At 37.4% G+C, this 126,870-nt stretch overlaps 16 protein-coding genes, 1 long non-coding RNA gene and 4 other non-coding genes across 31 annotated transcripts; 11 read left to right on the top strand and 10 right to left on the bottom strand.

The window, feature by feature from the left end:
• Positions 1-5,304: 5,304 nt before the first annotated feature.
• On the bottom strand, positions 5,305-6,649 carry LOC140009430 (transcription repressor OFP8-like). The gene has a single exon (XM_072054902.1). It carries the CDS (start codon positions 6,569-6,571, stop codon positions 5,645-5,647), a length of 927 nt encoding a protein of 308 aa, XP_071911003.1. The 5' UTR covers positions 6,572-6,649; the 3' UTR covers positions 5,305-5,644.
• Positions 6,650-14,007: 7,358 nt separating this feature from the next.
• On the bottom strand, positions 14,008-16,776 carry LOC113691638 (polyol transporter 5-like). Its single transcript, XM_027209867.2, has 2 exons — positions 15,872-16,776; positions 14,008-15,670 (listed from the first exon to the last, which is right to left on the bottom strand). Exons 1-2 carry the CDS (start codon positions 16,029-16,031, stop codon positions 14,283-14,285), a joined length of 1,548 nt encoding a protein of 515 aa, XP_027065668.2. The 5' UTR covers positions 16,032-16,776; the 3' UTR covers positions 14,008-14,282.
• A 972-nt stretch (positions 16,777-17,748) lies between these two features.
• On the bottom strand, positions 17,749-17,830 carry TRNAS-GCU (transfer RNA serine (anticodon GCU)). Its single transcript has one exon. It is a non-coding gene; the product is annotated as a tRNA-Ser (tRNA).
• Positions 17,831-19,000: 1,170 nt separating this feature from the next.
• Positions 19,001-22,669, bottom strand: LOC113696106 (uncharacterized). Its single transcript, XM_072054903.1, has 5 exons — positions 22,150-22,669; positions 21,954-21,991; positions 20,611-20,881; positions 20,031-20,317; positions 19,001-19,587 (listed from the first exon to the last, which is right to left on the bottom strand). Exons 1-5 carry the CDS (start codon positions 22,540-22,542, stop codon positions 19,146-19,148), a joined length of 1,431 nt encoding a protein of 476 aa, XP_071911004.1. The 5' UTR covers positions 22,543-22,669; the 3' UTR covers positions 19,001-19,145.
• Positions 22,670-23,378: 709 nt separating this feature from the next.
• Positions 23,379-27,724, bottom strand: LOC113696105 (ribulose bisphosphate carboxylase/oxygenase activase, chloroplastic-like). Its single transcript, XM_027215442.2, has 7 exons — positions 27,330-27,724; positions 25,805-25,915; positions 25,007-25,105; positions 24,782-24,892; positions 24,396-24,699; positions 24,097-24,236; positions 23,379-23,998 (listed from the first exon to the last, which is right to left on the bottom strand). Exons 1-7 carry the CDS (start codon positions 27,465-27,467, stop codon positions 23,462-23,464), a joined length of 1,440 nt encoding a protein of 479 aa, XP_027071243.1. The 5' UTR covers positions 27,468-27,724; the 3' UTR covers positions 23,379-23,461.
• A 3,920-nt stretch (positions 27,725-31,644) lies between these two features.
• On the top strand, positions 31,645-36,750 carry LOC113697062 (probable chlorophyll(ide) b reductase NYC1, chloroplastic). 3 transcript variants are annotated; one of them, XM_027216499.2, is made up of 10 exons: positions 31,645-32,197; positions 32,512-32,590; positions 32,759-32,894; positions 33,327-33,401; positions 33,496-33,691; positions 34,143-34,211; positions 34,742-34,881; positions 35,027-35,149; positions 35,355-35,547; positions 36,211-36,750. In XM_027216499.2, the coding sequence occupies exons 1-10, from the start codon at positions 31,859-31,861 to the stop codon at positions 36,379-36,381; spliced, it is 1,521 nt and encodes a 506-aa protein (XP_027072300.1). In that variant the 5' UTR covers positions 31,645-31,858; the 3' UTR covers positions 36,382-36,750. The 3 variants fall into 3 exon arrangements, with proteins under 3 accessions (XP_027072300.1, XP_027072301.1, XP_027072302.1); XM_027216500.2 differs by lacking the exon at positions 36,211-36,750 and adding an exon at positions 35,728-35,978 and having other exon boundaries at positions 31,712-32,197; XM_027216501.2 differs by lacking the exon at positions 35,355-35,547 and having other exon boundaries at positions 31,712-32,197; positions 36,211-36,642.
• Positions 36,751-44,106: 7,356 nt separating this feature from the next.
• On the top strand, positions 44,107-49,080 carry LOC113696196 (proline-rich receptor-like protein kinase PERK15). The gene is made up of 8 exons (XM_027215585.2): positions 44,107-45,186; positions 46,062-46,628; positions 46,977-47,063; positions 47,175-47,245; positions 47,481-47,557; positions 47,922-48,069; positions 48,212-48,376; positions 48,481-49,080. The coding sequence occupies exons 1-8, from the start codon at positions 44,559-44,561 to the stop codon at positions 48,784-48,786; spliced, it is 2,049 nt and encodes a 682-aa protein (XP_027071386.1). The 5' UTR covers positions 44,107-44,558; the 3' UTR covers positions 48,787-49,080.
• Positions 49,081-50,765: 1,685 nt separating this feature from the next.
• Positions 50,766-58,812, bottom strand: LOC113697030 (subtilisin-like protease SBT6.1). Its single transcript, XM_027216448.2, has 10 exons — positions 57,867-58,812; positions 56,987-57,115; positions 56,735-56,887; positions 55,754-55,870; positions 54,649-54,833; positions 53,803-54,066; positions 52,652-53,720; positions 51,645-52,133; positions 51,461-51,521; positions 50,766-51,359 (listed from the first exon to the last, which is right to left on the bottom strand). The coding sequence occupies exons 1-10, from the start codon at positions 58,473-58,475 to the stop codon at positions 51,268-51,270; spliced, it is 3,168 nt and encodes a 1,055-aa protein (XP_027072249.1). The 5' UTR covers positions 58,476-58,812; the 3' UTR covers positions 50,766-51,267.
• A 552-nt stretch (positions 58,813-59,364) lies between these two features.
• Positions 59,365-64,618, top strand: LOC113697031 (uncharacterized). 2 transcript variants are annotated; one of them, XM_072054904.1, is made up of 11 exons: positions 59,365-59,874; positions 60,143-60,343; positions 60,437-60,521; positions 60,657-60,732; positions 60,929-61,105; positions 61,383-61,485; positions 61,752-61,861; positions 62,392-62,481; positions 62,586-62,666; positions 62,932-63,848; positions 64,236-64,618. In XM_072054904.1, the coding sequence occupies exons 1-11, from the start codon at positions 59,595-59,597 to the stop codon at positions 64,366-64,368; spliced, it is 2,253 nt and encodes a 750-aa protein (XP_071911005.1). In that variant the 5' UTR covers positions 59,365-59,594; the 3' UTR covers positions 64,369-64,618. The 2 variants fall into 2 exon arrangements, with proteins under 2 accessions (XP_071911005.1, XP_027072250.1); XM_027216449.2 differs by having other exon boundaries at positions 62,932-63,804.
• Positions 64,619-64,725: 107 nt separating this feature from the next.
• On the bottom strand, positions 64,726-68,678 carry LOC113697032 (uncharacterized). Of its 2 annotated transcripts, none has more exons than XM_027216453.2 (3): positions 68,230-68,678; positions 66,310-66,404; positions 64,726-65,348 (listed from the first exon to the last, which is right to left on the bottom strand). In XM_027216453.2, exons 1-3 carry the CDS (start codon positions 68,383-68,385, stop codon positions 64,940-64,942), a joined length of 660 nt encoding a protein of 219 aa, XP_027072254.1. In that variant the 5' UTR covers positions 68,386-68,678; the 3' UTR covers positions 64,726-64,939. The 2 variants fall into 2 exon arrangements, with proteins under 2 accessions (XP_027072254.1, XP_027072253.1); XM_027216452.2 differs by having other exon boundaries at positions 66,310-66,401; positions 68,230-68,669.
• An 8,384-nt stretch (positions 68,679-77,062) lies between these two features.
• LOC113696011 (uncharacterized) lies at positions 77,063-80,942 on the top strand. 3 transcript variants are annotated; one of them, XM_027215292.2, is made up of 4 exons: positions 77,063-77,280; positions 77,506-77,754; positions 78,182-79,090; positions 79,837-80,942. In XM_027215292.2, the coding sequence occupies exons 2-4, from the start codon at positions 77,656-77,658 to the stop codon at positions 80,719-80,721; spliced, it is 1,893 nt and encodes a 630-aa protein (XP_027071093.1). In that variant the 5' UTR covers positions 77,063-77,280; positions 77,506-77,655; the 3' UTR covers positions 80,722-80,942. The 3 variants fall into 3 exon arrangements, with proteins under 3 accessions (XP_027071093.1, XP_027071094.1, XP_027071095.1); XM_027215293.2 differs by having other exon boundaries at positions 77,139-77,383; XM_027215294.2 differs by having other exon boundaries at positions 77,139-77,369.
• Positions 80,943-82,788: 1,846 nt separating this feature from the next.
• On the top strand, positions 82,789-86,138 carry LOC113694516 (chloroplast processing peptidase-like). 2 transcript variants are annotated; one of them, XM_027213338.2, is made up of 5 exons: positions 82,789-83,350; positions 84,180-84,317; positions 85,164-85,250; positions 85,528-85,595; positions 85,688-86,138. In XM_027213338.2, exons 1-5 carry the CDS (start codon positions 82,853-82,855, stop codon positions 85,845-85,847), a joined length of 951 nt encoding a protein of 316 aa, XP_027069139.1. In that variant the 5' UTR covers positions 82,789-82,852; the 3' UTR covers positions 85,848-86,138. The 2 variants fall into 2 exon arrangements, with proteins under 2 accessions (XP_027069139.1, XP_027069140.1); XM_027213339.2 differs by lacking the exon at positions 84,180-84,317 and having other exon boundaries at positions 82,792-83,350; positions 85,688-85,910.
• A 493-nt stretch (positions 86,139-86,631) lies between these two features.
• Positions 86,632-88,427, bottom strand: LOC113694482 (uncharacterized). The gene is made up of 3 exons (XM_027213294.2): positions 87,747-88,427; positions 87,310-87,495; positions 86,632-87,190 (listed from the first exon to the last, which is right to left on the bottom strand). Exons 1-3 carry the CDS (start codon positions 88,224-88,226, stop codon positions 86,918-86,920), a joined length of 939 nt encoding a protein of 312 aa, XP_027069095.1. The 5' UTR covers positions 88,227-88,427; the 3' UTR covers positions 86,632-86,917.
• A 1,904-nt stretch (positions 88,428-90,331) lies between these two features.
• Positions 90,332-90,414, top strand: LOC113697649 (small nucleolar RNA U83). Its single transcript, XR_003449934.1, has one exon. It is a non-coding gene; the product is annotated as a small nucleolar RNA U83 (small nucleolar RNA).
• A 200-nt stretch (positions 90,415-90,614) lies between these two features.
• On the top strand, positions 90,615-90,714 carry LOC113697641 (small nucleolar RNA snR60/Z15/Z230/Z193/J17). Its single transcript, XR_003449926.1, has one exon. It is a non-coding gene; the product is annotated as a small nucleolar RNA snR60/Z15/Z230/Z193/J17 (small nucleolar RNA).
• Positions 90,715-90,903: 189 nt separating this feature from the next.
• Positions 90,904-91,006, top strand: LOC113697642 (small nucleolar RNA Z43). Its single transcript, XR_003449927.1, has one exon. It is a non-coding gene; the product is annotated as a small nucleolar RNA Z43 (small nucleolar RNA).
• Positions 91,007-93,269: 2,263 nt separating this feature from the next.
• LOC113697572 (protein LIKE COV 1-like) lies at positions 93,270-98,394 on the bottom strand. The gene is made up of 7 exons (XM_027217250.2): positions 98,032-98,394; positions 97,249-97,301; positions 95,514-95,623; positions 95,123-95,290; positions 94,946-95,043; positions 94,015-94,141; positions 93,270-93,794 (listed from the first exon to the last, which is right to left on the bottom strand). Exons 1-7 carry the CDS (start codon positions 98,197-98,199, stop codon positions 93,697-93,699), a joined length of 822 nt encoding a protein of 273 aa, XP_027073051.1. The 5' UTR covers positions 98,200-98,394; the 3' UTR covers positions 93,270-93,696.
• Positions 98,395-99,951: 1,557 nt separating this feature from the next.
• Positions 99,952-102,959, top strand: LOC113691475 (F-box protein CPR1-like). Of its 2 annotated transcripts, none has more exons than XM_027209620.2 (3): positions 99,952-101,230; positions 101,564-101,639; positions 102,833-102,959. In XM_027209620.2, the coding sequence occupies exons 1-2, from the start codon at positions 100,065-100,067 to the stop codon at positions 101,601-101,603; spliced, it is 1,206 nt and encodes a 401-aa protein (XP_027065421.1). In that variant the 5' UTR covers positions 99,952-100,064; the 3' UTR covers positions 101,604-101,639; positions 102,833-102,959. The 2 variants fall into 2 exon arrangements, with proteins under 2 accessions (XP_027065421.1, XP_027065420.1); XM_027209619.2 differs by having other exon boundaries at positions 102,842-102,959.
• Positions 102,960-110,212: 7,253 nt separating this feature from the next.
• Positions 110,213-111,331, top strand: LOC113693692 (dynein light chain 1, cytoplasmic-like). Its single transcript, XM_027212296.2, has 2 exons — positions 110,213-110,629; positions 110,781-111,331. The coding sequence occupies exons 1-2, from the start codon at positions 110,492-110,494 to the stop codon at positions 110,922-110,924; spliced, it is 282 nt and encodes a 93-aa protein (XP_027068097.1). The 5' UTR covers positions 110,213-110,491; the 3' UTR covers positions 110,925-111,331.
• Positions 111,332-111,668: 337 nt separating this feature from the next.
• LOC113693686 (uncharacterized) lies at positions 111,669-117,104 on the bottom strand. 3 transcript variants are annotated; one of them, XM_072054906.1, is made up of 5 exons: positions 116,703-117,104; positions 116,416-116,497; positions 113,992-115,827; positions 113,698-113,848; positions 111,669-112,594 (listed from the first exon to the last, which is right to left on the bottom strand). In XM_072054906.1, exons 3-5 carry the CDS (start codon positions 115,822-115,824, stop codon positions 111,948-111,950), a joined length of 2,631 nt encoding a protein of 876 aa, XP_071911007.1. In that variant the 5' UTR covers positions 115,825-115,827; positions 116,416-116,497; positions 116,703-117,104; the 3' UTR covers positions 111,669-111,947. The 3 variants fall into 3 exon arrangements, with proteins under 3 accessions (XP_071911007.1, XP_071911006.1, XP_027068090.1); XM_072054905.1 differs by having other exon boundaries at positions 116,416-116,581; XM_027212289.2 differs by having other exon boundaries at positions 113,698-113,833; positions 116,416-117,097.
• Positions 112,637-113,711, top strand: LOC140009434 (uncharacterized). Its single transcript, XR_011816854.1, has 3 exons — positions 112,637-113,009; positions 113,233-113,355; positions 113,483-113,711. It is a non-coding gene; the product is annotated as an uncharacterized lncRNA (long non-coding RNA).
• Positions 117,105-126,870: the final 9,766 nt, after the last annotated feature.

The following is a 126,870-nucleotide window of genomic DNA, read 5'->3' on the forward strand; positions in this document are numbered from 1 at the left end:
ATTTAAGCCTTTCTACTTAACTTTTCGTTGGCAAAAATAGTATGGAAAATTTACGTTTAGTGAACAAAGATTAGGTGGGCAAAAGTACTTCTCGCAGGTCACAACAGGTTGGTTTTCTTTTCTTCAAGAAAAGGTAGCACTCATGCATTAGAATCCTCATTCCACCCCTGAATGGCCCCGCCTTGATCGAGTATGATTCCCGAGGCAAAACCACTATCCGAATGAGGGCTCCCTGTGTCTAAATATTCATTTTGACTAATCAGCTTAGTGTCTGCAGATTCAAAGCTGATGTCCCAAGTGTAATTAATCTTGAGGGTCCTGTTGCTGCATGGTCCAAAAGCAGTTTTTGAAAAATCAGGTACGTCGTTATGTTAGGATTTGTGCATTGATTTGTGAGATACTCCCATTTCATCCATTAAGCGGTGTAAACGCGTACACACGTATTTGTTTCTCATTTTTCCGCATTAAGAAACTTTTCTTGTCTTGATTCTAAAAGACACATTAAACCAACCCCCCCCCCCCCAACAACCTTTTTTTTCTTTCAAAGAGAATCGATAGTATTAGCCTCACTTCCTCCATTGATGAATTGAACTCGTGATTTATTAATTACAAGCGAATCATTTTTCATTGTTATTAAGCGAGCCTTTTATCATACTCCTGTTATTAAAAGAACATAAAAAATCTCCGATGGTCTCTCATTAAAAATGTTTTTTTTTTCTATTATATATGTGTCCTAATAGTAACATAATAAATACACAAAGTAGAGGAGTGAACCTACTATAAATTTAAACATTATCATCTATCCTCAAAATTGTATAAACTTTCGCATAAAAAAATCTGCAATCCATTGCAGATGACCAACCCTGAGTAATGGACTCATCTTTTATCTTGTACCCATAATCCAACAAGAGAACCCTATTAAAAAAAAATCATTCTAGCAGAAATTGAGACCCCACATCCATCATATTCTAGACTTGAAATGGTGCTTACTACTATCATATTGCAATTTTATTCCGCAATCACTTGAGCTAATGTCGGTAGCCCCATTCGGTTAGTATAGCGGAGGGAGTTCAATCTAACTCCCCTCCCTCCTACTCTCTTTTAGTTTCCCCTGATACCAAAATTTAGAGAAAGCTCCATTTGAGCATGTCTTCTAAGCTGCACGACTGGATAGTTTTTCCTGTCAGCGCTTCATCAACGCACCTCCTCATTGGAGGGATATGGATAATTAAAAGTGTACGGCATATGAGGATGAAGTTGCATATACTTGTACTTAGAGATATATCAAGAATAATTAAAGATATATCAAGATAATTAAAAGTGTACGGCATATGTATATATATATATATATATATGTATATATCAACATGAACCATTTAAAATATGTAGAGCACTCCTCAACATGCTTATACTCTCCACAGGCTTGGGAAAAATCTAATCACTCCTCAATGTCCCTTTCTTGAATATAAGTTAGTATGAAGGATCATTTTCACTCGACTTCCATAACAACGCTGCAAGTGAAAAGTTTGTAATTCGAACGCTCTTATTTGAAAAAAAAAAAAACAAAAAAACAAACAAGCAAAGACATTGAGGTTAGTGGGCTTGGAAAAGTAGAGCAGCCCACCGGTACGTTAATTCTGCGCGCAATGAGCTTCTGGAGGGATGTAGATCAATTTCATTGAGGCCACAAGGGTCCGGACGTCATCAGGCTCATTAATTTGCCAAGCTGCGTAATGTGTCCCACTTTCTTGGACTTTTTCTTTTTTCCTCTAAATGACTAGAAACGAAATTTTTATAATGGGCCTAAACATAAGGCATAGCCTTCGTAGTCCAATTTTCTAGGTGATTCAGTTCTACACGACGTTCGATTATTCAAAGCCCAAGTTCTAACACGAGGGACCAACCCATCTTCTTCGTTCCTGCTTCTTTGTGTAATGTCCAAGAGAAATAGTATCGGATTTGATATTATATTATGAGTAAATTCTATATACACTGACAGTATATATATTATTATCGTTAGATTTACGACATGTGTATAAAAATTGAATTTCAAATTCAAATTTTATATATTTGTCATTTATCCAATGCTGACAGTGTATACACTGATCAATCCTTTTTTTGCCAAAACTCAAACTTCAATGCCATGATAATTTTTTTTTATTATTTTAGTACCGAAATTACTCCTCCATTACAGATTGACTTGCGAGGAATTAGTTTTGTCATGGTTGATGCGCCATCTATATTTTGACTGTAATGATATAATTTGCTGAAATATGAGGTTGAAAGCCGGACAAAGTGAGTTGAACCAATTTAAAACATCTAAGGCCACCAAACACCAAAAAAAAAGAGGGACAATGAGCTAGAATTTGGTGAAGGCAACCAAGGAAAGTCAGGGCAATTAATCCAAGTAACGAATGGGCCAATCAAAATTTGAGTATCAGCATTCAGCACATGGAGATTCTATAATTCTATTCTGACAAAAGAACAGCTTAAAGCAATGAAGAAACAAGTACTGTGCAAATCAACTAGTTTTTTACTACATACATACATCCTGTTTTGGAATGTAACAGTAGCTGCAGCAGCAGCAGTAGGCATATATATGGACCAGCATTTAATTAACTCTGGGGTAAAAATGCAGGCTTTACTGTACACCGCAGTGCTGAGCCTTATCCCCCATACCGTACTTCTGTTCCCACTCCCAGAAACCAGAATGGACATGGACTACCCAACCGGGGTAGCAATTTGCACTTGTTCCATCGTCGCTGCAGCACTGAACCTAAACACAGCCAAAAAATTCATTAGAAAGGAAGAGAGTGGGGAGGCTGAGCGGGCAGGCTCGAGAATCCAAAAAATGCGACAATTAATGGTTTTTATAACAAGTCTACTAAATAAACAACATTCTGCCACCACCAAACATTCTTTAATTTGCAATGCCTCTGTAATCTGTATGTGTGTGTGTGTATATATATATATGTATGTATATATATATATCCGAAATTTGACAGCACAGGCATTAGGCAACCAGCGTTTCATTAATTTCGACAGTGATGTTATGGAATTTCTTCTGCAACCCCCGTACATGTCTACATTTTATGCAGCAGCTATCAAGGTCAGAAACCCATCACAAACGTAGTAGTAATATCACGAAACACAACCCTTAACTAATACAGGTCCAAACCCCACCCTTTCCCCTTCACGATGAAAGAAGGAAGGAAGGGAAAAATTGCTGCCTGCTCCAAACGTAGTTTTGTTTCTTTCTCCCTGTTCAGTCCTCTGCGCCTTCCTCCTTCATCTCATATTTTATTCATTCATTGTCTCTTCCTTCGAATTTCAATGCTCCTACCACTGGAAATTACATTACCATCTGCTGCTTTACCCTCGAAGGGATGAGACGACCGACGCATTATTTCATGTAGCTGTTCAAAAAATCATAACCCGTCACTTTCCAGATTCAAGGCTTCCTTGTGACCGAAATTGGAATGCAAATTAATCTGTTGCCATTGAGCAGAGAATGTAGCTGCCACCCAACGTTTGAGTTTGAGATTAATTTAAGAGTCAAGCTACAGGCAATGCCAAGCTTGTTGGATCAGCTAGGTTGTAAAAATTTATAATCTTGTACCATTTCCATTGCAATCAAACAAAAAAGTAGAAGTTCTGCAGCTCATTTGGCTAACATGTTTATTCCCACCACACCACACCACACCACAAATTGGAAGCAAATGGAATACTGGATACTTAAATAACATTACAAAACAGATGTCCCTACATTCGTTTTGTTTTCTTCTTTTGCCCCTAACAATTGACACCTATTTTTTTTTCTGACACAGGGATATCCGAACCTTCGACCCGACTAATTTTTCTGCGGCTCGAAAGAAGAGACCCCATCCCCGAACACATCAACTCTGGGACTCGAACCCTTGTGAAAGTAATGAACAATTACAAACCCTATTCCAAACAAACAATTATATATCCTGAAGAAGGGATGTAACCAATTCAGCTACCTAGGAGGGGCAATTGACACCTATTACATAAGGACAATTTCGCCTCTTTCCTGTACCAACAATTGACACCTATTTATTAGTAGCATGTAAATTTAAGACTGTTTTTTGTCCGGAAGCGCTAAGCCAATCATATGCACACATTTTAAAGTTTTTTTTTTTTTTTTTTTTTTTGTTGTTGGGGCCGAGAATCTTGGTCATCATACATGGTTTGGAAATTCTCCTACAACGTCAACGATAAACTTCAAAAGGGGTGCTACCGCTAACAAAAGAAATATTACTGTATTATTTACTACGCAGCAGTAGCCATCTTAAATTTGGGACACAGAAAATACTAACAATCACATGTAGAGTGTAGACATGGCTCATAATCGTTGACCCCAAACAAAGAAAAGGGGCATTTGTGATTCTTATCATCATCATCTGACGACAAACCAAAAACTGCTTAATACTATTTATTACATGTAAAGTTTCTCTGAGCACAAGAAACATTAGGCAAGTTCTAATATATACTAACTCCAAATAAACAGACAGACGGCTGAAATTAAGTGCTCGATGCACTATTTTAATTATCTTCATTCGAGTTTGATACACAAACCATTACGATAAAAAAAAAAATTAAGAGAATCAACGGAAGCCTTGAAAAGCCTCCACCCCTGATTCTCCAGATAAGAATTTCTGATAATTATAATCCACAGTTTGTCTTTGTCATATTAAAACTGCCGATAAGCCCCTCTCTGTCGACTTTTGGATTACTCCGAAATTCAAACTGCTAAAAAGTAGGAAAAAAAGGAAAGTAGAAAGGCGTTGAATATGGAAAATTAGGTGAAGATTATTGTTTTCTTCAATCAATGTATGCCTTATGAAGACCTTTTATCCCTTCTTTTTGTGCAAATTTGGGGAAAAGAACTCGACAAAATATTAGTCACTCATATTGCGTCCATCATCTGATACAGGCAGGCACGCGACAATTACAATTACCGCCGTATTAAATAAAATACAGTTCATATAGTAATAAAATGCTTTCTTAGACTTGTAGAATGTAGAGGCACTTTTGTCCTGTAACGTAGCGTAGTTTGTCCATCCCCACCATGATCGAATCAATCTTCTATGCAGGCATATGTCTCTCACGATTGAAAGATGCTAAGATCCATTCCACGACCTTTTGTCATTTTTCTGTCCTCCTCCTGATCTTTTTCAGTCATCTTTCTCTTCTTCTTGTCAACCCAACTTTTCGTAATGTCATCGAAATCCAGAAAGGCCGAAAGGAGCAAGGAGAAACGTAAAGGAACAAAACAAAAAGAAATTAGCTAAATTAACACCATACTCATATACTACTCTCAAACAAAACAAGACAGTTACAACCCCTGAACCAAAAAAAAAAAAAAGGAATACTGGACGTGTACTTATGTGTTGAACTTTGGCGTCGGAAACAGCAGATATAGAGAAGAAAAGGAAAAGCAACTGCAAAGATTAATGACCACTAATTGTACTCCACCATCATCAACATAGCTAATAATACTAACTGCCGGTAGAAGACTAATTACTTCGTCATTGTTGACAATACATGCATCTCCTTAAAAAAAAAATACACAGAAATGGGCTTGAAAGTTACTACAACAACGACAACAAAGTAATCTTCTCTTCTAGGACGGGGAGTTAGCGAACAAGGCTTCCCAAATGTCAGTGAAAACTTCAATGATAACCCTGTGATGATGATAAGAGTTTAAAGATAACAAGCACTGCAACAAGTTCTCCAAATCCTTTCCAGAAAACATCTGCCTTTCCACAATCATTTCCACCATTGATGTCCTGAAATCGTTGTACGGGTCGCTCGAACGCTTCACCACTGCAAAACTGTCCTTCACTTTCCCCTTCAATTCCGGCACTGCTAATGGACTTGGACCGCCTGCGTAATGATAATTTCTCCTCTGCCGAGGCTTCCTGTTGCTCTTACACGTTTTGTTTCTTCTGAAAGACTCGGAAGAGTCAGAGGAGAGTGATCTTGAAGAAAACATGGTCGTTCTATCATCATCGTCGTCGTCATCTTCATCGCTACTAAACAAGCCATTGTAGCTACAAGCTGGAAATTCATCAAGTAGAAAACTACTTTTGCTTCTCGAACGAACCCTTCTGTTTATACAAGCCCTTTTGCTCTTCTTTTCTTTGTGCTTCGAAGGCGTCGGCGTCGGCGTCGCCGCATGATCTTGGAACTGGTAGAAAGCGTTGATCAGAGGCGAAATGGGGGATGCAGGCGGACATTTTTGACCTTCCTGAGTAGTAGTACGACTACTATCCTCGGTTGACGCTGAGAGGAGTAGGGGTTTTTTCAAGATTTTGTTGGGAATACAGGTTTGTAGATGATCGTGAGTTCGGAAAGTCTGAGGGTGTTGTGGTCTGCAGAGGGAAGGAAATGGACGGGGTTTTGGAGAGAAAAGCTCGATCAACTGGCGCTGCTGGTTTTCGGGGAGAAAAACGGGTTTTTCGATTGCGTCGGTGATGGTTTTGGAGCGGCATGACCCGAATGATGACCGGAACATGCGAGAGATTCGCAGTTTGAACCGGTTTTCCATTTTTGGGTTTGTAGCGAAGCAGAGATGGGAGAGAGAGTGAGAGAGAAGTGGGGAGGGGAGAATGTATTGACTATTGATGAAGATGGTGACTGAATATAATATAGTATGAGCCTGAATAAATTCAGACAGCCATGAGAGAGAGAGAGGATTGAGACTTTGTATATAAAAAAACAAAAGGTCCTTTTTCTGATGGTATAGAAAAATGACGTTGATAATACTGCTGCTTTTTGCTGTTTTCGTCTTGTTTATCGTCCCCATTCCTCAAAATTCAACTTCAGTTTTTTAATTTCTAACCAGACAAGTCTGCTTTAATTTAAAGTTTAAACCACCTAATTACTTTTAAGTATCATGTTTGATTGGATGGATATATACTGCACTTGCTTAATATACTCCATTAAGTTCGAGTAAGTATTTAGTTACCCTGAAATGATTCAATTGTTCTAATTGGTTGGATTATTAGATCTAAGAAATTGTTTTGCTTTGAAAAACAGCGAATCAAAGTTGGAAATTTTTTAAAATTTGGGTGTAGCAGAGGTTTAAGCAAGTGATGGACGGAAGTGGAACACCAACCGCCGGCTCCCTCTCTCTATTAAACAACCCTACGGCTACGCTAAAAGACACGGGGGACCAAGGGAATTTTGGCGCTGGGCATGGGGTAATCCGGCCCGCCGGAGGGATGATATCTTTCAAATTCAAACATTTCTCTTTTTACAATAATATTCTTTATTAAGGTTCCATTTGATAGTTTTACAAAGAAAGAAGCGTTTCTTTCGGACACAGGTAAGTCTAATAAATGTGTTTTTAAATCATCAAAAGTCGGATTAGTTAGGTTATTAAAAATTAGTTACTGAGCAATTTAGAAGTACTTTTAATGTTTAAAAGTTAAAATGATTTTTTCCCTTACAAAAAAAACACACGATAATTAAAAATGAGACCTGCCCCTCATGGGCAGTTCGGTTGGCCTCAGCAAGCCTTCTTAGGAGCTGGTGTCCAGTGCCTGCAAGAATTCGAGTCCCGTAGTTATCGTGTTCGGGGGGATGGGGCCTCTCCTCCCGAGTCGAAGTGGGATTAGTCGGGCCCCATAAGGATTGACCCGAACACCCACTCTGTCAGCCAAAAAAAAAAAAAAAAAGTAAAAAATGAGACCTAAATTATATATCATCATGCCACCAAAAGTTGGAGTACTTACCTTACGATCCAAATAATGAGACAATGATTAACAAATTTGGCCGCAACATAAAAAAAGGATTCCGTCCCCGTTCTATAGTATGATCCATTCTTCACCCACTCTCTTTGCAAACTTTGCTATTGATTGGTAGGCAGGTGGAGGAGTGAAATTGCAATATTGCCTTGAAGCTAATATAAATTGCTTAGTATATTGGGTTTGTTTGGATAGATTATTATTTGAAATAAATACTATAGCGCTTTTGATGATGTGATGTATATGAAATAAAAAGGTGATTAAAAATATAAAAATGTGAGTTAACAAATGTGTTTATGATGCAAGCGAAATATTATTTGAGATAATTTGTTTATACAACAGTTACTGCTTCATGGAGACGGGTAATAATATACCGCTGTAGTACAAAACTAAAATGAAGCAGGAAGAATTTTGACCAAATTTTGTCGGGAAAATACCGGTTTTCATCCCCAAACTTTGAGCACAAGACACATTTTGTCCCTCATCTTTCGGGCTTGACACATTTGGTGTCTGAATTAACAATTTTTGACCAAATGTCATCCTCAGACGGCAATTTAGCCAACCTTTAACGGACCGTTAAGTAAATGTGGCTATTTGAAGCAAAATCAGGTGAAAAATGACGTTGTCTTCACTTTCCCTTTTTCTTTCACTTCAACAACTTCCTCTGCAAATTTCCAAGACTAAGCTCCTACTGCAAATTTCTCTGAGAGTAAACCCCCTCTTCCAATTATAAATATATAATTATAATTATATAATACATATAAATATTACTTATACTAATATTTTATATAATTATAATGTATATCAGATATTAAATCTAATCATTATATAAATTTATATTCATAATAATAAATATAATTATAATTATCTAATTTATTAATATTATATACACATATATATTATAAGGGATAATTTCAGAAACCTCCCCTAAATTAGCTTATGAAAAAATGGGAAAATGGATAATTTATGGAGAAAAGTCGTAAAGAGCTGGTGTTTTATTAGAGAACTGGTTTATTTTTATTTTATCTGATAAATAAATTTGTTTATGAAAAAATGGGTACTCTGTTCTTATAATAGAGGAAAGCCATAAAGAGCTGGTGTTTTATTGGAGAACTAGTTTATTTTTATTTTATTTGATAAATAAATTTATTTATGAAAAAATGGGTACTCTGTTCTTATAATGGAGGAAAACCCTAAAGAGCTAGTGTTTTATGGAAAAGTGATACTTTATAGAAAGTGACCGCGATTTGGTTTATGAAATTATCCAAAAAAAAATTAGAATGAATTTGTTTATTTAATTAAATAATTATTATATATATTTATATAATGCGTTATATAATTATACTAATATTATTATAAAATATATAATTATAACTATATTATATATATAAATATTAATTATACTAATATATTATATGATTATAAAGTATATTATATATTAATTATAATTTTTAGTATATATTAGCATATTTATAATAATAAATATAATTATAATTATATAATATATTATTACTATACACACATATATATTATAAATATATGCACATACAATATATATTTATAAATATATATATAAATATATTATAGTTATTACCCTAAATATATTAGTGTTATTAGGGTATAGTTATTATAGTTATTATAGTTATTACCCTAAATATATTATAGTTGTTAGGGTATATACCCTACTAATATATTTATATATATTTATAAATGTATATTATATGTGCATATATTTTAATATATATGTGTATATAGTAATAATATATTATATAATTATATTTATATTTATTATGATAAATATACTAAAAATTATAATTAATATATAATATACTTTATACTCATAAAATATATTAGTATAATTATATAATGCATTATGTAAATATATATAATAATTATTTAATTAAATAAACAAATTCATTCTAAATTGTTTTTTTGGATAATTTCATAAACCAAATTGCGGTCACTTTCTGTAAAGTATCGCTTTCCCATAAAAGACTAGCTCTTTAGGGCTTTCCTCCATTATAAAAACAGAGTACCCATTTTTTCATAAATAAATTTATTTATCGAATAAAATAAAAATAAACTCGTTTTCCAATAAAACTTCAGCTCTTTATGGCTTTCCTCTATTATAAGAACAGAGTACCCATTTTTTCATAAACAAATTTATTTATCAAATAAAATAAAAATAAACTAGTTCTCCAATAAAACACCAGCTCTTTATGACTTTTTTCCATAAATTATCCATTTTCCATTTTTCCATAAGCTAATTTAGGGGAGGTTTATGAAATTATCCCTTATAATATATATGTGTATATAATATCAATAAATTATATAATTATAATTATATTTATTATTATGAATATAAGGTTATATAATGATTAAATTTAATATCTAATATACATTATAATTATATAAAATATTAGTATAAGTAATATTTATATGTATTATATAATTATAATTATATATTTATAATTGGAAGAGGGGGTTTACTCTCGGAGAAATTTGCAGTAGGAGCTTAGTCTTGGAAATTTGCAGAGGAAATGAACACAACGTCATTTTCCACCTGATTTTGCTTCGGTTAGCCACATTTACTTAACGGTCCGTTAAATGTTGGTTAAATTGCCGTTTGAGGATAACATTTGATCAAAAATTATTAATTCAGACACCAAATGTGTCATGCCCAAAAGATGAGGGACGAAATGTGTCTTGTGCCCAAAGTTTGGGGATGAAAACCGATATTTTCCCAAATTTTGTCTCCTGTTATTAATGTATAAATAAGTAGCAGTAGTAGTAGTAAAAGGTTGTATTGTATCGTGTTGCGTGAGAATAGTAGTGATGTTGCAGGAGTCCTTTCTAATTTTTCTTTTATGAGAAATATTCTCGCAGTCGCAGCATGATTTCTTTCAGAAATACTCTATAATTCATAGCTGCGTAGGCCGTAGAACTTAATTATAGAGTAAAATTTCACATGAACTACAGTTGCTTTATTTTCCCCAAAAATACGTAGGGTTGTGGATTGATATCATGTGATCATCAATCCGCCGGCTTTGCTTTGAGAGCTCTTCATAGCTGGAGGAAGGTCTTCACGTTCTTAGGCCTCATATTAGTGTACATCTTTTTATAGGGTTTGATGAGTGGGGGCTTTTTTGCCGATAAATATAGCAACTATACTGACTATGGTTTTGTTTACCAGGATTCGTAAAAAGAAAATAAAAATTTCTAAATTTTGTTCTGTTTATATCGTAAATATAATTTTAATTATTTTTTATTTTTTACATATCACAACACAAAAATTATTATAATATTATTTTTAGATAATTTTGTTTCAGATAATCTTCTATACAAATCAACCAAATTTAAGAGATAAAATAATAGAAAACTTTTTTTTCTGGGGGGCTACATTTATGTACAGTAAATCAGCTTATCATGGATCGGGTATTGGAGTTTCTTTTAACAAATATCTCAGGCTCTCGAGTCCTTTAAATGTTAGTACAACTTAAAGTGATCTTTCAAAATTATATATTTCCCATGAAAGGACTGCCAAAATTTACCTAACGTGGCCTTCTTATCCAAGCTGTATCACCCTATTCAGCTACGTAATTTGATGCACTTTTATATTTGAAACAGATAGGCAGTGTTACGTCAAAATAGAATGTATCACATTTTTAAGTAATAGTTTGTGTCTTTATCAAGTTATAGGTTGCTAAGAGAGGGAGAAATAATGTCCAATAATTACGAAAAGATACAACATAACTCTGACCTTTGTATTTAATTAACTCTTGAATGTGATTGCTAACTGACATTTGCTGAAAGACTAAGAGGGTATCAATTGTATTATTTGATCAAATATACGTACAACTATGAACAAAAGGCTGACAAAAAGTTTGGGGTATGTTTATAAGTCTCCTGCGGAAACCATAAAAGTTGTCGGCTTTGTGATTTCCTGCTGGATTAAGAAGGTTTGTAAAGTTATTAAAAGTCATTTTTTAGCTTTGACAAAAAAAATGAACAAAAGGCTGACATGGGCTTCCTTTTTTTTTTTTTCTTTTTTTTTTATTCATTACTTCATTCTCTTTATTCCTCCGCCCAAACAGAAAAAAACAAAAAAAACAAAAAAAAACGGAAACTCACCTTCTTTTCTTGCTCCTTTTCTTCACTCTTCTTCTCCTAATCAAACAAATTAATTTCTTTCGACTTCAGTTTTGAACTTTTGTTTATTGGTATCCTACTAAATATATTTCCAATCAGCCATGCAGTGTAACCCTGACCCATCGTAGTAAAGACATTTCCCGCACCAAATTCTGGATAGTAGATGTATCAAGTCTTCATAACTCAATTGTGATAGTTAGTTACTTCACCAGCCACCGACTTTCTATTGATGGTCGAAGGGGAACCAGTTGATTTCCCATCCTCGAGTTCCCAAGTGAAATTCAAGATGAAACTAAAGCACTTCTTTACCTCTCCCATACCGCTAAATCAAATTCACACAAACTGGTAGCAGTTAGTTATGTTGAACTACGTCGCACTACAATTTGCCAATATGTGATGGTAGCAAAAAAAAAAATGTATATATATATTTTTTAATGATATGGTTGTCCTAATGCTTCTTGTGTCTTCTTCAGAGTTCTAGATAATGGCTTTGTCAAGCAGCAAAACCTCAGTGATCACTGCTGCTTCATCACCAATTCCCAATATTAAGACTGTAAAAATAGTAGTGTTGTCGAGGCTTTTGTCTCTCATTTTTCGAGAGCATCTTGAAATCCAAGGAGCTTCCAACCACAGGAAAACAGACAAAATAATTGTAGATGTTGCCCTTCTTCACTCAATAAGCTACAGAGAGTGCTACCCAAAAAAAAAGACAACGTTGGAGGGACTGATCTTCAGCTTTTAAAAGTTGAACTCAGCTTCATGACAAGCACAAACAATTTGCCTTTGACATGGGTTTCTTGCCTTCCCACCTTTTGTTTGGTTTGATGCCTTTTGCAGTACGTGACAGAAATGGCACCAAAAATCTCCTATCCTCGAGTTCATATTACCACATTGGACTGCTTTGTTTCAATGTTGGTTGGTGCATACATCTCACTTTTCATGCGAGCTTTGTCCACAATCAGATGCTCCGTTTAGACGATGGTTTTTTATGAAGGATAGAAATTTGAAGTCGATCAAGTACAAGACAAGGGGATTTAAACACACCATAATCCAAGATTGCGCCTTATTCATCAACCACTTCTGTCACTTTCCATGACTTTCATACTTGAGAGCATCATGATGACTGAGCTTCTTAAGAAGGATTAAAACTCGAAGTCTGCAAAATAATTAATGTCCATGAACTGCAAGACAGGGGGATTTAAACACACCATAATCCAAATCTGCTTGTTATTCATCAACAACTTCCGTCACTTTCATGCCTTTGGATTTCAAAATAAAACAGGGATTAGATTGAACTACTCCTAACTAGTTGGGTGGGAGGGAGGGAGCTGCCATTTTGCAGAGTAATTACCAGCAAGTAGGGTGCCCATAACCAATGCTTATTGAAGACTAACCGAACGCGTTAATCCTATTCAGAAATTTACGCCACAGGGAATATCTTTCCTTCCGTCGTTTAATGCTGTGAGAAATTAAATTGACACAAAGAGTACTAGAGCTTTCGAAGAGCAAAGCCATACCGTTGCATGAAGTACATAAAATTCTTTTGCAGGAAATGTGTTTCCTGTTTCGTGGGTTAGTCATATCTGTCATGAAAACCTTTAGTTCCTAAAATGGAGGAAATTGACAGAGAGGGGACAATGAAGCTGCCCCCAAAATTTTGGTCAGTAAACCATATATCAGAGATCACCAAGTCAGAGAAAAGATTAACCGAGATCGATATTTATTACTCCCAGAATCACGTGCCCCTTTATATATCAGGATTCAAGGACATTAAGCTATCATTGGCAGAGTATCTAATTTGAGAGTTGCAGCAAGGAGAACAGTAGTGGAACATATGTTGCTTAATGGTTAACATTCACATGCCCCAAAGTTCATTACACTAAACTTTTAACAAGTCCTGTTCTTCTCTGCTTACTTCTTTATCTGCTCACTAGATTGAATAGCTCCAAGACTAAGAAATATCACATCTTGTCGAGTCTTTTTTTTTTTTTTTCCGGGGACAATAATATTTTTATAACCTAATCTATCAAAATCTAAAGGAAAAAGAGAGATTGTATATAAGAGATTAGTAAGGATAAGATTCTAATTAGATCAAAGGGGTGATTTGACACCACCTTTAAATTTTTTTCAGTTGACCTACAGTCCAAAGAGACTGGTGGCCGCTGAGCCAACAATGTCTAGAAAATTTGAAGAAACACATTCATGACTAGAAAGGGTTGCTTAGCAGACGATAAGGAACTTTAACCGATGGGAGTCACAGGACAAAAAGCTGAAGTGCTACACCAGCATTTGAACTTTAAATGCGTTGGGTCCAACAATGTACAAAAAAGCACAAGACTGCATCTATGTTTCACTCATTTCTCAAACCTTATGCTTATTCTTATCTTCGTCCTCAAATAGTGCCTCTATCTCCTCTAGACTCTTGCCCTTTGTTTCTGGTAAGCAAAAGTAGAAGAAGATGGTAGCTGCCACCATTATTCCTGAAAGTACAAAGAACACACCCCCAAATGTTATCTTCGTTGAAATGGTGAGAAATGTCATAGACACCACCCCACTAACCAGCCTATTGACTGAGATCGCTAGGCTGGAACCTTGGGCCCGCAATCTCATTGGGAAAATTTCGGAAGAGTATACCCACGTAATCGGACCAAGCCCAATTGAAAAGAAGGATACATCAGAACATACAGCTAGCACACACAGTGCAATTGCCCACAAAGGCTTCCTGTGAGAACGCTGAAGGAACGTGGACCCAATTCCCAACCCAGCCAGCGAAAAGGCCATACCCGTGGTTCCCATTAATAACAAGGGCCTCCTACCATAGTGATCCAAGAAGAGAGCTGAAACCAACACAAAGGAAGTCTTGGCTATTCCCATTATGACCGTGACCCCGACAAGCCCCTTCCGGCTATGAATTCCGGCGGACTTAAACACCGAAGGCGTGTAGTAAACAACTGCATCATTGCCCGAGGCTTGCATGAAAAAGTTTATCCCAATGGCGGCGACAAGAATCCTGCGAAGCGGCTTAGAAGGCCTTAGAAGTTCCTTCCAGACCCCCTGTCCGTGCCAATCATTTGAGCTGGGCAATTCTGATTTTGGGCTTCCATTTGGACTAGTAGTACCATCTTCAACCACCAAAGAAGCAGCTCTGGTTATTTCGTCAAGCCTTTCCTTGGCTTCTCGCTCATTTTCAGAAGTTTTGATCAACACCTTCTTGGCTTCTCCAGTCTTGCCCTTCATGACTAGCCACCGGGGTGATTCCGGCATTTTCATCACCCCAATAGCTATAGCAATGGCCGGAAAGCCGGCCAGGCCAAGCATCAGCCTCCAGTTAATGTGTGGTGGAAGTCCTGAGAATGCGTAGTTGAAGATATATCCCAGTAATATGCCTACGTTAATAAACACTTCAGGAAGTGATGTGAGGAAGCCGCGCGTCATGGCGGGAGATACCTCGGCAGAGTACACCGGTGCAATCATGAGAGAGGATCCCACTCCGATCCCGGCAATGACCCTTCCGGCCATGAGGAAGGGGAACGAGGGGGCCAGTCCCATTAGTAATGCACCGATCAAGAATGTCAAGGCGGCCAAGACAATGGTGTAACGCCGGCCTATCCAATCGGAAGTCTTGCCGGAGGCGAATGATCCGATCAAAGAACACGCATTGAGTGAGCCCACCAAAATCTCTACCTTAACTGATGAAATCTTGAGCGTATCCTTGATGTACAGCACTGCTCCGCTCATCACCCCAATGTCTAAAATTAATCAATTCATTAAAACTCAGTAATACTAATAATTAAAATGTTCCATTCAAAGACTACCAATAAAATAAAAAATTGTTAACCTGAACACGTACGAGTAAGCTGACCAATCGAGTGCAAAAAAATAATGGGAATGCAAGAAGTAACACAGCAGTAATATGAGCGACGGACGGTCGACGATGTTAACGTAATTACCGTAGCCCAGAAGAATGGAATTGGTGGAAGCCAAGACGGCACATGCCAAGGCATACTTGTTAAGACGAGGAGGCCTCTGGTTGGTGGATTGGGATTGAGACTCTAGTGCCGCCGTCTCCCTGGCATCCGTAGCTGATTTCACTCCACCTCCTTCTTCCATGCGTTGTATTATTTGCCGAGAAAAATTTGTGGGGGTCCTATTACTGAGGAACCAACTGCTAAGACGTCGATTTTTGGTTTAAAGTAGGGAGAACGTAATCTGTATTGAGAAATGGATAAACGAGCATTGTTGTTAGGCATGGGTGAGTGGTTTTTTGGTTAAAACTGATTCTGTGTAATCGTTCGGGGTGTAGCGCTTTGGTAAATGAGTACTTCGTGGTAATTGCGCTAACAGATTTGCCAAAGTACAAGGAAGGATTATGGATGGATGTATAACTGCTTAACATGGCATAACTACTATGTGCTAATTACATTTTGCCCGCCTAAACTATTCTCGCGTTGCACTTTGCACTCTTAACTTTGGATGGCAGCACCCTTTTCTTTTTTTCGTTTTAGTGTAAATTAGAGGGGTCGAGCTTACGAACTTTCACTTACACGTTCTTCCCGAACCACTCAACTCATCTCTTTCCCCCCTCTCTTGCAGCACTTAACTACCTTTAACTTGTAATTCATTGTACAATTTTAAATGAAACTATCTTCGGTGGAAAAGAATGTTTATGCAATCGATATACCCTGAATAATCGTGGCTAATTGCCTAAAATACTCTACAAGTGCATGTAACTCAGAAAATCCTATCCACTATCCCTGTGTCTTTGTTTTCCAGTAGAACTCTTTTTCACTCCGCCGTCTCTCAGCAAAACTCAACTCAACTCAACTCCACTCTTAGTTAATAGTCCCTTCTAATCTGAAATGGCAGTAATGGATGCACTTTTGCATACTCCCTGCGGACTGCATAAGCCTAAACTTTACGACAAGGATGCATGATTTTGGCTATGTAACTGTTTGTTCACGGGAAGTGTGATGCTTACCAAACCTGAAAAATAAGCTGGATTGATGTGGGCTTTACGTAACTTGGGGAATGGCATGAAATTAATCATGAACGAACTACGCACCCGACTCTCCATTGATTTTCAGAAAATGGAAAAGCCTAGTTGTAAGCTGGCATTGAGGTTCTTGACTCAACTTTGCTCGCACGGAACATATTTCTCTAGTAACATAGGACAAGTGGATACATAACATCTCTCTTCTAAAACCATAAAATTCGTGTGTTCTCTTCTAAAACAGCTAATCTTCAATTCTTTCATTTCATCTTAGGCCAATCATTAATCTTAGCATCTTGTAGTAGTTAAGGTTTTCCATTTTAGACCAATCACTAATGCCAATGTTTATGTTTGAGAGGAAGAACATTGTCTGAGCATCTAATTCAAGCCTGGAGGCCGAAAATTCGGATAGTGTAACCTCTCAGTATATACCGAATAGCTTTTCCTTTCTGCACCATCTTCAAACACGGTCATCTAATTCTATCAATATATATATATATATAGAAAACAAAATCAACGATAAAAATACGGCCTGCTAAAAGAGCTATTACTGAAAATTATGGATTTTTTTTTTTTTTTTTATTTTTTGCGTTTGATGTCGTACTATCATGTATTTGATAGTGTCTCAGGGGAAAATGATTAATGAATGAGCTTACAGTAATTAACTGCCTCAACAAATCCAAAGCAATCAGTGGACCCGGAACCAAATTCTGGCCCGCTCCGGGAACCTGGCTTCCTGTGTTCCCCAACACGGTCACTCGTCAGAAACCAAAGAAAGAGGAAGCAACCACAGAATGAGAAATTCTTGCCGTCAGAAAAGGAGAGGAAAAGAGAAAGCGTCGCCTGAGAGATTCGAACTCTCGCGGGGAAACCCCATGTACTTAGCAGGCACACGCCTTAACCACTCGGCCAAAGCGACACCATTTGGTTGGTTGACAGCCAAAGCACCCTTAAAATTATACTAGTAAGCATTTGGCCGTGTCTTTTTTTTTTTACCTTCTTTTTTGGGTCCCTTCTTTTCTTTCTTCAGTAGGCAATTGGGCAGGTAAAGCTCAACTAGCGATGCTTGTTTGGCATTCGAGAAGTGAAGAGTGAGGCTGGTGTTAGTTGTTACCACTTACCACTCTCAAGAATTAAAAGAGCATGCAAAAACCACATACACTGAGTTGAAGGCTAGAAATTGAGTGAGTGGCTAGATTGCTTTACCAAGAACGCGGTGTATGTTCAAACTTCAAAGGGAAGTGCACCTCAAGATTTCTTTGCACTTTACCACTTCCGTGCAGCCTTGTTCTTCTTCCACTAGCTACGGAGCATTAGATATGAATAGATGAGGGATCGATTTTATAAGCCATGCCACAGGAATAGTTGTTTTTATATGGAGAGCGTGAATGTGGGCTTGGAAATGGTTGCCGTTTTTTGGTTCCAGTGCTGAATATTATTCCCTGATGACTGCACTCACCTCTCAGTATTCGGTGTAAATTTGCTGTTTTATTGCCCAGCCCAAGTTTTTAAATAGTGCCTGAGATTTTTTAAGGAATGCTATATCATTTCCCTTTCTTTCAGGTCTCTTGTGTTCTTTATGCTGCTATCTTTTGCCATAACTGCCGGCTTTCACTGTTTAATTTCGTCATATTCTGAATGTATTGTAGCGCTCCCTCCCTCTTTCGTGATAAATTGTTGACATTGCTGGTCCAATTCATACGAGTTTTCAAATCATCCCTCGTAACAGATGACCCCTTACTGTAACTTTATCAAACTTAGTTGCTCTGCGGTTTGCTAACCGCTTGTTACTTGGTTGCACTTGATACATAAAAGTCTGGTGTAGTACGAGTTAGTGCTGTCATTGCAATAGCATGCACCAAGTGAAATCGAATCACTCGAACTCAAATGCATGAAGGAAGAACCAACTATCCGGACTCGTCATCCATGCAAGCTAAAGCAGACGAAATAAATTTTTTTTTTTAAAAAAAAGGAATGGTACCTTAATGTAGCACCGTGAAAGGCATTGATTTTCATGCCATCGTGCAGATTATCTACAAACCAAAATATTTTGTGTTTTAACTTGCAGCTACTGCGGTGCTCGACAAAGCACTTGAAAAGGCCTGCGGCGGTTCTAGAATCATTTACCTCTAACAAGTAACAATAGGCTACAAAGAATACCAGTGGTAAGTCTACAATATCTACAATGTTCAAAGCTTTACCTCACCTTTCTAAGATTAATTTTCAACAGGAAATCATGTGACTTTTGCACTATAAACAACTCCAATAATGTCTGAAGCAACATGTGAAAACCAATTAACAGCAGTACCAAAGAGGAGTTCCCAGAACCAGAGATCCAATGCCAGGACAGATGAAAAGATGAGTAGTGCCAGAGTCTGATAACGGTTTAGAGGCCAACCCAAGACTTCTGCCATTTTCTTCAAAAAGGGGAGGGAGCTACTTCTTAGGTTATGGCCCTTTATGGACCAAGCTGTTATCCACTGCACTCGAGATGGGACAAGGTCAAATTCCTCCCTCAATCGCCGTCCCAGGTCTGGCATGTGCCCTCCCCCATAAAGTATAGCAACCTTGTTATGACCTTCAGCAATTGCTCTGTTAAGTGCTTCTGTTGCAGCTCTGTTTCTCTCACCAATGATAACAGATCTCTCCTCTACATCAGCAGTGACTTGTGTGAACCTAAGCATCAGTAGCATTTCATCAGTACTAGAACAACAAAGATATGGTAAAATGCAATTCACTACTTCAAAGTAATGATAAATTGGTCTGAAAACAGTCATCTGATGCCTCATTTTGTACTAGCTAGTCTAGGCCTTCCAACGGGAAACTAAGGCTTCCACAATTTCATTTATCCATGGACTTCAAATGAAGGTTTTCAGTACTTAGCATACACTTCTTTTCAATTTGTCATGAAAATACATTGAACAGTTCTTCATGCAAATTTGTCATGAAAATCTATTAACATACATTTCTAGTCCTTAGATTTCTTTTCAATTGGTTTATCCAATATCAATCACTCTATTCCAAAAGTTACCTTGAAAAGTACATTACATTCACATAGAGTATTTCTCACACAGCAAGTTGTGCCAAAGGCAGATGATACTACAAAACGAATGACTTACTCAGACGTTAGCCTTTTTGCAAGAAAAACCTTCATTGCAGCACCAAAATCAAGCCTGGACAATGCTTCCAATTCTGGAAATTCAGATGCCTGGTTTCCCACATCTGTGCAAACACTTCCAATGATGAAGAGTCCAACAAGAGGCATGGGCAGCACTCGAGAAGCCCATAAAAGTTTGGATCTCCAAGGACCAAGATCTTCTGGAATTGATGTAGGCTGCACAATGGCTCTTGTCGATCTAAGTGTCATATCTCTGGCAAATGTAAAGAAGCTCTCACCTTTTTCATGCTGTAACAGTATAGGACGTTACTAACTTTTTCTAGACAAAATGTAACTTAAACAAATTTGTCATCGGAACAATATGACCAAAAACAAGGGAATGCCACGTTATGGCACTTAAAAGGGTATTAGGATGTAAATGAGTACCAACCAAACGAGTTCTCCTTGTGATTTTCAAGAAAAGCTAACATTCTATATGAAGTATCTAGATGACCTTGCCAAGACCCAAATTAAGATGAATTTGGAATAAAATAAGTGCTCTTGCAGAAGTTAATACTGAAGCCTAAAGGAATAGATCCTACCTGAAGTAACTTAAAGGTTTCAAAATCAAGATCTGCATGGTACCAGTTCTCAGCCTGGTAGTCAATACAATCTAACTGGAAATCAAGCATAAGAAAATTAGCCATCTGCCTCTGAATGCAGCCAAGAATATTAAATCCCCTTGAGGCTGAACCTTTAAGTTTCTTTTTAGCAGCATGATTTCTTCTGCTTTCTAGACTTTCTCTGCTAGCAACCATCTCATAAAGGACACAATCATACAATTCAAGTTCTTTTTGCAAGGTCTCAAAGTACCTGCAAATAAAAAGATTAAATCATGTCACAATTTCCACCATTTACAACTTAAATGCAGTCAACACAAATACCCAAAGTTCTCAACGCTTTTTATTACATGATAGATTAATAAAAAGTTAAATATGTGAAAAGTTAATGATTTAGGCAATTGTGAATCCGCATAAAAGAGGTGGATGATTGTCTATTATGGTTTTGACGAGAGATGGGCATCTTGAATTTTTTCTCCTCCTGAGGAACAGCATAAAGATCGCATGTTTACGTCCAAACACAAGACTATGACAGATTATATCACTGAAACAGCAAATAGATCTCAGATAAAGCAACCAGAAGCTAAAAGGATGCTGGTCCACCAAAAGAATGACTACGCCTTGATTATAAGTTCTTCATGAGAGTGAAAAAATAAAAGATGAGCAAAGCCCCTAACAAAGAAATACAGAGAACAATAAGGATTAGATTCATACACTGAGAGTACCTCAGCAGTTAAGAAACTCACATGCAAGAATTGGATAAACTATATCACAGATTGCTCCATGATCTAATAGGTTTACAAGCAGAATTTATCATTGGCTTGTCTAATTAACAAGTACAAGAAAAAAGATCAATGATCAATAGAAGTTCAGCAAACAACAAAAGATTATCCAAATCACCAATAAGAAAATTTCAAGAAAAATTTCATCTTACTATTTCAAAGCCATTTTCCAATTCACTGCCAGCCAGCCTAATGTTTCCCAGCTCTAACAAGGAGATAGAGCATAATCTTGCTTGCTATGAGTAAGAGTTAGAGATAAAATGCACTAGTTTTCTTGAATCTCCTAAACCAAAAGGTCTCTGTCATCTTGTCTCATGCTTTAGTTATTTTTATACCCATTCTTCTTCATTACACTTTTTGATTATCCTCGTTTCTCCTCATTAACATATCCCACAAAAGGAACACCACGGACACAGGTCTATAAATCTATACACAAATAATATAAACACTCTCAGTGACCTTTTTATCTCACGTACATCAAATCCTTAAAAGTATATTTTTCTACAAAAACTCCTAAAAATAGCAATCCAATCGGGTACTTACTCTTTATCTGCAATGTGTATAGTCGAAACCAAATCAACCTGCACCAAAAGTTTTAACAGAGTGACGTAGTTAAAACGACTCCACGATTGAAAGCTTCACAAACAATCAAAGCATTCTTAAAACCCAAATCAGAAACAAAGGCAAAAAATTCCCCCCTTTGTTCACAAAAAGAAAAAGAAAAAGAAAAAATGCTCACCTGAAGAAATGGTTGAAGAAGGGACCAAGGGAACTTCTTGCGATAACTAACAACGGCAGTCTGCAACTCAGAACTTCTATAGCTTCCTCCCTCTGCATCATCACTAGACTTGGAATTTGAGCTTCGCTTGATGAACCTCATGAAATCTGCAATGGAATTGTTCTCCAGAAAATGCTCAGCCGACCCATTATCGGCTTCCACTAATTGCGACTGCTGCTGCTGTTGCTTGAAGGAGGCCCTCAACTTGAAATTTCTGAGCCCAGAATTTCGGATAAATACGGAGAAAACGCGAGAGGACGAGGAGGAGGGCCAATCGGGGTTAGCGAGTGGTGAATAATTTGATGACGACGATGGTAGCGTTGTAGATAGTAGAGCCAGGGAGCCATGAACCATAGCGCTCTCCGCTCAGATTCAGAGGATTCCAAATTCAGAAAATTTGTTTGCTTTTTAGTGGGTGTAATTTTGAGGAGAGGATATATCATCAGTATCATACGTGTTCTGGAATTTTATTTTTATTGTTCTTTTATTATCCTCCTTTATTTATATGTTTCACAAACAAACAAGAATACGTACGAACGATGAACAACAGAATAGAGAAGTTGTTTATCAGACAATACAAGCACATTATTATTGCCCGATCTATTCTCACCATCACTTTGAGATCCACTTGAAGTTTTTTGCTGCTTTTTTTTTTGGGTTAATGGTAATTTTCTTGGACTTCACTTTGAAAATGAAGTCTAGTATTGGCTCGCACGCCAAAAACTCCGTTGCTTTTTCTTAAAAGCCACACCGACAAGCCCAGAGTCAATTAGTTTAGGACAAACCGTTTTGATTTGTTTGTTTATGGTAAATGGTGACAAGTAAAAGGAGCCCACAAGAGAGACGGAAATAAGTTAAAAAGGAATCCAGTGCTTCGAATTTTCTTTGCTGCCTTTGCCTTCAATTATTGACTTCAAGTTCCAACCAATATGATGTGGTTATTTTACATCCGATACAATGAATACAAGACAATCCAACATCTTAGTGACCTATTACAGCTCGTATCTGTGAAACGAAAGATATTATCAAAGAATAACTTCTGACTTACAAGCAAAAGAATCAAAAGAACAAGAGCCCCCACTCCGGAACTGCTCGAGCTGGCTTGAGTTTAGGTTGCAATGGCTGCAATCTTTAAGAAAAAAATGATATCTGCTAAACAAATATGATTCCTAGCTTTTACTACTTCCTCCTTCTTTAACTGTTTCTTTTTCTTTATGGGCTCACTGCCATGCTTCTTTCAATTAAAAACACTTTGTTTTCGGCTGAATACCGCTCATTGATATAGCAACACGAGACCAGCTTCTAAATCCTCCAACCTAAGTGTAAGTAATTCATCTGTATCTATGCAGTCAAAACTGAGCCTCAAATCCAAATTTTCTCTTGCATTGACTAGCATCGGGTCTACTAGACCTCCATTCATTTCCTGGCGCTGCTTTTCCGTTGTTTCTCTGTCTATAAGTGCTGCAACAGCATCTATGCTACACGAGGGGTGCAACTTAAATCCATACAACAAGCTATTCTCAACTTGATTAGTCATTTTAAGATGAAGAATCTTGGCAAGATCCTCAGAACTGAAGTCGTTAAAAAGAAAAAACTTTGTTACCCTTCTGCAGAAGCCTTCATTTGAAGAAATCACACGCTTCATTGGTTCACTGTAGCCAGCAAAGATTACAACAACTTTTCCACTATCCATGACTGACATTATTTCTTCTAGAGCCTCCACCCCGTAGTCTTTATCATCTGCCTTCTGCATGGGTATGAGTCTGTAGGCTTCATCCACGAAAAGAATTCCACCTTCAGCTTCTTGTATCTGCATGTGGCTCAAAAAGTTGTTCGTCAATTAGTGCACAGAATTGCTGGCAAAAGTAGTTTCTAAGAAATTATTAAAACAGAATTATCACAAGGTACCTTTCTCCTTGTCTTTGGTCCTGTGTGACCCACAAACTCCCCAACTAAATCTGTTCGCTGCACTTCTGTTACCCTGTCGGTAGGAAGAATTCCAACCATGTGGAGTAATTTTCCAAGCACTCGTGCTACCATAGTCTTACCTGCAGAGAAGTTCCAATCGATTGAATGAGAAACCACTGGAGTATGAATCCATCTCAACCTTTTCCATTTAACATGAAAATGATTCTCAGAATGCAAAAAGCTGATTAAACATAAAGTGCTTCCACCAACATAATCGGCAAAATCTTACTTCGTATTACCTGTTCCAGGATTTCCCAAGAAGGCCATGTGAGGTGCCCTTCTAGCACCAACTTTTAGTCCAAGTGCGCGTCGCCTCTCATCCAAGAGCATCCCCTTTGCCCATTTTCGGAGTTGTACTTTGAGCTCATCTAGTCCAACTATGTTTGATAACTCATTTTCCAGTGCATCCATCTTTGCTTGAGTCTCGCTGCATGCATCAACAGCTTTACGCTTTCTCTGCTCTTCAAGGTGTTTGTGGAGAATTTCACGTAATTTTTCACTCCCATGGCTTTGTGAAAGATGATTCAAAGGAGTCAGACCCTCCTGCAATTAAAGGACATTTCACTAATGAGGACGAACAAAAATATAGCACTGAGATATGCAAACCAAATGGCAGGCATCGTACATTATCTTTGGCACTGCAATCGGCATTATATTCGAGCAATGTCTTAACAGTTGAATAATCTTCTGCTCGAAGTGAATGCCAAACAGCAAGATGCAGCGGGGTCATGCCATTCTGAAATGCACAATGGAGAAGAATGTATGCATTTCAGTAAGTAGAAAATTATAATATCCATGTTCAAAATAAAGTCTTTGAGTAGAATGAAACAGGAATAAGAAGAATACACACATTTGCTTTGGCTTCTATAGAGGCACCATGAGCTAGGAGCATCTTTGCAGCTCCATTACATCCATTTTTAGCAGCCATGTGCAGCGGGGTCTCCCCATACTACAAAAGTTAAGATGTCAAACTAATAAGAGCATTGTACAAATTCTGTCAAGACATTGAACACCATTGCTGAGAAGGATAATAATGAAAGAAGCCACACAGAAACACAGAAACAACAAAAATAATAATAAATAAATAAATTCTTCTTTAACTTTATGCCTGCTTTGAACTCATACATTGTTACAAAAGTTTATTGCTCCAAGCTTGGTTAGCAGTAAAACAGGAAGGAAGCCTGACGTTCTTGTATGGATCTAAACTAAGGTCCAATTGCCCGGATCCTAATTGGCTTTTCCAAATTCAATGACGTCTGAGTCTGATTCCCATCCAATTACAACCCTATATGCATAAAACATTACACCTAGATATGCGAGATATAGCATACAGATGAATATGGACCACATCTATATGAGCTATGTATGGATAGGAAAACACTCTAACAAAACATTCTCTCAGAAAACCATAAAAAACCACAACACATGTTCTAGGTTATATTAAAGTGAGAAGACAAGGTCCTTTGAAGGTCAAAAGCTCCAAATATGGACGTACTACTTAATAATCTGCTGCTAATCCTCCAAATACATAACTAAAATCATTTATTGCAATTAGATTTTATAAAACTCACATAGAATCCTTCAATCGTGACATTTTCATTCAAGAAGAAGATTAAACAAGCACTATAAAAATATAGCTTTTACATACCATATTCTTGGCCTCCAACTCCACCTTTTCTGGTCCAGCCCAATCAAGCAGAAGCTTAATTATTTCAACATTGTTGTAACCAGCAGAAACATGAAGTGGTGTCTGTGCCATCTGCAGCCAACCAGCAAAAAGATCATTAAGACCATACTTATAGATGAAGTGCATACTGATTTTGAAGCCAATTAGCAAGTAAAGATTGTAAATAGCTTCTAACGAAGGAATTCTCTACTTTGAAAATAAATAAATGAACAAGCAATCAAAGTAGCATTAATGCCAAGACAATTAAGTTAAGATAAGGTCATATCTTGCAACAGGAAAACTTACAACAGAAGGTTAACAACCTGAAAATGGATATTTCATTGCATGATTGAGATGTATACAACACTGCTCAATTCACCATATAACATTTCATTGAAATTCCAACTGTTCAATCATACTTGCATGATAATAGATAACAAGTTATGAAAAGTCTTCTAAATTTGTATTAACCAAGAAACAATCTTCATTTCTGTCTATTTGGAGAAGCTTCATAATGTAGCAAAAAGTCTTCTCCAACACCTGTCTCCACTCCAGGCTTCATAAGTGAGCAAGCAATCAAAGTAGCATTAATGCCAAGACAATCAGCTTAAGACAATATTATACCTAGAAAAGAGAAAACTTACAATGAAAGGTTAACAACCAGAAAGTAGCTATTTCATTTCATGATATATAAATGTAAACACTACCTACTGATTTCACTAGATAAGATTACTCAAAGTCATTGAGTTCCCATCATTCAACATTCTAAGATTTCTCAATTTCTAGAGCAAGATGGTAGCAAACATGTCACGAAATGTCTTTGTATTAAACTGAGAAATGATCTTCACTTCTATGTATTTGAAGAAGCTTTCTGATGTAACAAAGGTCTTCTACAAAACCTGTCTCCACTCCAAGTTTCATCATGATTACAATTTACAATGGTTGTTTGCTTCAAAAACTACTACGTTTAGACCATGCTGACTCCAATGAGGCTCCCAGAGCAAAAATTAGCACATTAGCAAACTACACTAAGAACCTGCATCACCTTCTACTTTGATAGTGACCAACTACCGTTCCAGCTCAATTTATGCAGTCAGCCTCACTCTGACTAGCACAACCAAAAAATTGGAAGGACTCACGTTTTGAAGTCAAGATCACAGCAAATGTGGCTTAACTACTGTTAATCAGGTGCTTTTAACTAAACGTTTAAGTGCGTATTAGCAAGCTTATCAGATCTTAACCAAGATGAAATATTTACTTCCTCCTGAGGAATTCCTCATATAAAACTCAATCAATAATAAAATTAAAAGGTATTACTAGACGGAAATTGGGGGAAAATTCACAATGCATCCACTAAAAAACAATTTATGACCAATCTCAGAGACCAAAAGCAAAACAAGACTAACTTGGGAAATTCCGGGACAGACAAGAAATGTAAAATTGAAATACAAAAGGGATTTCTATTTACTTCATAGATAAATTAAAGAAACAAAGAAGGAGATCTTACAACAGGGTTTCGATCATTGAGTAGAGAAGGATTGTCACGAAGTAGCTTTTGGAAGGCAATGAGATCCCCAGACTGAGCCAACCCGTGTATGGTTGTGGGTTTGGAGGATCTTGACCTTTGATCCTTGAGTTTCTGCATAGTTTCTCGGTATAATAGAATTATCTTCTAATTTTATGTTGTTTCTTTATCTCCTCTCCTCTCTCCCACAGAAGCAAGAACTGAAATTGAATGAAAAAAGATAGGTGTGGGAGAGAGGGAGAGAGAGATTAAGAGTGGGGTGTTTTTATTTTCAAAGGGAATTCTTGAAATCAGTCATTGCTGCTGCTGCGAAATTGCGAATACATATATGCGCGCGTCTGAATTTCCCTGGCATGGGAACGCGAATAGTTCGCATTGTGCAGATGCGGCTGGCAGTTGTGCTTTTCTATTTTGTGCAATGATTTGCCAGCTGGATACCGTCCGTCCATAATTCACCGCTGCCCCCAGCTTTGAAAATTTTAACTCCTAGTGTTGAGAATTAGCACGAGGCATGATCTTTGGTGTTAAACTTAGGTACCGGATCACGTGCTCATGATGCCCGAAACAGCAGTGTAACATTCAGGTATTCTCTTTTTTTAAAAAAAAATTTAAGGTAAGGATAACATTTGTATATACTAATCTATTTTAATCTAGAAGAAAAGAATTTAAAGAAACAATATATAAATGACTAATAAATATAAGAATCTACTAAATCAAAAAGATAATTTGATACCTCCTTTGAGTTTTTTTCAAAGGACTCGAACTCCTAACCTAAATCTCAAATAAGGATTTTAGTCCCTTTTTTTGGCCTCGATGGTTCATTCGGGCATTCCTATCAATGTGGTGGATTGGTTGCAATTCAAATGTTTTACTGAATTCAAATTGATAGATTAATAAAATCTAAACGGTACAAAATGGTATGTATAATAAAAAAATAAAGGAAATGATAATTAAATACACGTTTATGATATAAAGGAAAAAATTCAAATAATAACCTGTCCAGACACTTTCAAGATGGAAAATTTTTCACTTAAGATTTGGAAGTTGAAAATGCATAACTCTGAGGGTCCGTTTGTTTCGGGTGAAAATGTTTTCCAGGAAAATATTTTCCTAATTTCCCGTGTTTGGTTGCACAAAAGTTACTGAAAACATTTTCATATGTAAAATATTTTCACCCATCTTATGGAAAACAACTTCCCTTCCAAACTTACTGAAGTTGTTTTCCGAAATGCATGCATCCCGCCTGTAGTATGTTCCAAACTTACTGAAAACATCTTGTAGTATGTTCTTTTTTTTTTTTAGTGTAAATAGGAGGATTCGAACCCAAAATCTTTTTCTTACACTCCCTCCCCCGTACCACCCAACCCAACCCAACCCTCCCCTAGTATATTCAAAATAAAAAAAAAACCTCATCCTGCTTATCCTATGCTAGTAATTAATTATGCATAATAGGGACATTCTTTTCTAGAGAAACTTTCAGCAGTGAGAGTGCAAGATATATGTCACAATAAGCATTGCATGTGATTGATATTTGACACTAAATGGCCAGCGATTTGTTTATTGCTTAAGGAGATATTTTTTATTCATATATACATTTCTCCAAGATTTTTTAAAGTTAAACAATGAGATAAATTTTCTTATTTTGCATGGGAAGAAGTATGTAGTTATAATGTGTAGAAAGTAAAGATAGAGATAAAAGTGAAAATATTTCAAAAGTTAAACAAACACCAGAAAAATGAAGTAAGAGAATATTTTCAATAAGCTAACCAAACACCTGAAAATGATGAAAGGGAAATGATTTTCATGGAAAATTACTTCCACGGAAAATATTTTCCCAAGGAAAATATTTTACTTCCAACCAAACAGACCCTGAGTGTGAAATTGACATTGGATAAAGTAATGGACCAAGTTCGTACAATAACACATGTTTTTTATGTTTTTGTAGGAGAGTTTTTCTTAATGGACCAAGTTCGTACAATAACACATCTCCGTTTGGATTAGCTGTTTTTGGGGTTGTTTTTCAAAAACAGCACTGTAGCATTTTGTTTTTGAAATACAAGTCTGTTTGGATTAGTTGTTTTTGGAGTTGTTTTTCAAAAATTATATGAAAAACTTTTACTGGAGATTTTTTTGGATTATTTTTAGAGGTATTTTTAAAACATATTTTTGGGTATTTTTATAATTTATAATTTTTATTTTTATATACATTTATGCATTTATAATACATTTATAAAAGTTTATAAATAAATATATTTATATATTCGCTAAAAAATATATAAATGTATTATAAATGTATTATATTATATATAATACATAATATAAATATATTTATAAATATATAAGTGTATATTATTATAAATGTATAAATTATAAATGAATATTATATAAATGTATAAATTACAATTTATAATTTATAATTTTTATATAAATATACATTTATAAATATTTATAAATAAATATATTTTTGTATTTATATAAAAATATATAAATGTATTATAAATGCATTATATTATATATAATACATAATATAAATATATTTATAAACGTATAAGTCTATATTATTATAAATGTATAAATTACAAATGAATATTATATGAATGTATAAATTATAATTTTATTAATATATATTAATATTAAGTATAAATGTATTAATATAATTAATATAAATGTACAAATGTATTAATATTATGTATAAATATAAAATTAATATTATGTATATTAATATAAATGTATAAATATATTATAAATGTATTATATTATATATAATACATAATATAAATGTATATTATAAATATACATTAATATATATATTATGTATAAATGTACATTTATATAAATGTATAATATATATAATATATAATATATGTTATATTATATATAATTTATATAATATATAATATTCATATAAATATATAAAAATATTTATAATATGTATAAATAAATATATAAATAGTTAATATAAATAATATACATTAATATTAATTATAAATATTATAATATTATAAATATGGTGTGTATATAATATTTCAATTTGTAATATTTATTGTATATTTCATTATATAAATATTCATATAATATATAATATATAAATATATAATATATAATTTTCAATTTGTATAATATACATAATATTGTATATATATAATATAATATACATAATATAATATATTATACATAATATACATTTTACATTATTACATATTATGTATATTATATATTATACATAACATTATTATACACAATAATGTACAGAATAATATTATACATTAATAATGTATATATTATAATATAATGTACATAATATATTATGTATAAATATTTACACATTTATGTATACAATATTACATATTATGTATATTATATTATATTATGTATAATATTAATTTATATAATATATAATATATATATATATAATTTTCAATTTGTATATTTCAATTTATATTAATATAATATAATATATATATAATATACATAATTGAAATATACAAATTGAAATATACATATGTAGTTGTTTTTGATATAATGTTTGGATATGGTGTTTTTGGAGTTGTTTTAGAAATACACATTTACTGTAGCATTTGGAATGTGAAAAACAATTTTTCAAAAACAGTCCCAAAAACAAGGGATCCAAACACACCCACATTGTTTTTTATGTTTTTGTAGGAGAGTTTTTCTTACATGTACTTATCATGCACCCATATTACATTTATCTAATTTGTTATATATATATATATGTACATATTAATAATTATTATCACTCTTTATATTTATATTTTTTATTTAATTTTATCTGTTGTTTATTGTATTTATCTATTTTTAAATTAATTTTATATTTTAAAAATATAATATTTAAAATAAATCTTAACTAGTGACAACAGGCACCAATTCCCAAGAGTCACCAGACCCTTATAGAAAAATGATTTCTAACCAGAAATAAATGATTTTGATTAAAAACATGGACGCTTGCTACAAGTTCCTGCCCGAATTCGTCCGTTCTGGAGTTTTCCCGATCATCGCAACCGGTGGCAAAATATCTTGGTTCGATTTTGACGGGAAGGCAAGAATCGCCGGTCATCTGTTGTTGTGGAGTTAACAATTTACCATTCATTGACGGTTGATCCCCACGCGATTCCAGAGCGAATACTGAATACTCGAATGCAATGAGGGGATTAAACAGTCGTCCTGTCGAAGCAAAAGTGACAGCTTACAAACTTCCAAAGAGTGATCAAAACGCCACGTTGCGTGAGTCGATGAGGTAGCTGTAACGTGTGGACATCACACTCCACTTCTTGCCCCTATGCTTCGTTGCTTGCCTATGTTTTTTTGCTTTGAATTTTGATCCTCCATATCTTTCCAATTCCTCGGATATTTCCAGCTCAAAATTTTGCTCAATGTTCACAAGGTCCCAGCCTCCGTCCCTAAAGATTTGAACGTTACCATTTCTTTCATGAACCCATCTCATCTCTCTGTACAACCTCAGCTACAACGACATAGGATAACTTCTTTCCAGGATGGCCACCATGGCAAAGTTGCACGTGTCACCTTATACCAAATGGACGGTCCATTCGCCGCTGGTCCGGCAAGGTTTCCCTCCTAGTATTTTGACGTGGGATTCCGTTAGTGTAAAGGGTCGTTGTAGAATTCGGTTTAGACCATGCAGGTCTTTCAGGTCCGAGGACGAACCGAACGAAAGAGTGAGCAAAGGTGAAATTTTGAAGGGAAAAAATGGGTTGCAGTCCAAGACCAGTGCCGATGAAGTATTGCGGGCTATTCGGTCTTTTGTTTGGAAATTTTCGAAGCCCAGCTCACGATCGCAAGCTTTGGAGCAGTTGGAGGAGAAGTTATCGGGGGTAATTATTTTGCTTCCCTGCTGTTAAAAATAGGAAAAAAGAACTAAATGGAGAAGCGTTGGAGGTTTAGGGTCTCGTGTGTAATATGGAGCTTATCTTGAACTATTTACTCGGGAAAGTTTTTGTCTTTTTCATTTTTTTAAGATGTCCGGAAATAGAGGATTTAAGATTAGGCAAGTGCTCTTGAGGAACTAATAGACATAGTCTGTTGCATGTATTAACAAATGAAATTTTATGCTCGTATTTCTCTGGGATTTTGGTATTTTTTGAGTCTCTGTGATTTTTTGTGATTTTGATATTTAAGAAATAAGCAGGTGGCTATTCAAATTGCAAGATACATCGTGACAATGATGAGCACTGGTGCTATATTATTGATCGGTTTTCGGTTGTCAGGTTAGCTGAGAATTTATTCACTGTACCATGTTTTCCTTCAAGATAAAAGGGAAAGAAAAACAAAGATATCTACTTTCTTTTACTACAATCTAGCATCACAAGTTTGATTTTTGTTTCAAAGTTGATAACTGATGGGCAAATCGATAATTTGTTTGCTTGGGATTTAAGGTGGTGATGGCCAGATGAACGAGTTGATATGGTATAGTTGGCTTGGAGGGATCATTATCGGGACTATGATTGGTTCCAATATGGTGCTGGACGAAGTGAGCAGAGCCGGGCCTCGCAATGTTGTCATAACTGGCAGGTAAAATCCTCCTAATGGGAGGGTGATTTGTTTTATCTATTTGCTTTTAATTGATGCAAATCATCCAAAATGATTTTTTTCCTCTTGAGAGTGCTGGTAATGCACTTTTGTTTAGGTTATTGGAAGTCATATTCCAATGCATGTGGCCCTAGACTAATTAATTAGCTTGCCTGATTGATGATTTAAGTGGCTTCATTTAAGCACAAGAACTATAGTTCTTACCGGGTGCAAACCTTTTAAAAATATTCTAGACTTAATTTGTGATGCAAGCTTGTATGAAGAACTATTGGAGTTTTTAAGTGTTATTCATGCTCGCATAGCTAGTTTCCTTCTTGGTTCAGAGTTAGTTCTACGAAGTCATTTTGGATTCTGTTTTTTCTACTTATTACTCTATATTACTCTATACTGATTAGCCTCTTATTGTTGCTGAAGTACAAGGGGATTGGGGAAAGCTCTTGCTCGTGAATTTTTACTCTCCGGGGACCGAGTAGTTGTTGCTTCACGCAGGTGCTTTACAAGTTTCTTTACAAGAACTAAACTTGTATTCCTTTCCTATTTCCACTTCCAACTCCTTTGTTTACAGTTTCTTCTTTTGAAGCAGTCCTGAGTCCGTCAACACGACTATTAAAGAGCTTGAAGAAAATCTCAAGCAAGTCTTGATCAGCTCAGATGTTTCATCAAGTAAAAAGTTGGCACAAGCAAAGGTGGTGGGCATTGCATGTGATGTCTCTGTACCTACTGATGTGAAGAAATTGGCAAACTACGCAATCAAGGAACTTGGTTCTATTGACATCTGGGTGAGGATTCTTTGATTCTGGTATTTCTTTCTTTTCAAATTAATTTCTTCCAATTTTTTTTTGTAATTTTTCTTGCTTCATCAGTGGGGTCATTATTTGCTCTGATCGGTAATTGGCTTCCATCCACCTTCGGTGGTTATGTGGAAGACTGTATTCCTATTTCTAGCATCAAAAAGTCTTTGAAAAGTGGATGAATTGCTTGAGTCAGATAATTTTAAATGGAAGGCACTGTTGAATCGTGGTCTAATGTGTCAAAATCCTTCATGTTGAATTTCATTTAGTTGTGCTTCCTTGATGAGTTGTATAACACACAAGGCTCACATCTTCCATCCTGCCCATTGATTCTTGATCCCTGTACAATCTGCAAACTTTATTGTTCAAAGAGACCTATTTGATATGAAAATCATAATGCCAAAAATATTGGTACTTAGGTAATCTTGAATATCAACAGGTAAATAATGCTGGGATGAACAAAGGTTTCAGACCCTTACTGCAATTTACTGATGATGATATTCAACAGGTATGCCCTCCATTATGCAGAATGTCCATGGAATCTTCTTTTGATGTTGTACCTTTAAAGTTCTGTTATGCATTTGCATAGATAAAGGCAAAATGTTTCTGTGATCTATAAAGTGCATTAAAGCAATGTCTTAACACCATGCAAATCAGTTAAATTAGTGACACTCTTTTCCCGTTCAGATGGTTCACCAATTTTTCAAGATTTCAATGAATGACTAAAAAGCAAGAAAGGGCATTAGGAAAGATGTTAGCTTAATTAAAGTGTAACTACACATTTCTCAATTATCTCCAATAAATACTTCATTGAACTTGCAACAATGCACATCAAAGTCAAATTATAAGGATAAAGGACACAGGACAAAGGAAATTTAAAGGCAAAGATGTTGACTTTTTTGGTAGTATTCTGATTTCTCTACATTATGCACTGCTGCTTTTTTAATCTCCCACCAATTCAATGACTTATTGCACTTATTTTTGCAAACCTTATTCTTTAACTGATCCCTGGCTACTGTCATATGATTCTGAGAAAAGATTGTCTCCACAAATCTGGTTGGGTCCATTCTTTGTACTCGTGAAGCCATGCGGATAATGCAAAGCCAAAAACTGGGAGGACACATATTCAACATGGATGGTGCAGGTTCTGGAGGATCTAGTACCCCCCTCACAGCTGTGTAAGTTCTTTGAAAATTAGTAGGTTTTGATTGAATAATTGCTGCTAGAATTTTTCCCAATTTTTTTGTTCATTATGATCAAGCAATTATTTTTCGAGTTGCTTTACCATTGATGATACAATTTTTGGATATCCCGGATCTGTAGGTATGGGTCGACAAAATGTGGTCTTAGGCAGCTACAATCATCACTTCTGAAGGAATGCAGACGATCAAATGTTGGAGTGCATACAGCCTCTCCTGGCATGGTGCTGACAGATTTGTTGTTGAGGTACCACCAGTCATGATTTGTTTTGAACATTTTTTCTTTTCTGTAGTTGAATTCAATGTCTGTGCACTGAGTTAAATAAGTTTTGTTGCTCTACTTTGCCCATCAACAGATTACCAATCTAGATTTTGCTTTTTAGTTCCAATTATTACGTTCAAGACTTGCATTTTGTTTTGGAGAGAAGTTTTACATATAAATTTCTCTGCAGTGGCTCAAGTATAAAAAACAAACAGATGTTTAACATCATCTGTGAGCTGCCTGAGACAGTTGCAAGAACGTTAGTTCCACGTATGCGTGTTGTAAAGGGTAGTGGGAAGGCCATTAATTATTTGACTCCACCAAGGATCTTACTTGCTTTGGTGACTGCATGGCTTCGATGGGGTCGTTGGTTTGATGACCAGGTAATGTGGGGTTCCTTCTATAGATGTCTGCTCTAGTATTAATATTGCATGTATGTGGGGTTCCTTGTATAGATGTCTGCTGCAGATTTGATGTTGCAATATATGAATTACGTAAGTTGATAAATGTAGCTACAGGAAAGCATTCGATTTTTTGGGTTGTGACTGGTTGAAATTGGACAGTTCAAGTTGATGAATCCAGCCACAGGAAAGAATTCAGATGTTTTTATGTGTTCTGACCTGTTGAAAGTGGAGGCGTCCTGTTAAATTGAGTGCTAAGCGGGTGGCAGTTATGGTCTGGTTGCTATCCATGAAGTTTGAATAAACGGAATTGCCAACTGAAGCCAATTTCAGGCCAAAAAATGGATCCTTCACATATGGTGGCTTTTATGTGGTTGGAAGGGGGAAAAGTGGTTCCTTTTCATAGTTTACAATACGAATCGTCACCAGCAGAAACCTTCAATTTTCTTTGGTGTTCCAGGATAGACCGTCTAATCTAGATTTTAATCGAGAATCTGGATTCGCTATGGGAATCATTTCTTTTCACATTAGCTCATTCCCCCGTTTTAAGTTTTAAGGGCAGGGTTCTGGCAAACGTTGAGAGGTTATCTTTTCTTATAATCCATTCATTTCCTATTTGGTGGCTAATTAGATTCTGATGTTCAGGGAAGAGCATTATACGCTGCCGAGGCAGACCGGCTCCGCAACTGGGCAGAAAATCGGACTCGTTTTTCTTTCACAGATGCCATGGAGATGTACACTGAAAACACTTGGGTTTCAGTCTTCTCTCTTTCAGTTGTCTGCGCTTTCATCATCCTATCGAGTACAACCAGCTAGAGATCAATTGGGGAGAGAAGTATGTGGCATGCTCTAAAAAGCCAACAGAAAGACCCATAAGTAGTGAAAGCTACCACCATAGATCACTTAATACTCTTTTAACCATTTTAGTGAAAGCTACGATAGATCACAAAAGACCCATAAGTAGTTCCACCTGTACAGCGTTTCCTGGACAGGGTAATCGTGTTCTACTGGGTAAACGGTGGAATACACAACATTCTTTATGCCAATGCCAATGATGAAGAAAGCATTCTTTGTTGAGATTGTTTTTCATGTCCCCTGTAAAGAATTAATATTGCATGGGGATTCCTGGACCTGCTGTATGTATTGTAGTTTCTGGCAGGAATACAAAGTGAATTATGTGATGAATGTGTGATATTCTGAGCCTGCTGTTGCTGCATTTTGCTGCTGCGTTTTAGCGGATTTGAATGGAAAAGCATTCCACCTATTCGGTTGCTGGGACGGATAGCCTACCGGTAGGAACCGAAATGAAAAGAATTAGTAAACGGGTCCGCTGCAAAGATTCAAACTCGGATTCCTAGCCCTCAAATTTGAACGATGCCCGTTCAAACAAGCTAAAATAGCGAAGCCTGTAGATAGATTCATTACGCTCTTATATAATACTCTACTAGAAGAAGATTTGTAGAACAAAAAGTGTAGTATTGCGTCCGCGGTGGGGAACTCGCGGACTCTTGTTGGTACGCCAGCTTACTGGCGGGTTTCTCCGAAACAGAGGTGATTGGAAGCGGGTCAGACTAATACCAAAAAATAAAAGACGGGAGACTGGCAGTTCCAATTAGACTTTTGGTTCTTGGATTTGAAGTCTCCACCACTATTAGTACCAAAAATTAAAAGATTGGATTGCAATTTTTTGAAGTTTTTGTAAAAAATGTATTTTAGCAATTTGATATATGTTAGCTAAAAAGTTGATTGAAAAATATGTCCACGAAAAACGCAAACATGTTTTTGATAGAAAATTCCTTTCCAAACAAGGAAATTCGCAAATCCCAGTCCAAATGTTAATGTACATCAAATTTCGAGCCTGAAATTCGAAAACAGGAATGCACTATACATGTTACATATTGCATATATAAATTTTTTCCAAGTCATTTTTGAGAGGGACATAGGGGAGAGATTGGCGACCCAGACCTTAAGTTGTAAGTAAATTGAACACCCAAACTCATGGTCATCAGTCATCACACATTGCGGGATAAAAAATCCCATTGCCTACAATCACGCCACCTTCTTTTTGCTAGTTAACTAACAACTTCCAACATAACACAGACATTTTCTTAGTTGTCTTCCCGTTGATTTGGTGCTCTTTTATTCTCCCCTTCCACGCGCACAAATGTAGAATTCATCTTTTAATTTAGTCTTGTCTTAAGTTGGCAGTTGTACACGCTTGACCTCTTTATTTCCAAGAGCTCTTTCCCACACTATCTATGTAGCTTTTCGCCGGTATTCAATTGCCTTTCGTACGCCTGTCCTCTTTGATCCAATTTCCAACCATGATGATATTTCAACCTCTTGTCTACAACCCACCCACACATCCCCAACAAAAAATAACCCCCCAAAAAAAAAACCATATAAAAGTAGCATGGAGTTGCAACATGGTATACCTTTGTCGAATAAATATGCTGCAGTTACTACTATTAAGCATCAAGTCGCCATTAATTTATCACCATTTTTACTTTCTTCTTTTTTACTGCTAGTTTTCTGCCTTTGTTTGGTCAACTATTACCTTAGATAATAAATTATATAAAAGGCAGCTAGAGTAATTTGTTCAATTCCTATTTCCTTTTCAGCCATGCCCGCAGGCGCGAATGTAATGACAGGAAGAATGTGATAAACACCAAGCACTTGCGTTTCTGGTCCACAGCCATGAGCCACCCCACTAATCCCTCCCCAACCCAGACAAAGAAGCCGAACTTTAAGAAAAACCAATTAATACTCTGCTACTTGATTTAGGCCTCTCTTTTTTTCCTTTTTTTTTTTGGTCCCATATCCGGAAAAGGTAGAGGAACCCAAATTCATTTGGACATCTGTAACTGCAACTAATGGCATGTGGGCGGGTATTCGGTCCCGCTGTCAAACTATTCAAACGATATGGTTGTCGCTCCAAAGTCCCGACCGGTTGCACATAACCCGGTTGCAAATGAACTCAAACTAGATTCGTTTACGCATGACTGACTGCTCTCATCTTCCCTTTTTTTTTTTTTTGGTAATAAAAACGTTCGAGTGGATTGGACTCCAGTACAGGTCAAGGCACGTTTTCCTCACACGACAGCAAGATTTGGTCCCCACTACCGGTTAGGTATGTTCCTTTCATATCAATAATGAGATTTAAGCACACGATTTTTTATGAGAAAATATTACGCTATCCTTATATTGACAGTAAAATTCGAACACATAATTTTTCGTGTCCGTTTTCTGATCTTAAGGGTCAGATTTACCCCTTGGATGCGATTCATTGGTTTAATCTTGCCTTTGCATGCATCCAACAATCCGTGTATCGAAAATTGACTTGATGAACTGCACAAAAAAAAAAAAAAAAAAATTTGACTTGATGCAGACCGGGTGATGGCCAGACGGCCAATTCACGTTTGATCCTAAACCTACAACTTTGATCAAATTAACATTCATGTGACCGCGTATTCGTTTACTAGTCTTCAAGGGCCTCCCAGTAAACAAAGCCACAAACACGAATGACTATTTATTATGCTTTCTGGTCAAAAGTTGCATGTTGCCAAGAACTTCGAATTTCAATCTTTAGCATTTATTCCCTTCAAAATTCCTACTGTTGAAAAGAAAGACCAACAAATTACCGGCTGCGAGCGTGCAGCTTTGTTGTGTCCTCATTATGCTATTTTTGTATCTTCTATCCAACTCCATTCCTGCTACGTTAGTGGTACTGTTGTGTATTTCAAAATTGGACTAAATTTCATTTTGGACCTTTAAACTGCAAACATGTCCTCACTTTAACTTCTAAATTTGAAATTTAGACACTCTGTCTCTTAAATGTATAAAATACATCCCGCTTCAATCCTTAAACTTTGAGCATCACCCCGTTAACTATTATATTAATTTTAATACTGCTTTACTCCTTAAATTTTGAATATCACCTGCCTGTTATTCCGCTAGTTTTGACGATTTATGGGATAGATTTCGTAGTTTGAGGGATCAAGTGTCTAAAATTGAAGTTTAAAAAATAAAACAAAAATTTGCAAATAGTTTAAAAGTTCAAAGTAAAATTTACACCTTTAAACTATTAGGTCATGTTTGGATTGCATTTTTTTGGATTTTTTGTAGAAAAATTATTATAACGATTTGATATACTTGAGATAAAAAGGTGATTGAAAAATATATTCACGGAAAACGTAGCAATTTTTCTTTAGAAAATTGCTTTCCAAACAAGGGTGCGTAGAATGCCTAGTTCATTTGGATTAGGAGCCTAAAAAATTCCGGTTCAAACTAGTCTATCCATGGAGTGTAAATTCATTCATCTTATTGTGATAAAATAGCATTAACAATAATAGTAAACTAATAATGCTCCGTTTGAGTACCTCCTTCGTTGTCTTACCTGTTCCAGGTGCTAGGAAGGTTGGAGCCATGCAATTATGTCGCCGTCACAGGCTAATCTTTGCCGGTGAGGCTTAGTTATATGAAAATATCAAACTAATTATTTCACCGTCAAGGACTTCAAGAACGAGTTTACGCTGCAAATTTGACCATCAATTTTCTAAATTCACATTCACCGCTATTTAAAAAAACAAAAAAGGAAAGAAGAAGTTGAAGATATAACATAACATAACGACCAGGCGCCAGCTACTAATAATCATTTCATTTGCAATTCTTGACTGGCCAGCCGTTCCTCATTTTTCGCAAATGAACTCCATTTTGTCTTTTTGCCCAGGCGCCTCAAACCGCCCGCGGCTGCTCATACTTAAAAAGAAAACAACTGAAAATTAAATGTAGAGAAAACCCGAAAGAAAGAAATAAAAAAATGCAGTTTAGATTCAAACCGTCTCTCTGTTAGCACATCGTTCATAACCTGGAAGAGAGAATTAGCCATTTGTCTTAGAATTTTCACAGATGATCCATTTGTCTTTACTTTCTCCATAAATTTTTGGTGCAATAGAGAAATCCAAGTGGGAGGTCGATGTGTCTATTTATGAAGTTCCAGACTGAATCAGACTTGGGCTCTGTAATTCTACCGCTGAATCAGGCATGCATGACAGAATCATCATACTACTCTATTTGTTCAGGTTAGATGACAGTATCATATCATTTAATCATTATCATCATAAAAAAGGGAGAAAAAAAAAACTCACTATATGTCTTTCATTTTTTATTTATTTTTTATTCATCGCCACTTTTATCTATATAATTCTATTTTATTCTAATCTAAGAAGGAGGTCCAACTGGATCTACCGGAACGATGAGCATTGAATCACCATCAGATTAGACGATACGTGCGTCCATGCATCCTCATTTTTTTAGAGAAGTGAAAATTGATAGAATACAAGAGTTAAACCCTTAACATCCCGCCTCATTAAATCTTAGGAACGTGGCGATGGCCATAAATCTAAAGGCCAGTGGTTCACTACTATATGACTTTTATTATTGAGTACTATATGGGTTCCTTCAATTTGTCTTCAGCTATTGGAAGCGCGTCCGTCCCATCCTTGGGGACGGTTTCCTCCGCTTTCCAGCTGGTCTGGCTTTTACTTGTGGTTAAAGTCAGACCTTCAAAAGCGAAAGCACGCATCTAAAAAAAAAAAAAAAAAAAAAATTCTTCTACTAGGTAGAATCTGTGTATCTCGTTGAACTAATCTTCCTAAATTTAGTACATTTTATATTGACGTATAAACCAACCCCTTTGGAATTTATCGAAAGTAATACTCCTACAACAAACAAAACCCTCATGGCAACAGTCGGCATCAGCCGTGTTATACAGCTTTGCCATCGTTGTATGTTTGGAAGAATTTGACTTTGACCAAAACAAATTTTCTCACTGGTGTTTCAACCCCTTTATTAGGGATTGCTTAATCCTACTTACATTTTATTCCCATTAATAATATAGCAAAAAATCAGGAGTTTATTTTATTGACAACGAAGTTCAAATAACGCCTCATCCGCGGTTGACACATCATCTAGAAAACTCGAGAAGTTCAATAATAATACCCCGTAGCATTAGTGGTTAGTGGCACATGCTAGTAGCTAGGTGTGCTGTGCCATTTTTATTGGTGCTTCTTAAGGTACAACGACATCAGGCAACTGATCTCTCATCCAAAAAACAAAATATCTGATGATGAAAATTTGTGAATTCCATCCATCCAAATATGGTCCGTTGGCACTGTCACAGTGTCACATTTTGTCACTTTCCTTAACCTTGAAAAAGTGGCACTCTACTACTTTTATTTTTTTTTCTATTGCAATGTTAATATTTTTATAATCGAATATATCCTAATGTAAAAGGAGGAAAAGTCGATGGGAATAAAAAGTTCATCGAAAAAAATTACTGAAAATAGTCATGTACAGTTAGGCATGGCCATGGTTCTATTTGAAACAGGAAATCGAACCATTTGGAATCGGACCAGAATCGGAACCAAAACCATGGTAGAACTTTGGATAAAGGTTCCGGTTCTGATTCTCTAAAAAATAGAACCAAAACCAAAACCGTTAAAAATAATTAAAAATAATTAATATAAGTAGTGAGATAATTCAAAAAAAAATTAGTTGTGTTTAATAGGTTTTAAAAAAGTTTAAATTTTATGGACTTTCTATATATTTTATTAATTATTTAATTCTTTCTATTCATCTAATATCTATCATTATAATTTGTAAGTATTAAATTATTACTTACAAACTTTTTTTTTTGCTTATTTGCTATCAAATGACAAGTTTTGATGATAGTAGCTCATCTTCAAAATCAAGCAAGCAAAAAAATATTTTTTGCAATATTTCTTCAAATGGAATTTTCAACATTGATGATTGTCCAACTCAAAAAAGTCAACACATGACAACCATTTGATAGTGTGTAATGTATTTTTTAATTTGACAATGTAATGTACTTTTCATAAAATTTATATTATCTATTTATTACTTCTTACTTTGTAGAATAATAATAAAATTAAAATATGATCTTTATTTTGTATTTATTTTTTTAGATTTTATTTGAAAATTTAAATATATTGTTATATTCGTATTAAAATTGGTAAGGATAAGGAATTAAATAAAATTGTATACAACCATACGAAACCGGAAACCAGAACCAGAATCATAAGGAACCAAAATCAAAACTATACGGTTCTGATTCTACCTATTTGAAAAACCAGAACCATAACTATCTTATATGGTGCGGTTCTGGAATCAGAACCAGAACTATCTTTTATGGTGCGATTCTGGTTCTACCTCTTTGAAGAATCAGAACCAGAACCAGAACCAGAATCATGGCCATGCCTACGTACAGTGACACCGTTGACCTTCCATCCCATCAAAACTTAAATGCTTGGTGGTGATCACCGAGCCAAAGGCTCGCTGGTGGCTACTACTCGTATTCAATTTAGAAGAATAATAAAGGAATGGAAAATGGCAAGAAGTAACGCGTCAATTGGAAGAAGTTGCTATCTTGGCTTGATGAGTCATTGGCCCGAGTAACCCATTTAGGTGACCCAACTCAAGCTCATCTTATCCACTCTTAAGTTTATCTTAAATTGAAACAAAACGATGAATGCAGTTGAAACAGCATATTCATTTTTCTGCAGTTTCTTTCATTTCATTGTTAAAAAGCAGCTGATTTTTTTGTTCGAATTTGACGACAATCCTAAATGCAGAAACCTGACCAAAACTCCCTTTTTTCTTTCCATCGGAGCTCAACTATATATCTTCTTTTTTTTTTTTTGGTCGGAAGGTGTTTGGTATTATTCAAGTGGAGTATTTCGTCAAATGCAAAGTACTCTTCCCTCATGCTTGTATTTAGTCATTGATGTAATTAATGAATTTGAACGGATACGTATTTTATGTGAATCTGTACAGGATTTGGACGACGCTCAAATCGCATTTACGATAACTTAAACAGATTTTAAATTCAACTTAGTGCCCAAAGATTTTGGCTCGAATGCTTCATAAATCCTATTCGGTTTTTTTCTTTTCTTTGCCATCTCAATCATTTTTCCCGATCGGTCAAAACACCACAAACTAACTGTTTAAGCAAGTTGTCATTTAGAAAATCATTTTTCAGTAAAATATTTTAAGTACTAATCAAGAGCGTCATAACTAGTCCGCTTTTTCTTTTTCTTTTTTTTTTTATAAAAAAAATAATAAGAACAGAAGCAGCTCAAAACACAACATATATATATATATTTTTTAAAAAGGAGAGGCCGGAACCGGAGGTATGGAAACAAACAAGACCGGAAAAAGAAAGCAGCCAGTGAGGGTGCGGCAATGACGGAATTTATCCAAACGAGTAAAAGACGGAGAAATGCGCGGGCCAGTCGTGTGGGTCCCGCTTTCCAACTTCTGTCGTCCCTTTGTTTATTCTCCCACACCATGTGATGTGAGACTGAGACGTGGAAACACGCACACAGTCACGCACTCTCTTCCTTTCTCTCACACCCTACCTTACCACCAGACACAAGGCAGAGTGTGTGCGTGTGTGAGAGAGAGAGAGAGAGAAGGAATTACTACCCGTTATTAGCTAGACTAGAAGAACTCTAGTGGGGGGGTGCTGCTGCCACTGCTAATTAGTAGTCGTAGAGTCCGCTCGGCTCTACTAAAAATCTTAGTAAAAAAGAAAAAGATATTAATACTGCTACTCTCTCTTTCTCCTCTTCTCTTACAATGAGCTGCCTTTGCCCGGCTGGATAGCTTTGAAAACCAGAAAAAGCACATAATTCTTGAAAGTTTCAACAATTACCAGGTTGCCTTTTCTTCTTAACAAACAAAAACATATGTACATTTAATCTACAACAACCATAACCAAAATCCAGTTACACGCTACGCTTTTCTTCTCTTCAATCACTTCCCTCCCACCCTTCTCTTGTATGGAGTCTACTACTCTCTGATTAATACATTCATCAAAAAACAGCACCAGAACAGGAATTCTCATTTCTTCAGTTTTTTTTTTTTTTTTTGGGATATACTTCCGTTTATAGAGAAAGGGAGGAGTAAGTACGATGTCGTCGTCGTCACCAACTCCCGGGGGGGCGCCTGCTCCAACGTCTCCTCCAGCGCCACCGGCCAATGCTACATCACCACCTCCCGCGGCAGCATCTCCACCATCACCATCACCACCAGCTTCTGCTCCGCCTCCCGCTAACCCCACACCCCCTGCGTCATCTCCCCCGCCTTCATCCTCTTCTCCACCACCGCCTACCACGCCCGCTCCAGCCTCCTCCCCTCCTCCCCCATCTACCCCCGCTACGCCAGCGCCGTCTACATCTCCGCCTCCGCCGTCTTCAACCACCCCATCCCCTCCTTCTGGGTCATCTCCGTCGCCGCCGTCCAGTGGGAACACTCCTCCGTCGACTGGAGGTTCGCCACCGTCGACGGGTAGATCTCCTCCCCCACCAAGGGGAAGTACTTCGCCACCTTCTTCGTCGACCCCAAAAGCACCACCTTCATCCAATAGTAGTGGCGGCGGGATATCAACCGGCGTGGTTGTGGGGATAGCCATTGCCGGAGTTGCAATTCTTGCTATATTGAGTATTCTATGCATATGCTGTAAAAAGAAGAAGAGAAGGCCACATGGGCCTGTGGACTACTATGGTGCTCCGCCGCCACCACCACCACCAGGGCCTAAAGGTGAACTTTTTTCTTTTCTTAAATTTTCAGAATATATTAATTCCATTTTGTGGACTTCTCTCTCTTTGTTAATGGGTAATTGGGTATGGGTTTGGACTTAGGAGGTGAGTTAAGTGATTGACTGTTTCTAACGGAAGGTCTGATTTGGTTTTTGATTCGAAATGTGAGCTAAAGGACGGATCTTGGTTGCCTGTTTAGTTTGTGTTTGAACTATTGAGATAATCAAGATGCTCTCTTTTCCCACAATCTCTAGTTGGGGCTTTGATTCTTGGGCAATGATTAGACTTCGGAAATGCATGATTGGAATCTGTTAATTGTAGATTGGTTTGGAAACTTGGAAGAGATGAGCGATGAGTTTTCTCGGGAGCCAGTACTGGTTATGTTTTCTTGATTGCGTTTGGTAGCGCTGCTTACCACATTGAATTCTTGTTTCCATCTCCTTTTAGTCTCCCTCTCTCCAAACTCCCCTTTTTTGTTCTCTTTTAAAACAAACATTGGCTCCAATGAAGAGTTTGAGAAAATTAACCAGCTGATCCCTTTTTTTTTTTTATTTGCATGAGGCAATAAATGTCAACTTTTGGTGCGCTGCAACAAAAATAAATGAGGAATAATTATGCCACTTCAGTATCAGGGTTCGTGCAGGACGTACTCTCAGAGATTTACTAAGAAAAAAAAACAAGTAGTTAGAAGATGCCATTTATTATGATGGGTTACTTCACTTGGTTGAGCTGTAAAGATTGGATAGCAGTTTCTATTTGTCATTTTTACTTGATTTGTTCTGTCTTTCTGCATCTTTTATTGTGAGTAACTTCAACTTGGGGTCTTAGTTAGTCTTCCACGGTTTGCTAATTTTGGTTATTATTGCCCTTTGGCAGTTGACCCTTATGGCGCTCCAGCGTACCAATGGCAACATAATGCTCCGCCACCTGCTGATCATGTGGTCACAATCCCACCAAAAGTCCCTCCACCACCTGGGGGGGCATCAAGGCCTCCACATTCTCCTGTACGTGCACCTTCACCACCACCGCCACCACCTCCAGGTTACATTAGCAGCAGCGGAGGATCTGGATCCAATTATTCAGGTTCTGAAAATCCACTCCCACCACCCTCTCCTGGTATGGCTTTTGCGTTCTCAAAGAGCACATTCACATATGAAGAACTGGCAATGGCAACGGATGGTTTCTCAGATGCCAACCTTCTTGGACAAGGTGGTTTTGGATACGTCCACAGGGGAGTCCTGCCAAATGGGAAAGAGGTTGCTGTTAAACAGTTAAAAACAGGAAGCGGACAGGGGGAGCGTGAATTTCAGGCTGAGGTTGAGATCATTAGTCGAGTGCACCATAAACATCTTGTTTCATTAGTTGGATACTGCATTACTGGGGCCCAGAGAATGCTTATTTATGAGTTTGTTCCTAACAACACCCTGGAGTTCCATTTGCATGGTGAGTTCAAGCTGCACTATTCGTGATCAAAATAGTCTGCAGTTATTAGTTGAGAGTCTACGAGAATATGAAGATTCTACACTTTCTTTGTCACCATTTCATTGTATTCTGGGGGAAATGAAGGAGGGAAACTATCATGCTTCTTTGGTATAGTGCATGGTGGTGGTCACATTGTGCACTGGGTTCCCATTTACGTTGATCCTTAAAATTTTAGTGCAGGGCATTCGCACCCATGAGTGCAGTGTAATGCATGCCACAATTTCCCAGTAGAAATTTTGTTTTGTTGAAATCTATCATTTTGATGATTTCACTTAGATAAAGTAATATGATTGAAAAAATATATTTCAGGTAAAGGAAGACCTCCTATAGATTGGCCAACACGAATGAAGATTGCTTTAGGCTCTGCAAAAGGATTGGCGTATTTGCACGAGGATTGTGAGTTCTCCATCTTCATCTTTTCTTACAGAAAGAAAATCCAATTTTTTTTCCTTGATTTGCTTCCAGTATTTTAATTTTGTCCTAAAGTTGGAATTGATTTTGATATAGGTCATCCGAAGATCATTCATCGTGATATCAAGGCAGCTAATATACTTCTTGATTTCAATTTCGAAGCAAAGGCAAGTCTTTCATGATGAGCATGAATTGCTCAGTTAATTTGTTTGTTGAATAGATGTGGTGTTCATGTTAAAACATTGGGCTTTTTCTTCCTACAAGATCTTCTTAGTTTACATACAAACAGAAACTTAAATGAACTTTGCTTGGCTCTGGTTATGATGAATAAGTGGCCTATCACATGAAATCGTGTTCTGTGTGTGGTGTCATGTTCACACCTGAATCTTTTGTTTTTCTCAGGTTGCTGATTTTGGACTGGCGAAGTTTTCTTCTGATGTTAATACTCATGTCTCCACTCGAGTGATGGGAACTTTTGGGTAAGACTGATTTATTTCTTTACCTGTCTGTTTTTTCTCTCTCTTCTGGCTCTCTCTCTCTCTCTCTCTCTCTCAACGTGTTTGTGTGTGCCTGTGAGTGCATGGGTATGCTGGTGGTGGTGATGATCATGGGTAGTCTTTTTGCTGGTATTTTTGTGGGGGAGGGGGGGGAGGTTTGAAGAAATGTATTGGATCCCATCCTAGTTTTCAGCTGTAGCTGTTCCCTTCCAAGTTCTTTGAAAATTTTTTGGTTCATAGGCAATACATTATCTGTATATGATATCCTATATATTTGCCTGCCCAGGAGACCTGAAAAATCTTGGGTATTTTATACTTCTTGATTCCTTATTGCCATTAAATGTAGGTATCTGGCTCCTGAATATGCTTCCTCCGGGAAACTTAGTGATAAGTCGGATGTATTCTCATTTGGAGTAGTGCTTCTAGAGTTGATTACTGGACGCCGACCCGTTGATTCAAATCAATCTTTTATGGATGATAGTTTGGTGGACTGGGTGAGTATCTAATCGCACTGTGTGGAATGTTTTCTTCTTTAAGTAGCGTCTGTACTTGTCACTGATGTCTGAAAAACTGAAAGTAGACATAGCAGTACATCACGAGCATTAACAGTTAAATGGGAATGTTTTCCAATTGCAGGCAAGGCCCTTACTGACACGAGCTTTAGATGATGAAAACTTTGACCAACTTACTGATGCACGATTACGAAATGATGATTACAACAAAAATGAGATGGCTCGAGTAGCTGCGTGTGCAGCAGCTTGCGTACGGCATTCAGCTAGGCGACGACCTCGAATGAGCCAGGTATGCATCTCTTTCCAGTTTAAGGGATGATTTAATAGCTAGTAGTAAGCTTCATTTGTGGTCGCAGAATTGTAACACAAGCGTAACTGGAATTATGAACACAGGTAGTCAGGGCCTTAGAGGGGGACGTCTCCTTGTCAGATCTCAATGAAGGAATCAGACCTGGGCATAGCATGGTCTACAGTTCTTACGGAAGCTCGGACTACGACACCGCGCAATACAACGAGGACATGAAGAAATTCAGGAAGATGGCATTACAGAGCAAGGAATATGGAAGCAGCGAGTACAGTGGACCAACCAGCGAATACGGTTTGTATCCCTCTGGCTCAAGTAGTGAGGGCCAAACAACTAGGGAAATGGAAATGGGAAAATTGAAGAAAGACAGTAGAGGATTCAGCGGAGGCTCCTAAAGATGAAGATGAAGATAAACCAAACCATTTTCCTTGTATAAAAGTTCGTTGGCCAATTTTTATGGCAGCATCATTTGTGAGCTGCATCTATCAAAAAGAATGACGAGGTTTTGCTCTAATGAACATACACAATTTTCTTTTCCTTTTTGTTAAAATTTTTTCCTCCCGGCAATTGTTAAAATTTCAGCTAATTAATTGTATTTAGTATGTCGTAGTAGTACATATCTTCAGAGGATTGAGACAATTGTATCCATTCTTTCATTTATGCTTCTTCAAGCTGTATTACGAATTTTATACTGGCTGCCTGCCTGCCTGCCTCTTTTGCTACTCTTTCTGATAATGCTTCAAGAATTGCAAGCTGTCACGTCGCGTGGACCTGCGGATTGCTGGCTTTTGCTGTTCAATTTTGACCTTTGATTGCATGCCCATGGTTTAGATCTGTGGATGGATGGCATTGAAAAGTCAGAATTCAGAATGCCAGGATTGGTCATTCTTTCTTTTATTGCCAGGATTTTGGAAATATATAAGCTGCTCAAACCAATTGACACTCCGCTAATTGCGTTGAGTGGCAAGATTTAATCACTTTTTAAGTCGCAATGACCCATCTGATCAAGTACTTCTTCTGGTTGAATAGTTTCAAAGAGAAACCGAAAAAAGAATAAATAAATAAATAAATAAAATAAAAAAGGGGGCCTCACATCACATGTCACCTAAAAGCAAATGCGGGCGTGGCTTGTTGAACAGTGGAGCCAAATCATCCCCACATGCAATAAATCATTGGATTTATTATTCTGCATTGCATCATTAGTTTCAAAAGGCTGCAACAACTTCGTCAGTCGATTGATTGCACATGGCAGCAATCAAAGTGCCAAACTTCTTGACTTTGAGTGGATAGTCCGGTCCGGTTGCCAAACTCTGAAACCCCACAGTGCACCGAAGGTGATGATTATTAAATTCCTTTTTTGTGTGTGTTTTTTTTTTTAACATAAATCCTAGTGGCTAGTAGTATTAATTCATGCTAAAATTGGTATTTATCGTCATCACCACCACACACACACACACACACACACACATATATAGTACTAGATAAGGTTATTAGGTGAAAATAAAACGTCTTTGTATTTATCATTCATTGTTTGTTTGGATTGAGTATTATTTATCCAGTTTTATTTGCTTACATCATCATTACAATTTTCAATACATTTTTTTATTTTTCCAATTACCTTTTTATCTCACATACATCACATCACAAAAAGTGCTACAATAAAAATATCCCAAATAACTTAACATCCAAACAAAATTATTATTCACCACTACCATCTGGCGGCGGCTGCGACTGTTACAAGTTTAGACATCTGATTAGTCGTACAATCGACAAGGGAGCGGCTGGCAATCATTTCTGCCCCAAGGATGGATCTTTCTATAGTTGCTTTTATTCACATTATTATTATTATGCATGATGTCTAACTGTCCCTTGGCCTTTAGCATCTTTGTATTCCAGTTCTCGAGCACGCCTCCATCAGCTTTACTTGTTCTATTTCCGACCCCGACGAGTTCATGCTCGTTATAGAACTAGTATAAAGCCCAAATGCTGGAAACACAGAAGAAGATTTGGGCGGAAGATTCTGAATCCGAATATGTAAAGGAATATGAGAAGCTTTCTAGTGTACATGCAATTCGCTAGAGTGTTGGATTGGATTAATTTCAATCTTTCCCTCAAACACAATACTTTGGCTACGACTGACGTTTTCTCGTCTCATCCCAAACACAATACTTGGCTGCTACTACGGTCTTCTTTCTGGCAAAACCAAATACCTTATCTGGGAAGGTTTTGCGTTGCCAGAACTGAGGTTAATGGAAGTCCTCTGCTGAGGTAGCCGAACACACACACACACACACACGAGGATTTCTTAGCACACTGAAAAGGGATTTCACTTTCATTGAAGCATAAGAAAAGCCAAAAAAAAAAAAAAAAAGAGGAGGGGGAATGTGCAGACTTGAGATGTTATTTCATAGTAACAAGGTACAAGCACCAACTACTTTCCACCGTAAAAGAATTACTACAAGCACAGGACGAAAAACAACTCTCCAAGGAACAGGGCACTTCTGAAAAATCTTTATCCAGACACGTTATGCTACTGTACTTCTTCTGAAGGTCTCCATACACCACAATTCTTGTAAATCTACAAAACGCTGTATACCTCAGCCTTCCATAACAAGAATAACCGAACCTGATTTTGCGAAAGACATGTTGGTCCAGAAAAGCTAAGAGCTATTAGGCTGAGAATTCCTGCCGCAATGAGGAAATTTTTTTGGGAAAGAGTTTACTTCTAAAATTACACTATGCTACCTCGAAGATTAACACAAAATTCACTTCCTTGATGATGCCTCTACCAAAATTCTAGCACTTCATGCCGAAACTACAGAAACAAAACCTATACGGATGTATTAAACAACATGGTACAATTCAAAAATTCTTTGTTATGGATTTGCAGATCGACTAGAACCAGATCCTTTCCTCCTCCTCCGACGCTTCTGCCGGATTCTCCAAAAACTTACGAGTAGTAGAAGGCCTAAAATATGGAAAACAAATCAGTTGAAGTACTAATTTGAAAACATGCAATCAATTAGTGGTCTTACCGGAAATAATGATTGAAAGATGTCTTTTACTTACCAAAAATGGCTACAATTGCAGGTAGAAGCCAGTGACTGGCAACTACTACGGGCATATCCATCTGCATTCTCAGAAGTTTTATCAGAAACAGGGAGTCAGATTCGTCTAGACATGTCTATTGGAAATAACTAAATTGAAGTACGAAAACATTTTGAACTGCAGGGAATGAGTTTCTGGTGCTTACATCCTCCCTGTTGAATAAACCGAAATATCTATTGTCATCATTTTTCTTCTCACTTGAATCAAAGGCCCTTGTGTTGGAAGCATCTCTGGTTGAATTCAAGCCTGTACCTAGATCAATAACAGCGTAGCCCGGTAGTCTGCGGTTTCTTCCTCTGACTTGTAAACTATAGCCTTTGGTCCCCCAAACTTCGAACCTTGAATCACTCCCACAGATCAGTTCCTTTCCAACAACTGATGAATAAGTTGAGAAATTAACATCAGTTCTACGAGATGGTAGTTGGTTGTTGTCCAAATGCAAGGGCATATGTTGTCTATTCGATTCTGAGAAAAGTACAGGATCTTTGATATTCCCGCTAGTAAAATTTAATAATCTCTTCAAAAGCCAAAAACAATTTGTGACCATATGGCTGCTGTCCAAGCAGTTGGAGTCCCCATATACTGCAATTCGGCCCCCACCAACCTCCAAAAGACCAAGAATGGGAGAATCTGCCTGCAATAACCACAAACTATAACTAAGTGCATAGCACAAATGCCTGAAGTGAAACAAATTGGCTTGCATATCACGTCTCAAAATGGTCAAACTCCACACATTCACTTTACTGCTCAATCATTCCGTTCCTACTTCTAAAATCAAAGCCAAGCATTTAGCAATGGAGTTGGAATGTGTGGTGCTGGGGGCACAATAGGCTAATGAAACTCCCCTTCTCCAGATAAAAAGGGTATATCTTCACTTACCAGGCCAACATATAAACCAACACATACAAAATTGAGATCCAAGTTCTAGCTTAATCCGAGTAGCATAAATATCACGTGAAGGAAAATAAGAGACTTCTGGGTCAAGCTGAAAAGTAACTGACCAAAATACAAGTTTTCAGTAACATACTTAGTTTAAGGCCCTCAATTATATCTAAATATATTTCTTTTCCTTCTATTCACAAGCAAGGGTGGCATGAAGGAAGAGGTGGGGAAGGGGATCCAGTAAGTGAAGAAGCAGGCTAAGAATCATACCTTCATCATGCCAGATAGTAAGACATTTTGAGTGGCACCACTCTCTGAACTATCCACAAAAGGGAAACTGTGTAAGTATCCACCTCCAGGAAACTTCACAATATTAGTTCCAGATGCATATCGACTTTCCTCTCCATTCATGACAAAGTCACCATTAAGAATCCTGTCTCCAAAAGCAATCCCAAATGGGGACAAAAGATCATTTAAAGCAGGCAGATTAGCACCTCCAGTGACTGGGGTCCACCAGCTCCGAGTGTTATCATCAAAAAATCTCATTTTCACCATGGTATCTACGTTATACCAATCAGCAAATACAACAAGACCTAGACCTGTATTAATCACATCCTCCCTCAGTTTTTTTATCTCTTCAGTGAAAAACTCATCTTCAAGGTCCACCAACATTAGTGTCCCATAATGCTGGGCATCAAAGCAGGTAAAAGGGGAGCCAAGGGTTTCAACAAAATACCCCGCATCCCTTAGCATGTTAAACATAACATGAAAATTTGTGTGAAGGTGATCTCCATGCCAGTCAAGGATATCATTCCTAACATCTAAAGAGTCCTTTGGAATATAACCAGGTGGATATTTTATACTGTGAAATTGGTCCCATAGTATTCGTGCAGATCTTGGAGGAGTTGGCGCCACTTTCAGTTTTAGGTGTAGGACACAGATGCTAGTTTGAGGCTTATTTTGTCCATTGGCAGGCGGACTGTAGATTTTAACAGTTACATTACCCTCTATCTCCCCGGAAAACTGAGCCCCTTCTTCCTTGATTTGCATGTGAAGTGCCAGGTAACCGGTCCATGGCCAAATAATTTCTGAATATGTAAAATGAATGCTGAGAAGATTTCCTTCTTCATCTGAAGGATGCCATGTTGGAGGACTTTCAACATAACCAATTACTCCCATCCCATTCAGAATGGTAGCATTAAAGATAACTGGCATAGCACCTGCATAGAGCGGTTGGCGGCAAAAAGGCCAAGAGTAAGGGAAATCTGTGTAATCAAGAACACTTGGGAAGATGCTTGCTCGAGGTTTATAGCTCTTCAAGATTTCATATGATTCTAATCTGAGAGTTAAGAACAAGGTTAAGAATGATTATTATTGAAAACAGGTGCATATTACACATAAAGCACAGCAACAGAACTTACAGGCTCACTCTTCCAGCACCCTGCTCATACATATTGGGATCAGAAAGTTTTACAGCACCTTCAACCAAAGCTTGCTTCATACTTGCTGGGTTTAATATATCCTTACGCTTGTTTTCAGGAATGACACTAACAAGGAGGCATACTATACCAGCAACCACAGGACTTGCAACACTAGTTCCTGATAAGCTTTTACAACCTGTGCTAATTTTGGACCCCAAGATCTCACGACCATATGCAACAATATCTGGCTTTATGCGACCATAACTGTTAACGCAAAGTTGTTAGCATTATGCTTCTAATGAATCCATCTATATGCTGAAGCATATTGTTATTATTGCTACAAAGCTACTTCCCCTTCCATTTAGTTCCCTTCCTCTTCCAAGTTCCCAACCAACACCCTTGGATATGAATACAAATTTGTTAAGGGCCCAGGGACAAATCCCATTATATTTTCTCAAAAAATTTGCAGACTTATGCCATACAAATAACGTATACATCAGAGAAAAAGAATCATATCATATCTTTCTATTAATAATTCTCACTTAAATTATCATGTTCAACATGCTTCTAACAACTGCAATAGATTCATAAGGGAGTTCCTTGACTTTGTTTTTTCCACTTGTGTTGCATGAGGGTCATTATCGATGCACGCAAATTCCTTAAAAAAAAAATACTGAGGGAAGTTACTGGACAATACGAGGATAAAGAGATATCTCTTTCAGGAAAGGAACTATATTAAAAACATAGACCCCAGATAGTAACAAATAAATCCTTCAATGGAACCAAAGCAGCTGGATTAATGTGCAGAATTATACAAGCAAGAGGATTAAGACTCAGATAAACTACCCATGAGGAAGCTCCCAAGTGCTCATGCCACGTGATGAAAAAGAGGCAATATGATCACTGTAATCAATGCCACCAACTCCAATAACATCACTTTGATCTGCAGGATTGTTGAGTGTTCCATAAAGTGGTCCATCATTCCCAATTGCAGAAACCATGATTATATTATTGGCTGTAAGTTCCCAAACCTACCCAATAAGAATATTGTTAAATGTATGATAACGAAAAGTGTCTGATGTAATTAATGTTCATATTTCAATGCATCATCCATGGAATAATACTACACAACCTCGAGTTGAAAGTTTGATTTCTTATTGGGCCCTTATGCATGTTTGGTTTCCTTTCTGGTGTTTTACTTAATGCTAAACCAAACATCACAGAGATTATTACCTCTGGATAATTTGTGTACAAAAAGTAGTTGGACACAGGCTCTGTACCTTGACTGTTTATACTTGAATTAAGCAAGATAGTAAATACTGTGTCAAGTCAAATTAAGGCACTTAATTGGAACTGCAAGGCTAATTATAGAGCAAGATGAGCCCTACAATGTTTTTTATTTTGTTAACCTCAAGTCAACCTTCTAATAATTGTTCTCCCAAAGCATATCTAGATCAAGTTTCTATTTTTACCTCTCAGTGTACAGGTATTGTAAGAATTTAATAAGCAAAATAAAATCATGGCATTCCTTAAAACGTTCTGCAACTTGGAAAGTTACAGCACTGGAGGACCTGCCAAAGTACAAGTGATGCCTTCGGATACAAAAGAGAATTTTGCCACATTGCAGAAAACCTACTCGAAAGGGAGCCAATCAAATAAAATCAAGCAAACATGAAAATTCATAAAAACACAGAGACAATTGATTATAAAGATACACATTAATATTCCTACTACAGGAATATTTACCTCTTTAAGAATAAGTGAGTGCAAACGTGCTTGCATACAATGTAAGCGTTCTGTTGTAGAAGAGTAAGCTATATGTACATATGAAAGAACAAGAAATAACTTAGCACCAAGCACAGGTAACTTTGAATGCAAGGTAACATGATGCCTTCTAACTTGATGCATCATGCAAAGTTGTTAAATAGAATCTGAAGGCCAATGGGGTCACCTTCTCAACAAATGGGAGATCCAGGTAATCTGGTCCACCAATGCTCAAATTCAGCACATCCATATTGGTTGCAATGGCATAATTGAATGCATCAAGGAACCATGATGTGTAAGATACCTGCAGTGAGCTGAATACAAAATTCTCATAACCTTGCCAAAACTGCAGAGCTAGAACAGAAACAGAAAAGCAGAGCCAGACACAATCTTTGCACGAAAGATATAAGGACCTCTTTTGTGTGCTTTTTCAGGTACCTTTTTTAGTTAAATTATTTTGTGGTCACATAAAAATATATTCCATACAAAGTCAATCATGGTTAGCCAAAATCAAGGGAATATCACATATTCAGAAGGAAGCATTTTGACAGATATGTGTAAACTTCAACTATGACTGAAAATCAAGCATCAAGGAAAACTTTGAGCATCCTCCTGTTCATGTGGGTATCTTCACAAATTACTCATCATTTCTCCAATATCCAAGGAGCATAGATTATCTTGATATAAGCACTCAGTTATTCTTAGTATTCAATTTATATGTACACTGTTCTTCTAATCTACTCTTGAAGATGAAAGAAGAGTGGAGAATTCACTTAAACTATTAAACATGATCAAATGTTTCAATGTTGCTACCCTAAATCTTTTCTTCGCTTATTGTGGCACCTTTGATATGGAAAATTACAGAAACATAAAATAAAGTAAGAATAGCCAAAGCTACAACTTATTATGATCACTTGTTGCTATTAACAAGAGTTGTAATCATTTGTGGAATAACCACAGCTACCAAAATCTAATAGAATCAATAAGAGGAGCTAAGACTCATGTTGAATGGAAAGGATTGAACATGTCATAGGTAGTAACAAAATGATTGCCTAAAAAGTAAAATAGACAAGGGATACCTATACAAACAACACCATGAAGAAACTACAGAAAAGATAATCAATTTTCACTGCTAAAATCAAGGAAAGAGGAACACTAAATGCATTACCTGTGCATCAGTAAACACACGAAAAGCATAGATCTCCGTATCTGGAGCAAAACCAAGGCATTCTGAATCTTCGCCAGCGATGACTCCAGCTACAAATGTTCCGTGTCCAAGATTGTCATTTAGTGTGTCCTCATTTGTCCAATTTGTACGCTCCTGAGGACACATGGATTCAACAGATCAATAATTTAGAAATAATAAGAAACAGGTGAATGTAACACCCACTCTGCAAATTTTTTCTCACGTACGAAATACCTTGATATTGCGAAAGTGAGGGTGATTTGCTCGAATACCAGTATCAAATATTGCCATTTTGACTTTTGAACCCGTATACCCCTTTGACCACAATGCATCAGCTCCAAAAAAGGATGTAACTTGGGACTTCTGCAAAACACCAATAAGGTTAGTAATGTTGAGCAATCCAGAAGTTAATCCCAGATCTCTCTTTCTTCTTGAGTTTTTGGAAATACTCTATTTTCTTCTTTTCAGAGAGAGGCTGCATAGTTGTTACTTATCCTTAAATATTGTGGAATACTGAACTCTATCTCCAGTTGTCACAGTTTCGACTGATTAATTGCGAGATCTAAATTGACAATTTCATCCTAAAGCATCAGCGATCAACCTGATGAATCACATGGACAAGGGAATTACTTATTCCAGTTTTCCGTCTTTACTAAATTTTGAGAAATTCCCACCTGTTAAAGTTTCAACGCATTTGTTAGGAGCTGTATTCAGTCCACATTGGTGTCTGAAAGTGCCACCACTAATTTCTGTGAACCACAACATGGATTACCCAAACTCTCATTTCTTGAACAATAAGCAGATTGAAAATGCTATTTGATTAACCAATTACACAGTTCCTTTTAGTAATTCACTTTCTAGCATATCAATCATTTCAACTACCTTGGGTATATAAAAAAAAAAAAAATATATATATATATATATATAAGCTCATTTTTTACATTTTCAGCTGAAAAGTAAATCCTAATCTACAACTTTACATAACCAAAGAACATCAACGTAAAAGCTTCAAACACAAATGCCAATCAAAACGTTGCAATTCCACACAACCAAAAGAGTAAGTAAATTACTGCACAACAATACTCCCAAAAAAAAGGTAAACCCAAAACCTCACCTGCACCATGAGATTCCTTCTCCAGCTAATTCTCATATTACTGGTATTTGCCACGGCATAATAATTCTCTTCCGGCTCACTAAATGACATTGCAGTGAACAGCTTGCCGGGCCGCTTCTTTTCATCAAGAAAACCCCCAACATTACCCTCGTTCTCTTCCTTATCCTCCTCAAGAATAACTCTTTGATAGCTCAAATCCAAAGAAACATCTTTTACAAGCTCCAATTCCAAAAATTTCCCAATCAAAACATCCCTTTTCGAATCTTCAATCTCCACCAACCCAAAATCCGTAGGAAATTTGGCTGCTGGATTTTTCCTTTCAATCCATTCCCAACCCTTAAATTGCAACTTTTCTTTGAGGTAGTTCTTGTGATCTTCTGCTTTCTTGTAATTATTGAAGCGGATAATATGGTTTCTGCGAGTAAAGTGTTGATCTTGCTGATGGGCTTTCTTTGATTCAGAGGCTGCTGTGGATGATGATGAAATTGGGCTATGGGTTTGATTTTGGGGTGTAGGCTGAGGATTGAAAAAGGGGTTCAGAAAAAACGAGGTAAACAACAAAAGGATGGATAGAGAGAAAATGGAAGATTTAGAAGTGAAGAGCATCATGGTAAAGAAAGCTCCCTCATCAAGAACACAGGGCGAGGGGAGGAGGGAAAGTGAAGCGGGATGAGTTTCCCCAATTCTTTTACAGGGTTGCTGGAGTCTTGACTTTCTTGTTTGTATCAGTTGTCCGGGCCTCCAGGGATTTTGTATCAATTTGCAATGGAAAAGTCTGCTTCAAGTTTTGACCTTTTCCCTTTGATTTCCCTCTTTCTTGTGTTTCTCATTCCTATTCTTTAATTTTCTGTTTCTTCTTAGCACAACAAAAAGTGGATAGACTTGGGGGATTGTAATAATTGCAAAAACCTCATTTTTATTTCATAAAATTACAGTGACCTCCCAAGGTATGCATTTTTAGAGCACATTAACTCCCTGTATATAAGATGGGACAGCTGCTAATCCCCACTAATGACGCTAATACCGACTACACTATAATAATAGCTGAAAGACGCGAACATAAAATTTGACTTATTTGATTCAACAGTTTTTAGTTTACTATTTGTACGATTAAAAGTTAAGTCAAATCTTTAAACTATTGGGAGAAATTAAAAAGAAAAGAAAGGATAAATAACTTAAAATTCCAAGCAAAATTGAATCATATAGGGAGTTTTCTTTCTCCTTTTTTCCTTTTTTATGAATCAGTGATCAATTGAATTTAATTCAAAGCACTACTATATTTACCTTTTTTTTTATTCACATATAGCTTATATAAAGTATAGACTCTCGGTGGCTGTTTGGATTATTATTTTTAGGATTTTTTTTATGTTGAAAAAAATAATATAAGATATAATATATGTAAAATAAAAAAGTGATTGGCAAATGTATTTACGAAAAATATAAAAATTTTTGAAAACTAACAATCCAAATAAATATTAGCCATTCATCCTGCAAAAAAGTGAAGCAAATGTTAATGTAATTTCAAGAAACTCAGGAGGGGTTTCTGTAGTTTTAAAACTGCAGGAAGAAGAGGAAAAGAAACAGAAGAAAAGAAGAGCTAATTATCCCCCGAAAGGAAACGACATCGTTCCCCCCTTTACACACTGGTTCATAAATCCTCCGTCAGCATGCCTGCAGTACAAAACTGCTAGCAGTACCGTCAAGAGCTCTGGAAGAAGAATCGTATCTATGGCAGGAGGCCTCATAGCCTCTCCACACACCAAAACCACGTCCCACTTGATTTTAACCTCAATTTGCAGAACTGGGCTGCTGTCAGAATACCCTATACACCCCATTCGTCTCCGTTTTTACCCTCTGCTTCGTTTACAGTTCACCTTCCGTCCTTCCAGTCGCTATCTCTACAGTTGCACAAAAGATCAGCAGCATGGTCCCATCGACTTATCAAAGTATAGAGAAACCTTTTCAAAAAGAATGGCATTGGCCGGCCTTAAACCCCATCACCGTCTTGGTTATTCACCCTTCTCCCTCTCTTACTTTATTACTACCATTAAGTAGCATTTCCATGCGAAATTGATTATTCTATGCTATTGAAAAGGAAAAAAAAATACAAGAAGAATAAGGTGGTATCACAACTATTTATTTTTTCACTGCAAAAAGGCAGCAATTCATATCTTGCTTAATAGATGAAGGGAAATGTTTGTCTGTATACTCTTGTTAATGGAAGTAATTTGAACTCAAATGGTTCTGAAATTGGGTTTCTTGTGGTGTGGTTACAGCTCTCGGTGTTTCTGGTGGTCCTGATAGCATGGCCCTTTGTGTATTAGCTGCTATGTGGAAAAGGGAGGGCCAATGTGGCATTGAAGTCATTGACAGCAGTGGATTCATTGATGGTCTGATGGCAATTGTAGTTGATCATGGTCTGCGTCATGAGAGTAAAGAAGAGGCTAACCTTGTCTGCAGTCGAGTTACGAAAATGGGTATGGATAACTTTCCTTCTGTTGGGAGGTTTTGGAATGAATATCTCATTTGATTCCACTTGATAGTGTGGATATAATTTAGATTGTGTGTAGGAATAAGATGTGAGATCGCTCTTTGTGAATGGTCCGAGGGTAGGCCTAAGCAGGGTCACTTGCAAGAAGCTGCTCGTGAGAAGAGGTAACATTCACATTACTTCTACATGATGTTGTTATAACTTTTGGATGTGAAAAGTTGTGTCGAACAATCGAATTGTATTTCAACTCTGACGTTCAAACACAATCAAGAGCTTCTTTTCCCTTTCTAATGCTCCAGGTATCAAATTCTGCAAGAAGTTTGCATTCGGCACCAGATTGGTGTGTTAATGATTGCACATCATGCAGATGATCAGGTACAAATGATATTTAATTCCAATATGTTTTCACGTCTCGGTGGCCCACTGGTGATTCAAATGTGACAGATGTTTGTGTGATGGTAGACGACTTTAAATCTTTGTGGATAAAGTTTCTGCCTTGCGAGTGTTGTCTTGCATTTATAGGTGAAGAGGCACCATATGCATGGTGGTCTAAGAGATGAGCATTCTGCAGGCAGAATTATTCATTCTCAGATTATCACGTGGCAGCGGAGTGCTGGGACTTTCTGGCATGGCATCCGTGTCACAGCTATTCCCAAAGTTCCCAGACTATTCTAGAGAAGCTTTAAATTGGCATGGACTTTTATTGGTGCGACCACTACTAGAGTTCTCAAAAGAAGATATGTTCCAGGTCAGTCTTGTTTCATCATCAGTAAAAAGAAAAGATTCTAACCATAAGACTCGCGAGTATCCAGGTTCTCAAAATCATTTCTTCATGAACATGGAGCATGGAATACTGAGAATCGAACATTTGATGCTCTTTCATTGAACCTGAACTGAAGATAGAGAGCAAATGTTGTTGACACCATCAGTTACCAATTAAATTTTGTCTTAATGTTTCTCAAATTTCTCTTCGTAGATTTCCTATCGGATTGGAGTTGGTTTGAATGGATACTGGTTATTTGCAGATATGTAAAGGTGGTAATCAAGAATGGGTGGAAGATCCCACAAATCAAAGTCCCGTATTTGCTCGTAATAGGATTCGGATGTCTCTGAATAACTTATCGTCCTGTGAGTTATACCGAAAATTACAACTTTGAGTCTCTAAGCTATTCGAGTCCAAAATGTTTACGTGGTTTTCCTTTTACACAATTTAAAGTTTGGGTTTCTCCATCAAAGAATTCCAAAAGCTTTGGCTTTGATTTCTGTTCAAGATTTAGTATTCATTTCATCGATATCTTCACCAATTCTATGCATTCTTTATATCATCTATGCTTTACTTGTTTGCAAGCATTGGTGCATCCTTGACATTACTGACAGTTTTGTTACATTTTCAGCTATCTTCAAGGCTGAGTTACAAGCAATTATTTCTGCCTGTCGAGAAATGCGGCTACATGTTGACAAAATTTGTTCCAATTTGATAAATCAGGCTGTGACTATCATGCCTGTAAGTATGTGTTCCAGTTTAAGTTCTGTTTCATTAGTTACTCTTGCCTATTCAACAGATAAAAATTTCAAAGGCTCCCAACAAAATTTACTTTAATTCATGAAATAAAGTCCAGAATTACATTATGTGAAATTTGACATTGAATTCTTGTTGGGCTTTGACATAAACTAGATTCACGAAAGCTTTTCTGTAGTATGTCATTCAGCTACATGAAGGTTCAGACAGGAAAGTTAAGGCTAACTTTTGGAAGAATCAAAGATTATGCATTGTTAAACCATAGGTAATTCGCCCAACTTTCGAAAATGGATCAAGATCAGAATCAGTTTAGTTTAATACCTAGAAGAGATACACACTGGACTTTAACTTGAAACAGAGCCTTTTGAAGTTTTCCACGTTACCCTCATGTCTCCTGGAATGGGAGCATGCATTGAAATTTAACAAGCTAAAAATAAATACTGAGAAGGAACTATTTTTGTGTCTTCAAAATTTCACTGTGTTTTGCTTAAAGTTTTCCTGCTTCCTGAATGTAGGAAGGTTATGCAGTAATCAATCTGAAAATTCTAAATGCTTCCAGTATCAAAGACATATACCTGTCAAAGTTTCTTGCCTTGGTTTTGCAGGTAAGGCCATTTTGGCACGCAACTCTTGAACATGTTAAATTATATAGAGGTGTCCTTAATGAATTGGATAACCTTCTCATTCGTTCTGGTCTGGACAATGTCAGTTTATCTCACAAAGACATAGGCCAGTCCGTGGTAGTGCATCAAAGTTGCTATTGGACTATATTCGTACTTTCCCAAGCAGGGTAATGCAGTTTCACCAGCTAGGTTTTCTACATATTCTTGTTCAGCATGGTTAAACTTTTATTTTTTTTTAATTTTAGTGATTTTTCCTATATGTCATAATTATTTGCTGAAGATACCATCATGCTACTCTTTATATCAAAAGAAAGCACATATCAGTATATTCATGGTTCTTGACTTGGAAATTTTAAATTTTCAGAGTTTTAGCACTTATATTCTCTTCTTGGGCATCATGAATTGATTGATCTACATTTCCCATTTTTGTAGACCTGTCTTACTGCAGCTGGTTGCTATCTTTCTCCGGTTCCTGGCTCTAAAGGCTCCAAAGTCTTGATTTGCTGCTCTCTTAATTCTAATGTCCCTGTGAAGTTGGAAATTATACAAGCACATGCTAATGGAAAACAGAACTCCATTTCAAGTGAAGTAGAGCAAATTGTCAGGAATGCTAAGGCTTGCTTGGACAAATTTATATGTGGTGTTTCAGATGTTAGATTGTTTAGCTTAACATCACCCCATATTGTCGATCTAAAATCTTCTGAATCTGTTTTGATTGAAGCCAAAAGGTTGGGCATTCTTAGCAACTCTACCTATGATACAATTTTTTCTCTGCAAAACCACGAAAAGCAGCACTTTATGTCTAAAACTGAAGTCATGTCTGATCGTGACTTGACAAATGGACGAAAACCAGTAGACACGATTGCAAGCAGAAGAATTTATCCTGGGCAAATTGGGTACTTCATGAGCAGATTTCTGATAAAATGGAATCCTTGCAGGGAAATGCCATACAAGTTATTTTCCTCGAGTGAGACTCACTATGATAAAGTGTTGGAATTGGAAAGACAGCAGAGTTGCAGTTCTTGTCTTGTTCATCATGAGCATGTCGCCGAGATACGTTGTATGGTTGATTCTGATTGGCTTTACCTTGCAAATTTGTCAAAGAGTCAAAATATGGGAAATTCTCTGGAGCAAGTACTCTCTGCTGCAGCAATAAAGCAAGAGGCAGGAAAAATAAAGTCGTGGTCAGACTTTGTTAAATTATCAGCACAGAGAGCTCTTATGTCTTTGAAGTCTATTCCAGTTAATGCAAGACGAAGCCTTCCTGTTCTGGTGGATTCGCAAGGACTATTACTGAGCATTCCAGTACGTGATCCATCTTTCCTTCTGCTTTTATCTGATTACCAAAGGTGTTCTTACCATCTCAGTGAGCCCTATTTCCCAACTTTGTGCAGATTTGCCTACACCTTTGAACGCTCAGATAATTAATGTCACCATGACGGTTGAATCTTTGTTTATTCATGGCCTAATCATTGTTTTAATGTATGCCTAGCATTCGTAAGTTTGATAGCTAAAGGCTTTGTACCGGATCTTTATTTTTTTCCCCTCATCTTTTCAAAATAGAATACGCTAAGCCATTTTCCTGTTGGTGGCTTTCTAGTGCCAATCTGCTTTCCCCAAACACCTGCATCCAGTCTTTTTGGTTATATCCCCTTCTTGTGCATGTTCTCTCTAGTGCTAATTTCCTCCACGTACTAATGGAAGAGCTTATCTGAATTTCTCTTGTATTGTTTCAGAATGTTGGCTTTCGGCACTGCCCCTGCTTGGATGTATGTGCTATATTCAAGCCTAGAGTACCGGTTGGTGGAGGCCACACTTCATTTCTCTAGTCTTTTTTCCCCCCCAAGCTTAACTGCTTTTGTTCTGTGATATCTAAAAAGTTCTTATTTTATGTGAATAACTTCTGATGTCATAGAGTAGGATGCCTACAGGAAACCCCTTTTTTCCCTCCAAACGAGTGGGCAAAAGAGGAAAAAGCCCCTAACACAAACATATGAACGAGAGAGAGAGGGAGAGATGCTTAGTCTTGAACTGAGATCTTGTACCTTACAAATGTATTACTAAAAGATGCTATTCCTCTTTGATAGTTTAAATTTCAACAATTGCGGGTTTCATCTGATTTGGGTACTTAAGAAAAGTGTTAGTATTTTAATTAAGCTGGTGATTTTGCTATGACACTGCTTGTGACTTCCACTTCCCTCCCTCTCCCAATGCACAGTTTCTGGATGGAGAATGAGTTTCTATTAGAACAATCTTGAGGGAAGAAAAAGAAAAAAAACTGCCCCTTCTCTTGATTCAGGACATGGAAATTTTTTTTCCAACATTCCCCACTATTGATTACAGCGACATCCTCAAAATTATTTAAATTTATCTAAATTCTCATCAATATCACTCAAGGGGCAAGGGTAAAACGTTATACATAGTTGCAAAAATTCAAGCATCATCTGCCTTCACGTTCTTCCTTCTTTAATGTGGTAAATGATGTGAACCACTGCTTCCAAGATGCATCTTCCTGTTGCTCCAACCAAGACAAGAACGCACTATCCAACAAGCAGAAGGCATTTACATATAGAAGTTGATACCTAACAGGAACATATCGGAAATTGATGACTTGCATAAACGGCCAGGCGCCTCCTTCTAGAACTAATGCAGGGATGAAATCTCTCTTCAAGTCTTCCTTAACTTGACTGGCACTCTTACCAGCTGAAAATCCCATGTAACTAAAAAACACAACCAGATCAAAAGGGCCGAAAATGATGCCATCCATGGCCACTTTAGTGGCAACAAATCGTACTGATTTGGGCTGCATTTTTAGTCTGAACCTAATAAATCTGTCCAAATATTCATACCTGCCAAGGGAAAGAACACGACTTCGTTCACTTCTGACAGCTGAAAAAAGATGCTTCATATGATGTAATAAGACAGAACCTAAAGTTTAGCAAAGGGTAACAAGTGACAACCATTTAAGTACACAAAAATAACTGAAATATCTAAGAACTATATGCATATTCAAACCTAATACGAGTAAGATGTCTCAATAAAGTGAACACAAAATCCCAAGGCCCCATACTTTTTTATTCAAATGGAGCAACCTGACGTCACCAACATATATGAGAAGTTTCCAACATTACTAGTACTCTGAACGTGGTCCTAAAAGATACAAATCAAGCAGAGGCTTATGTTCATAATATTCCATTCACCTGTCTTGGATTTGTTCATGGGAGAACGAAGTAACTTCATGTTTAGTATAGTACAGCATGTAGACTTTGTGAGTCTTCCTAGCAGTAAAAGTGGAGTGCAAAGAGCAGTTTGTTTAGCCCTCCAATTTAAATTTATTAAAAAATTTAGAACTACAAAGATGAAGTTCTGAAGTTTTGAAGCTCTTTAAAAACTTGTATGCCAGAAACATATTTAAGATGAAAGGAAAGGTAATTCTCAAGGTAATAGTATTTTATAGCACATGAAGCAATGGTGATACTCTTTTGTACAAGAAACCAGGTGAAGTAGCAACCTAGTCGGCTAAATAGGTTGCATTAACTAAGATGCAGGCCAGTGAATCACTGTGCTACAAGAAGCCCTAAATTCACTCCATTAAATGCATGCTCCCTAGCTGCAATCAAGATCTGACATTTATGTTAACAAATGGTACTGGTACATAGATGCAATAGATTCTTAAAGCAAGCTATAAGGCTTGGCCTTTGGTTTGGTTTGAGCCACCATATTTTATAAAGAAAAGCTGTCAGAGTATCTTATTAACTGAAAACAAGATAATTGATGTGATAAAATTCAAAAGAACAAAAATATACAAACCAGAAGTGGCCAACAGGTCCAACAAAGCCAAATCCAAACATACTTGTAATAGCAACCCGTTTCCAATTGACTTTAAATTCTTTATCCGCATCCTGCTACATGAAGCAAAAGAAGGATGACCATCACAGCAAGTATTACTGAGAGACGCAATGTAAATCCCCTAAATAGAGCTAAACAAACATTCATAATATTTGCTCTCCAAACATAATTAAATTTATCATTATGCATCAAGAAGTGGTGAATGTTTTCAAAAATAAATACTGCCCAAGCATCCCCCCCTGCCCCTCCTGTGAAGAAACAACAAGCGTTGCTTTCTGAACCCTACTACCTGTAAATAACCTATCCAGTTGCCTATAAATGTCACAATTGCTTCCTTATTATGAAAATGGAAGCAAAAAGAGCCATTTGAAGTCATACAAAAGGGATTTTCCATGCCCTAGAAACTTGTTAGCTAATATCACTTCACAAATATAATATTGAATTTTTACATGAAGAATTTGTGATCACAATATGGTTTGGAAACAACAATAGTATCAAAGGTAAATAAATCAATACAGTTCTGTACCGACTACCTAAACTACTCTTGAGTGAAACATTGATACTCTAATTAGTAAAATCAACTTCTATAGCCGAGGAGTGAAGCAGCTCGACTGAAAGGAGAGGAATGAAAAGCAACTAATGCCCAATTCAGACCCAAGCAATGCATCGAGAAGGTGAAATAGAGAATGCATGAAAGCCTTATCTATATCTCTTCCTGACAAGGAGTCCATTCATGGTATAATACTTTCAAAGCCAATCCAAAGACAGGAAAGGTACAAAACTAGCAAGTTGATACATTGACAAACTTTTTGCTGCCATGATGGTCAAGTTAAAAAAAGATAAAAGAAGTACCTTATCTATATGTCCTATGAAAACTATCAATGAAATTAGCAGCCAAATATTGAGTGTGGACAACCATCCTTGATGGTTATGCATTAATACTATATCAAACACAACAAAGATTGTATTGTTTTAACAATTATATAGCAATCAATTTAATTACAATTACAACAAACGCCGTTCCCCCACACTGTGACACATTGAAACCATGCCCACAATGATAACTGCTATTCGACCACGAGAGAGACCACTTATTCTAGTAGTATGGCATTGTCGAAACAGACTCCTTCTTCAGGACAAAAGCTAATGCTATTTGAAGGAGAATAAATTATCTGCACCTCATTGGTGAGAACATCCAATTTATATTTAGATTTCAGGACTAAAATGAAGACTTGATGAGTAGGTTTGCATCTGGTTTTCAAATTATGAACAGATAAATGAAGAGCATGGAGGACATACAGGATATGGTGCTGGTAGAAACAGCCATTTCGTATCCATTCAAAGGCATGTATGATTTAACCATCATATGCATTACCTCAATTGATTTTCAAACTTTGAAGTTTATACATTGATGGTCGAATATTTCTAACAAAATGTCAAAAACCTTAGTTTGAGAGTCGATGTACAAACCTAAATGGGTCCTAGTACACAGCAAAATCCCGTATATCAAAAAGCCCACCGCCACCATGCGGACACTCATTCCATTTCCGCAGCTTGACTAAACCCCGTCAAGTAATAAGAAACAAATTCTCAACCGATTGTGATAACGCAAATGTACTGAAATGATTATGGAGCTGGAAACTCCCAAGTTCAAAATCCCTAAGCACACGACTCAACTATTTTGCAACTCCAGTCAACAACGTGAGCAGCAAACGTTACTCCAGAAAAAAATATTCATTGCATAAAAACCACACCACCCATTTGAAGATAATTTTTTATCCATAACCCATTTGCAATTGCGCATGATAATAAAAAATCATCCAACACTTTGACTCGAAAATTCAATCTTGTAATATCAATAAAGGGTTAAAGATTGCTTACTGAAAGATGAAGGGGCCGATTCTTGGCAGTGGAGTGAGTAATGGATTGAGCCACAATATCTCCAACGCCCCATAGAAATCCAGAGCTTATGATTTGGGTCTTAACTGGATGTACAGCCAAGCAATTCTGGTACCATCTCCAGAGCTTCAACATCATCCAATACAAAAGATTTCTCACTCTCTCTCTCTCTCTCTCTTTCCCTTTGTTTCGGATTTTTCGGGTCTTCAATCAATTAAACGAGACAAAAATTAGCTACACTGTCTGTACATCTGAAAATTAGACGGTGGTCAATGGGCGGTTGGAAGGAAGGAAAGGGAGGGAGGGATTCGTAGATTCCTGATGGGTATCGTAGTAGCAGTAGTATTTCAATTTTTATGCCCATGCCTTTGCCCCACGAATTGAAGGACCAGTTTTGTTGTCAGGTGGCTTTTTGAGTTTTGATTGTTCCCAACCTAAGGGCCTCTAATTTTCTGTATTTGCTTCATGAGGAGTTTGGAGTTTGGACGGGCTTTGTCTGCCGCTTTGTTCGGTGGTACCTAGAATAGAAGCCTTAGATGAGGATCAATTTCAAATAAATAAATAAATAAATAAAAAGGGAGGAACTTGATACATCGTACGTAATATAAGAATTTGGAAAAAGAAAAAATATTAGCAAAAAAAATGAAAACAATACAACTAGTATCTATATCTATATCTATATGTACTAGTGGGAATACCCGTGCTATACACGGTGCTGACATTATTAGAAAAAAAATAAAATGGTGAACAAATAAAGGTGAAAAAATTTTACCAATAAAATTAAAATATAATATCTGTTTAACAATAGTTTGAAATATAATAGAATGTATATATCATTCAAGAACCGTTTTTTTTCGGTTATATGAGAATTTTTTTTATCATTGTATGAGAATTGTTAACAAAAAAATACAATAGTTAATATAGAATAGCATCAATAGAATTTAATACAATTGTGTTGTAATCAAATGAAAAATACGCACCAATTGAATTGTTATTAGCACCCATAGTTAATGAAGTAATCCCTATATAAAAATATTTTGGTACATGTAGTAATTGGTAATCTATAAAATAAAATAAATTGCTAATCTATAAAATTACTAAGTTGTATATAAATAGCATCAATAGAATGTAATACAATTGTATTGTAATCAAACAATTGTAATAGAATTGTATTGTATTGTATCTATAGTTGATTTAGCAAGATAGTGCAGCCAAAAAATGTGTATGTAAGATGAGTATGACGATATAAGAAGCTGTATATTTACCATGATCACGCAAAATCATTGGTGATGTGGATGCCTGGTGATCTTGAGGACAGTTAGATTTTTCATTTCTTTGATCTAGAAATAAAATATATATTAAATTAAAAATCAATAGTTTATGTATTTATTTTATGTGTAAATAGTGATACATTGTATGAGAACTGTTAACCAAAAAAATACAATAATTAATATAGAAATAACATCAATAGAATTTAATAGAATTGCATTGTAATCAAATGAAAACAATTACAGATAAGTGGTTACCTGAACTAAGGAATGCAGTTTTAAATGCTCAAAAGTGCCTTGACGATTGCACATATGTCAGGGGTTTGGTGAGTTTTTTGCTCCTCTTGAATCATTTTCTTTTTTCTAATTGTAATATATTACTTGCAGGTGTTAAGTAGGACTTGGCTATAACCTTTCGTTTAAGTACTTTAAGCAATGAACTATTTATTCCATGAGTTGAATTGTGTTGTTGCTAGATAGATGAATCACGTAGTTGTAATTGTCATTGTTGATAAAGAAAATAAATGCTCGAATGCAATTTTGCCAAAAGGATTTCTGACGAAATTAAAAATTAATCCAATTTTAATAATGGGCGTGTAGTGCCTAAGTTATTAGTAGTATCTGAATTATTTTTCTCCAATTATAAACCATTTTTAATTATATTTTTTAATTATCAAAAAATCTTTTTTTTATTTCATGCACGATCATTTTTGGAATAAAATTATGAAAATAACTATCGTAACACCTATTTTATGTGATAAATGTGCAATAAAAAATAATTAAAAAAAATTCAATAATACAAACAAATAAATTTTTATAATATACAATTTATGTTAGAAATAGTAGAACCCTCAATCATGAACCTATACCATCCGCAATTATATAAGCAAGCAATACCTTTTTATCTTTGATTTACAGTGTAACAATAAGCAGACAACCGTTCATAAGATTTTGTAAAAATTTTCAGAAATAATGAATGATCAGAAAATCAATGCAATATCATTCATGACAAAAAACAAAGCAAAAGCAAAATATACTTAAAAGGCAGAGGGGACTGACCTGGAAAATTAAGCCGGCCGCAAGAAGGTTGATTTATGCTGGAGTCTCTGCACATAATATCTTCCATTACTGCTCACAAAAGAAACAAAATCAATACATTTACAAAATCAATAGAGAACCCAAAACAAATAAGAAATTGAGAGAAAGGGTGAGGGAATTAACTCGATAAGTTAATTAAGTCGATCAGTAAAAGAAGAATTTGTATGAGTAATTGTAGGATGAGTTAAGATAATGGGATAGTAGGAATGAGATAGTGGGAATATTGATTGGTGATAAGGTGATAGTGGGATTTTTTTTTTTTTTTTTTTTTTTGTCAATTGTCATCCCTACTCCTACTCCTACTCTATCTACGGGGGAGGCTCAACTGAGCCTATGGGGACCGATGGGGACAGAACCACCACCGGACCAGACGGGTGCACTACACACCCATATGGATTTGAAGCAGAGCCACAAGAGTGGCATTTTGGTGGAAGGCAAGGTTTGAACCCTTGGCTCCCACCCCACCAAAGCCTTAAGGGCTTGGTGGTGGCCACCAGACCAAGAGCTGGTGGTTAGGTGATAGTGGGAATATTGATTAGTGATAAGGTGGGTTATAACCCACTACTTTTTTATATATTAAAATAAATACAAAAATATGAGTTAAGATAGTGGGATAGTGGGAGTGAGATAGTGGAAATATTGATTGGTGATAAGGTGATAGTGGGATAGTGGGAATATTGATTGGTGATAAGGTGGGTTATAACCCATTACTTTTTTATGTATTAAAATAAATACAAAAATCTAGAAAAAAGCATGACAAGTTTAGAAGATATTGAGAGGGTTTCTGCTAAAAATCCCTTGCTGAATACATATAGATATAGATTAGAGGGTAGGTGTTTTACGAGAAACTTTCACAAGCGTCGGAGATCTGAATCGCCCTTTACTATAATTTTAGATTTATTTTAATTCAATAATCCTTATCTTCTCCTTATCCCTTCCCACTCTTCAATTTAAGTAACCAACTAACCCACAAAATTAAAACTCCTAAATTTTAATTAACAGATAATAACCACTTCCGCAAAATGATATTTGCAAATTTCAATTCACGTCTCACATTTACTACTAACACTTACCACATCACTAATAGCAATACTCACACTTACCACATTATTGATAGTAATAACTAACTAGTGGGAATACCCGTGCTATGCACAGTACTGACATTATTGGAAAAAAAATAAAATGATTAACAAATAAAGGTGAAAAAATTTTACCAGTAAAATTAAAATATAATATCTGTTTAACAATAGTTTGAAATATAATAGAATATATATATCATTCAAGAACCGTCTTTTTTCGGTTGTATGAGAATTTTTTTTATCATTGTATGAGAATTGTTAACAAAAAAATACAATAGTTAATATAGAATAGCATCAATAGAATTTAATACAATTGTGTTGTAATCAAATGAAAAATACGCACCAATTAAATTGTTATTAGTACCCATAGTTAATGAAGTAATCCCTATATAAATATATTTTGGTACATGTAGTAATTGGTAATCTATAAAATAAAATAAATTGCTAATCTATAAAATTGCTAAATTGTCTATAAATAGCATCAATAGAATGTAATACAATTGTATTATAATCGAACAATTGTAATACAATTGTATTGTATTGTATCCATAGTTGATTTACCAAGATAGTGCAGCCAAAAGGTGTGTATGTAAGATGAGTATGACGATATAAAAAACTGTATATTTACCATGATCACGCAAAATCATTGGTGATGTGGATGCCTGGCGATCTTGAGGACAGTTAGATTTTTCATTTCTTTGATCTAGAATTAAAATATATATTAAATTAAAAATCAATAGTTTATGTATTTATTTTATGTGTAAATAGTGATACATTGTATGAGAACTGTTAACCAAAAAAATACAATAATTAATATAGAAATAGCATCAATAGAATTTAATAAAATTGCATTGTAATCAAATGAAAATAATTACAGAGAAGTGGTTACCTGAACTAAGGAATGCAGTTTTAAATGCTCAAAAGTGCCTTGACGATTGCACATATGTCAGGGGCTTGGTGAGTTTTTTGCTCCTCTTGAATCATTTTCTTTTTTCTAATTGTAATATATTACTTGCAGGTGTTAAGTAGAACTTGGCTCTAACCTTTCGTTTAAGTAATTTAAGCAATGAACTATTTATTCCATGAGTTGAATTGTGCTGTTGCTAGATAAATGAATCAAGTAGCTGTAATTGTCATTATTGATAAAGAAAAGAAAGGCTAGAATGCAATTTTGCCAAAAGAATTTCTGACGAAATTAAAAATTAATCCAATTTTAATAATAGGCGTATAGTGCCTTAGTTATTAGCAGTATCTGAATTGTTTTTCTTCAATTATAAACCATTTTTAATTATTTTTTTTAATTATCAAAAAATCTTTTTTTATTTCATGCACTATCATTTTTGGAATAAAATTATGAAAATAACTATCGTAACACCTATTTTATGTGATAAATGTGCAATAAAAAATAATTAAAAAATTTCAGTAATACAAACAAATAAATTTTTATAATATACAATTTATGTTAGAAATAGTAGAACCCTCAATCATGAACCTATACCATCCGCAATTATATAAGCAAGCAATACCTTTTTATCTTTGCTTTACAGTGTAACAATAAGCAAACAACCGTTCATAAGATTTTGTAAAAAATTTTCAGAAATAATGGATAATCAGAAAATCAATGCAATATCATTCATGACAAAAAGCAAAGTAAAAGCAAAACATACTTAAAAGGCAGAGGAGACCGACCTGAAAAATTAAGCCGCCCGCAAGAAGGTTGATTTCTGCTGGAGTTTCTGCACATAATATCTTCCACTACTGCTCACAAAAGAAACAAAATCAATAGAGAACCCAAAACAAATAAGAAACTGAGAGAGATGGTGAGGGAATTAACTCGATAAGTTAATTAAGTCGATCAGTAAAAGGGTTGGAAAAAAATTATAGACATATTATATTATTAGAAATAATGTAAAATAAAAAAAATTACAATATGGGGAATAATATTTAAAGAAAACACGGTACCGGAATTTTTAATTTGATGCGAACGACGTTTTAATCAGTGTAGTCTGGATTTTGTCCTTCGGATTTGATTTGAGATTTTTCTTTCATCAGCGCAAACTTGTTGAAGTTTTTTCAACTGGTGTGTGGAATTGTTGCGGTGTATGTTTCGTTTTCTAAGCAAATATTTCCTCCTTTGCAATCTTGTGAGTTTGAAATCTAGTTGTTGTTGAAATGCTTGTAGGCGGGCATATTCCATGGTGAGAAAACTTTAGATGGGTTCCCTACAAATTTTGAGTGAAAAATTTTAATATAGTAAATAATAGGACAACTTGAATTTGGGACAGCAGATAAGTGGGGCAAAGGTGAAAAAAAACAATAATACTAATCAATAGCTAAATGAGCAGGGTCACTTACTGAAAGGTAGTCACCACCGGCTTCGTGACGTCTGCCGAAGGTTCAAGAAAAGAAGTATGATGCGTACTAAGAAGAGCACCGAAATTCTGGTACCAGGATGGGATAGCTTTCAGGTATTTTCCTGTGTTATGTGAAGACGCAATTTTGAATTAAAAAAAAAATGGGTCATTAAGAGATAGTTGGAGTGGACTCTTGATTGGAGTGGAAAACGTGAGAGAATTTGTAGGAGTGATTGTAGGATGAGTTAAGATAGTGGGATAGTGGGAGTGAGATAGTAGGAATATTGATTGGTAATAAGGTGATAGTGGGATAGTGGAGTGAGATAGTGGGAATATTGATTGGTAATAAGGTGAGTTATAACCCACTACTTTTTTTATGTATTAAAATAAATACAAAAATTTAGAAAAAAGTATGACAAGTTTAGAAGGCATTGAGAAGTTTCTGCTAAAAATCCCTTCCTGAATACATATAGATATAGATTGTTAATTTAAGAAATTCGCGACGAAAGTCACGTATCCAAAATTTAGGAGCCTATTTGAATTACAATTTTTATAATTCTATGTATTTTATTGTCATAATATATTTTACTCTTATAATCATTCACAAAACTGATGATCACTGACCCATTTTCATTTGTCATCACACAAATTAAATACAGTGAAAAAAAAGACTATGTATCATACTCTCACCATGGATGAAACCCACTTATAAACATTTCAATCAGTGATAAAGCTAAGATTTTTTTTTCTAGATGGCTAAAATTTTTCCTAATATAATTATTTTTATGTGTTATGTTCAAAATAATTTTTATCTATTTAAATATATGACATCTAAAAAAATCAAATTTTAATTTTAATTATAAAGGGATTAAAAAATAAATAACTTTTTTAAGAAAAAATTCAAAAGTAATTAATTCACACACACACGCACGCACACATATATATATTCTCATAATATAAATTAAAATTGTAAAAAAATTAGAAATGACCGACTTGATTTTACATAAATATTTACATAATATGAATCAAAATTTTTAAAATATGGGGGAGACTATGGCCCCCATTAGCCCTCATTGATTCCATCATTAATTTCAATAGCGTCTTAATTCCAAACTTACAAGATTACAAATGAGAAAATAACTGATCACAAAACGAATATTACACTATAGTGATCCCACTGAAATATTTTAAAAAGGTTCAACAAGTTTATTTCCAAAAAATACAAGTTTCACTGAACATTTTTTTGTAGTATAATTTTCACGAAATTTAACAGAATTAATTAAATCACCAATATTAATTTTTATACTAAAAGTTTATTGATTTAAAAAATATTCGCATCTTTGTACAAAATTATCAAACTGAATATATAATGTTTGTAAGTATTTCATTTTGAAATAATTTTCATCTATTTAAATATATGACATCTAAAAATATCAAATATTAACTTTAATTATAAAGGAATGTAAATTAAGAAAAAATTAATTCAAATGTAATTAATTCACCACATACAGGCACATATAGCAATACTCAAACTTACCAGATCACTGATAGCAATAACTAACTGTTAATTTAAGAAACTCGCAACTACGAGAGTCACATATCCAAAATTGAGGAGTCCGTTTGAATTATAATTTTCACAATTCTACATATCTTATTGTCATAATGTATTTTACTCTCACGATCATTCACAAAATTGATGATCACTAACCGAATTTACCTATTTTTATTTGTCATCACACAAATTAAATACAGTGAAAAAAAGACTATGCATCATACTCTTACCATGGATGAATCCCACTTCCAAGAAATACAAGTCTCGCCGAACGTTTTTTTTGTAGTATGAACTCCATAAAATTCAATAAAATTAATTAAACCACCAATATTAATTTTCATACTAAAAGTTGATTGGTGTAAAAAATGTTCGCACCTTTGTACAAGATTATCAAATCGAATGTTGTAAGTATTTCATTCTGAAATCATATAAAACATGCAATTACATTTATTTTTATCCATATATAATTCATTTTCTAATATAAATTTCTATTATTATTTCAAAATCTATCTTCTGCAAAAAACGCAATTCATGAATGATTTATACATTTTGTCATACTTTGAACTATTGTAAGACAAATTTTAAATTTTAATTATGTTGGTACAGTTTTTTTAACTTTTTCCAAATTTATCCTCTCTTTTAATTTCTTGCAATAACATAAGCACCGTATGTAGCACGGGTATTCACACTAGTTTATTTAGTATTTGGGGCGCAAATATGGAGACCCCTTGACTCTTTTTCTTTCTTTTCTTTAAGCATGTTGAAAAAGACCAGAAATCCCTATCCTTCATTCCATGTACAATTAAGACAGACTGGTATTGGTAGGGATTTAAATTGGGTGATATGTATGGATATTTTTTGTTCCTTTGCATGATAAAAGTGTCAAGACATGTACACTAACAAATATGCGAGTGTTAATATTAATTTTCTGTTATTTATCTTTATTCTAATTATATTCCAAGAATTGGAAGGATGAAGCTAAAATGAAAAAAGAGGTGGTAAGGATTAAGCTAGAGCTCTGAAACAAGAAACGAAAGTGATTACTTGTGAATAAATTGTTATGAACTCTTTCCGAGTATACTTTGAAATGTCATACTGTCAATTTTGTAGTATTTGTCAGTCAAACTTTAGACCAACTTTTTGTGCATGTATGATAACATATGTAATTTACCAGAATTTTACATTCAAATTGAAGAGTAAATTTTTTTTTTCCAAAAACAATTGAAGAGTAATGTGAAGGTTAGACATTTTAAACTGAATCTGACAAGAAAAGAAAAAAAAAGGACATCTTAAAACTGAAAATATGACATCAACGAGAAGATGAAAGGAGTTTTTTTTTTTTTTTTTGAAGGCTCTGCAAATTAAAACTAGAAAATGAAGCTCTTGAGAAACATTTTGTATAGAAAAAAGAAAAAGAAATTCTACAAGACATAACGTGGCAAAATGTGCTCCTATAGTTATTTCGACTGTTCTGCTGCTTCGCTCAACAGCCAGCCTCAAGAAACAAGTGATCATATAGGAGGGAGTAGCACTCTGGAGATTTCTGATAATATTTGTGGATAAGATTGCTCCAAAAGAAATGATCTCACCAACCAACAATACTGTACAATGCCTCACACGATGCATATTCTAACTCCTGCAAACATGCAACCTTGCTGTCCGCGGGAGAGTGGACTCAAAAGGTACCACACTTTCGAGCTTCGCATTCTTCTACTCAGTAACTCTGCACAAAGAATACATATTCAAAATGATCGTGTCAACTGCATGCCAAGTATATTTATCAGTGTATTACGAGACATTCTTGAAGTTCTTGCTCTTTATTTTGACAAATTAATCGCTAGCATTCTTTAGCCAAGATTTACTCTGTTTACATGTCTCTACTTACTCATGGTTGCATCTTTCTGCAGATTATGGTGGATATAAGTCCTCGAATCTGTTGAATTATGCTCTTGAGCGAGGAGAGAAGAGTTCTGTGTTTGCCCAGGATTGCGGTCGCTATTCATAGTTTAGGTCAATTTAAGCCCAAACTGTTGGTAAATTAGTACCTATATATATATATGGGAGAACTTGGTGGGAACAGCCAGTCTCTGGTTGGAGGGAAGGGGCAGAATGGATCAGCTACAAGCAAGTCACACAATCAGGCGTCATCCTCCAAGGTATTTTTCTAATTAATTCAGTTCGATTATATTAGACAATTCTGGACTGTCCAAGTTTAGTTTTATCAGTCTACTGAGTAGATTAAAGTGCATTGATGCTGTATTCAGGCGCTGCAGTTGATTATGATCCCTCACTAGCTGCCAGTACTCATATCAGAAGCCATTTATAGTCTAAATGGACATAACTATTAAAGTGAATAATCTTGCAGTTTCTTGATGTGTCTGCGTATGATAGTTGCACTAATAGACATTCTGTATGACACTTTGGTTTGCCTCATCCTGTCATCGCGGCAAACCTGTCTTAATGGCTAAGCATGAATAAAAGTCAAATTTGAGAAACAATGGAGCATAACAAAATTCTCATGATGAAAGATTCCACACTGGTTTATCTGTGTTTAACAATTTGATAATGTTCTGAGTTTTGCAGGAGTCAGTTTCTAATAAAGACCGAACTGCTCCAATCCCAGCTTCTGTAACTTCTGAAATACAATTTGGTTGTCTTGTTTGTTCGGGAAACAATAGTTGCCAAACAGTTCGTTCAAGAACAAAGTTGATGAACATTTTGATTGAGAAGGGAAAACCTAGCGAGGTACATTCAGTTTTCAGGGATTTAACTGAAGAGGGACATAGACCAACACTTGTAACATATACTACTGTTTTAGCTGCTTTAACCCTCCAGAAACGCTTCAAGTCTATTCCTTTACTCCTTTCTAAGGTTGAGGAAAATGGATTAAAACCAGACTCAATATTCTTCAATGCCATGATCAATGCCTTTTCTGAATCTGGTAATGTCAAGGAAGCAATGAAAATTTTCAAAAAAATGAGGGACAAAGGATGTAAACCGACAATTAGTACATTTAATACATTAATTAAAGGGTTTGGGATCATAGGCAAGCCTGAGGAATCCTTGAAACTGTTGGAAATGACGTCTATGGAAGAGAATGTGAAACCCAATGACAGAACATATAACATTCTTGTCCGAGCTTGGTGTAGTAAGAAAAACATACCAGAAGCGTGGAATGTGGTTTACAGAATGGTTGCCTCTGGTGTGAGCCCTGATGTTGTTACATACAATACAATAGCTCAGGCTTATGCTCAGAATGGAGAGACAAGTAGAGCAGAAGCAATGATCTTTCAAATGCAAAACAACAATATAACACCTAATCAACGGACATGTGGTATCATTGTGGACGGGTACTGTAAGGAAAGTAATATGACAGATGCACTGAGATTTGTTTACAGGATGAAGGATCTTGGGGTGAATCCAAATCTTGTCATATTCAACTCTCTTATTAAAGGATTCCTAGATGTTACTGACACTAATGGAGTTGATGAGGTATGCTTCACCTTTTAATTGGAATTTCATTTCATCAAGTATCAATTTATCTGCCCCAAGATCAACTTCAGGATTTTTATCTTTCCTTCTTGCTCTGAGAATGTTACTCTCTCTCTCTCTTTCAGTTCATTGTATAGCTTGTATTTTTGGTTAGGTTGTGATATGTTTCATATCCACATGAACATAAACAAATTTGTCAAAGATAGACTAAAGTATAACCACCTTGGCCGTCATGATTCATAATATTAAGGTTTAAGACTTTTTAACCATTAAAACTGGCAGGTTAATAGCATAATGGACCACTTGAATCAGGTCATGAGGATGAGGATGAAATAAATCATTATTCTCTTCCCTTAATGATTTAAAAGGAAAGAGGGGAAGAGGGGTTGAAGTAAATAACCATCAGATGTTTGTTTAGTGTGGGCATTACTGGGTTGAAGTAGATAACCATCAGATGTTTGCTTAGTCTAGGCATTACTGAACTAAGATAGATGACTGATAAGGAGTCTTTATTGGTCACTTATATAGTTATGTAATGCATCAGATAGTCTGACAAACTCCCAATCTTCAGATGTCTGGGGAATTCTAATGAATACTTATATGTGTTTCATGTCTGTGTGAGCTTTAACCATCTTCCAACTATTGCTCAAACCCTTGGATTTCCACTGCTCCCTCTCTTGTTCTAAATTGCCACTGCTTATACCAAGTGTAACCTGTTGTTAGTGGGCTGGTTATGAAATGTACAGACACTGACATTGATGGAAGAACTTGGAGTGAAACCTGATGTGATAACATTTAGCACCATCATGAATGCATGGAGTTCGGCTGGACTAATGGACCAATGTGAAGAAATCTTTGATGACATGCAAAAGGCTGGCATTGAACCCGACATTCACGCATTCAGCATCCTTGCCAAAGGTTATGTGCGTGCGGGAGAACCTGAAAAGGCGGAGGCACTCCTGGAAATTATGGATAAATCAAGAGTGCACCCAAACGTGGTAATTTTCACTACAATTATCAGTGGTTTGTGCAGTACAGGAAAGATGGAATATGCCTTGAAGATGTACGAGAAGATGTGTAAAGTGGATATATCCCCCAATCTGAAAACTTTCGAGACACTAATATGGGGATACGGAGAAGCAAAACAGCCATGGAAAGCAGAGGAGCTCCTGGAAATCATGGAAAATATGGGTGTTGTGCCCCGGAAAAATACGATCCAGCTTGTTGCTGATGCGTGGCGTGCAATTGGTTTCCTGAATGAGGCCATAAGAATCATGAATGGGACGCCAAATGATCAGCCATTAATGATGAATACTAGCAATGGGAGGCAAGCTGAGGACCAGGGAAAAGTACATCAGAAAGAAGAATCAATTGCTTCTTATTCAAATCTTTGGCAAATTCCTGGAACTATAGTGACCAATCAAAATGTGTCAGATGTAGTTAACTTGAGAAGCCAGACACTGTTCAAAAGATCAAAATTATCATCTGAAAGCCTCAGTATGGCAAACAAGTCCATGTTAGTCACTCGCAGTTGTGGGCTTAAGGTAAAATCATTGATGGAATTTCCCAGGCAATTCCACATTCAGGTAGGCATCCACGAGTATGTGAATCCATGTAGATTGGTTTTCTGATACTGTCAAATTTCTTACTCCACACCGATGGAAGTTTTTTTTATTTAAACCTCCTGCATGATTTATTACACACTCCAATGGTGTGAGAAAAGCTCTCAAAATCACCATCTGCCATATTTGACATACATTATTGTAGTCAGCTATTCCAGGCAGAGAAAGATACTGCAACATACTTCACTGTACTATTTCCTCAGACAAAAATGAAAAGAAAGTCATTCTCATGCTCTGCCTTTTCTTTCTTTCTTTCTTTTTTGGTTATTATTTTGGGGAGATACAACTACAACTATGATTGAATTACATCATTGTAGACAATTGAAAGTGATATTTTACACTAAAGTTGTCTCTGTTTTACACTTGCCCTGGGCGAGTAGTGAAATCTTAGCCAATTAAATCGAGCCTCCGGAGTTGTAGTTCTGATGGCGGACTTGGAAGGTGAAAAAACCCAGGTTTTTATGAACTAGTAATGAAATAAACAGCATTTTTTTGGACAAATGTGTTTTGGTTTGGAGATGATTCAACCATTGACAGGTAATAATTGTCCACAGAATTCACACGGTGCATTTCTGATGGGATTGGCAGGCAGTTCACCTGTGCATTTTGTTATTCCATCCTATCGTTGCAAAATGCTTGTTAGTTTACTGGAGAGTTTGACAAATTATTTAAGCAAAAGTAAGAAAAGCACCAATCCTCTTCAAGAACAATACCTGTAAGCTGGTTTTTTCCCTTCGGTATCGACTTAGCATCAACAGCATCCTACTTGAAATTCTGATGAATCCATGACAGGTCATATCTATTCTAAGAGTTTGTTGGATATTAGGATGAAAAGACTTGCATAAATCCATGTTACGCACTTACTATCGAAGGTATTTACATCTATCGGATGAAACAAAAGTTTCCGTGGCATCTTTAGTTGGAATCAAAGAAAAAATGTGGCGGTATCTAACGATATTCAGTAGAAAACACCAAACTACATGCAAACAAATAAAGAGACCACAAATGTGTTGGCTGAAGCTCTTCAAACCAAAAATTGTAAATCAAGAATAGCAGAACTGAAGCACGTTTGATAAATGCACTTAGATGATGAGAGAATTACCAAGAAAATGTGGCCACTGAACCATGATAAAATGGCTAAATAAAAATGCTTAAAGAGAACGTAAGAGGTGCGAGCCTGACGAGGACTGAACCACCATCAGATCATACGGGTGCACCACCCACCTGTATGGACATTGATAGGAGGCAAGGTTTGCACCCTTGACCTCCCATCCCATAGATAATGTGATGGTTAACTCCTTTTGAGGGAGTTTCGATGGAGTAGGTTTCCCCCATCCCCCATTTTAGAAGTAGGAGTAGGTTAGACTAAATTAGATGTGTCGTTACACGAAAAAAAAAAAGAACGTAAGAGGTGAAACAGTGAAAGAGGAATTGGTATTGCTGGTTATGATTTTGGTTAAATGAGTTGTTCTCGGAATCTCAAAGAGATGCGCATCAATCCCAAGGATATACAAATTTAAATGTTGTTCTAGTCCTAATCGAAGAGATTTAGTTTAGTACTTAACGTTGAAATTTTAAAACTTACAGATCCGTATTCAAATCTTTTCTTCTCTATCCGCATTTCTTAAATCCTATACAAGAGTTGAGTCGGTCTTTAAAACCTGTCATCAATAGGCTCTGATTTAGGAACATTAAAGATATACAGGTGAAATCCATTATTAATCTTCTTTGCGAAAAAAGGAAAATAATATTTAAGAAAGTAAGGAATTTATTCCATGTAAGGAGGAATATTTAAAGGCTACAAATTTAAGTTCTTGTTTGGTATAACCATGTATTCTTATTTTTATTGAAATTGGAGATTAGTGAGTATGTTGCCTTTTGTATTTTTTTTTTTTTTTGAGGAATATGATGCACAAGTATTCGTACAGTAATATTTAGGGCATCCCAAATTTTATTTTTGGTTAATTGCTCTATACTGTTTTACACCGGAAAAAGCTTCATTTACTGAAAGAAAAAAAATTGTACTAGTAAACTCCTTATTCCTATTTAATATTCCGAGTTAATGACCATGAAGATAGTACTAAAAGTTATTATGACAGTAGAGTGAGTAGACAGAATCGATTGTTTGTGACAGAGCAACATGATGGCTCTACAGCTTCTCCCTCAATCTCCTATTCTTCAAGCTCAAGGCCACATCTTCCCAGGTGTCCGTTGCTTCAGTCCCTCCAAAGATTCAAACTTTATCTCCCTAAGCTCAAGCCCTCTTCTCAAAATCCAACAACACGCTCTCCCCAAGCTCCTAGCTTGTAAATTCTCAAGAAAATCTCAGTTTCACAGATTCCAGTGTAAAGGGTTTAAAGACACCAATCAAGAGAGCAAGGTTGTCCTGGACACTAAAGAAGGCGGCGGGGGCGGTGGTGGAGACGGAGGAGATGGTGATGGAGAGGATGGGGATGTTGAGAAAGGTTCTGAATTTTTGCCAGAATGGTTGAATTTCACTTCTGATGATGCAAAAACAGTTTTTGCAGCATTGGCTATATCACTTGCATTTAGATCATTTATTGCTGAACCAAGATATATTCCTTCATTGTCCATGTATCCCACATTTGATGTTGGGGATCGAGTTGTAGCTGAAAAGGTAGTACTTTTGTGCCATTTGTTTGTCTTTAATTCGTTTAGTATTATAATCTCTGCTTGTGAATTTGAACCTTTAGTATGTGAAATTGAAATCAAGACTTAGCAATCTTTTAGAACCAAAACTGAGGCTTATGTCGTACGAGGATGACATCATATTTGATATTCAGGAATTGTACTACGGAGAAAAGACAGTATTTAAGAATCAATTTCGATATTTGACTGCTTAGATTTTTTGTTGATGAAGAATGATGAACTTAGTTGACCAAGTTCCAGACACTGCTTGGTTTATGAGAGGCTTTGGTCAGCTGCCTTGGCAATTGCAGATAGGTTTAATGTGATTCTATGATTGTGACTGATGACGTTTTCTCCTTGGTTTAGCAGTTGCAAATAAACTCATTCTGACTCTTGTTCTAAGTTAATGCTTGTTTCAGCTGGCTTCGGTTTCTTATTTTCTATTATGGTCATGATTTTAAATGTTCACTAATAGTTTGTACTGATAAAGAAGTTGAAAGTTTTATCCTGTGTTGATTATCTGAAAAGACATAACCATTGTATTGAACATCTCTTCGAATTATCAGAAGTGAAGCCAGTAAGGATGCTAATTGCCAATGGGTTACAGAAACACACCATCCATGTTTGCAATCTTCTGAACTATGTTTCCAGCATGTGTTTTACGAGCATGTAATGGTTTTGAATCCTACAGCCTTCATAGTTGAAAGAAAGCATTCTATATTTATATTTGGCACTTATATTTCTTAGGATTGCTAATGAAGCAACAAAGTGAGAATCTTGATAGCATATTCAATTACTTTCACCTTCAATATTTCCAGGTCAGTTACTATTTCAGAAGGCCCTGTCCCAATGATATTGTAATTTTTAAAAGCCCTCCAGTTCTCCAGGAAGTAGGGTATACGGATGATGATGTTTTCATCAAACGAGTTGTTGCAAAGGAAGGAGATACTGTTGAGGTATCTCCTCTTTTCCTGTTGTGGCTCTCAAATATGCATTACTGTTTAAGCTGTGTTTTAATGCTAATCCGGTGCACTGTTAGAATTGCCATTGGGTTTGATATTCAGATGCCTGGTCTTAGAATAATAGTTTGTCGCCACTTATTGGTTATGTAATCTTATTTGATCAAAAAGTAAGAAATAATTAGAAACTGTTTATTGTTCTGAATTACATATATTGAGATTGTTCACTTGTATTCCTATCTTCTAATCATGGAAAGCAGAATAAATTAACATGCAGATACTAGAGTGACGTCAAAAGGGACCTTCTGCAAATTATTGTGTCTTGTTTAGCAAATTGGGCACCTTTTATTCAGGATTCTTTCACAAAAACATGTATTACTTCATTTTACCCAAGTATTATTTCACATTAGAGTTAAACTTGCCATTTTTATTCTTTCTTTCTGTATTCCGGAACCATCATGAAACTTTGGCACTGGAATAGTTGTTTGGAGAAGATGCTACAGTATATGGATTAGTTGTGTGCTTCATACAGGATAATCGTGCCTAGAGATGGGCCCAGTAGACCTTCCATGATCTGCCACTAACTCGTGGCTTCTGGTCCTCAAGCACTGGTATTTTGCTGTCATAATTGTATACAAGGTGAAAGGGAATTAGCCAGATGGTGGGACTTGTATGATGTTAGACTTCCGTCTTTCTGGAATTGCTGGCTGGAAAATATTTTGTTTTCTTCTGTTGTTTGACTATTTTAAAATGTGTTTAGCATCCATTTTCTTAAACTTATAGTTAGTCTCAGCAAGATGGTAAACAACTTTTACTTATCTTGGACAATCCTTTTTTGTGCAGGTTCATGAAGGGAAGCTTGTGGTAAACGGGGTAGTAAGAGGTGAAGATTTTATTCTTGAAGGCCCCAAGTATGAGATGACAGCGATTGTAAGTCCATTTTGTGTTCATTTTATTGCTTTGATTTCTGCTCTGTGTGGCTCCTATTCAGGATGGTGTTTTGTGTGTTAAAAGAATATATATATATTTTTGAAGCATACAAGGATTTTGATCCATAACACTAACTGAGCAAAGACTTATCCCAATTAGGACGGGGTGGTTCTAAGCTGTAATGTTATGTATTGGTATTACGATTTTAGATGTTTTGATTATTCCATGGACTCGGAATTTGAATTTCTCATAAAGATAGTGTTTAATCTTTGTGCAGAGGGTACCCGAGAACTCAGTTTTTGTGATGGGTGATAATCGAAATAACAGCTACGACTCACATGTTTGGTAACTTTATTTCCTTCTTTTGTGGAGTTGTAGATATCATTTTAATGCTTGTTATTCTTTAAACTTGTTTTTAACATATGTTCCTTTTTTAGGGGTCCCCTGCCCTTAAAGAATATTATAGGGAGATCGATATTTCGATATTGGCCTCTAACTAGGATAGGTAGCACAGTGCTTCCAGAAAGCTGTGTCTTTGACAAGCAGGAGACTAGTTTGGCAGCAAATAATACACCATCTGAGTCGCCTAATAATTGAAGGTGCAGATTTGTTCTCCTTTGTATTTCTCAATTTTAGAGAAAATGTTAATTAGAGATGGAAGAGTAATATCTCATAGAGATGGTATAATTTATCAAGGCCTTGTTACTAATTTCCTGTGCATGTTCCTTTGTGTTCATTGCACCATATGTAGCCTTAGAAGATTCTCACTCCCGTCACCTGCCCGTGATCTCAGGGCCATTTGATAGATACAGCTGATTGTTTGTAATATTAGTACCTGATAAAAGATACATTCTTTTCATTGAATGCGATGTTTTCTGGGGTTGGAAATGCCTTGTGTATCCAAAACAGCAAATGAGATTGGGATGATTCTTCATCGATGTTATGTATCATTGTATCTTACATAACTTGGGAGAAATATTTGGAGTCATTTCGTTATCAAACCCTGTATCTTCTCTGGTAGATTGCGATGCATAAAAACTGATTAATGTTGATTCAGTGAATTGAAAAGGATTGGAAATCAACAGCTTCTTGTCACTCTTTGCATATGGAATCGTTGCAGCGAGAATGTGAATATCTGTCGTGGCCTGGATACCATCTTCTAGCTTAGGTTACCCCTGCTCTATGTAAAATCATTACCAGGGACTAAAGTAATGTAGAAAAAGCATTAATTTGAGTGCACAGCAACATGATTAGAGTTCTTCAATGTACTTGACAAGGATTGACAACTCTGTTGGACTGCAGGCAGTGCAGAGATTTTTTTCCCCCCGGGAGTGGGGAGAGGGAGGGGGAGGGGGTGGGGTGCAGGTAGTTGCTCAAAACATTTCAGGTGCCATACAAGTAAGTATTTCTGCGAATTTACCACTTCTGCTTCTGCCTGTTCATTTACCGAAGTTGGACACCTCAAGCTTGATACCTTACAGTAGGGCAGTTATATTGTGGAGACGACTAATAATTGATGTTCTAACAATAGTGATCAATTATGTACAAATAAAACACTACAGTTAAAGATAATTGCTTCCAGAGTCTTGAGAATTGCTTGAGCTATGGCTAGAACAAGCTTTACTGGAGGTTAAAATTATAACGTAGGGCTTCTTTGCAGTTCGCAGTCAATTAAATATACAAGAATCTGGGTGAAATTTGATTTCCTCCATGCGTTCAGTATTGAAGACCATGGAACAAGAGACGCGCTTTTGGTATTTGGTCTTGACCAACTTACCAACTAGATACCCTAGTGATTGGATTTCCATGTTCAACTTCAGTGGAACCTCTGTGTCATCATCATCTAATGTTGCCCCTGCACCATAGAGAGGAATGCTACGCCCATCTAGGTTCACTGATATGGTCCTTGAACTTGTTCTTGGTTGATAATATCTCTTCAACTTCAAAAAACGAAACGCAAACTGTCAATGAAACAGGAATTTTACCAAAAAGAGAAGCTCTTACTTTAGGTATAAACATTGTTCTGTGAGGCAGGCAGAGACGGTATTGAGACGCTTACCTCACCAGTTGCAACTGTCATTTCGAAATACATTAGATCAACCATCTTGGATCCGACATAAATGCCAAAGAATGTAGCAGGGTTGTGAATGGACATGGTTGCTGTACAGTTAACTGTAAGCAACTTGGTTGGAACACCAGTTCGATCGGAGCCTTGCCCGAGATAAAAGTTGTGTACTCTCAAGCTCTGGTAATTCATCAAGATACAGACGTTGTAAGGGCACAAGTAAATTACTGTAAGCTCTGATAATTCAACTAGTTACACGTTCGTCAAATGGATATAATCTCTGACATGAAAACTTAAAATTGTGAAAGGGAGAAGTTTCAATTTAATACTAACGTTAGCTCCAATTTTTCTCTGCAAAGATCTTCGTTGATAGTGGCATTATCCATGTATGAATCAGTCCAGCAAATTAAGGAATTAAGTAAAGGATATACCTTCATGCTGATTTGAAGTCTGTAAGGCCTACTAGCGGCCCAGATGATCACGCAACACGCAGTAAAAACCACTGCAACCCCCACGAAAGCTGCTAATAAAGGTGACCTTTTCTCATCATCTTCATGCGAATCATCATAAACACCCTCCTCTTCAACTAAACTGCATTCTTGCCATCCCTTGCCACTTCTCTTCCTGCTGATCCTCGGCCATCGCCAATTCCCCGAGACCCTGCTGGCCGACGAAGATCTGGGATTGGATTGCCTCCCATAGGTTGAGGTACGAGGAGACTCCATTGGGCTACTACTACTATTGTAAGCTGGGGTGGCTTGACAAGAAGCGGTAGCAGATGCTTTGTCCGCATCGTCATGGGAATCGAGAGAAGGGCTTTGTACGTAGTACACGGGAGGTTTAGGGGAGGCAGGGTAGGAGGATGGTGGGGATAAGGTTGCAAAATCTGATTCAGACTTGGCGTGTATCATCTTCCCAAGCTATAAATGGTATCTTTCCAATTCAATGCAGACAGAAACAAGCGAATATTTCCCGGCCAAATTGAGTACAAGATGCAATTACCAAACCCATAAGCAGTCAACAAGAATTAAGAAGGTCTTCTATTTTGCCTTCAAATTGGGTACATCTGCATGGAGTAAGCGACTCGCCCTCCCTACGCCTCTCCAATGTCCAAATGATTGAAGAAAGTTCAACTCGTTTTTCTCCTTCCTGTGATCCCACACAACGGTAAATAGGGTGCATGCATGTGTTGAGATGATTGCAGCAAGCCAATCAAAGTAAATCATGAAAGAAGATATTTGATTTGGACTGGAACTGATCTGGGGCTTTACTTTAACTTCTTGTGGGTTTTTTTGGTGGGGAGTCTTTCTGTGCCGTGTTATACTAATAGGGGAAAAAGTAGGTAACTGGTACGCCTTTTTCTCTGATTCGTAACTGCCGAACAGATTGTCGAGTAGGACTGATTCAAACACACTAATTAGTTTTGAAAAAAAAATTATTTTTTTTCGTAAATATATCTCTCAATCACCTTTTTATCTCATCTACACGCCTACTACTAGCTGAATTGGACTTAAAGACGCAAGGCTTACAATTTGTGAGCGAAGGAAAGAAGATTTTATGAGGTTGAGGAGATGAGCCTAAGGATCTGTTTGATAACATAAAAAAGTGGTGAAACTGAACTTTTTCAGACATTTGGATATTTTGGGTGTTTGATAAGTAAAAATCCAGCTGTTGAACTTGTTAAGCGGTGCTAAACTTGTATGTATTTTTTTCAGTACAAAAATCGTAACTGAATGTTTAATTCTGATAAAAATCAATAGAATTACTTCAACTACCTTATTTTATCTATCAAATCTACCTTCATTTGTTAATTATATTTAAAATTCTTATCTAATTAAACAATATGATATTCTCTATTCAAAATCCTTATATAATTAAATAATCTGATATTTTCTATCTAACGATTTTCTACTTCTCTTTTCTCTCTTTTTAATGACTTTCATATCTTCTCCATACTTCTCATATAATATATTTCATCTTTTTTATATTAATTTGATTTAAAAATAAATATTATTATTTTCATACCTAACAAATTTAAGTTAATTAAATCATAGGTTCTATTTCCTTTTTTGGATGAAAAGATATAAGGGCAAAATTGTACAATTTAACTTATTAAGCATTCAGTTATAAATGTTTATCAAATAGTATAAATAGTTTCAACATTCAAATTCAGACATTAATATATTCTTTTCAGTGCTTAAAATTCAGCAAATTAATTGTTTCAGTATTCAGATTTCAAAATTCAGATTCAGTTTTAACCTAAGTTGTCAAAGTTGTTACCCCTTGCTAAGCAGTTGAAATCCGCAACGCATTTGGCCCAAAATGAGTCACACTCTATACTTTTGAAGCCCATGGCCCATACAAGGATTCAAAAGACTAGCCCAAGTTCAGCACAATTAATAAAACGGCGCGCGAGGAGAAGGGAAGACGGCAGAAAACCCTAGCTCCCTCTTCCGTTCCTCCCCGAACACCAAAACCCTCTCGCTATATCTCCGTGTATAAGTAGGTGGCGAGTCGATAGAAGTATCAGCAGCACTAATATTTTGGGGGGGATCGTTGGGTTGGGGTAGGGCTAGTCTTCTAGTCTTCTAGTCTTCTAGTTCTATGATTCAGTTCTATCTTCCTTTTCTCCTTTTTCTGTATTTTTAGGTAAATCGAAAGCCTGTTGGAGCATGTGAATTTTCCTCCATCCATATTGTTTGTGATTTTATTTTCTGCGTTTGGGCCTATGATTAAATTTCATTAAAACATTGACAAGCATATGTCTGAATTTATGCTGTGTTGACAGATCTAATCTTCTCAATGAGGCCCTCTACGTTTCTTCTGTTCTGTTTTTATTTTGGGGTTTTCTTTTCGAGTATGTGCTCTCTCTGTTCATTTCAAGCAAAACTTTGGTTAACATGATGATTATTTTTTATTTATCATCGTGATTTTTTAAAAAAATTCCGTTTGGAGTTTCCTTTTGTTTTCCCAAAATGCTTTCTTTTTTCTTTTTAAGATGAACGTAATAGAAGAATGCCAATGATGATTTACAGTGATGATGTTATGTATGAGAAATCAGGGATTACAACACCACTCTACTGCCTTCCTTCTGAGGCAATACTACTTTATTCTTACTCTATTCCCTTTTTTTTCATCTCTTTTTGTTTTGTTTTTTTTTAAAAAAATTTTCAAGCTACGTTTTAGATTCTCACTTTAGCTACGTTTAAGTTTGATTCTTCATTAACCAGAAGGTATAACACAGGGCTACTTTTTCAAACTTGTTTTAGACAAGGAATTAATCGAGTCATGGGAGATTGTGAAGTCAGGTGATGATCAGAAGCATAGTTCAAATGATAAATCATTTTTTAACGTGATTATAAAATTTCTAAAGTCTTTCGCTCCTATCTGATGGCACTTCTGACTCCCATGAAATTATTCCATTTAGCTCTTTAATTTTTTTTTTCTTTTTTCTTTTCCTTCATTAATGGTTAATCAAAAAGTATCGTCGCTGTTTGTAGTATTTCTTTGTTCTGGAATATTGCAGAAGATTATTTTTTTTTTTTGAGGGAAAGAGTTACAGAAGATTCAACTTTTTCCCTCTTTTGGGGACAGTGATGAATGAATCATATTGGTCTCGTTCGGCGTAATGGTGTTCAATGCGAATACCTTGCCGACCATCCTGATATATCACCACCCATAAACTGAGTCCCCCAACTCAAAATTTGTATTTTTGTTTTCTGAGTTCTTTAACATTTTAAACCTTGAAAGCTCCTGAATTTGTCTGCAATACCATGTTGCTGTCCGAGTCTAATGGCCCCAAATCGTGCAACTTTAAAGAGAAACTGTACAGAATGCTAAAAGTACTCTTTTTTAAGCACTGTATTTTTCTTGTCCTAAACAGCATACTGCTTCTAACATTCATGCTTGGACAAAGTTTGTTTTATCAGATAATTTAGTGGCAGTTCAGCAAAATAAATGGATGAGCTTGGTATCAGATAATGGAAGTATGCAAACGAAGATGATACGGAACAATAGATGCTGCATATGCTGTGTGAGGACAGACATCAGGTTGGAAAAACGAAGTCGATGAAAACCATGGCAGAAACACAAGTAAAAGAACCAAAAAAAAAAAAGAGCGCTTCTCTCTCTCCTGGTTCTTAGGCCATTAGAAAAGAGAACAATCAAACCAAGAAAAAGGCCGATGATATGGCATAATTTGGATCTCACAATTGGGTGAAAAAAATGCAATCTCTGCTTATCCGACCCAATACGAGCAACACGAGAGCCTTAATTGGTGTGCCAAGAAATCTGCTAATTCATTTGCCAGCCCATGCGAGAAATTCTCCTAGTTAGAACCTTAACCAAATTTCAACAAGGGCACCTCGCCAAAGGCGAAATGCGTGCGCTGATGAGATTGCATTGTGCTGTAAATTTACCTCAAATGAACACCCAAGGCGGTAATAAAATCCTTAACAAGTTTTTTATTTTTTATTTTTTGGGTGCGTGTTTGTACCAGAATGGGATAAAACAAGAAACCGAATTTCAAGTGATTTTAAAAGCTTTTTTACCGGAGGAAAAATTTGACGTGATTAGCATGTTTTAAAATAAAAAAAAAAAAAAATTGAAGGCAGAGAACTTTCAGTCAATTTGCCAATGCTTTTAAACAAGTTAAATGAAGAGCCTTTAAATATCTTAAATACATGATAATGAATTCCATGAACGTGTGCTTCGCACATAGAGATTGACTCCACGGAGCCACATTCATTGGGTAGGTTCTTCGTATGATATACAAACTCAAGTTCTTTTGGTCATTAGGACCGTGGCTAAAAAGGTTAGATAATGTCCTACAATGGATGGTGTCTCGAATCGTTGGATCCCTGCGTCCTAAAGAACAATAGGCAAAATAATTCTGTACATCGTACAGTTTTTTAGAGGATCACTTTCGATTTCAAGAAATAGTTTATACAAGGTTTTCTAAACGATAACATGTTATCCCGTAAATCAGAATCATGAAATGTTTGTTGTACCATTAGTTACAATATCATAGCTCGTTTTACATATTTCTCTAGCAAAGATGGTGCAGATTTTTTCACTCTTCCTGCGAGAGTAAATGGATACGTTCTTCAAGAATTGAATGTCCGGATATTTCGACTCTGAACACAGGCGTTTAGGCTTAGCACATACAATGTCTGATGTTTTACCACGCAATATTGCAACTGAACCTTAAAATTAGAATATATATATTAAAGAGAGAAAATATGAATATAAGATTAAATATACAAGTATTTGGGCACTACAAAATCTTAACTAATTCGTACCTCCTTTTCTTGTATATATCTATCCTAAAAAGAAGTAAAATGGTTTTTTCTCCAAGCTTATGCTCCAATGGCTTTTTCTTCGACCGCGTAGGTTATTTATTTATTTTTCCTCCTCCTAACTTTTCATAATGCCCCCTCTTTCTCTTTTTAACTCCCCCCGTAGACTTAGCAAACTTCTATAATGATTTAGATCATCTGTTACGGAGCCAAAATCTACTGTAATCGATTTCCACATATCCGTCCGTACAACTTTGGAATCCGTCAACAAACTAGGTGGAAACACACTAAAATAAGTAAAAGTCATATTTAGGACGAAACTGAATACTTTTACCGCTTGGACCATCACCATTCCAGTCAATCCGGCGATCAGCTTCTTACATCAAAATAAAACAATGACTACCTCCAAAAAAAAAAATTGCAGGGGTAAAACATGGGTTAGTTAACTATAGCCATTGACATGAAAGGGTCGTGTTATTAACCCCTACAACTGGATCCACTAATCTCGCAAGAGTTTCAGGATTTAAGAATTGAAAGCCGAGGGACCCAAATTTGCATTGAACCTGTACCTTAACCAAGCCATTTGCATCTTAAGCAAAGCCACGTTGTGGACATTACATAGATTAACACACTATCTTGAAGTAATGTATGGAAACATTCACCAAAACTCGCGTAAGATTCAGTATTTTAATATGAGATGTGCTACAATCGTGAAGAATTCTGCCTTCTGTATGTACAAAATCTCATTCATCAATTCGGGAAATGAAGAGTTGCGAAAACCAGGGCTCAAAAGACAGTAGACACCATATGTGTGGACAAACTCAGGCTAATGGTAAGAGGAAGGAGATGAAACAAAAAATGAATTTATCTTGGGAACTAACTGCATTTCTACACAACAGCTATAGCCCTACATTTTCACCTTTTGGGATCCTCAATATGTGACAACAATAATAAGACTTCGAGGCAAATGATTGGAGAACCATTGCAGTTCAGTATGCCTATGGTATCGAGTCGTGTGGCAAATATATCAGCAGCTTGAAATATGAAGGAACCAGCAGCTTGGCCAAGGCTATGGTCATCAGCCTCAAGTTCTGTCGGGACTAATCCTGTCCACTTGAACTATTCTCGGATCCAATGTCGAAAGGATCTGCGGCATTGACATCCCGCCAGAAACAACAATCTCTGCAAGCATAAAGGAAAACTTGTTGGCACGCATTAATCGAGTCCCACAATGAGCATTCAAGAGATAGTAAAAGAACAACTTGTTTCTCATTATATAAGGATAGCACGAAAGCAAGAATCCAGGTCAAGAACTAGGGTTAGTTGATATGGATATCAATCCATACAAGTAAACAATACAAATGATTGGCAGTCTATATTCACATATGAAAGGATCTCTTACCAATTCCTTCTCGGACAGACAAGTTTGGCCTAAGAACTTCATTGGAGTTCACCAGAAATATGTCACCAATGTAGAGATGGTTTGTTGGGACATACACACAGCATAGTTCTTCCTCTCCAGAATAATTCTGGTTCAAGAAAATCAGGCCTCAAATGAAATTTTCTCAAATAATGCCCAGACAATTTACAACAAACACTCAGTCGTTAATGTGTTTTTACAAAGCACATACAAACATTATGCATGTAAAAAAGTACTCAACAACTTTCCCATTTGTATACATAACCTGAACAGTCATTTAGTTGCCAGTCTGACAAGAAAACAAGCGTTGATATTTTAGTGGAGGAGGCGGTTCTGGTTTTATCCAACTCAGTTCATGAAGCTTCAGGTGAAACTAGGATGTCAAACTAAGGGAGGGGGCAACAAATGGGTAGAGTAGATTCTCAAAGCGCTCAGCTTCATAGCAGATGATGTGGCTATCTAATTGCAAAGTTGATGCATAACTCCTTAGTTGTGGCAGTAACAAGGTTGAATCTTGCTTGTCAGTTTACTGTTTAGTCAATTTATAAATTATGCATCAACATACATATAGAATAGAATACGGGACACTTCCTGAGCCACAACCAAAAACACACACAAACAAAGCATGCATTGTATGAAGCCAGGTTGCTAATCAGTAGCAAACAGATGAAATCAGAAGCATGAGACAGCATTATCAACAGCAGTGGAATAAAACAATAGTAGTAACGGCAGGAAATCAACAAGAGAAAACAAGCTCACAACTAGCTACGAAAGCATCAAAGAAAGTCAGCAACAGCAAAAACTTTCATAGTTAAAAAAGAGTTTTTCTGGTGCAGATGATCATAGTTGGTAAACCATGGATCTCCAACACAAAGTGAAAATGCACAGTCAAGGAATCCAAGTCTCTTCATACCTGGAGAATGACAGATGAAGTGATGAAGCCAAACGCATATTCACCTATGCGTGGATGCCGTATGATGGCCACTTCCTTGAATGCCTGGGTGTTTTGATCTGTAAAAGTGTGAACTTAGTCATGATCTAATTCTTGTCAAAGTCGAGAGGAGAGGAAGCATAAGATTAATAACAACACCTGGAGATATGGCAGCACTAATTTGCTTGCAAGCACTGTAAATATGACGAACAAAGGGCATGCGCTTGATGAACCATTCTCCAAGGCTCAAAACAGATGCCCCCAACCATGAGGACATGAATACTCCGACCAAGAAAATGAAAGTGATGGATGTAACAAATCCAAGGCCTAATGAAAAATAGGAGCATGCATAAGCATCAGAGATCCAATAACTATATCAATATTCTCTAGACTGCCATTACCAAAAATTGATCTCAGAAGAAGTAAAAAACTGAAGATTACTGTAGGAAAGGACTGAAATTCAATAGCTGCGTTGTTCATAGCCAATCCTAGTTAATTAAATTTTAAGAATATCAGTAAAACTATAACATAATCTTGCCAAGATGCTTACCGAAAATATCAATTCCAAGCTGTGCATAGATGGGCGAGAAAAATCCATCAACGAAATGGATAAACCACCACGTGATATAGAACGTAATAGCTATTGGCAAAAGAATGACACTGTAAAAAAGACACAGTGAGCAACAACTACACATCAAAAAGCAGAGTTGAACCCCAAATGCAGGAATGTGGAGAACTGTAACAAATGAAGATACCAAACTCAGTAGTAAAGACAATCACAGATTTCTTTGTTCGTGTACTTCAGCAAATTCATAACTGCTGCTATTTTCACATGTAAATATCCAAGATCAACATGCTTTCCATAACAGACAATAAAAGTAAGTGGTGTCACCTTTTGTTTCTTTTGTTTATGTCCTGTAATGAAAAATCCAAACATTCCACCCACCCATGCCTCCCCCCCCCCCAACAAAAAAAACCACCCCTAAAAAAAAGCTCCCCTGCATCATACCAAAGAACGCAAGTTAAGACCATGAACAACAAAAGAAAAACAATTAGGGGCCGCTTGGTCTGAGAGTTTTGGCATGGGGAATGACGATAATTCCAATACTTAGTGCTTGGTACACTGTAATGAGCATTGAAATATTGGAATCATGTCCAAAAATTTGGGGATTCATGATTCCTGACTAAATTGGGAGGAATCACTCAAAATCCTCAATTCATTTCCAACAGTGAATAAATAAAAGATAAAATATTTTGATAAAATACTTCCTTTCTCCCTCTCCTAGACTCCCACCATCGAGCCTCCCCTTCGTCCCTTGGCTTCAACACTTCTCTCTCTCCCATGGCATCTGACAACTCCTCCCTCTTCCCTTGTTTCTGACCACTTTTCCCTCCTCCTCGGCATCTGACAACACCCCCTCCTACTTTGTTTCCAATTTTCTTCCTTTCCATGGCATCTGACAAATCCCTCCTTTTTTCCCACTGCCCGTGACTTTCCCATTGCCCCAGTAGACCCTTTCCTCTCCTCCCTTGCCATCAAATCGTCCTCCTATCACAATTGATCTCTTATGTTCTCTTCTCTTTGTGAAGGGCTCCAACTTGATTGCATTGTATGGTGATTCTAACAGTTTTCAGTAGAGGAAGAAATTTGCCGTTTTCTTTTGGAAATTTTTTTTGCAAATGTCTGAAAGTTCTAGTTGCAATTTTTGAGAAAAGGGAAAAATGACAAACATCCAGATCTTTTATTGATTAGTCATGAGTTTTTGTTGGTAATTGTTAAACAAAGAACCAAAAAAGATTTGGATTGGTAGTTATTCAGTGGTGGTCTGATGGTGAGCATGATTATCAACCCAGGAAAGAGAACAATAATTAAAAAAATGAAAAATTAATTTTGATACCATTCCAACTATGTTTATACCAAGCACCAGTCTGTAGAATGATACCAGGGGTTCAAACCGATACTGATTTTTTGTGTATTATTCCATCTCCAATTCCAATTCCAGAGCATGAAACAAGCACCCCCTTAGTATATAAGACTCCTGGATTTCCCGCTTTGGCATACCAGGCAGATAGAGGAAGAGCATATCTGCTAATTTGGTTAACCAGATATACCATTTTCCTTAAGCAACTAAATGTGCACAGAAAATGGGCATGAAACATATGAATCAAAATTTGGTTGAGGGAAACTCAAACTATGTATAAATATTTGTAGAGAGCAAAATCACACTTCACGGGCAATATCAGATGTGAGACTAGCAGATTGAAGAGGAAAACAGAATTAGTACCATCCTGTCATGAATTTCTTGGAAGCCCAGCTCCTAATGACTTTGTAGAAGGTCTGGAGTGAGTAAAGACACCAAGAATTTGTCAGACAAGAACTAAGACACAATGAATAAAAATAATAGACTAGAAAAGTTAATGCCGACAGTTAACGCCTAGTACGACAGCAGGGGAAGCATTTCCCTGATGGTTACACGCAAAAATGCAATCATATTTATGAGCTACTGCAGAATTCGGAAGCACCATGAAGAATACAAATAAACTCCTCTTATCCCAACGAATTATATTGACTAATTTGGACTGATATCAATTCAATTATACTAGGAAAGCATGAACCGAATGCCGAAAAGAAATATTGCAAAATCAAACAAACCAGCTACTTTCAGCATTTTCTTTTCTCCTTGCCATCTCTCATGAAACAAAAACCACCCGCAACCCAACAATTTGAAATCATTTCTATGCAGAACATACCTCAAAGTAAGTAAATCAAATGCCATTTCGAAATCCCAACTTGAAACCCATCATTAAAGGCGGGCCTAACTTTAGTCTATGGAATTCAACGAGTATTATATCGATTACTCAATGCAGACAAAGGTTCCAGAGAGCATCAAATCATAAATTAAAGATCACCTAAACCCTAGAACGAACCACATGGAATAGCTAAAAAGTACATATACGGGCAACCCATCAATGGATCTCAAAGATATCAAAGCAGTATCCACCAATGAAAAGAAAAGGGTTCGTCCATAACAAAAGCATTTTTCCGAAAACGAAATAGAAAATCATACCTCCCGGCCAGAGTGATGATGAGAGGAGGAAGCAGAAGAAGAGGGCTTGGAAGAGGAGTCATCGTCAGCATCAACAGAATCAGCGACGGGAATTAGAAGCTCTCGATCTCTTTCTCGACTAGTGCTCCCCATAACCCCAGCTATCCCGGACTTGTTGTCATCACCCATATTACTTGCCCCGCACAAGAAGTGCCCCAGTTCAACTCAAACACCACCTTTCACCCAACACCTCCAAGCCCACCTCAGTCCAAGCACTCCACGACCCAGATGACTCCGTCAAATCCCCAAACACAGTCCAAAAAGTTCCTGCTTTACTCAAAAGAAAGAAAGAAAGAAAAAAAGAGGAAGTGCAGAAGAAGTAAGATAGCTAGCACCAGGAATATTTTATTTTAAGGCTTTTTTGTTTTTTTGGGCGGGGGTATTACTAACTACTACTGTGGTTTGTTTTTACTTATTACTCCCTCCGTCCCACTTTGATAATCCCGTTTTCTTTTTTCGTCTGTCCCAAATTATAATTTACTTTCCAATTGAAGAATGTAATTGTATTTTAATTTTTCTAAAATGCCCTTATTCAATGTAAGTTGTTGTTACTATAAACCTATCTCATTTAATGAGAGTTGATTCTTTTTTTACCATTAATTCAAGTTCCCATAAAATTGTACTCTATTTAATGTGAGGATATTTTAGAAAAATAGCAATTTAAATTTACTTTTCCAACAAAGTTAACTACATTTTGTTAAACTGTTTGAAAAAAGAAATGGTACTGTCAAAGTGGGACGGAGGAGTATTTGTTTTGTGGAATAAAGGTTGGGTTTTGGGGAAATGTTAGGTAGTGGAACATGTGAGGACTTCAAGAAAAATAAACACAGACCTTTTGGCCCTTGGGTGATTAAGATTAACAATAATAATGTACTATGTAAAACCGGAAAAATTCAACGCGGAGGAAGGCTGGATTGGGACTGGGATCTTGGTCCTGACCAGTGACCTCACGGTCATGGGGGAGTGGCATAATGGTTGCTGATGCCTGATAGACAGGGGAGGGGAGGTGGGCTTCCATAATTTTTGTAAGCAGTATGCAAGGGAGTGGGTTTTGGTGAGTTGTGGCGGATCATTGAATGTCAGCTTTCGCTGTGGTTTTTGGGGCTCTTAGGCATTTTCATCCGGACAAATCATCCTATGTCAATCCGCCGTATATTAGCACTTACAAAAAACAAAGAATTATCATCCTACTTTGCATCTGCGGGCGGATGGTAATGTAAATACAGGAATGACATAGACGGACCTTAAGAATCAATTATCATCCTCAAAATATGCTCCTGCGGTGGTTCCGGTTTGTCTGTTTGGGAAGAATAAGATCTATTGGTAGAGCTTTAGCTAGGTAAAAAGTAAAGCCCAAAATTTAACTTGAGCTTTGCAGGAATTAATGACATTTTGCCAGTTTAAAATCCATAGGTTTTGTTTGAATTTGCAGCCATTGCTGACTATCAATAGATAGACGTGGAAACTGAAGTATGTATGGCGCTAATGGAAGTCGCAGCCTTGTTTTGTGATTGTGAGCTGGATATTGTCAATCTTCCCTTGTGGAGTACTAGTCAATTTCTTTCCTCTTTTTCATTTTTTATTTTTTTTTGGACATAGCCAAACTCTTGTTAGCCACAGTGACGATGATAGTGAAGCATCAAAAGGCTATACTACTCTTAGAGGTTTAGAACTGATTGAACATGGCCCATGGGAGATGTTATCGGCCTGTTCTTCAAATACGAATTGGCCCAATTTATAACACCTCTTACAGTGCGAAACGCTTTATCAAGCTTGGGCCTGGTGGTTCGTAATAAATAATAATAAAAAAAAAAGGTTCTAGTGGAGGAGATTTGACCGCCAAAGACAGAACCGTTTGCGCCTTCTCCTCTTCATAATCTTTTGAGCGTTGCACTTGAGTAACTGGAAGTTGGAACTTGTAGCCTAGTAACCTACTACTGCCCTGCTACCTACCGCTTGGCTTGGTAACACTCTCTGATCCTGCTCCGAAAAAGATGTCGGAGCGTGACGCTCACATTCCGGCGGAAGTAATCTCCTACTTGCTCACCTTCCTACCGGTGAAGTCACTTCTAAGGTTCAAGTGCGTATCAAAACCATGGCTGGCTTTGATAGACAGCCCAGACTTCATAAAAAACCACATCTCCCGCTCCCTCAAAACTAACCGTAATCTCACCATCATCCTCGGTTACGCCTCATCAATCTACTCCGCCGACTTCGATTCTTTTCAGGACAACGTGGCCTACCCTACCAAACTTACCCCTCCATTATCGCCGTCCATCGACGCGCCTATTCTAGTGCTGGGTTCTTGTAACGGGCTGCTGTTTCTGTCCACCACCTTAAAAGACAGCATCATATGGAACCCATCCACCAGAAAGCACCAGAAACTACCTCCAACCTCCATTGAATACCCATGTGGCAGGTTTGTATGGCATTCTGAAACTGGGTTTGGGTATGACTCTGTTCATGATGATTATAAGGTCGTAAGAGTCACCCAATTTCACCTTGGTTGGGAGGATGACTTTTTCCAGAATGAAGTTAAGGTCTATAGTTTGAACTCCAATCAGTGGAGAAAGATTCAAGATTGTCCGTACTTTATTCGGTATCTAAAACTTGGCGGGACTTTTGCGGGCGATGCATTGCACTGGATTGCGGGTAACAGTCCGAGATTGGGTACCGCCAATCAAGTCGCTGCTTTTGATATAAGAAGTGAGGAGTGGCATCTGCTGCCGCTTCCTAAAACCTTGGCTGGGGATTTTTTCATGAATTTGGTTGTTTTGGGAGAATGCATTGGTTTGTTTTGCAATTACTATCGCGATCACGTCGATTTCTGGGTTATGAAAGAATACGGGGTGAGGGAATCTTGGATCAAAATATGCTCTGTTGTTCAGCCTACTCATATTCAGTCCTTTGAGCAAGTGAAGCCAATAGGTTACTCAAACGATGGGAAGCAAGTCCTTTTGGAGCAAAACTCTAGCTGCCTCGTGTGGTTTGATTTGCAGGAAAAGTCTGTGAAGAGTGTTAGGATTCATGGTGGGCCCAAATATTTTAATACAGATGTTTGTCTGGCAAGCCTTGTCAAACTCCCTTACAGTGATGTTCAACAAGTCCACCAGAAGAAGAAAACCCAAGATAGGGGGAACCCGAAAGCTGGTCCGAAGAGGTAAACCTTTAGAGCCTTCTGTCCTCCTACTCGTGATCTTGGCTCATTTCTATGGACTGCGGCAGTCGTGATTATAGGAGTATTTTGTTTCTGTACGAATAATTCTTTTTTAGGTGATATCGTGCATTCTTGCATTTCTGCTTCATGCATGTACTATCGATACAGACAAGGGATTCCTGGATCCGGGGTTACTTGTTCTGTATTAGAGTAGTACTGTAAGATTATAGAAGTTTTCTTTCCTGGAGTGATAAGTAGCAGCTTACATGTTTTGATTCCATTTCTCTTTCTTTTCTTGATAAAGTTTGTATCTTTTTGTTTTTTGTTCTCTGACAGAGATGACTTTCTGTCAAGCGGGTTCAAATTGGTGCTTTAAGCTGATTGAGAAGGGGGTCAAACTACGACTTTTGTGGTTTGTCAACGTGTTTCAGTGTTGGGATATTCTTATGGTTTTTGCAACTTCTATTCACTTTAAATGCTTGCAATTTGGACAAAACAGAATGCAAGATTGCAAGAACGATAATTAATCTTGTTTAGTCTGTGCTAGTTAGAATCATGTTTGCCTTACAGTTCCTCAATCTGTCCCTCCTAAACAAGGTCGGTTCTTTCCTCCTATATGCTGTGTAAACTCCAATTTGGAGAACATGACAACAGCACGGTATCTCGATTGTTTTCTGACTTCATTGTCATTGGCAAGTGATCTCTTGTCATTATTGTGTCTTTTCATGGTTTGGTTTTTTCATCCTGTTGGTTTCCTGCTGAACCATCCGAAAAAGTATCACGGTGTTATATGGATGGCTGGATCTTCCTTTAAATTTGTCTGGTGGATTGGCAAGATCCAAATTTGTGTGCTTAGTGCTTACAATTCCTTGAATAGTATAGGCTTAAAAAGTACCAATTCCTTTGTACAATTCTCTGTGTTCAATTTTCTTTCTTAAATTATTTTTTGGAGTCATCTGCTGGGAAATATTTTAGATTCTAGGGCAACTTATGGTGGAATCTAGCTTATGATACTTAAGCGGAAGCAATTTGAGTTTTTTTTGAGGATAATAATACCTAAGTAATATCTCCATTTTAGCTTATGATACTTAAGCAGGTCATATCATCGCATTGTCTTCTATGTTTAAAACATACTTCTGCCTTGAGCGGTGGCGTATGATCAGTATTAGCTGATGATACAGTTTCTTGGTCATGGAAAAGGAGACTGTTTTCAAAAGCAGGTTTTGAGTTTCAAGTTGTTGCTGTTCTTTCGAGAAGCCTCTTACAGTGGAACTTAGTTGACCTCGAACGAATAAAGTTTGGCACTATCTACTTCGCAAATTGTTGTTGTCACTTATAAGGTGCAGAAACCCTCCTGTTAAAGTTCCCTAATCTCTAAAGCAAATTGTGTGCATCACTAGGATAAGTGCTCTGCTACATTTTTAACCTTGCCTAGCATATAAATCTAAATTAGTTGTATCGTTAGCAAATGCCCGATGACAGAAACCCTTAAAAGAAACCAAATTTCTTTGTTCTCTTTTTGACTTGCTTTGTCAAGGGTGTTTATGGCTATCATCTTTAATCATGGCCTTATACCAACTGTCTTTGGCGCATTTCTGATGACAGCCTTTGCAGATGGCAGGACTGACGGTTCATTGGTGCCTGTGATTATTCCCAACCAATGTGAGGAGAAGAGGTGGAGATGGGGAATGTTGCTCGATGTTTTTGTCCTGAAAGTCTTGCTCCAACTCAAAAGAAAGGGGTTTTAGGTGGAGGGGGGGGGGGGCAATATTTGCCGGTATGAACTCTTTATCGTGGTTTTAGGTGGTTGGGGTTTTGTATATAAACTTGCTTTCGCTACGATTATGATTGTGTTTATAATATGGCAGTAGTTTCTTTCTTAGAAATAATTGGTGTAGAAGCGTAACGGATCTTCTGTCCCGTATCCTGTGTCACTCTCTGTCCCATTTTTTATTATATTGCTATTTCTCTTTCATAAATATCATGTTTTAGTTCTTTATTTTATTTTCTTAAGATCCAATAACTATTAATTCAGTATAAAAAATGAGATTTTTTATGAATTTTTTGTTGTATTTTTTAATTTTCTATTAAATATTGTTTTTTTGAAGCTGTTGTATTTATTTTTTATTGAATTAATAGTTATTGGATTTTAAGGAAACAAAAAAGAACTAAAACATAATGTTTATGAAAGAGAAATAGCAATATAATAAAAAGTGGGGCAGAGAGTGACACAGAGTGTGGGAGAAGTGGAAGCGAGAGATATCAGGCAGCTACCATACCACGACTCGTGCAAATGTTTATCTGCTGACCAGCCATTCGTCTATACAAACCAGATTGGCAACTATATCTTGGATGGTTTTGGGAGAATTGGAGGAGGGAGAGGGGTAGGGATGTGATCGAACCAAGTCAAGGTCGAGTATTGCTATACTTGAGCTTGACTCGACTCATATATACCTAGGTTCGAGCTCGATTCGAGTTCGACCGAGTACAAAAAATCGATACTCGAAACTTGACTCGAGGAACTCACTTTAAACTCGAGACTCGACTCGATAAGGCTCGATCTTTAGTCAAGCCTTATCAAGTCGAGCCTAATCAAGTTTTTTGACACACTTTCGTCTTTTCTTCTCTTTTTGAGATATTTTTTCTTTTTAGGTCTTTTTACAATTATGTTATTACTTTTTTGCCATTATGAAATTTTATTATAAAGAAGAGTTTATTGTAAATTCCGTAAAAGTTATATCTATAATGGTCATTTTATAATTATAATACATATATATTATTTAAATACCCCCGGCTCGACAAGTCTCGAGACTCAAAATATTGACTCGAAACTCGACTCGAATGACAATCGAGTAGCTTGAGACTCGGCTCGAACTCGGTCAACTCGAGTTCAAGCCAAGCCGTTGACTCGATTATGACTCGGCTCGCGTACATTCCTAGCGGGGGATTGGTTTTGAAAAGAAAAAGGAGAAAATTATTAAGTGATAATCAGTGCTGTTGAGTAGTACTTCTACTATCAAATCCGGTTCTGTTATCCAAGCCAATTTCAGTTTTTTCGATTTAATAGTTGAGAATAGTTTTAGAACCCAATTATTAAAAGGAAAATTGACAACTGAAAAATATAATTGTTCAGTCGGTTTTTCTGGTTAATCAAACCGAGGTTTGATACTCATTTTCTTCTTGATACTCGTAAGCAGTTAGCGCTTGTTTGGCCAGAAGGAGTTTGCGCTTCGTGAAACAAATTAAGATGAGCTCTACCAGGAAAAAGGTCCTAGATTTCAGACAAGTTTACAATATACTATCAGTATTTATTTCACAATTTCTGGGTTGGTTGTAATATGATCTAACAATTAGTATTTGTCCTTGGTCGTAATTTTATTAAAAATTACAATACGTTAGTATTTGTCCTAATTCAATAGATTTATGAGATCCAATCTAACTATATATATATATATATATATATATGACAACGAAGCAGGTTGCTTGTAATTGTATCGAAAAACAAAAAACAAAACTTTTCCTGTTATCTTCTTTCTTTTTTAAGAGGTACAATCCCCATTAAAATGTTAATAACTATTCCTAGGAATTTAATTGCTAATGCATATTAGATGAATTCATAATTATTTTTAATAGTTCAAAGTTTATTACTTGTCTACAGCCTCCAAAGTGAATAAAAGTTCTTCTCTATTTATTATCGATTGTCTACTTTGAGGAAATTCTTAACATATTTGGAAACTTCTTAAATAGTCATAATAACAAAAAAAAAAAATTTCTTTCCATGTGTATGATGAAATGCCATATACATAATATACATGTGTATGATGAAAAGCTTTGGAGATCTATTGCATTAATTCATCATCAAGTATTTTTCTAACGGGTGCCCATTTTGTTAACACACATAAAATTCATCTAACATTCTAATAATTATTACCCTCCTTTGTATCTATATACTTTTCTTGGTTAATCTTACCTACCCTCCATTGTATTTATTTAATGTTCCTAATTAATCCTACATTTTCAAGAATATATCATAATGAGTGCCCAACGGGCACCGCTAGACAAACCCACTCATGAAATTTCACTCTTCGAATGCACAATAATAACTCTTCCAAATGTCGACTATTAACTAACGTTGATGTTAAATTATCATCATTATCTTAAAATACTTGCTAGTGTGTCAAACTGTCTAAATTTTCCCAAACTTTTTGAAATATATAAAGTCAATAGCTCATCATTTATGTTTATTGCATGTAACAACAAATATAAGAATGTGAATCATAGTCTTAAATGCTTAACTATTTTAAAGTTAACTTATAAATGCATGCACAAGAATAGTACTTTGAGTAACTAACCATGAATAGAAGTTGCTCTAATATAGGAATAAGAATAGAAATCTCAAATACATAACCATGTCAAAAATTATACTCAATATATGAACACGAATCATGAATTCGAGTAAATAGTCGTACGAAACTTACCTTAATATAAAACGTGAATCGTAATCTCAAAACATTGACATTAACAAATATCAAAGAATAAAAAAAATAATAATGATTTTCCTAAATCGACAACACTTACTATAAACAGTAACCGCCTATAAAAAGTACCGTCGCTCTAGTAAAATACACACACGACCACCATATAGCATTTCCGTCAACTTCCTAATGGCGACACCCAATGATGCAAATGAATCGAAGCAAGTTCCTAGCTCCATGTCTGGTCCAGATCCAGGGCTCGCAGAAGAGTTGAAGAATGATAACATCTTCATGGAGAAGCAAAATGAAATTAGTGTTGAAGAACAACTTGCTTATGCTATTGCTAATGGAATAGACATCGACTGGTTCCTAACTAACATGGCAAAAGAAGAAGAAGAAAGGAACAAAGAGTTTAAGCAGACCGTCGCCAGCAGCTCCGAGGGGAAAAATGTGAGGCCACGCAAAGTGGAAAGCAAACCTTCTGAAGATAATGGCCAGCAAATTCATGATCGCTCCATGTAGAACAGGCTCAAAAAATTCCTGCCTGAGGTCGCAATATATGCTACAATAAATATGTTGTAATAAGATTTCATTAGTTGAAGGTGCAATAATATATTGTCGTCAGTTAATTTCCCCTTTAATTTTGGATACAATATGATTCAGTGTTATTATATTGGTTTCTAGAAACTCCCAAACTCTTTTTACGTTTTATGTGTAAAATAACAATTTCAGTCTTTTAATTAAGAATATCGGTTGCATTTAACGATTTTGCACTAGAAACGAATTCACTTGAAGATATATATTTGCCCAAGCATTAATCAAATAGCACTATATTAATTGTTTCCTCGATAACTTCGTTTAGGTCAAGAAACTTAAAAATGGGATTCTTTATTGGACCATTATAGAAATGAAATCTTGTAGATGTTAAAAATTGCAAAATATAGCCCTTTATTTGATTTTTGCTTTCACAGATTTTTCAGCTCATAGCCTACTATTAGAATAATGACGGGTCCGGCCAATTGGAATAACATATTGAAAGACCCGGTTTATCAAGGACGTTAATTGCGAGACTCTCAACTAGTATTCTTCCTCCTTTTTTTTTTTTTTTTAGCAATTTAGTACACCTAAATTAAATTAATTTATCAAGTGAATGGATATATTCACTTTTATTGCATCTCTTTAAATTTAGACACTTTTTTTTTAGATTAACTACACTCTTGCAAAAAAATAAATACTCTTAACCAAACCCTTCTTTTTTAATCTTTTCTTCGATTTGGAGAAGTATCGATTCCTCTCTACTTTTAACAAAAACGATGGTTAAAAAAGGTGTTTTATGAATAATAAGAAAGTTTTTTTTCCCTAAATTATCGTGTCCAATCGTGCCCAATTGGCCTTTGTGGGCATATTTTCCAATTTAGAGGACCCTAAATAATTTAGACCATAACCTATATTAGGTACGTAATCTTCGTTAATTATTAGTAATTATTGCACTATATATTTTGTTCTGAGCAGCCATTTCACTTATGGCAGGTAAGTAATTTTTTAATATACATGAACTTGACCTGTGGCTGTGAAGAAAATGCATGTAGTCAACAAGTTCTCCAGTATATCAAGTTCACTACAAAGAATAAAAGACTTACAGGGTATACAACGATTACAATTAATTAATTCATTGTGTGAAACGTATAAAGGAAGTTTATGAAATTGGTAAACAAGTATTAGATAAGTTCAAATTCCCAAATTGCCATACCATATTCTTACCCCTCGTTGGTACGTAGGAATGGTTTGGAAAGGAAAGATCTTTTCAACTTGTTCAATTCATTCCAACATTTGGTATCGTTCTCATTCCAACTTTTTTTTAGAATCTCATTTCTCAAAAAAAAAAAAAGAAAAAAAGAAAAAAGGAAAAGCTCTTTCGACCTTTATCCTAAAATATCTAAATAATAGGATGTTCAAATTTATCCTTAAAAATTTTTACACTATGTTGTGATATCTTAGGCTATTTGTGAGTTCAATTAATATTTGAATGTAAACTTTCATAAATATTAATTTTTCTTGTATTTTAAATAAAAATTTTCTTTTATACTAGGAAACAAACGTTTTAATATACTTTATTCTTTGACTTTTTGAACAATTGTGCAAGAATTCCTTTTTGAATCTTTTCGAAATTGAAAATAAATTATAATTGTCTGACTTCACGTAATTTATATTCTATGCTGCTAATTATATTGCTAGTAAATGAAAATGAAAAATTTTAACTTAAAAATCTATTTATGAAAATGAATCAAGTATTACAATTGAAGAAATTTGATATCAATCCTTATTTATTTTTGAAGTAAAAATATCAAAATTTTACATAAATAGACAAATACTATTACAGAACAAATAAAAAAAGTAATAAGACATATTACATAAAATAAAGTAATCCAGAGCAATTAAGTCAAATTTGTATTTAGTATATTCCATTCTGACATTTAAATATTAATTATACCAAATATTGTAAACTAAATAAACATTTCATTCTGACTTGTCTATCAAACCCTGGAATAATAAATTTTTTCTCGCCATCCTGGGTGGAAAAACCTTTCCATTTTGGGCATTTCTGCGTAACAAACAAGGAGTTGTAGTTTTGAACAGAAAAGAATCAAAATGATGGCAGTTTAATACAAATCATTTCCCTAGCTAAAACTTGTTTGGATTGAGCATTATTTACCTAGTTTTATTTGCTTACATCATCATTACAATTTCCAATACATCTTTTTATTTTTCCAATTACCTTTTTATCTCACATACATCACATCACAAAAAGTGCTACAGTAAAAATATTCCAAATAATCCCAAATAACTTACAATCCAAACAATCCTAATTGATGCACAAGAATCTCATTTAGCAGGCATTTGAATTCTTGAGAGTACGATTCTCGCAGAGTGAATCTATGTTAAATTAGAATAGACAGTGATAATGGAAACCCCAATAATTTTTATGAACCCAGAACCTCTCATTTACATTTTACACTTTCTCAAACTTATCATTCGAATACACAAGATACATACATACTTCTCTCTCTCTCTCTGGTTTTGAAAAGACATATGATGCATACTTGATGTTTTGCATGGACACAATGAAAACTAGTTCTAGCATCCCAAACATACGGGGAAATTTTCAAATCTTCCCCATGGAAGTTAAAAAATAAAAGAAAGGAAGAATTTGGAAAGGAAGTGAAGTCAACAAAAATCTTGTAAGGTACGGTACAATGGTTTGAAAATCGGATCAAACTAGTTAGTTTTGCCGGTCGAATCATGAATTGGCCATGTCTTTGATCCGATTCAATGATTAACTCAAAAATTCAATTGCATCGATCAAACTTGATCAAGAATTGATGGTAAAAATTGGAAGGTTCAACTAGTTTTTACTAATTTTTTTATTTTCTAAGACAAATATTTCCGTCTTATTTGAATTTTTTATACTAAAATAAATAAATAAATGATTAAAATTTTGAACTAGAGTTGAACCGATCGAACCACAAATTAGAAGCTCTTTCAATTCACTCTTCGACCTAGATTTAAATACATTGGTAGGCTACAAGGTGACAGATGGTGGTAGATTTAAATATAGCTCCGTTTGGATTAGCTATTTTTTAGGGTGTTTTTGAAAAACTTTACTGTAGCAGAGTTTTTAGAGTATATTTTGAAATATTTTTAGAAAATATTTTAGAATATTTAAGAGTAGAAGAGTTTCTAGAACATATTTTGAGATATTTTTTTAAATTTTAAAAAAAATTAAACTAATTTTTAGATTACCTTTTAGAGTACTTTTAAAAATCTTTATTATATTTGAAAAAATAGTTTTTGAAAAACACTCCACATATTTTCATTCTACTCTTTTTTTTTTTTGGTGCATAATTACAAGGTTATTGTACAAAACTTTCCATTTTGTACACCCGTCCAACATGGAAATGGAATATTATGATGAAAACTTCTCCTTCTTGTTTTTGTTCACTAGAATGGTAGTTACCGGAGCAACAAATAGTCAATTATATCTGTCTCAAAGACATGGGATGATTCATGATTGTACCGAAAAAAGGGGTATGGGATGATCACCTTAAATCGACGTCCAACTACCAAGGCATATATTTCTTAGAAGGAACAAAAATCACGTGCTCTAAGAATACCATGATGATAAACTCCAAAATGGTTTCTTCATTGATGAAAGGAATGAAATAATTGTGACTTAATACTATCATGGAGGCTTTGGAAGCTCTCTATTTAGAGAGGGAATGAAAAGATTGCACATCATCTTTTCATCCAATGGAGGACAAGATGTTAGCAGCAAACATTTATCATTTGATTCTAGCACCAAAACTATGTGGTGATCATAAAAGCAGCGGTGCCTCTTTTTGGTGTCATTTTAACTTGCAATTGCAATCAAACTATATCGGCTGCCCTACATTTGTAAGGAAGGTCCATTCTCGAAAGAAAAGAACAAAATAGCATACAAAGGTTGTACGTGCCAAACTGGAACTTTTCCCAGGCCATACAAAGATACTGGTCCTTCACGACTGTAAAGTGTGGATGAGAGGAAGACTGAGTCAAAATACTTGTGACAGATGGGGAGAAGTTTCCTGTCTGAACCCGTCCGCTATTATTGGATTCTAATACTAGTACACGACCCTTTTCTTTTGAGCCCGAAAAGTGCTATTGCTATGGATTAGGGAACCATTTCTGGGGTTCTGTCTGAACGGTAAGCTACTCATACATTATACTGAGGAGGAAAGGAAGAGGAGAGAAAATGTTGGAAGGCAAAGCTCAGATCAAGGAAACAGATATGCCAAGAAAGATGCAGATTCAAGCAATGACTTCTGCTTCTGAAGCTCTTGATATTTATGATGTTACTGATTGTACCTCCATAGCAGCCCACATAAAAAAGGTACGCTGATACTAATCTGCTACGCCATCCAATTTTCTGATGCAAACAAATCTAATCAATCAGTACATTTATGAACTGATGTAATATGTCTATGTGCTCATTTGACGAAGCTTGCGTGCATCTAAATGGGCTATGTGTTTCATATTGGCAGGAGTTTGACAAGATGTATGGGGGTGGATGGCAATGTGTGGTTGGCTCTAATTTTGGTTGCTTCTTTACTCATTCAAAAGGAACTTTTGCTTATTTTGCTTTAGAGACCCTCAATTTTCTTATCTTTAAGGGAGCTTCCTCTTAAATCTTGTAGTTGTATATGATAGAAAGAGAGGACTTTTCACCTAATGATATTGGAATATGAATATGCGTCGGCTGTGATAGCAAATGCTAATATGTTATTCAATGGCCCTGTCACCGGATGAACCAGAGGAAGTTCAAATTGATCCAAATGTAACTTTCCTTGCTGGTGGGTGAAATTATCACTTGTTGACTATGGATATGGAGCACCGCGTCCATGTGTTTCTCTTTTTAAAACCGCATGATACAGATTGAACCCAAATGTAATGTTTGGAATAGGTTCTCAACCATTCCAGCTGTGGCAATTGTAGTCTGAACCGTCATTAAATGCTATCCTTGGCTTTGTATTGTATGACAAACTAGTCAAAACACCGAAGTGCGCCAGGCAATGCAAGTTGGTGATATTGGCTATTTGCTTTCTCTAAGTTCTGGTTGAGGCTATTCCTTTGGGCCTGTAGCTACTTCAGCATACTATACGGTTAAAAATTTCTTCAACTTTAGCTGTCTGAGGACTGGGAAAGCCTAAATCTATAGTGCACAAGGAAATCAATTTTAGTTTACCTGTCGAAGGCTCTCAGAATTTTACAAATGCGAAACGCTTGCCCGAGAGTTTGGAAAGAAAAGGTTCATGTCAGAAAGTCAATTTTTCATGTACTCTTTTTAACGGTAGGATGACACTTTCCGCAGATGTAGAGCAAGAGCAGTCTGCATCTGTATATCAAGCTTAACACTGCACAACAGAGTAATCTTTTAGGAATTACATACCAAAAAGTGCATTACCATTCAGCAATTAAAAACATGTTGTCATCATGAAATGGTTAGCGTTTGCCATCCTCAGCAGAAAGAATGGTCATCTACAAGATGCATTTTGCACTGAACTATGACTCTAGCAACATATTGGTATATAATAATTCGAGAATTATCGAGGCCCTGGACAACATATTTTCCAGTCCTACCAGTTAGTGTAGTATTATGCACAGCAAAGAACTCGATTCCCTAACTCCGTTACTGAATTTTGTACAAAGTACTAGATTACCATATCCATCAGCATATCATCAATGATTCCAGTCAAAATTTTCTGTTCTATGTCAATGACAACTTGATCAATTTCATCCAGAGTAAATCCATTCCTCCAACCGAAGTCCCAACCTCCATTCACCACTCCCTTGCACCACATATCTTTTTGGAGCACTGTAGAAAGAGCATCTACAACAATTGTCTTACCAGCAAGCTTACAGTAGCTTCTCAAATACTGTATTCCATCAGAAATCTCATTGACTAAGTGATCAAGGGAGATGCAGATTTTTGACTTCTTAATGCATATATGTGGCAATGGATGACCTGCAACTCTATATTGAAGGCTTTTCTGTTCCAGTAACTCTTTTGCACATTCAAGTAACAGTTTGGTGTCAGCTGTTCCATGGGAATGTAAGCCAGGTTTGTGTGACACTGCAGCTTGATATGCACGAGTCTCAAATAGCTCCTCAGCATGACAAAGAAATGATGAACTATCCAGAAGTAGTTTTCTTGTGTTGTTATCCCTTTTACAGCTCTTCACCTCAGTTAGATTGCAATTGATGCCGCATTTAGCATTATCCATGGATCTGATTCCGTTGTTGGGCTGGACAGAATAGGTAGATTCACAAGGAAAAGTTCTGTTGTTACTGCAATTATCTGCCATAAAATGGTCTTATGTTAACAAATGGCAATGTGGATGTATCTCAATGCATCTTGAGTAGCAACTACCAGTAAGACAGCAGCTGTAGCCTTCTGTGAAAAACAGGCCTAACTCCTAAGAAAACAACCTTCACAGCATGTTTGACCAACCTCTCTAATTACCCAGGGAAAAAAAAGGGATAGACATAAAAACACAGGATGTCATCCTTTTAGATGCACGTGGATAGACATGTATAATCACAGAGTATCATCGTTTAACATGCATGTGTGACTAATTTCATGCAGATTTTTTACAAAAGATGTACTTATTTTCGTAGATATTTTTTTTTGTATATTGGTTCAGGAAAGGCAACAGAGAAAAAAGGCCTATGCTCTTAAGACTGTTGCTTGTTAAGCAGATGAAAATTATCAGGTTGGGCAAGCTTGAACTTCTACTTTAATTTATGTAATTATTACTGAATTATTTTAGCCTCTAACTTATTGTTTTTTCGATAAACATGTAATCTGTGTAATATTTGCCGTTTATTCCGTTTCATTCTTCTTAAAAAAAAATGTAAATGAGAAAAGTAAGAGGAAAAATGCATATGTACACAAGGTTGAGCCTACAAGACTTATTTCTTACTTTTTTCTTGTAGGGGTGAGTGTCTGGCAGGAGGTAGTGGGAAGTGAAAGTAAAAACTTGTCTTTTGGTAGCAACAGACAAGCACTTTTACTGCCTGCACATATTGTCTTTTCAACTCGGCAAAAACTTATAACAGGTTATTTTTGCGTTAACATATTCAGATGCATCTACATTATAAGTTTAATAAATAAAAAGGATCTACAGTTGACTACTAATTAGTTAAAGCAAAACGAGTCTTAATGCTTTGTACTGGTTAAATACAGGGTATATCGAGAAGAATACTCAAAGATGACAGTAGTTACATGAATGACTGTCTACTAGAGCTTACTTACAAGTCACAATGCAGTTTGAAGGGGGGAAAAGAGCTAATTACCATCTGAAGTTCTTTTCCGATGCACATATGCAAAAATTTAAGTCCAGTTCATAGTCCCTTCTCCCTTCCCTATGCTGAATGAAACATAATTCAATAATATCTTACCTAAGTTTGTAGGAGTATCTTTCTTTTCATCACCAGGGAGTTGTTCTGAAGAGGTGATCCCTTTTGCAGTCAAAGCTTCATCGTTCCCAACTTCAGGGTCGGCTGGAACATCATCATTCTTGTGTTTTTTTTCAACCTGCATTATCATATTCTATTTATGTTTGCATATTAAAAGCAGAAAGTTAATGTTTAAAATTAAGCTCCAGTCAAAGGCACAATTCAGGAACAAAATGCCCACCGTTTAAACCTGAAGGAACTAAATTGGAATATGAGACATGCAATGCAATCACTTACAACAATTGTTGAAGGTTCACTGGCTCTTTTCTCATTTTTGGCATTCTTCTTTCGAGCACTCGAGTTCAATAATGTAGTCGGAGTAATGCAGTCTGATATGGGATCCCATGTTGAACCTTTTTGTGCTGACACTCGAACTTTTGTAACATTTGGTTCTCTCTCAGGTTTTCTGGGATTTGTAGATGCTTGTTTGTTGATGTGGTGAGATTTAGCTCTATCTCTTAACTTTTCAGTATCAACTTCCACTTGCTTCCTTGTATTCACAACAGCTCTTTGAATTTTGGGAACAACTTTGTTCTCATTTGCATCTTTCTTCTGTAGTTTGGGCTTCCCAGGAGTAGAAGCTTTTACTGTTGTAGAAGACAGGTTGTCCTGACGTTTAACTGATTTAGTATCTTTTCTAGCAAAAGCATCCAGACAGTCCTTATCTTCTTTTTCTTGAATAGGCCCTTTTGCTGGAGCTTTTTCCACTTGCAGTTTTCTGTGAATCTCAGTGGAGTTTAGAGCTCCTTCATGACTATTATTAGGTCTTGGAGGAAGCCCTGCTTTAGTTTTCCATTTCCTGAGCATCTTTTTGGTGTCTAAATCTTGATGGATATACTTCTGCCCGAGAAGCTCTTCGTCCAGCAAACCAGAAACATGCAATGGCTTTATAATCACAATGGGTGCGGCATCATAAGCAAACCTTTTCTTCCATTCAGAAGCATTTGAAAGATGTTCAGGCCCATCAACAGACTTACCTGTCATAAGTCCTTTATATTGCGTGTCATCAGTTAGTTTATTCAACTTCATTGGCCGTGGATCCACCTTCTGAACCGTAAAACGAGTCCTCGTACTTGCCATTGGCAAATCAATATCGAATGGCGTTCTTTCCTGATTTAGTGCCTTGTCCTTCCCATAATGCTTCTGAGGATTGGATAGTAATGGTTTTGGAGGGATTGCTTCTAGACCCATCAGTTTGGCAATTACATTAGGAGCCTTGGGCTTCTCCTCTATAGATTTTGATAGCGAGAGGTCTGAAGAAGTGTCAAATTCATGGGAGTGAAACATTGAGGATTGGCTTGAGCTGGTGGATGGAACATCCAGTGAGAAGTCTGACTTTGTTCTATAAAAATAAGGCTTTTCTTCTGAATAAACCTTATCTTCCTCGGAAGTCTTTGCTGCAGAATATGCCTTTTCCTCATTGGAAACCTTTGGCAACAGATTTTGCCTGGCAAAGCTCTCTCTTATCACTTCTCTAAGCTCCTCGAAACAATCTCTGGTGGATCCATCAACAGAAAGTCTTGGATTTTGAAACTCCAACATTTTGCGGTCGTGATATCCAAATCGCTCAGACACAGTCCTTTCAATGCCAATTCCTTCATGGTTTCCACCTCGGGCCCTTTCCTTCTGCTTTTTCTTCAACTTAGCCATAATTTGTGAAGCTTCTTGAAGCTTCCCCAGCATTGTGAGAGACTCCTTTAGATCAAGAGCTCCCCTCAACAATTCTTCTGCAATGTCTTTGGTCTGCCTATCAAAACCTTTTTCCTCAGGCCAAGAGTCTGTAACTTGATTTATTTTTTGTGCTCCTCTAGATATTTCCATGAGCTGGTATGAAGAAGGATTATGTAGCTGATGATCTGTCGGCCCTTTTGAGACTCTGTCTTTCCTTTCTTCCTTGAATGAAAAAGACGTACTCAAATTCTTTTGGTTCTTCTGATGTTTTACCTTCTCCTTCGACTTGAGAGAGTCAGTCTTGGATTTTCTATTCGTCTTACATTCCACAACCCCTTTTGGATCATCACAAGAGAAGAACGATCGGTATACAACCGACTTTGGACCGTCTTGAGGCATATTCTATCACATAAAATTTCATAGAAAAAGTCAGATACTGCTTAATCTCTAGAAAACAAAACAAGCTTAAATTTGACTAGAGTTTGCCAAGCAAAAGCTTGCGTCTGCCTAATGCTGGTTTCGAAAGTCAGTCCATAGTTTACAACTGTTCCTCTGCTAGCTAGCTTAATGTCACAAAAAGCACCGGCACAAATATTCCAATATATTGCCGTCTAGAACAATTATGTGATTGTCATACAAAAAATATACACTTAAAAAAATGTATCTTCTTTGGACATTTTCAAATAGAAGCTATTGGTCATCTTCATTCCTTAATTTCAATTCCCTACAACTTATCAGGCAAAAGCTGTTAAAACGTGTTTCTTTGCGTGTGTTTGTGAGACAGAGAGAGAGAGAGGAGGAGAATTTTGGAGGCAATGCAGATCTGAAATTGAAAATTAATCTAGATCACAGACAAATTCAGCAGGTTAAACATAGCAGAAGCGGCTAAAACACACAGATCATCACCCCTCCACACACACACACACCCCCCCCCCCCTTCTCTCTCCCAAAAAAAAAAAAATAACAAGAAGTCTGTCTTTACTTGCATACCTGCGCTCTTTGAGTTTGTTTTCTTCCCTCCAAAAAATGCTTTCTCTGTCCCTTTTGATCAACCCAATTTCCTGTCCTTTAGCTTCATTCGAAAACCCAGATGAACAGCGCGTTAATGCCCCCAAAAATCATTGAAAAGATGAAATCTTGGGGCTAAAAAGAGAGCCTAAAAGAGACCCAATGGCAAAATTGAAGTAAAGACTAAAACACGTTCAAGAATTAACGCAATGATGATCACTGACAATTGATTGATCAAGACCCCTCAACTGTTAAGAGTTAATTCTCACCAGCATCTGCATGTGTTCTGGTGCTTTGCCCATTGGTGACGAAGAGCCCTCAGATCTACGCAACTGAGAGGAACCAAAACATTTAAGCTAGCTGGTAAATCTTGAGCTTGACTTTGTGCCGTGTACCCACAGCAATATCTCTATCAGTCAATATCAATATCCGTATGTCTTTTTAACGAGAAAGTGCAAGAACTATTTGTTCTGATTTAATTGCAATGGATTATTGGTTGGCAAAATGATGGTTTTGTCGTGTGCAAGCTGAAGAAGGATACTAAAAGAAGCAAATCTATTCAAAAGCTTGACGGGGGGAAGGGAAGGTCGGACCAAAATTAGCAGAAACTGAACACTGGCCAGAGTATTATTATGTACACCGTGAAGATATATGATGAGAAAATGCCGGTGGACATGCACATGAAATTATTGATTACGGTCGTATTCGTAGATCAGTAGCAATTGTATCTTTATCTAACTGCTCTCTCCTCTTTTTTTCCCTCGGTGGGGGCTGCTTGTTCGGTGACCAAAGATTCTTTACTCCTATATTTAATATGCCAGAAACATTTTAATAATAAACCCCCATTTTACACAATCACTTTTTTAGCTGTACAATGCGCAGAACTATGAATTTCTTGCAAACATATGATTACCGCATGATTAGAAAAGATCCCCTGCTCCAAAAAAGAAAAAGGAAGCAAGAAAAGACTAAGATTCGCGACCAATTGTTCTTTGAGTTTTTAGATCAATCAAAGACAAAATTTATCAATAATTGGTATTCGTTGCACTACGTTAGCATTTAACAAAAAGTCTTGCTCACCTAAAAGTAAGTAAACTACTAAAAGTCACTCGCCATAGTCTTTGGTTTCTTGTCGCCAAGAGAAAAAACAAAAGAGTATTACTTTCGCTCTGGCATGCAATTTGGTCTCGAATGTCTGCGTACATGTTACCATCCATCAGTCCCAACTCCCAAGTCCCAACCCTGGCCTCCTACGAATTCATTGAGTTGCATTCACCAGAGAAGGGCGCTACCTGAGCAAAGTAACTGAGATTTTACATTTATTCTTCCCTTATATTTAGACACTTTTTCTGCTTTTTTTTACTTTCTCAAGGTGCAAATACTTCCAGCTCCGCTTTTATAAGTATGATACATACACATTAGACGAATCCAGAAAAATCAAAATGATTTCGTTTGAATAGCTTTTTCAAGTTATTTTTCTACTATGTTCTTTTGTAATTTTTCTTAGAAAAAGCGACGTTCGCTTAAAGGTTATTGGTTGGAGTGACAAGAAACTTGATATCCTTATATAAGGTCTCGAGTTCGAAAATAAGCCACTTTTGTTCGATAGTGCTCCCGACCCTGGATAAGTCGGAGTCATCATTAGGGCTGTAATCGAGTCAAGTCGAATTCGAGTATCGCCTAACTCGACATATAGATATGGTGCTCGAGCTCGAGCTTGAGTGAGTAGTATTATTGGAGCTCGAGCTTGAGTGAGTAGTATTATTGGAACTCGAACTCGAGCTCGAAACTTGCTTGCAATACTCGAGCTCGACTCGCATGGGCTCGAATCCATGCGAGCCTTATCGAGCTCGGTCGAGCTCGAGTTATTAAATTTCATTTTCTTGATAATTTTTAAGTAAAAAGACATTATTGCCCTTTTAAAATTTTTATATGACTTGAAATATTTCGTAAATTCGACAATTCTTTTGGGTATAACGGTAATTTTATAATAATAACATATTAAATAATTAAAATTAAAATGCTCGATAAGGCTCGTCGAGCCTTCGAGCATCGCTTCTGGATGCTCGAACTCGACTCGATAGCCTTATCGAGCTGCTCGAACTCAGTTTGACCGAGTTTGAGCCAAGCTTTTGACCGAGCTCCTCGCGAGCAGTTCGGTTCGATTAAATCTCTAGTCATCACTTGAGACCTCCTTATTGTATGTGCATGTATGTGTGTGTCTATATATATATATATATATATATATATATATATATATATATATATATATATATATTTAAACACTTTTATTTGCAGTACACGCACATACATTCTCTTTATCCATTTTTCAAGTCAAAACTTCCTCCGTTCAATTTTGCTTTTAACTTCTCTCTCTTCTAATAACTTTTATTTCTTTTAATAAATTTAAATTATTCTTTTTATCCATAGATGGTAACTTTGTTCAACATGAATTTGGTTATTATGTTGATAAATTCATTACAGGGATTATATCAGAAAACCTCCCTTGGAAAATGATGGAGGCAGGTGTAAATTTTCATAGTTATCTCAAAGAATATAGTCTCATGCGTTATAGTGAGTAATGTTTAACAAACATTATGATAACTATATTAGAATGCGTATAAAAGTTTTTAACTATTAATATGGCAATTAAATGTTTGAAATACAATATTAATTTTCTGATACAAACATGAATAATGTCAATCAATTAATTATTTGTTGCATCAATTTCATAAATTTGCCGTAAAAACCATTCCATACTGATTGATGCACGGGACAAATACAGCTAGTTGCACGGTAAGATGAGATTTGCAATTAGAGGTGGGTGATTTATCTGGCGCGATAAGATTCAAAATGGATTGATTTCAAAAGTTAAATTATGCAAAGCACCACCACCACACTTTTATTATAGATTCATTTCTTGAGGACAGAGGACAGAGGAGAGGTGCGTGCGTGCGTGCGTGGTTAAATCACAGTAAATGCAGACAGCAGCAGTAGTGAGATTTGTAAACCGCAAATTGATACATAAAAGAAAAAGAAAAGCAACAATCTACTCACAAGATTCTTGTCCCTCCAGCCTCCGGGGCCAGGCTCCAACCCTTTTTCTTTTCTGATGGCCCTCATAAATGTAAAATTAAATTCTTTCCCATGAAATTGATTCACCTTTTCCAGTACTGTTTGTTACCTAGCCTACCAAGAATAATATTTATTAATACTAATGCATGGGTCGGTCAGTTCAGTTGCTTACTCTGTCTGAACTGTAGGACCTTGGTTTGGTACTACTGTCTGGGTTTAAATTTGAATCATCCCTGTGCTTTAATTTAAGGCATGTCAGAGACGGAGAAAACTTAGACTACTACTAAAAATTCAATGCTTTGTTGCAAGCTTCACAGCTGTAATGTTAACATTTATGGCGTCGGCTTCATAATGCCATTATTGAATTATAGTTTCTTGAGCTCTATTATTATTATTTTCTTCTTTCTTTAGACTTGGATATTTGAACAAATCATTCAAGCCCGACTGTTTGGATTTTAGAAGGGAAAGAAGGATGTTCATCATTTTAGAATGTTAGATATTTTCTCTCGAGAATTCCATGTTAAGAGAGTTTCTTTCATTAAGTTTTCTCTCACTGCCAAAAAAAAAACACATCGTCCCTTGGTTTGCATTCTTGATTCTTCTCCGGGATTTCCTTTTACGATGACTGCAGAGGCCCCGTTCCGGGCCCAGACACGTGGCAGCCCAGGAACGGCCGAGCTGGGCCTTGGCCCTCAGACCCCTGGGAGCAGCCCCGGGCCGTACCAACTAGGGCTCCCAGGGGAGGCGAAGGTCCATCCCGGAGAGGTCGGAGGAAGTCCCCCCCCCGAGTGCGGGATACTATCTATACCGGGCAAGTCCCGCGTCGTGCGGAAGTCGGACTCTCTCGCAGGTATAAATGATAACACACATCCACTATACAAGGTACGCTGACTATTGACAATTTACTCCGGACAGTTACTACTTCCCGTGAAACTCACTCACCGGAAAACTAACTTGACCGTCGGAGTGCCCTCGGGGACCGCCCTCGGGCCCCCTCAGTTAGCTCATCCCTTCTGTCTTGCAGGCTTGAAGTCAGCTCTCACATCAACACCCCGAGCTGATCAGGTCAGCTCTCCTCGGGGAAGCTCTGCGCTTCTTCAGTTGGCGCCGTCTGTGGGAAACGTAAGGTAAGTAAGATTGTGTTGATGGCCCGGACGCGATCCAAGCGTACGGCAGAGAGCGCCGGCCCTGGGGGCGGTGAGGGGTCCCAGCGGAAAGAGTCCGGGGCATCCCAGGGCGTCGGTGGCTCGGCCCTTTCAGGGGAACGGAGGCAGCAGATCTTCCAGTTCGTGACGGAGAATCTCCCCATGCTGGAGGATATAATTCGGCAGGCGAAGGAGGGAGAGGGGGCTGGGGGTGCACAGACCTCCAAGGCCAAGGGAAAGGAGAAGGAGTTACCCCCTGATCCTTCAGAGGATGACTCGCGCGACCAGCCCCCTAGGAGGAAGCGACCCCGGACTCCTCCCCGCCCCCGAGCCTCGGTGGTTGGGGACAGCGAGAGGTATTCCCGCGACAGGCCCGCGAGGAGCCAACCCAGAGACCCCTCTCCGAGGAAGCCCACACGGAATGGGTTCGAGCGTTCCCCTGCTCGGTCTGTCAAAAGCCGGCCCCGCGATCATCTGGACCCTGCTCGGGATGAACTCGAGCAGATCTTGAGGCCCCGGTCATACGAAGACAACTATGCAACCTCGCCCTTTACCCGGGAGATAGAGGACTACCCCCTACCCCGGAGGTTCAAGATTCCGAGCATCGAGATGTACGATGCCTCTACAGACCCGGAGGACCACCTCTCGGTATTCCTGACGCATATGCGCCTGCAAACCGCCGCGGATGAGGTTCGCTGCAAGACCTTCCCTATGTTCCTAAAGGGGAAGGCGCGGCTCTGGTTCCAGTGACTGAAACCGGGATCTATACGGAGCTTTCCCGAGCTGGCCCGGCAGTTTGCAGCCCAGTTCGTCTCCTCGAAGGTTTACGCGAGGAACGCAACCCACCTGATGTCCATCAGGCAAAGGCCCGACGAGTCGCTGAGCAATTTCATGACCCGCTTCAACGCGGAGAGCTTGCAGGTCAGGGACAAGGACGAAAAAGTGGTGATGGCCGCCTTCACAAACGGGCTCAGGGTGGAGGAGCTCTTCTACGATCTGGCCAAGAAGCCTCCCGTAAACCTGGAAGAGCTCCTACGCAGGGCTCACGAGGCTGCCAACGCGGAGGAGGCGGGTCGCCTAAAGAAGGAGTCAGATCGGGAGATCGGAGATCGTAAAGGCCGGACCAACCCCCTGGAGGTGGAGGCCCCGGCCAAGAAAAATGTCTTTGATCGGCTCTCGAAGGAGAAGGCCCCTGCTCTGCCACCACTCTCAGAAAAGACCTACACCCCTCTAACACGGCCCAGAGCTCAGATCTTGGCCGTCATGGAGGAGGAAGGGCTGGGAGATCGGCCGCCCAAGATGGGGACGCCCCGGAACAAAAGGAACCAGGACCGATATTGCGCCTTTCACCGTGACGTCGGACACGACACGGAGGGGTGCTGGGCCCTGCGTAAGGAGATCGAGGACCTGATCCAACGTGGCTTTCTAGGTCGGTTCGTACGCCGACCAGGACAGGAGTTCGGACGCAACCCTTACGGAGATAGGCGCGAGGGACAGCGTCGCGACCGTCCAGAACGGCGTGAGGCTCCTCGGAACCACTCTCCCGACCAGGACACCCAGAACCTGGCGGGAGTGATAAACACCATCGCGGGAGGCCCCACGGGGGGGGACAGTCATGCAGCTCGGAAGAATAAGCGGCCACCTCCCGAAGGGGACGACTCCTTGAAGCGTCTGCGCATGGACGAGGAGATTACCTTCGGACCAAGCGATGCGGTTCCCTTGGCTTCCGGGAACCATGAAGCTATTGTGATAGACATTGTCACCAATAACTACCGGGTGAAGAAGGTGTATGTCGACCAGGGTAGCGCGGTTGACATCATGTTCTATCGCGTGCTCAAGGAGCTCGGATTAAGGGATGACCAGCTGACCCCGGTCCGGACGCCCCTGGTGGGCTTCACCGGACCACCCATCAGCTCGGAGGGAATGATCACCCTGATGGTCACCGTGGGACAGGCCCCCAGGTGCCGGACCATTCTCGTTGATTTCGTGGTGGTCAAGCAGTCGTCCCCGTACAATGTGTTCTTGGGGAGACCCGCTCTGAACGCCCTCCGAGCTGTCTCCTCTACTTTCCACCTCAGCATCAAGTTCCCCACCCCTGGGGGGATAGCCGAGGTGCGCGGCGACCCAGAGGTAGCCAGGGCCTGCTACCTGGCCACTCTCCGGGGGCAGGAGAAGGTGGTCGCCCAAACAACCTGTTTAGAGCCCTACATCCCAGGGGATGAGGCCCAACTGCTGGGCACCCAGGATGAGATTGAGGAGTTTCCCTTGAGGAAGGAACGTCCCGACCAGATCATCCGCATCGGGGCATTGCTGCCAGCGGACGAGAAGGAAGGTTTGAAGGCCTTATTGAGGGAGTACTCCCAGGTCTTCGCATGGACGGTGGATGACATGCCCGGGATCCCTATGGACCTGGCGGTCCATCACCTCGACGTGGACCCTCACTTCAAGCCAGTAAAGCAAAAGAAAAGGAGTTTCGCCCCCGAGAGAAATGAGGTGATCAGGGCGGAGGTCGGCAAGTTGTTGGAGTCCAAGATTATACTGGAGGTCTACTACCCGACCTGGCTGGCCAACCCCGTCCTGGTCAAGAAGGAGGACCTGACCTGGAGGATGTGTGTAGACTTCACAGACCTTAACAAAGCCTGCCCAAAGGACTGCTTTCCCCTGCCTCGAATTGACAGGTTAGTAGATTCCACTGTGGGCTTTGACGTTTTATGCTTTATGGATGCCTTTAAGGGATATCACCAGATAGAAATGGCCGAGGAGGACCGGGACAAGACCTCCTTCATCACCGAGGAGGGAACCTACTGCTACAGGACCATGCCCTTCGGATTGAAGAACGCGGGAGCAACTTACCAGCGCCTGGTGAACAAGTTATTCCAAAACCAGGTCGGCATGAGCATGGAGGTTTATGTGGACGACATGATCGTCAAAAGTCGAACTAACCAGCGTCTCATACCCGACCTGCGGGAGGTCCTGGACATCCTACTGAAGAGCCGGATGCGCCTAAATCCGAAGAAATGCACTTTTGGGGTCAGATCGGGAAGGTTTCTCGGTTTCCTGGTGTCCCGAGACGGAATCCGGGCCAACCCGGATAAACTCCAGGCCATCATGGACATGGCCCCTCCGAGGAGCGTGAAGGAGGTCCAACGGCTAACAGGAAGGATGGCCGCCCTGAATAGGTTTCTCTCGCGCTCCGCGGTCCGGGGGCTGCCCTTCTTCCGAGTACTGAAAGCGCCGAAGGACTTCCACTGGACTGAGGAGTGCCAGAAGGCCTTCATCGACCTAAAAACATACTTGGCCGAGCTACCATCTCTGACAGCCCCAGAGCCGGGGGAGACCTTATTCCTATACCTATCCACCTGCAACGAGGCCGTCAGCGCGGTCCTGGTGCGGGAGGATGAGGGGGCTCAGAGGCCGGTGTATTACGTAACCTGAGCTCTACAGGGGCCAGAGACACGATACTCGCCAGCCGAGAAGTTGGTCCTTGCCTTGGTACATGCGGCACGCAAGCTCCGCCCTTACTTTCAGGCTCACGGCATTGTAGTCCTGACTGACCAGCCCTTGCGTCAGATACTCACCAAGCCAGAGGTCTCGGGCAGAATGACCAAATGGGCTGTCGAGCTAGCCGAGCACGACATCGGCTACCAACCCCGCAAAGCCATCAAGGCCCAGGCCTTAGCGGATTTCCTTGCTGAAGGGGCTAGCTTGAGTCTAACCGAGCTAAGCCCCCAACACGAGGAGCGGCTGCCGAAGGAGCCCTGGGTGTTGTTCGTGGACGGGGCCTCCAGCAAGGAAGGAAGCGGGGCGGGTCTGCTACTCATTTCACCCACCGGGGAAGAACTGACCTACGCCCTCCGATTGGACTTCCCCGCGTCCAACAACGAGGCCGAGTACGAGGCCCTGCTCACAGGATTGCGGATAGCCCACCAGATGGGAATAACCGCGATCCAGGTCAGGAGCGACTCACAGCTCGTCGTCCTTCAAGTCCTTGGGGAGTATGAAGCCAAGGACGAGGTTATGAAGAAGTACCTGGCCAAAGTTCGAGAGGCGGTGGCCTTGTTCGAAACGTTCGAAATCGAGCGGGTGCCAAGGTCCCAGAACAAGCGGGCCGACGCCCTTTCAAAGTTGGCATCCTCCTCATTTGCCCACCTGAGCAAGGAGGTATTGGTGGAGGTGCTAAAGCAGAAAAGTATCGATCAGGTCCAGGTCCTGGCTATAGACAGCTCGGCCACCTGGATGACGCCCCTCATTGACTTCCTCAGCTCGGGTGCCCTCCCCGAAAACAAAGCCGAGGCACGCCGAATCCAGCTCCGGGCTGCCAAGTACGCCTACACCGGGGGTACCCTCTATAGGAGGTCGTATTTGTCCCCCTGGTTAAAGTGCGTGACTCCCGAAGAAGGTGATTACGTCCTGCGCGAAGTCCACGAAGGAATATGTGCGGCACACGTGGGATCTCGGGTGTTGGCCAAAAAGTGCCTCCTTTTGGGCTACTACTGGCCCTCTGTCTTCCGAGACGCAGCGGATCTGGTCCGGAAATGCCGAGCTTGCCAGGTACACTCCTCGCTGCGTCATCAGCCAGCTCAGGAGATGATTCCCATCCATAGTCCTTGGCCCTTCGCTCAATGGGGAATAGACCTCCTGGGTCCCTTCCCCCGAGCCCCGGGAAGATATGAGCACCTCGTGGTAGCTATAGACTACTTCACAAAATGGGTGGAAGCGGAGCCCTTAGTCTCTATCTCAGGGAAGGCAATTCAGAAATTCTTTTGGAAGAACATAGTTTGCCGGTTTGGGATTCCGCATGCCCTGATATCCGACAACGGCCGCCAGTTTGCCGAGAACCCTTTCCGGAGCTGGTGCGCCGAGCTCGGAATCAACCAACACTTCACGTCGGTTGGTCACCCCCAGGCCAATGGCCAGGTGGAGAACGCCAACCGAACTGTCCTGCAAGGGTTGAAGACTAGACTGGAGTCCGTCCAATCGAGCTGGCTGGATGAGCTCCCAAGTGTCCTCTGGGCTTACCGCACTACGCCCAGGGCGGCTACTCACGAGACCCCGTTCTCCTTAACATACGGAGCAGAGGCGGTGGTGCCCGCAGAGGTTGGTCTTCCCTCACCCAGAACGCAGAACTTCGTGGCAACATCCAACGAGGAAGAGCTTAGGTGCAACTTGGACATGCTCGAAGTCAGGCGGGAGGAAGCGGCTATTCGAATGGCTAAGTATAAAAGCCAGCTTGCTCGCTATCACAACGCCAAAGTAAAGACTATACAATACCAGCCAGGGGACCTCGTCCTGAGGAAGAACTCGACAAGCAGAGTACGCGGCTCCAACAAGCTCGACCCAAACTGGGAGGGCCCCTACAAGGTCCTTGAAGCGAGCCGAGCTGGTTATTGCAAGCTCGCTAAGATGGATGGATCTGAAGTACCTCGGACTTGGCACTTCTCCAATTTGCGGTTGTTTGTAGCGTAGGTTAAACCAGGGGGTTCAGTGGCTTGTTCTCGGAAATCCGAATTTTTGTTTTTCCATTCAATCACAGCTCGTTTTCATTTTCACTTGTACTTGTTTTATTTTACACTTTTCCAACCTGCACCTTACACTAGCACATTCAGCAATCCCTCGCTCAACGTCCTAGTGGGGGGCTAGGGGTAGTGGGTGAAGTGTTCGGCCCAGGAGGTCGGCACGAACGCACTTAATGAAGTGTGAAGTGTTCGGCCCAGGAGGTCGGCACGAACGCACTTAATGAAGTGTGAAGTGTTCGGCCCACGAACGCACTTAATGAAGTGTGAAGTGTTCGGCCCAGGAGATCGGCACGAACGCACTTAATGAAGTGTGAAGTGTTCGACCCAGGAGGTCGGCAAGAACGCACTTAATGCTTAAAGTACTCGGTCGGAAGTGCGAATTGTTCGACCTAGGAGGTCGGCAAGGACGCGCTTAATATTTAAAGCACTCAGCCCCAAGGGGTGAGGTGTGAGGTGTTCGACCCCGGAGGTCGGCACATAGCATTGCGAGTGGGCAAGGAAAGAAGAAAATAACTCTTCGAAATCTTATGTATACATTGCAAGCCTATCTATTACAGAGCTTCCGAGCTGCCTATCTATTACAAAGCGCCCTGCCTATCTACCGTAAAACTTCCGAGCTGGAAATCTCCTTCGATGTCTGTTCTACCTGCTGGTGGCCCGACCGGGGTGGAAGCTGAAAGTACACCTTAAGCATGTTGAGA

The sequence above is a fragment of the Coffea arabica genome, chromosome 6e (assembly GCF_036785885.1).
Source record: "Coffea arabica cultivar ET-39 chromosome 6e, Coffea Arabica ET-39 HiFi, whole genome shotgun sequence".
NCBI lineage: Eukaryota > Viridiplantae > Streptophyta > Magnoliopsida > Gentianales > Rubiaceae > Coffea > Coffea arabica.

Bases quoted from the DNA above. Each gene is read 5' to 3' on its own strand.
- LOC113696105 (XM_027215442.2), bottom strand. From the start codon at position 27,467: ATGCAGAAACTCAAGGATCAAAGGTCAAGATCCTCCAAACCCACAACC. The intron at 25,106-25,804 runs GTATGTAAAAGC...TAACTTTTGTAG, and splicing joins AGTTGGAGGCCAAGAATATG to TATGGGGAGACCCCGCTGCA. The intron at 24,700-24,781 runs GTACGATGCCTG...CTTTAATTGCAG, and splicing joins ATTGCAGTGCCAAAGATAAT to GAGGGTCTGACTCCTTTGAA.
- LOC113696011 (XM_027215292.2), top strand. From the start codon at position 77,656: ATGGGAGAACTTGGTGGGAACAGCCAGTCTCTGGTTGGAGGGAAGGGG. The intron at 77,755-78,181 runs GTATTTTTCTAA...TGAGTTTTGCAG, and splicing joins ATCAGGCGTCATCCTCCAAG to GAGTCAGTTTCTAATAAAGA. The intron at 79,091-79,836 runs GTATGCTTCACC...TGAAATGTACAG, and splicing joins ACACTAATGGAGTTGATGAG to ACACTGACATTGATGGAAGA.
- LOC113697032 (XM_027216453.2), bottom strand. From the start codon at position 68,385: ATGATGTTGAAGCTCTGGAGATGGTACCAGAATTGCTTGGCTGTACAT. The intron at 66,405-68,229 runs GTAAGCAATCTT...TGCTTCATGTAG, and splicing joins ATCGGCCCCTTCATCTTTCA to CAGGATGCGGATAAAGAATT. The intron at 65,349-66,309 runs GTTTGTATATTT...TTCCCTTGGCAG, and splicing joins GGACCTGTTGGCCACTTCTG to GTATGAATATTTGGACAGAT.
- LOC113691638 (XM_027209867.2), bottom strand. From the start codon at position 16,031: ATGGAAGAAGGAGGTGGAGTGAAATCAGCTACGGATGCCAGGGAGACG. The intron at 15,671-15,871 runs GTAATTACGTTA...GATTAATTTTAG, and splicing joins TTCCATTCTTCTGGGCTACG to ACATTGGGGTGATGAGCGGA.
- LOC140009430 (XM_072054902.1), bottom strand. From the start codon at position 6,571: ATGGAAAACCGGTTCAAACTGCGAATCTCTCGCATGTTCCGGTCATCA.
- LOC113697031 (XM_072054904.1), top strand. From the start codon at position 59,595: ATGGCAGGAGGCCTCATAGCCTCTCCACACACCAAAACCACGTCCCAC. The intron at 60,733-60,928 runs GTACAAATGATA...AGCATTCTGCAG, and splicing joins CACATCATGCAGATGATCAG to GCAGAATTATTCATTCTCAG. The intron at 63,849-64,235 runs GTGTTCTTACCA...GTATTGTTTCAG, and splicing joins CTTTTATCTGATTACCAAAG to AATGTTGGCTTTCGGCACTG.
- LOC113697030 (XM_027216448.2), bottom strand. From the start codon at position 58,475: ATGATGCTCTTCACTTCTAAATCTTCCATTTTCTCTCTATCCATCCTT. The intron at 57,116-57,866 runs GTGAGGTTTTGG...GGTGTTTTGCAG, and splicing joins GAAGGAATCTCATGGTGCAG to AAGTCCCAAGTTACATCCTT. The intron at 56,888-56,986 runs GTATTTCGTACG...ATGTGTCCTCAG, and splicing joins CTCACTTTCGCAATATCAAG to GAGCGTACAAATTGGACAAA.
- LOC113697572 (XM_027217250.2), bottom strand. From the start codon at position 98,199: ATGGGTGATGACAACAAGTCCGGGATAGCTGGGGTTATGGGGAGCACT. The intron at 95,624-97,248 runs GTACTAATTCTG...TCTTTTTTACAG, and splicing joins AAGAAATTCATGACAGGATG to TGTCATTCTTTTGCCAATAG. The intron at 95,291-95,513 runs GTAAGCATCTTG...ATTTTTCATTAG, and splicing joins GCTTGGAATTGATATTTTCG to GCCTTGGATTTGTTACATCC.
- LOC113696106 (XM_072054903.1), bottom strand. From the start codon at position 22,542: ATGGTTCATGGCTCCCTGGCTCTACTATCTACAACGCTACCATCGTCG. The intron at 21,992-22,149 runs GTGAGCATTTTT...CTTTTGGTGCAG, and splicing joins TTCTTCAACCATTTCTTCAG to GTTGATTTGGTTTCGACTAT. The intron at 20,318-20,610 runs GTAGGATCTATT...ATACTGTTACAG, and splicing joins AAACCTTTAAGTTACTTCAG to CATGAAAAAGGTGAGAGCTT.
- LOC113693692 (XM_027212296.2), top strand. From the start codon at position 110,492: ATGTTGGAAGGCAAAGCTCAGATCAAGGAAACAGATATGCCAAGAAAG. The intron at 110,630-110,780 runs GTACGCTGATAC...TCATATTGGCAG, and splicing joins TAGCAGCCCACATAAAAAAG to GAGTTTGACAAGATGTATGG.
- LOC113693686 (XM_072054906.1), bottom strand. From the start codon at position 115,824: ATGCCTCAAGACGGTCCAAAGTCGGTTGTATACCGATCGTTCTTCTCT. The intron at 113,849-113,991 runs GTAAGTGATTGC...AAACATAAATAG, and splicing joins GTGAACCTTCAACAATTGTT to AATATGATAATGCAGGTTGA. The intron at 112,595-113,697 runs GTAAGATATTAT...ATTTTATGGCAG, and splicing joins AGATACTCCTACAAACTTAG to ATAATTGCAGTAACAACAGA.
- LOC113696196 (XM_027215585.2), top strand. From the start codon at position 44,559: ATGTCGTCGTCGTCACCAACTCCCGGGGGGGCGCCTGCTCCAACGTCT. The intron at 46,629-46,976 runs GTGAGTTCAAGC...AATATATTTCAG, and splicing joins CCTGGAGTTCCATTTGCATG to GTAAAGGAAGACCTCCTATA. The intron at 47,064-47,174 runs GTGAGTTCTCCA...ATTTTGATATAG, and splicing joins GGCGTATTTGCACGAGGATT to GTCATCCGAAGATCATTCAT.
- LOC113694516 (XM_027213338.2), top strand. From the start codon at position 82,853: ATGATGGCTCTACAGCTTCTCCCTCAATCTCCTATTCTTCAAGCTCAA. The intron at 83,351-84,179 runs GTAGTACTTTTG...CAATATTTCCAG, and splicing joins ATCGAGTTGTAGCTGAAAAG to GTCAGTTACTATTTCAGAAG. The intron at 85,596-85,687 runs GTAACTTTATTT...TTCCTTTTTTAG, and splicing joins AGCTACGACTCACATGTTTG to GGGTCCCCTGCCCTTAAAGA.
- LOC113691475 (XM_027209620.2), top strand. From the start codon at position 100,065: ATGTCGGAGCGTGACGCTCACATTCCGGCGGAAGTAATCTCCTACTTG. The intron at 101,231-101,563 runs GTAAACCTTTAG...GTTCTCTGACAG, and splicing joins CCGAAAGCTGGTCCGAAGAG to AGATGACTTTCTGTCAAGCG.
- LOC113697062 (XM_027216499.2), top strand. From the start codon at position 31,859: ATGGCCACCATGGCAAAGTTGCACGTGTCACCTTATACCAAATGGACG. The intron at 32,198-32,511 runs GTAATTATTTTG...AGAAATAAGCAG, and splicing joins TGGAGGAGAAGTTATCGGGG to GTGGCTATTCAAATTGCAAG. The intron at 33,692-34,142 runs GTGAGGATTCTT...GAATATCAACAG, and splicing joins TTGGTTCTATTGACATCTGG to GTAAATAATGCTGGGATGAA.
- LOC113694482 (XM_027213294.2), bottom strand. From the start codon at position 88,226: ATGATACACGCCAAGTCTGAATCAGATTTTGCAACCTTATCCCCACCA. The intron at 87,496-87,746 runs GTATATCCTTTA...ATGAATTACCAG, and splicing joins GACTTCAAATCAGCATGAAG to AGCTTGAGAGTACACAACTT. The intron at 87,191-87,309 runs GTAAGCGTCTCA...CGTTTTTTGAAG, and splicing joins TGACAGTTGCAACTGGTGAG to TTGAAGAGATATTATCAACC.